Source organism: Chenopodium quinoa, unplaced genomic scaffold (genome assembly GCF_001683475.1).
Source record: "Chenopodium quinoa cultivar QQ74 unplaced genomic scaffold, ASM168347v1, whole genome shotgun sequence".
Classification (NCBI taxonomy): Eukaryota; Viridiplantae; Streptophyta; class Magnoliopsida; order Caryophyllales; family Amaranthaceae; genus Chenopodium; species Chenopodium quinoa.
The window spans coordinates 1,217,778-1,357,796 of record NW_018745323.1 but is presented as its reverse complement, the minus strand read 5'-3'; the positions used below and the strand labels follow the sequence as shown (position 1 = coordinate 1,357,796).

At 35.0% G+C, this 140,019-nt stretch overlaps 18 protein-coding genes across 29 annotated transcripts; 5 read left to right on the top strand and 13 right to left on the bottom strand.

The window, feature by feature from the left end:
• The first annotated feature begins 12,380 nt into the window (after positions 1–12,380).
• On the top strand, positions 12,381–14,015 carry LOC110712479. Its single transcript, XM_021890944.1, has 3 exons — positions 12,381–12,933; positions 13,017–13,640; positions 13,729–14,015. Exons 1-3 carry the CDS (start codon positions 12,381–12,383, stop codon positions 14,013–14,015), a joined length of 1,464 nt encoding a protein of 487 aa, XP_021746636.1.
• A 3,789-nt stretch (positions 14,016–17,804) lies between these two features.
• Positions 17,805–20,744, bottom strand: LOC110712478. Its single transcript, XM_021890943.1, has 8 exons — positions 20,672–20,744; positions 20,440–20,474; positions 20,034–20,318; positions 19,640–19,697; positions 18,807–18,931; positions 18,619–18,681; positions 18,391–18,515; positions 17,805–18,271 (listed from the first exon to the last, which is right to left on the bottom strand). Exons 1-8 carry the CDS (start codon positions 20,742–20,744, stop codon positions 18,124–18,126), a joined length of 912 nt encoding a protein of 303 aa, XP_021746635.1. The 3' UTR covers positions 17,805–18,123.
• A 775-nt stretch (positions 20,745–21,519) lies between these two features.
• Positions 21,520–30,407, bottom strand: LOC110712394 (interaptin-like). Its single transcript, XM_021890852.1, has 8 exons — positions 29,756–30,407; positions 28,752–29,108; positions 25,543–28,662; positions 24,326–25,133; positions 23,089–24,194; positions 22,524–22,668; positions 22,331–22,412; positions 21,520–21,794 (listed from the first exon to the last, which is right to left on the bottom strand). The coding sequence occupies exons 1-8, from the start codon at positions 29,864–29,866 to the stop codon at positions 21,692–21,694; spliced, it is 5,832 nt and encodes a 1,943-aa protein (XP_021746544.1). The 5' UTR covers positions 29,867–30,407; the 3' UTR covers positions 21,520–21,691.
• Positions 30,408–43,255: 12,848 nt separating this feature from the next.
• LOC110712348 lies at positions 43,256–52,417 on the top strand. Of its 5 annotated transcripts, XM_021890796.1 has the most exons (12): positions 43,256–43,550; positions 44,366–44,431; positions 45,071–45,223; positions 47,066–47,151; positions 47,225–47,345; positions 47,506–47,635; positions 48,942–49,131; positions 50,043–50,108; positions 50,963–51,115; positions 51,560–51,645; positions 51,719–51,827; positions 51,979–52,417. In XM_021890796.1, coding segments are annotated over exons 1-7 (723 nt in total). In that variant the 5' UTR covers positions 43,256–43,385; the 3' UTR covers positions 48,944–49,131; positions 50,043–50,108; positions 50,963–51,115; positions 51,560–51,645; positions 51,719–51,827; positions 51,979–52,417. The 5 variants fall into 5 exon arrangements, with proteins under 5 accessions (XP_021746488.1, XP_021746487.1, XP_021746485.1 ...); XM_021890795.1 differs by lacking the exon at positions 48,942–49,131; XM_021890793.1 differs by having other exon boundaries at positions 43,258–43,550; positions 47,506–49,131.
• A 580-nt stretch (positions 52,418–52,997) lies between these two features.
• On the bottom strand, positions 52,998–55,645 carry LOC110712347. The gene is made up of 5 exons (XM_021890791.1): positions 55,244–55,645; positions 54,853–55,015; positions 54,376–54,442; positions 53,892–54,129; positions 52,998–53,504 (listed from the first exon to the last, which is right to left on the bottom strand). The coding sequence occupies exons 1-5, from the start codon at positions 55,330–55,332 to the stop codon at positions 53,294–53,296; spliced, it is 768 nt and encodes a 255-aa protein (XP_021746483.1). The 5' UTR covers positions 55,333–55,645; the 3' UTR covers positions 52,998–53,293.
• Positions 55,646–59,116: 3,471 nt separating this feature from the next.
• On the bottom strand, positions 59,117–61,122 carry LOC110712549 (cytochrome P450 77A2-like). The gene has a single exon (XM_021891018.1). The coding sequence runs from the start codon at positions 60,888–60,890 to the stop codon at positions 59,310–59,312; it is 1,581 nt and encodes a 526-aa protein (XP_021746710.1). The 5' UTR covers positions 60,891–61,122; the 3' UTR covers positions 59,117–59,309.
• Positions 61,123–65,830: 4,708 nt separating this feature from the next.
• Positions 65,831–71,328, bottom strand: LOC110712548 (probable LRR receptor-like serine/threonine-protein kinase At1g67720). Of its 2 annotated transcripts, none has more exons than XM_021891016.1 (15): positions 70,861–71,328; positions 70,221–70,758; positions 69,507–70,018; positions 69,267–69,399; positions 68,920–68,991; positions 68,766–68,834; positions 68,608–68,679; positions 68,410–68,478; positions 68,108–68,271; positions 67,769–68,025; positions 67,336–67,462; positions 67,176–67,241; positions 66,920–67,106; positions 66,702–66,831; positions 65,831–66,373 (listed from the first exon to the last, which is right to left on the bottom strand). In XM_021891016.1, exons 1-15 carry the CDS (start codon positions 70,928–70,930, stop codon positions 66,050–66,052), a joined length of 2,790 nt encoding a protein of 929 aa, XP_021746708.1. In that variant the 5' UTR covers positions 70,931–71,328; the 3' UTR covers positions 65,831–66,049. The 2 variants fall into 2 exon arrangements, with proteins under 2 accessions (XP_021746708.1, XP_021746709.1); XM_021891017.1 differs by having other exon boundaries at positions 67,769–68,022.
• A 2,564-nt stretch (positions 71,329–73,892) lies between these two features.
• Positions 73,893–75,096, bottom strand: LOC110712477 (40S ribosomal protein S23-2). The gene is made up of 2 exons (XM_021890942.1): positions 74,986–75,096; positions 73,893–74,100 (listed from the first exon to the last, which is right to left on the bottom strand). The coding sequence occupies exons 1-2, from the start codon at positions 75,094–75,096 to the stop codon at positions 73,960–73,962; spliced, it is 252 nt and encodes an 83-aa protein (XP_021746634.1). The 3' UTR covers positions 73,893–73,959.
• A 3,112-nt stretch (positions 75,097–78,208) lies between these two features.
• Positions 78,209–80,977, top strand: LOC110712523 (peroxisome biogenesis factor 10-like). Of its 2 annotated transcripts, XM_021890988.1 has the most exons (6): positions 78,209–78,310; positions 78,473–78,606; positions 79,019–79,181; positions 79,353–79,419; positions 79,520–79,754; positions 80,319–80,977. In XM_021890988.1, the coding sequence occupies exons 2-6, from the start codon at positions 78,524–78,526 to the stop codon at positions 80,524–80,526; spliced, it is 756 nt and encodes a 251-aa protein (XP_021746680.1). In that variant the 5' UTR covers positions 78,209–78,310; positions 78,473–78,523; the 3' UTR covers positions 80,527–80,977. The 2 variants fall into 2 exon arrangements, with proteins under 2 accessions (XP_021746680.1, XP_021746679.1); XM_021890987.1 differs by lacking the exon at positions 78,209–78,310 and having other exon boundaries at positions 78,334–78,606.
• Positions 80,978–90,712: 9,735 nt separating this feature from the next.
• LOC110712402 (two-component response regulator ARR11-like) lies at positions 90,713–96,761 on the top strand. Its single transcript, XM_021890861.1, has 5 exons — positions 90,713–91,140; positions 92,474–92,626; positions 92,788–93,144; positions 93,383–93,459; positions 94,341–96,761. The coding sequence occupies exons 1-5, from the start codon at positions 91,008–91,010 to the stop codon at positions 95,469–95,471; spliced, it is 1,851 nt and encodes a 616-aa protein (XP_021746553.1). The 5' UTR covers positions 90,713–91,007; the 3' UTR covers positions 95,472–96,761.
• Positions 96,762–97,146: 385 nt separating this feature from the next.
• On the bottom strand, positions 97,147–102,504 carry LOC110712535 (protein WVD2-like 7). 3 transcript variants are annotated; one of them, XM_021891003.1, is made up of 9 exons: positions 102,109–102,504; positions 100,350–101,036; positions 99,888–100,253; positions 99,287–99,345; positions 99,124–99,198; positions 98,475–98,559; positions 98,341–98,397; positions 97,912–98,007; positions 97,147–97,655 (listed from the first exon to the last, which is right to left on the bottom strand). In XM_021891003.1, the coding sequence occupies exons 1-9, from the start codon at positions 102,175–102,177 to the stop codon at positions 97,470–97,472; spliced, it is 1,680 nt and encodes a 559-aa protein (XP_021746695.1). In that variant the 5' UTR covers positions 102,178–102,504; the 3' UTR covers positions 97,147–97,469. The 3 variants fall into 3 exon arrangements, with proteins under 3 accessions (XP_021746695.1, XP_021746694.1, XP_021746696.1); XM_021891002.1 differs by having other exon boundaries at positions 99,888–100,256; positions 102,109–102,502; XM_021891004.1 differs by lacking the exon at positions 102,109–102,504 and adding an exon at positions 101,209–102,087 and having other exon boundaries at positions 99,888–100,256.
• Positions 102,505–105,382: 2,878 nt separating this feature from the next.
• LOC110712573 (small heat shock protein, chloroplastic-like) lies at positions 105,383–107,634 on the bottom strand. The gene is made up of 2 exons (XM_021891040.1): positions 107,019–107,634; positions 105,383–106,277 (listed from the first exon to the last, which is right to left on the bottom strand). Exons 1-2 carry the CDS (start codon positions 107,233–107,235, stop codon positions 105,799–105,801), a joined length of 696 nt encoding a protein of 231 aa, XP_021746732.1. The 5' UTR covers positions 107,236–107,634; the 3' UTR covers positions 105,383–105,798.
• Positions 107,635–108,645: 1,011 nt separating this feature from the next.
• Positions 108,646–111,985, bottom strand: LOC110712392 (protein HHL1, chloroplastic-like). The gene is made up of 5 exons (XM_021890849.1): positions 111,558–111,985; positions 110,583–110,720; positions 109,434–109,520; positions 109,241–109,288; positions 108,646–109,082 (listed from the first exon to the last, which is right to left on the bottom strand). Exons 1-5 carry the CDS (start codon positions 111,834–111,836, stop codon positions 108,936–108,938), a joined length of 699 nt encoding a protein of 232 aa, XP_021746541.1. The 5' UTR covers positions 111,837–111,985; the 3' UTR covers positions 108,646–108,935.
• A 2,677-nt stretch (positions 111,986–114,662) lies between these two features.
• Positions 114,663–115,253, top strand: LOC110712476 (pentatricopeptide repeat-containing protein At4g38150-like). The gene has a single exon (XM_021890941.1). It carries the CDS (start codon positions 114,663–114,665, stop codon positions 115,251–115,253), a length of 591 nt encoding a protein of 196 aa, XP_021746633.1.
• Positions 115,254–115,603: 350 nt separating this feature from the next.
• Positions 115,604–117,227, bottom strand: LOC110712565 (vinorine synthase-like). The gene is made up of 2 exons (XM_021891032.1): positions 116,521–117,227; positions 115,604–116,429 (listed from the first exon to the last, which is right to left on the bottom strand). Exons 1-2 carry the CDS (start codon positions 117,047–117,049, stop codon positions 115,642–115,644), a joined length of 1,317 nt encoding a protein of 438 aa, XP_021746724.1. The 5' UTR covers positions 117,050–117,227; the 3' UTR covers positions 115,604–115,641.
• Positions 117,228–117,604: 377 nt separating this feature from the next.
• On the bottom strand, positions 117,605–119,533 carry LOC110712562 (BAHD acyltransferase At5g47980-like). Its single transcript, XM_021891030.1, has 2 exons — positions 118,735–119,533; positions 117,605–118,394 (listed from the first exon to the last, which is right to left on the bottom strand). Exons 1-2 carry the CDS (start codon positions 119,497–119,499, stop codon positions 117,759–117,761), a joined length of 1,401 nt encoding a protein of 466 aa, XP_021746722.1. The 5' UTR covers positions 119,500–119,533; the 3' UTR covers positions 117,605–117,758.
• Positions 119,534–120,460: 927 nt separating this feature from the next.
• On the bottom strand, positions 120,461–126,420 carry LOC110712585 (serine/threonine protein phosphatase 2A 57 kDa regulatory subunit B' theta isoform-like). Of its 4 annotated transcripts, none has more exons than XR_002509615.1 (5): positions 126,201–126,420; positions 125,946–126,014; positions 124,116–125,551; positions 122,162–122,843; positions 120,461–121,911 (listed from the first exon to the last, which is right to left on the bottom strand). XR_002509615.1 is itself a non-coding variant. In XM_021891056.1 (4 exons), the coding sequence occupies exons 3-4, from the start codon at positions 125,316–125,318 to the stop codon at positions 122,484–122,486; spliced, it is 1,563 nt and encodes a 520-aa protein (XP_021746748.1). In that variant the 5' UTR covers positions 125,319–125,551; positions 125,946–126,014; positions 126,201–126,420; the 3' UTR covers positions 121,931–122,483. The 4 variants fall into 4 exon arrangements, 1 of the variants encoding a protein (XP_021746748.1); XR_002509617.1 differs by having other exon boundaries at positions 122,198–122,843; XR_002509616.1 differs by lacking the exon at positions 120,461–121,911 and adding an exon at positions 121,931–122,161 and having other exon boundaries at positions 122,198–122,843.
• Positions 126,421–128,818: 2,398 nt separating this feature from the next.
• On the bottom strand, positions 128,819–136,302 carry LOC110712356 (serine/threonine protein phosphatase 2A 57 kDa regulatory subunit B' theta isoform-like). Its single transcript, XM_021890807.1, has 3 exons — positions 136,044–136,302; positions 134,458–135,842; positions 128,819–129,551 (listed from the first exon to the last, which is right to left on the bottom strand). Exons 2-3 carry the CDS (start codon positions 135,664–135,666, stop codon positions 129,189–129,191), a joined length of 1,572 nt encoding a protein of 523 aa, XP_021746499.1. The 5' UTR covers positions 135,667–135,842; positions 136,044–136,302; the 3' UTR covers positions 128,819–129,188.
• Between the last annotated feature and the right edge of the window lie 3,717 nt (positions 136,303–140,019).

Here is a 140,019-nt window from a genome sequence, read left to right as displayed (position 1 = left end):
TATATATCTTTTAAAGCAAAATTACATACTTTTATTCTATTTATAAAATAATTACATGAAATACAATATTAATTATAATACTTTGTACGACACTTATATTATAACACAAAAATGTGTATAGAATGTTTTATTTTATAATTCGTATTAATTATGTAAGATTGTGTATTTGAGATACGGATATTAGGTGGATCTTGGGTGGAGATTAGGCTGGTCTTTGGTGGGGATGGATATCTAAGGGGATTTGTTAAACATCGCCCGCAAATCTCCACATAAAGCCCACAAAATCCACTTGATTTGACAATATTGCCCTTGACCTAAACAAAAAAAAAACACTCACACTCTCATCACTCATCACTCATAATCTCATCGCTCATCTTCTTTCAACATCTCAAAATAAAAAAAATATTCAAACAACGGCAATGTCGAGGCGGCAAGGCAAGGAATTGGCGGCGGCGACGGAGGGAAGGTGGTCTCAAGGAGGCAAGGTACAATTTGTTAAAAAAAAAAAGGAAAACCGCCGTGACGGAGGAGGGGCGCCTCGGCCGGACGCCCAGCCAGCGGTGGTGGCGCAAGCTGCAGACGCCGCAACCAGTAGGCTGGCGCCTGGGCTGGACGCCATAGCCACGGTTGTGGCGTTTATTCAAAGCGCCGCAGCCGTGGCTATGGCGTCCAGCCCAGGCGCCAGCCCACTGGTTGCGGCGTCTGCAGCTGGCGCCACCACCGCCGGCTGGGGGTCCAGCCAAGGCGCCCCCCCCCCCTTTTTTTTATATATATTTGTATAAAAATTTTGGTTTTTTTTTTTTTTTTTTTTGTTCTGTAATATCTTTTTCAATTGTTTTTATATTTTGTTGTTTATTTTTATAAATTTTATCAATTTTGTTGTATTTTTTCTATGTTTATATTTTGTTTACAATTATTTGTTTGTTTTATTTGTACATTTTAAAAATATAACTATTTTTTCTATGTTTATATTTTTTCTATGTTTATATTTTGTTTACAATTATTTGTTTGTTTTATTTGTACATTTTTATTTTTATTCTCAATTTCAATTTGTTAGTACATTTTTTTGTTCATTTGATATTGTTTTTGGTTAGTTAATTTATTTTAATTTTTATTATTGATATTGTTTTTGGTTAGTTAATTTATTTTAATTGGGAATGAATTATTTATGTTTATATATAATCTTATGTGTTGGTTTTATTTCCTTTCTTAGTGTATTTTTTATTCTATTATTTTTATTTAAGTGTTTTGTTAATTTCTTTATTATGTTAATTTGTTAGTATGTTTTTAGTTTATTTGATTTGGGTAGTGGTAGCTATTTTTCGTATAATTTTTTGTATGTTTATATATTTTTAAATTTTTTGTAGAATTCACTGCGTCGTCATGGTGCGGGGAAGAATGTAGAGTTTCTTAGTAGAAGCTATTCAGTGGAGAGGTCGGGGCATAGACATGTTAGATCCCGTGGTATTTCGGCCTCGGCTCGTAGAGAACGGATCCACCGTCGGGATGAGGATGACGATGACGATGATGATGCTGAGGAGGGTGACCAAGAGGAGGAGCAGGAGGAGGGCGCGGATGAGGATGAGGATGTGGACGATGGCAGTGGACCGTATGATGATTACGGTCCATTCAGTCAGAGGGTTGATGACATGTACGAGACACATATGGTGGAGGTGCGTAAGGGTAGGGGTGGTAGGTTTGTTAGTAGATCTGGCACATCATCTGCGTCCACTGTATCTGGGGCAAGCAGGAAACGGTCGAGGGTCGTTAATGATTCTTGGGTTGTTAGGAGTGAGGTGCCCGGTGGGCCTGTTGACGGGAGTGTGATTCTTAGCTTTCTAGGACACATAGCTGCCCGTATTTGGGAGGACCGGGAGAGGCCTTCAGTTACGGGGTTGTTGAAATGTCATACCCGGGAAAAGACTTGTAGCTTTTTGCGTACATGGGCTTAGGCTTGGCCGGCGGAGAGCGAGATGTTCGAGCGACTGGAGGGCACTGGGGTGAATCACGTTCCTGCCACCATGCAGGATAAGATTGACAGTACGCTGATCACGGCTTTCATTGAGCGATGGCAGCCGGATACAAACTCTTTCCACCTTCCGTTCGGTGAGATGACGATCATGTTACATGACGTCGAGGCCATTCTGGGGATTCGTGTTGAAGGTAAACGACTTTGTGCTGTGGCTGATGCGGATCAGGCAGATTTGCTGGCGGAGTTGTTGGCGGTGGACAGGGCTGCACTGTACACCGAGGCGCTTGGTGTTTGGGAACACGGCGGTGTGAAGATCGCATCCGTGTTGCAGCGGTGTTTGTACCCCAGTGCACGTAGGACGCACGACGCACAGCTGAGTGCTTATGTTTTTCTACTCCTCGGATGTACCTTGGTTCCGGATAAGAGCGGCGGAAACAAGCTCAAGCCACGCGACATAGTAGAGGCGTGTGACCCCGACAGTGTAGGCCAGTTTTCCTGGGGATCGGCTACGTTGGCGTATTTGTATCGCCAACTAGGATTTGCGAGTCGGGCTGACGCGGCAGGTATCACTAGGTGTCTGACTCTATTGCAGACCTGGATATACGAGTACTTTCCTACATTGCGACCACATCGTGACCCGGTTCCTATTGATGAGGGGATGCCGCGTGCTTGTGCGTGGAGTCCGCGCTCGGAGAAGAAGTCCGTTGACCGCCTCCGATCGATACGGTTATTGCTGGACAGGCTGTCCCCCTTAGAGGTAACGTTTATAAATTGTTTCTACATTTTATTATTTGCACATATTATATTCATGTTATTAAATTTTAAAACTATGTGCAGGTGAACTGGATTCCTTTCGGCCCGAACCCTAGTGTTAGGGTACCCAGGACCCTGTACACGGGACTCATTCAGTATCGTGAGATCGTCGAGGCGTACATGCCCCAGCGTTGTCTTCGCCAGCTTGGATTTGTCCAAGTTGTCCCTCCTCCCCGGCATGCCCGATGAAGGCGGTCCGACCTGCATCGTCGAGGGACTACGTCGTGCAATGGCCGGATATCATGACCGGGACGTGGGACCAGTTTCCGATGGTGGCCCGCTTATGGACTGCGGAGTTGCAGCGGCCGCCCTCTGGGTTCCTCCCATGTGTGACCATTACTACATGGAATGGTTCAACCGATATTCGCACCCGAGGTTGATCGCAGATCTCGACCACAGCGATGATGATTATGTGCCACCGCCTACTGCCATGGAAGCGGTATGTCTCATATTATATTTATCGTTGTCTTTTAATTAAGTTTTATATGTTGTTATTGTATTTCATCTTTTGTTTTTTGTTGTATGCAGTGGATGGGAAAGATAATGCAGGACGTACAGAAACTCTCTCTTGAGAAGGACAGCATGAGTGCAACAGTGAGAGCTGTTGTTGATAGTCTGGAACAGACCCTTGCGCAGTGGGAGTCGTCATCGAGGAGGGATTACTGATGGTTTTGTCATTTTATTTATAGAGCACTTTAAATATTATCGTTTTAATTTATTAAATTGGACATTATGTTGTAAGTTTGTAACATTTTAGATTGTTCTTTTAGCTTCCAACTTAAACATATTATCATTGCTGTTTTTAAATTTTGATATAACCGTTCGTGGATCCGCGCAACTTACCCATGCAACATATAGAATGCAGTAAGCAATACAATATAAAAGATTAATGTTCTCATTAAAAGAGCAACGTACAAATAAGATTACATAGGAAGAATGTAAACATGAAAAACTTAAACGGAGCTAGGGTGTTCCATTCGTGGATCCGGTCATGATATAGCGCATCCCAACCCTCTACGCTCGCTGTGCGAATGTTGTACCACCGAGGTATAATCGGTGGCACTGGAAAATCGGATGACATGTCTAGTCGGATGAAATGTCTGTATGACGACCCAAGAAACGCAATAGCTAGCTCTCTGACCAGTGTGGTGACAGTCTCACGCGACCGCCAAGGGAGAACCGTAGTACAAGGATAATAAGCTTGACTATGCACTCCCAGGCCGAAATGCATGACTGCGCATTTGTAAATGTTTGCAACGGCAAACAGATCTAGGGGCGCGTCAAAATAATGATTTTGGCCGCAAGGTCCACCTCCCCACTGGATACGCCGCAGAGCGCCATCCAAGTCATCCTGGTACACATGACGATAAACATTTCGGTTAGAGGCAATTTCGTTGTACATCAACTGACGCACCAAACCGTAGTTCTCTTCGCCCATTTGAAAAACATCAGCCACGACCCGGAATCCGCAGTTACCATCTCCGACTACATCATTCCACCCTTCCAAGTACGGCATGATGATCGCAGGTATCCTTTCCTTGTACGGAAACTAATCAACATCGTTTCTTCCTATTCACCATATAATTATAGACAGTTAAGAAGGCAGGAGTAACACTTTAAAACTATGTGCAATGTAAACAACCAAAACGTACCAGTTCTCAGGGGCATATTCACAGACGATGAAGATTGACTACGACTAGATGATGATGTCCGACCACGACCAAGACCACGGATATACTCAAACGCACTCCTGTTCCGTCGTTGTCGACCTCGAGGACGGTCAACTCCTTCGGGTTCCTCATAATCTAAGGTAGACGTGTGGAACATGTCATGAAGTACATGAGTAGCGTCACGAATAATAGAAGGATGGCTGGAGGACACTCGGTCGTACATCGAACGAAACTGATCCAACTCCTCCTGTTCACGGTCGGCCGTTTGAGTGTCTGCATGCTCACCAATAACAAGCGTCCTCCAGAATGAATGGACCTGATCAACATGTAACGACGCCCTTTCTTCTGTAATAACGCGGTGAATGGTGCATGCGCAAGGTAATCTATGAGTTACTGAAATAGCACACCCACACCGAGCATACACTTTGTCAGCCAAGTCCCTCATCCTGTTCAGCTCAGTGAGAATCAACCCCAAGCAGTAGTGCGACACACGACCATGGAGAATCTTAAATAAAAAATGGCTATAAATCGTACCATGTCGTCGTCTGGAGTCCTCTAGAGAGTTCCTGATGCCGTTCTTCTGAGTTTCAATTGACTTGTTAAGTCTATCGAACAGTGTATCCAAAGCAGCGGTCGATGAATCAATCCAGTCCTTGGTAGCTCTATGAGCGCTCTCAACTCTACATGTTGTAGTATTCCCGAAATGAAGTACCTGGTTTGTCCAATATTTGACAAACTTTTCCCTGTGAGGGACCCATTGCTGCATCACATAGTCCACCAGTGCCGGACACCACTGGTACGAATCCCTGAAGTTAGCCAATGCTCGCTCATACGCTTCCTCTGTGGTAGCCTGTAGGATCTTCCGCCACTTACCATTCACCAATCTCTCTGCCATTTCCAAATTCTTGTTGAAAAGGTTGTAGGCTTTCACTTTCACGCAGTTGTTGATGTGCCATGTGCACAATAAGTGGTTCGATTCTGGAAACAGCTCTGTTATGGGGGCAAAGAGACCTCCCTCACAGTCGCTGACGATGGCTGCTGGATGAACATTAGGCCCGATGTAGTTTCTTAGTTTCTCCAACACCCAATAATAACTTGGAGCCGTCTCATCCTTGATGATTGCATGACCAATCGGAAAGTTCTGGTTCGTTGGAGTCATCCCCATGATCTCAACCAGTGGGAACTTGTACTTGTTTGTCTTGTACGTTGAGTCGATCAAAATCACAAATGGCCAAGACTTGATCATATCAGCACAATCAGGATGCACAAGGAAAAGATGAGTCACCTCCGTTGTATCTTCATCAGAATCAAACCAGAACAGGTAACCACGTGATTGTGCCTGGTGTAGCAGCTGCTGTATAGGGTTCCTTCCCTCTGACCGTTCAAACCTGAGTTGCTGTCTGACGTTGTAGATGTGTCTTCGGTTTGGATGGTCTTCTGGAAATTTCTCTAACACAGATGCTAATATTTTAGCAGGCTTGACTTGAGCATCACTCATTTCTTTCACAACTAGTTTCGCAGCACGACTTAAGCCGCTCAGCTGTCGATGACTATCATCTCATGGTTGTGATACCCCCATTTAGAGTAACCAATCACTTCCCAACCGTCACGACTCCGTAGTTGTCGAACCTTTACTCTGAACTCACACCCACAACCTTTCCGCTTTGTATCAAACCGAGTGGCTGTACGAAAATCTCTTTCTTCTCTTTTGCGATAACGGTCACATCTCAAAATGCGATCCATTCTACCATCCCGTTGAGATTTATGAGTTACTACTACCAAGCAAAATCCAGCTGCAATTGCAACCTGTTTTGCCCAATCAATCGCCTGTTGAGCTTCTTCAAATGGACCATCATGTCCAAATATCCCACTGTAATCATTTCCGTCTCCACCATAATCCTGCATCAATTATATATTACAATAAATACATTTAACGGATAATACATTTAAGTTCTATATTTACACAGAATTAACACAAAAAAAAGCATAATTATGTATAATCAAACTTAATTTTTATAAAAACCCAATTCGAATTTTCAAACTAAATTTAAAAATATACCATTTCGAATTTTCAAACTTCATTTTAAAAAAACCTATTTCGAATTTTCAAAATTAATTTAAAAAAAAAACCATTTCGAATTTTTTTAAACAATCATTTTTGATTTTTTTTTAAAAAAATAAATAAATAAAAAACAACAACAAAATCAAAAAAGAAAAAAAAAATAATATATAAGGGTGGCGTCTGCCAGGGCTGCCACAGCCACTGGACTGGCGCCTGGCAAGGCCGCCTCAGCCAGTAGAGTGGCGCCTGGCCAGGACCCCAGTCTGGTGGTCTGGGCGTCTGGGCTGGACGCCACTCTGGTGGTTCTGGCGTCTGGCTTGGACGTCCAGGCTACGGTGACTTACCTCGTTTTCCGTCGACGACGTACCTCCGGCGTCCCCCGCATCTCCGGCCTGCCCTCCGGTCTCCCTCGGCGAGCCAGTACGGCTCCACATTTTTTAAACCGAGATTATTTCAATTTTAGAAAATGGGCATAATGGTCACACCAAGTCATATTTGTGGGCTTTATATGGTAATTTGCGGGCGATGTTTAGCGATTCACTATCTAAGTGGGGGGTGGGGCGGGGATGGTTTTGGAGTTGTACCCGATGGGGCGGGGATGGGGATGAAAATTGGATCCGCCGCGGGGATGGGGATGGGGATGAAAATATTAGGTGGGGATGGGGATGGGAAGACCAACATCCGCCCCGCCCCGCCTCATTGACATCCCTACTTTTACCCCTATCTTCCCATATCACACCCAAACAACAGGTCAAAAACAACCACCACATACACCTTTGGCCACCATTAATAGCAACTACAACCACCTCAACACACCAATATCACTACTCAAGACATCATCACCAATGAAGACATCACCTGCCGCCACACAAACACCCACCAATCGGCAGCAGTCTCGCAATGACTAGCTCGTCATGACCGCCACTTCCACCATCCTCACCCACCAAAACATAAGAACATCACAAACTTCAGCTCGCCACCATCAAAACTCCCACCATCCACAACCCCCATCCACAACAAACAACAAACAACCACCCTGCACCCATCAAAATCTGTCAACACCACCCTTACTCACCACAGACCACCCTTAAATTTTTAAACCCCAAACTTACCTTTCAAATTTCAATTATGGTTTTATTTAGTTAAATTTAGCAATAAAAACTCTAGATCTAGAGTTTTGGTGGTTAAATTTAACCATCAAAACCTCACACTTGAGAGCTTTAATGGCGGTGAAGAATTGAAACACAAAAAAAAAAAAAAAAAAAAAAAAAATAAATAAATAAAATAAAATAAAATAAAAATAAAAATGGAGACAAAGCAACGATAAAGAGAAGGGGTGCGTGAGGTAAAAGGTGGTGGTTGTACTTTGGAAGGAGGAGGATGAGGGAGAATAGAGTGAGGGAGGGCAGTTTTGATAACGGTGGTGGTGGGGGAGGAGAGAGAAACACGCGGTGGGTAAGTGGCAGATTCATGGTGGTTGTTGTGGGTTTGTGGTAGGGGTGACGGAAATGGAAGTGGATGGGGATTTGGGGCTAGATTCATGGTGGTTGTTGTGTATTGTTGGTAGACCTGGCAATCCTGACCTAGACCCGATGACCTGACCCGACCCATGACCCGAAATCGACCCGAAACTAGTGACCCGAAATTGACCCAAAACCCGAATTAACCCGACCCATACCCGACCCGAAGTGGAACTAACCCGACCTTGACCCAAAACCCGAAATGACCCAGCCCGACCCGAGATGACCCGACCCAAAGTTGACCCGAGACCCGAAACGACCTGATCCAAAGTTGACCCGAGATCCGAAGTTGACCTGACCTTTAACTTCTTTTAGTAAATAATTATATAAGTTATAAAAAGTTTATATTAGGAAATTATACATTAAAATAGACCCAACAACATCATACATGACTACATTGACTTTCATATAATAGCTAAAAAAGATGGTCAAAGTGAGATGTGTGAATAGTGCAAAATGTCAAATCGTTAAGAGTAATTTGGGACGGAGGGGGTATAAGAATAATTCAAAGAAATTATTATAACAATGACAATGATAATAAGAGTACGTATTAAAACTAAGATCAATAAGAGAGTGAGGTATAACTCAATTAGTTAGAGCATCCCTCTTAGTTTCAGGAGATCCTGAAAGTGATTCTCAGTCTAAAATTCTAAGCACAAAAAAAAAAGGTTAATAAAAGTCAAACAATTACTGTAATCATGAAAAAATAGCCTTAATAAATATAGTGACTTTTTCGTCAATAAATAAATAAATAAATATATATACAGAGTTGAATTTAACCCAATGAATCACCTGAATATGACTCGACTAGAAGTTGACCCGACCCGAAGTTGACCCGAAAATTGGACCCGAAAATTGACCTGACCCGACCCGAAAATTGACCCGACCCAAACTTGACCTGACCCGAACTCGACCCGAAGTGTTGACCCGATACCCGACCCGATCATCGACTGAGCCAAAATCAACCCGAAATGACCCGACCCGACCCAAACTTGCCCGATAATCTTTTGACCCGAACTTGAACCGACCTGAAATGACCCGACCCATACCAGACCTGAATGACCCATTTAGTGGCAGGGGAGGTAAGGTGGTAGTGAAGGAGGAAGGAGGAAGGAGGTGGTCATGGAGATTGGAGAAACAGAGAGGAGAGAGAAAGAAGTGGGTTGATTTTTTTTTTTTTAAGAAAAATTGTAAATTAAAAATAAACCAATAAGAAAATGACACGTAGGCAAGGTAACCGGTTATACCGACTTGGTGACCTGTTGGGTTCGATATGGAAAGATGGGGGTAAAAGGTTGGATTAATTTGAAATAATCCAAAGGTTGGGTTATTTTGGGAGAATGGAGTAAAGGTTGGTTTATTAAAAGTAATTTTTCCTTTTTCTTTCTCCCTCTTCTTATTGACAATCAAAGAAGTTCAATGGTTAGAGACAATAAAAGCCCTGACCTGCCCCACTTATATAAATGGGCCAGATTTAGACTTAGTTATTGGACAAAGTAGCCCAATAATAAAAGGGTTCATAGCCTTCACATATTTGACTTTTTAGATTAGAATAATTCATGCGAGTCATGCTCATAAGATCATTCATTTGTTTTAGGCCATGTTCTCTTCACCTTACAAAAATAAAACTAAGTAAAAATAATTTCAATTCAGTAAAAATAAGTTTAGTTCTGTAAAAATAAATTTAGTTTGCCTAATAATAAAAAATTAGTTCAGTTAGAATAATGTCAGTTCAGTAAAATTCAGTTTTCTTAAAGAATAATTATAATAGAAAATCAGTAAAAATAATTTCAGTTCAGCAAAAATAATTTCAGTTCAGTAAAATTAATTTAAGTTCAGCAAATATAATTTTATTTCAGTAAAAATAATTTCAGTTCAGCAAAAATAAGGTGAAGAGAACGGGGCCTTACTTAGGGATGTCAATGGGTCAAGGACCTAACCTAGGTTCGATTAGACCCATCCCATATTTTAGGGTTTGGGTCCTAAATGGATCTGGATCTAAGTGCAATGAGTCTGGGTTGCAAAGTCCAGACCCATACCCGACCCAGATGCGACCCATGGATATTTTTTTATGAAAAAATTACATAAGTCATAAGTTTTCTAATCTAAAGAATCAAATGAAAGAAAAACCTAAAGAACCTAACTTTAAACTACACGTGCCACTCCTCTAAGGGCTCCAAGTCAAATGGCTCCTACTCTCGTCAAGTAGATTGTCGTATGTTTAGTAGAACGTTTTTATAGCATTTATTACAAAAATACTAAAAAAAGTACTTCGTATATTAGTAATAAGAAAAGCTACGTAGAGCTCAAATAAGCACAAATATGACCATGAAACGGGGAATAAATATATATATATATAATAGACTCATCAATTATCCCACCAAAATCTAGCCGTCATAACTCTAATCTCACAATGACTCCCCGAGGAATTTTATAAACTCCTATTATATAAGTTGGGATGGCTTGGATAGATGACAAATTTTTATAGAGTTTCCTTACCCGCTTTAGACAAAAGCTTGTCCTTCCAGCCCTGGAGCTTTTTCCAAATTCTCTCTTTCAAGGCTGCAAATACCGTTTTTTTTTTACCTTCCAATATGGTTAGGATGCCAAGATATTTACCATGAGAGTCAACCTGCTTCATCTTCAAAAAATCCACTAACTCCCTTTGCATACATGAACTCACGCCTTTGCTAAAAGAGACCTCTGATTTTTCATAATTAATTTTTTGACCGGAAGCTGCTTCATTATTGTTGAGTATATCAACTATCTTTGAGCATTCCCTTCGGTTGGCTCTAGCAAAAATCAATCTGTCATCAGCAAAAGGGAGATGAGAAATTTCGGAACCATTTGAGCTAGCTTTAGCCCAGTGAATTTCTCGATTAGTCACAACCTTTGTCAAAAGGCAAGAAAAAGCATCAACAATCGTGATAAACAAGTACGGAGAGAGAGGGTTTCCTTGTCTCAGACCTCGTCTTGGAGTAACATCCCCACATACAAAACCATTAATGATGAAAGAATATGAGACCGTTGAAACACAACTCATCACCACTTGAACCCAACAAACACTGGAGAAGTTTTTATGGGAAAAAGCCACTTTACTTTTATCGTACGATTTGCTCACCATCTAGCTTGAGAACAATGGTACCTTACGCCCCATACTCCTCTTTATCATAGAGTGGAAGAGTTTTATAGCAATAAGAGCATTATTGTTCCTGGGAGACTTATTAAATCCACTAATATTATCATTTTAAAAAAGGTTGTTAAAATACCACCCTCGATCTCTAGTTAACGCTTGCAAAATAAAATATGTTTTACAAATTTACCCCTCATATAAACAAAAAAGTATTTACTATCATAAACATCTTTTTAACCCACACTCACTTCCTCTTTTCTCTCTTAAAAACTTGTCTCTCTCTAAATTACCACAAACACCACCACCACCACCACCACCTCCATTTACCACCACAACAACTCCTTCTACTAGATCTACATAATTTTGCACGATAATGCCTAAGGACAAAGGTAAGGCAATGAACCCCTCTCTTTGAGTGTATCTGCCACTTTGCCAAGAAGTAGTAATGTTAGCAATCAAGGCATTTGTCATGTGGTAAAGCAACAGCAGCAGCATTAGATGCACTGGCAGTTGCAGAAAATTGTATTGGAACCTTTTTTTTTGGGTTATCATCTATCAATCAACAACCATCCTCCATTTTCTTGTGTGTTTCATTTATCTTTAGTCTTGTAGAATGCTGTTAATTAATGATGTGTTCTGCTCTATAGATTAATGTTGTCCGTTAGTTTCATGAATGGTTTAAAAAAATATATACTTCGTGTTTGTGCATATATAGATCAAATTAAAATGGTTTTAAACATTCATAACCTTGCATAAAATAACAATTATAAGATGACAAGCAACTTATTGATGAGAAGAGTTCAGAAATCGAGAAGTTAAAGCTTGAACTAGAGAAGAAAGTTTTGGCAATCAGTAACTATGAAAATGAGACTAGTAGGCTATGCTGGCTATCTGAACAGGTCAGGACATTACAAAGCTGGAGGAAGATCTTGTTGCTCTAAATGATCAACGAAATATACAAGAAAGGGATCTCTCAATGATGAGCAACAAGTTGTTAAATTCTCTGACAGAGTCAATTCATTAGGAGAATAAGGGAAGAATATATTTGATATATATTATGTGATAAGTTAGAATATTTCCTATCCTACTTGCGGTAGGGTTAGGACTCCTATGTATAAATATTGCTCTCTGCCTCTTTATGAACACAAGCTTCTACTGCCTATCAAGCTTTACATGGTATCGGAGCAGTTTTTTTAACCTAAATTAAACTATGGTTGGCGACGACATCCCGCCACCACCACCACCAGCAAAAATAGAACCTAACTCCCCCTTCTACCTCGATGCGCAGGACAAACTTGGTGAGTATATCACCCATGTGCGTCTAAAGCTTGAAAATTTTGATGCTTGGGCTCACACGATTTATGTGGCTCTTTCATCTCGCAGAAAATTTGGTTTCCTTGATGGTACAATCAATGATGTCGTACCTCCCGCAACAAAGGACGATTGGGTCACGATTCATTGTATGCTTGTTTCGTGGCTCATGTATACGATTGATCCCGAGGTTAAATCCTTGCTTTCGAACTATGACAATGCTAAACAACTATGGGATGATTTAAATGAGAGGTTTTGTGTGGTTAATGGGCCACGAATTCAACAATTGAAGGCTGAAATTAATCGATGTGAGCAAACAAAGAACATGTCGGTGGCAATTTACTTTGGAAAATTGAAAGTTTTGTGGGACGATCTTGCAAAATATGAACCCCTCATTAGCTATAAGTGTGGGAGATGCACTTGCAGTGTTGGTCGTCAACATGAGTTGCGCCGTGAGAATGATCGATTGCAACAATTTTTGTTAGGGCTTTACTCAAAGTATTATGGTTCTTTGCGCTCCAACATCTTATCACAGGATCCCGTTCGCAGGATGAAAGGGTATGGAGTATTTCTCAGGTGCGTGAAGAGAAGCCAGAGATTGCGGGCTTTGCTGTACGTATGGAGCAGCGCCCAAAACCACGTCTGAGTCGTGCGGAGAAGGCAGCACTGACTTGTACACATTGTCACAAGTCAGGACATGACACGACTTCTTGTTTTGAACTTCATGGAGTTCCATCTTGGTACACGGAGAAATATGGTTCCTCTAATCAAGATTCTAAGGGTGTCGCAAAGGGCAGAAGTGCACCTCCTCCTGCTGGCCGGGGAAGAGGTGTTGTCACGGCAAACGCGACGCCACCCCCTGTTGGCGCAAGCACACCACAGTTGTCGGGGTTCTCTGCCGAGCAATGGCAGTCTTTGGTGGCCGCTTTTGGTACTCCTCTGCCTCCTTCTAATCGATTGAACGGTGAGTGGATTATTGATACGGGTTGCTCGCATCATGTCACGGGGTGTATAACTTACTTGACCAATGTCAAGGATGTTACCCCTCTTCCTGTTGGTCACCCTGATGGACAACAAGTCATGGCAGTAAAGGAGGGTGATATTATACTTACAAACACAATCACCCTCACTAATGTTCTCTTTGTACCAAAATTGAATGGTAATCTAATTTCGGTGTCACAATTGAGTGACAATTAAAATGTTGTGTCTTAACTAACTCATCTACATGTGCTATACATGACCTACAGACGAGGGAGGTGATTTGGCACGGGTGAAAGACGGGATGGACTTTACTACTTGTGTGCGGAGACAACAGTGCAAGGGGGTTTCGGCTCACTCAGTGGACAGCTCGTCTTCTATGGAACTTTGGCATAGTAGGTTGGGACATCCTTCCGAGAAAGTAGTGAAGTGGCTTCCTTTTTTTAGTAATACTACTTGTAGTTTGAATAAAGATTGTGAAGTATGCCATCGTGCTAAGCATGCTAGGAGTAGTTTTCCTTTAAGTGAAAATAAATCAACTCGAATTTTTGAGTAAGTTAATTGTGATTTATGGGGTCCTTATGACCAAACTTCTTCTTGTGGAGCTCGATATTTTTTTACTCTAGTGGATGATTTTTCTAGAGCCGTTTGGATTTATTTATTAATTAATAAAAAGGAAGTTTTTCGGATGTTTATGTCTTTTATTGCTATGATTGACTGACAATTCTCACAGAAAATAAAAATTGTTCGTAGTGATAATGGCACTGAATTTAATTGTATGCAAGATTATTTTTTGGCAAATGGGATATTGTTTCAAAAGTCTTGTGTTGGCACTCCTTAACAAAATGGGAGGGTAGAACAAAAACATAAACACATCCTAAATGTTGCTCGGGCTCTTAGATTTCAAGGTGGTTTGCCTATTGATTTTTGGGGAGAGTGTGTTTTAGCTGCCGCACATGTTATTAATAGAACTCCATCTAGCATTTTGAATAAGCGTACCCTTCATGAGGTGTATTTGGTCATCCACCATATTTTAAGGAATTACGTGTGTTTGGTTCTTTGTGTTTTGCTCATAATCAACGTGCCAAGGGAGATAAATTTGCTAGTCGAAGTAGGAAATGCATTTTTGTTGGATATCCTTTTGGCAAGAAGGGTTGGAGTCTTTTTGACTTAGACACTAAGGAATTTTTTGTGTTGAGGGATGTTAAATTTTTTTTAGAATACATTCCCATACTTGGATACGATGGCTACCAAATTTGTGCCTGAGAATATTCAACATGAGATGGGTATAAATACCGATTTTTCAGAGCTTATATTTGATAGCAATGAGGACTTGCAGCCTTCAACAGGGCCCGTTCCTACTGCCCAGCCGCAAGCAATGGAGCAGCAGCAGCAGGCTGTGGTACTTACTGCCCAGCCGCACATAACAGAGCAGCATCATCAAGGCAATGTGTCTGCTGTGCAGCCGGAACCACAAGAGCAGCAGCAGGGTGCTGTGCCTGCTGTGGTGCCAAATGCAGGGGGGCAGACTCTCACTCTGCAGTTCATGACACAGGGGCCGTCGATGAGAATTTAGGCCGTGGTTTCAGGCAGAAATTTCCAAACGTCAAGCACAGAGATTTCGTCACTCATACTGTGTTCACACAAAGTCCTTCCCCCGTCTCACCTAAGTCTACATCTTCACCTCCCTCAGGTATGCCGTATCCTATAGCACATTATGTTAGTTGTGACAAATTTTCTGTGAAACACCGAAATTTTATTGCAGCCGTTACAGCAGGGAAATAGCATTCCTCTTTCAAAGAAGCGATGACAGATGAAGGATGGTGTAAGGCTATGCAAGAGGAAATTCGTGCCTTAGAAGATAATGGTACATGGGTGATGGAAGACCTCCCCCCAGATAAGAAAGCTTTGGGGTGTAGGTGGGTATGTAAAATCAAGCACAAGTCCGATGGTAGCATTAAAAGACTGAAGGCTCGATTGGTTATCTTCGGCAATCATCAAGTTGAAGGAATAGATTATGATGAGACCTTTGCCCCTGTAGCAAAAATGGTGACTGTTCGTTCTTTTCTGGCGATTGCATCATCTAAGAACTGGGAGTTACATCAAATGGACGTCCACAACGCATTTTTGCATGGTGACTTGAATGAAGAGGTTTATATGAATCTCCCTCCGGGATTCAAGTCTGATTCCCCTGGTAAGGTATGTCGTCTCAAGAAATCTTTATACGGCCTAAAACAAGCGCCTCGATGTTGGTTTGCCAAATTGGTCGCTGCCTTGACGAGGTACGGATTTTTGCAGTCATACTCCGACTATTCACTCTTTACATATACTAAGGTTGCCATACAATTGAACATCTTGATTTATGTTGACGATTTGATAATTTCTGGGAATGATTCCGCTACGATTAAGGCCTTTAAAGATTATCTTGGTTCTTGTTTTCATATGAAAGACCTTGGAGCTCTGAAATATTTTCTTGGTATTGAGGTTGCCCGTAGCTCTGAGGGGTTATTTCTTTCCCAACGAAAATATGCTCTCGACATTATTAATGATACGGGTTTATTGGGTAGTAAGCCTGCTCCAACTCCGATGATTCAAAATCATCATCTTGGGCGTGCAAATGGAGCAGTCTTAGATGACCCTGAGCAGTATCGTCGATTGGTGGGACGTCTCATATACTTGGCAGTTACTCGTCCCGATTTGGCTTATGCAGTGCATATTTTATCGCAATTTATGAATGAGCCACGACAAGAGCACTGGGAAACTGCATTGCGAGTAATCAGGTACTTGAAGGGTACCCCGGGACAGGGAATATTACTTCGTTCAGATAGTGAGTTGTCATTGATTGGTTGGTATGATTCTGATTGGGCAGCTTGTCCTATGACTCGGCGCTCTCTCACAGGTTGGTTGGTATTTTTGGGGAACTCTCCTATTTCCTGGAAGACTAAGAAGCGAGGCACAGTTTCCACATCATCTTCAGAGGCTGAGTATCGCTCTATGGCTGCGATAACTTATGAGTTGAAGTGGCTCAAAACTTTATTATTGAGTATGGGTGTGCATCACCCAAAGGCTATTCCCCTCTATTGTGATAGTCAATCTGCGTTACATATTGCCAGGAACCCGATTTTCCATGAACGTACAAAGCACATTGAGATCGATTGCCACTTTGTACGGGATGCGATTCAAGAGGGTTTGATTGATCCGTCATATGTTTCGACGAAGGAACAATTGGCTGATGTTTGTACAAAGCCTTTGGGCATCCCACAATTTGAGTATTTACTTAGCAAGTTGGGCATTTGTGACTTACATGCTCCAACTTGAGGGGGGTATTAGGAGAATAAGGGAAGAATATATTTGATATATATTATGTGATAAGTTAGAATATTTCCTATCCTACTTGCGGTAGGGTTAGGACTCCTATGTATAAATATTGCTCTCTGCCTCTTAATGAACACAAGCTTCTACTGCCTATCAAGCTTTACACAATTAGTAGCATTACACTGCCTGCAGGTCCAAGTTTTGAAGAGCCTGTTGAAAAATTAAGATGGCTTGCTGGGTACTTAAGCGACTGTGAAGTGATGAAAGAACAGGCGCAGCAACTGTTGGAGAATTTCTCAGTCAGCTATCAAGTCGCTTGAAGATGCACTGGCAGTTGCAGAAGAGAAAATTTCTCAACTTGCTCAAGAGAAGACAGCTTGAAGTTGGCCAGACTTCTGCTCAAGAACAACTGGAAAAAGCAATACTGGAGGCACAGTTGTTTGCTGAAGCTGGTGCAGCTAAAGTAGCGCTGTAAAATTCTCTTGCAGTCGCAGAAACCAATATCTCCAAGCTTGAAGCTGAATCTAGTTGAGTTCTTGCAGAGGAAGAATTAGATAAAGCAAGATCTGAAATTATTGATCTAACCAGCAAATTGTCAAATGCTACCACAACTGTGAAAACTCTCAAAGATACTGTATCTCATTTAGAGAGCAGAATCTCTGTGTTAACTGATGAAAACAATGCTGCACAGGTAACTAGAACTGACTTGGAGAAAGAATTGAAGGAGTTGAAAGAAGAAGCTGAGATATGGATAGCAAGCTGCAAGAGGCACACTTGAGTGTAAAATCACTTGAAGATGCACTTTCAAATGCGGAAAATGATTATGCTGAACTGGATTGTGAAAAGAAAGCCGCTGTACAGGAAATATCAACATTCAGTGCCAAACTTAATACCTGTTTAGAGGAGTTGGCTGGAACTCATGGTAGCTGGAAAGAAGATCCTTGGAGCTCTTTGATCACCTTAAAGGACTTGAACTGCTTGGGGAAGATGAGACTTTACTACGTAATAGTTATATACTACGTACTTCGTATTATTCATTTTCTGCCTTTATTAATAATGTGTTCTGTCCTGGTAGAACAATAATGTTACAAAGAGATTTCTATTTCTTCATCAAGCAATCTAAATATCTAATGAACTTGGATTTCGAAAATTTGTCAGATCATACTCGGTATCTTTCATATAGATGAAAACCCTTAGCATTGCAGATGTCAATTATCACACCTTATGCCAAATTGTGTACCTAAAAGGCAGTAACCACTAAACTATTAAAGGCTAACACAGCCACAAATCGCCAGGTTACATGCAGAAATCATTGTTTTCGTGTATATACATTAAAGTATTCTAGGCTTCTAGCTCGATATTTGTTTGGATGATCTTGATGTTTGCTGCCATAGAAGGGCACCAACAAGATTATTCAGCGCATGAGAAGCCATTGGCACAACTAAGCTTGAAGAAACAATTGTAGCATAGCCATATGCAACCCCTACAAACGTTGCCCTGAAAACAAAAGGTGCATCTCTTGCCATCATTTGACTAAAGCAAGCTACCAAATATGATGCATTATCCATAAACATGACTGATTGATGTCTGATGATGAAAAGGGAGGAATAGAATACCATATAGCAAAGGATGATTTCCGACCACTTCCCAAGTGTAGAACGCCGAACAGAGCTGCAACTGCCAAAGCACTTTTCCAGTTTAGCCCCAGAAGCGGTAGCAGTCCACCCCGGAAAAGTAACTCCTGGACATCCCATAAGTCAGTTAGAAAACTGTTGGGCCGTTGAATGAGGGCAATTTGGTGATCAGATGCAAAATTTCATTCAGGTTATAAACTCTATGCTAACCTCACTAATCCCGGGAAGGAAGGCAACAATCAGATAATCATATGCCTCTAGGGATGTCAGGACCTGCATTAACAGAGCACGGAAATAAATAAATAAATAAATGAATAAAGACAAATGATTTGTAAGAGTGACTAAGGAAAAAATAATTCGGAAATTAGACCTTTTCGCTCCATGGAAACTGTACTTACCTGTCTATTGGCTGCTTCACTTGATTCGGAAAAATCAGGCCATATCTTCAGTAATGTATACCTTGACAAGGATATCAACACAGCCAAACCAATAACCAACTCGAGATGCCATACCTGGAAATCAACTGTAAGAGAAAAGAATATATGTTACTCTCATGCTCTCAAACTGAACAATAGCAGAAACAGTATGAGAAGACAAAGATTAATTTGACAATCCTTTGACTTAATAAAAGCTTGGAATATTGACCCCTGGTAATGACAGATCCACTTTATACAGCACCTTATCATGGAGGTAGTTTGAAACAGGAGGTAGAGCAATAAAAGCAAAGTATATAGTAACTTACTAGTAAGCTTTTCGCAGAGGATATCAATTGATGAACATTTGAATCAGAAAAAAAAACGCGCGCACACACAAAATAGAACCATAATGAACAACACCATCAATTTTTTTTTTAATAACATAATTCAAGCACAATGATGAGGTACCAGGATTTTTAAGTACACTTCTTGAGTTACTGGTACTTCGGTATACCTCCAAGAATAAATCAGTGCATCTTATTATCTACAAGACTTGCTAAGAGGTAAGAATGGATCACTGTTTTCGAGTTTGCCACTTACAAAACCAAGAAAGATCACTTCAAAAGTTCAAATTAAACATTGGTTCAGTCCTCCAATTAAGCCTCAAGATAAATACAAATGGACTATTGTATGTGATTTAATCACTTGCTATACTAATATGCAGAAGCCCAATTGTAATGCTCAGTGTCAATTCTGTCAAACATGTTAATACAGAGATATGGAAATGAAACTTGGGAAAAAGCAGTAGCTCATACACGATACTTGGGAGCAGTCAAAGACAGGCAATCCTCTTGAAGATGCAATTTGAGATACCTGCAAGCTTGCCATAAACACTTGGATTAGGAAACTTGTTACACAAAATTTCCTTGGTGATCAAACCACTCTAACATTTACTACCTCTGGTTCTTATTTTCTTATTAGTTGCAACAAAGAAATACGGAGTATTATTTGTGAGACAAAAGATCCTTTTGCTGCAAATAAAAATTAGCGCAGATAGTAATGATACCACATATCAACGGTAACTTCTAATTAGAATTTGGATTTATGGAAAATATCAAAGTTAGTGCATCAAAAAATCATCAAACTGTCTTAGATAAAGAGAATTCTTGGATTAGCTAAAATATGGACCAGGATAGTAATCAAACTAACCTCCCGAATCGCCAAGCCTAGAGCTGCTATCAGCCCAGAAGTCACGGTACAGGCTCGAAGAACAGTGCCCCTTGAAGGAACATCATTAGTAACTAAATTAAGCTCACTTTTCTCATTCACCAAAGCAAAATCATCATTGATGGTATCAATCTTTGAAGGGACACTATCTTTCACCCCATTATTATCATTGAATGAATTCTTATTACTATCCAATTTCACCTCACTTTGCTGTTCCTTAATTCTTTCAGTTTTTTGGCTGATTTTCGGCCTGCGAAAGCCACTATCCTACCTCCAAATTCCTACTTCACAGGATCAAAATTGAAGCAAATAAGAACTACAAACCCCATCCAAAATCATCATCCCAAAATCAAGATTAACAATTTTAATTTCATGGTAATAATCTTACAGGGTTTAGCTGGGTGAGGCCAAAAGTGTTTCCATCTGAACAAATAAAGCTCAATATTCAACAATGTAAAATTAAAGGCAATAAAATTAACCAAATAACATCACAAATTACAAAAATGAAACTAAATCAATATTGGGTATTCACTAATTTACAAATTTCTTTAAGCAATTATGTGAGTAAGATAGGAAATTGAAGAGATTTGAAGAATATTAATTGAATAGAAGAGTATTACTGAAGTGGGTGTTGTTGGATAAGAAGTTTGATGCAATTTTCCACCTCCAATAATTTGCAGTGAGCAATCCCATTTTATCGTCAGTTCTTCAACAAACAGCAGCTTATACAGTACAGAATTGCTAAATTGAAGAAGCAAACGAAGAAGCAAAGTGAGAGGGTTTTTTTTTTATATTTTTTTTATTTAGGAAATTTGTTTAATCTCCTTGATAAAATGTCTAAAAGATGTCAAGTTTTTGTGATTGTTTTTTTACTTAATTTAATAACTTATCACGATAATTACAAGATAGTTTTAATCATTTATAAATTACTTCCTCCGTTTCATTTCATATTATGTCTCACTTCAAATAAAACAGAAAGGGATCTAGAACATGCAATAGATATTTCTATTTAAAAAGTTTATAGTAATTGGTAAATGAAGGGTGTTCTTCAAGGGGACTTAGGCTGACATAGTCATTTGTTGTGAAAAAAGGTGTTAGGAAATTGAAGGATCTTGCTCATATTTATGATTAATCAGACTTATTATACTGGCCATCTAATTATTATGCAGTACATCATAAAGTTGTTTTGTGTGTGTATGCACGGCTGCACGCGCGCGTGTGTGTTTAGAGAGACAAAGGGTGGAATTCGTTTCAGTTTTTGCACAAGGTAAAAAATTGGCTATTTTATTTTGACATTAGTGGTAAAGTTGATAAATAAGTCACCCGTAGGGCATTTTTGGCAAATAGGCAACATCCATGAAATTCTTGATCATAGCAGCAGTATGGGGACTATGGGGCTTGATGAAGTAATAGAAATCCGGCAAATCCCTTTGTAACATAAATTGTTCTACCAGGACAGAACACAATATTATTAAAGGCGGAATATGGATAAATGAATAATATATTACTATTAACATCAACAAAAATAATTTAGTAGATAGCACTATATGTCTATACCTATAATCTAATACAATTTCTAAAGTATCAATAGTATTGCTGTTGCGTGTGGCCTAGAAATCTATCCCTACAGCCAAACTACATTACAAGATGGTTCCCAGTAACCATATGTGCAAAAAGAGCCAATATGCAATAAACCCAAGACGAGCTCGTGGCTTACTCATTAACAATCGACCACCAGATACCCTGCATGAATTGGAAATGAAGAATTAGTACCAGGGTAACAAATGAGATATGACTCTACACGATTATCAAGTTACTTAAGATGGGTGGCTTTGGCTACTTATAATATTGGTTGTCAAAATGAAGGCATAAAATTAACTACCCTAGGCCGAATTGATTAAAAAAAAAAAAAAATGTATCCATCTAAAACATGGATGAGAAGCCTCGATAGTTGCTGGAATATATCCAGCTTTGGAAGGCAATCTTATGCTTCACAAAATTGTCCAGTACATTCTAATCATGAAGTAGAAACACAGTTTGTTTAAATAAAGAATCAGAGAATGTCAGTTTCTTCATTTGCTACTACTACGTTCTTTAAATCTATTCCCTAAGCTCCATGTTAAGCCCGCGTTGTGCACTTTTAAAAGTTTGGTACTTATTTTTCACTCACCAGTTCAATTCATTTCATACCCTTGTCCTATAACTTATAAAATTGAACAGTATGTACTGAACATTGACATATCACATAAAATAAGATTCAAGATGAGATAAAAGGTTACCATATTCCATCAATCCGATCAGCTAATATCTTTCCTTGTATTGGAACAAGACCTGATGTATTAAGAGACTTGAAGACATGACCTGAAAAAATAAAAAATAAATAAAATAAAATAAAAAGATGTGAAATTTAATCATCCCAAAATTGTAAGAAAACTGTAAACAAAAAAGTTCTCAGCCCATTATTACACTGACCTTTATCCTCAACTGGTTCATTATCCAACAGTCGACTTGATTCTGAATCAATATTTACAGCAATATGATCACTTGACCCCTTCCGTAATGTTCTTACATGAGTAGATGATGGAACAGGAGAAATTGTAGCTTTTGATACGGAACCCTGAAAAAAAAAAAAAAAGAAACTCCTACAGTCATACACCAGTCGGTGGCCCGGCACATACACAACAATAGTTTAAGTGTTAAACATGTCAAACTTCTATGCAGCAATATCACAGTTATACTACCACACTCTCCAGAAACAAACAATGACATATGCACCAAAACACATAAAATCTGATAGAGTAACAAAGACAGAAACTAGAATCAGACTACAAATAATATGAAAACTATTGGAGAATACCCAACTAAATTTCGAAATTAAGCATAACTAACAAGAAATATATGTAATGCCTTAATAGTCAAAAGCTATATCAGCAACCCCAGTGCACAAAGCTATCCAAAATCTTACAGCCTAATTCATGACACATTAATAATTTATGTAACCAAAAAGACATAAGATACAGAATGTCAAGGTAATTACCACATCTTCAATTTCAGAAATTTCAGATGCTGAGGGTTGTGAAGTTGCTTCAAAAAGGCTCCTTTCCTGGATTGTATCAGAGGGAATTACCCTAGATTGAAGTGAATCTTCAAGTTCTTTCACCTTCAGTAATAATTCATCCACAGCCTTTTGACTTCCATACAACTTTGAATCAAGTTCATGCACTTCAGATTTTGAATTTTCGGACTCCATAATTATAGCCATTACCATCTTTTCTAACAATTGTAAAAGATCCCTTGTAGGTATTTTCCCCTGGTCCCCAATTACATCGCCTCTGATTTTATGGATGATCCTCTGCAAACCTGATTCAAGATCAACTAATTGACCCTTGACCTCGGCCAACTCTAGCTCATCACTGTCTTTCCAGGTCTCTGAGCCAAGTTCATGGTCTTTAGCTTTCAATTTTTCGCATTCCAAAGTTAACGCCATTACCATCTTCTCCAGAACTTGTATAAGATCACTCGTAGCAAGAGGCTTCAAGTAATTAATTTCATCACCTCCCAAATTCTTGATAATTCTTTGCACGCCTGCCTCCAGATCAAGTAATTGGTCTTTAAGCTTAGCTAATTCTTGCTCAGAATTGATGCTCTTTTTAACCTCTAATTCAAGTTCATAGACCTTGGATTTCAAATTTTCAGAATTGGAGAGTGTCGTCACTACCTGCTCTTCTATTACCTGTATAATATCATCTGTAGAAACAGATGTTTGGTCCCCAATTATATCTCTTGTGGAAAACTTCTGAATAATTCTGTCAAGCCCAGATTCCATGTTTATAACTTTGCTCCTAACAGTCTCCAATTCTTGCTCATGGCCAATGCTTTCTTGAATTCTTTCCTTCAGATGTTCTATTTCATGAAGTTGATCTGTAAGGGCACTCTGCAGTTCCTCTTTTTCATGGGAAAGCAATTCAATTTGATGTTGCAACTCAGGAAAGGTATCAACTACATACATCAGCTTCTTTATTTGGGATGAATCCTGAGGCTCCAAGTTCCCACCCGGAGAATCTTCCATTAATACATCTATCTTATTTGTTCTACTCACAAGGTTCTCCACATGAGATGCCCAATAAAGTGCCTCTCCTACCTCTGAAATAGAAGACATAAACAATGAAGTGAGATACTAATTATGCAAAAGCTCACAATACTGCAAGTCCTACAAATATTAGGTGGACAAAATTTGAGGGAAGAAACGAGTATATAGACAAGAATATGCTCACCTTTCTCTTTCATTGTCAAACTGCTCTGCAGTGATGATATCTCAACCTCTTTCTCCCTCAAGCTAGCCTCAAGTTCTTGATTATTTTCCATCTTAAGCTTTAGCTCGCTACATGTATTTTGTAGTTCAGCTAAATAAGTCTCCAATTCATGGATCCTCGTATTGGATAGATCCCGTTCCTCCAGTCTCTTGTCTGCAACTATTTTCAATTCATTCAGGTTATCCTGCAATTCCTCGACTTTTGACGAAAATTCGTTCCTTGAATTCTTCAACTGCTCGCACACACCACAAGCTTTTCTGGTAGCAAATAACAACATCTCAGTAGCTTTCATGTGCTTGTTTTCACTTAACTTTGGCTCATATTCTACATGATCACTACATGTAGTTATTTCTGTCATTTGTTTGTCAACTTCAGATTGCAACAATTGTGTAGCTTCAGTACAAGCAGACAACAAAAGTGAAACATCATCTTCCAGAGGGGCCAATTTATTTTCTAGAGCTTGATACTCTGTTTCCATACTTTTCACCTTCTGGTCCAGAAATTGCAGCTCCTCAGCCATAGATGTTATCTGTTTGCTTGTAGACTGTAATTCTCGCACAATAGATGTATCACATTCATTCAGAAAGGAAGAAAAACCACCAACTTTCTCAGAGAAGGTCCTCTTTCTCATGTGAAAGCTTTCCACTATCTTCTGGACATATAAGGAAATATCACTACCCTCTACTGCATCTGCATGACCGCCAACACTATTCAAACCAACAATGTCATCAATGCTCACTGAAAAAAAATTTGATAGGCAAGATGTTTCCTGAAAAAACAGACAAGTGAAAAATTAACAATAAGCTTCCTTAAGAAATACCAATGGAAGATCAGCTAAAACCTGGAAACTTAATAAAGAAATTTAGAATATGATATGAAGCTTGAAAGAGTGAACGATTTTACTTCAATGTTTTTCGAATCAGCCTTTAGCTTTACAACAGGATTCAAAAGGTTGGGAGGGGCAGGAGGTTCCTTAAAACATGGTCAATTAACACACGTGTCAATGTATCCAAACTCCAAAAGATAATTGGTAACCAGCAAGGAGGATATAAAGGATGGTGAAAAACATCCAAAGTGAAGGGGAGAGAGAGAGTAAATGACGAGAATATCTGTATGACGCAGGTGAATGCAAATGCAAATTAAAGATTAACAATTATAAGCATATGATTGCATGCTACCTCAGAGACGGGATCACTTTCTGGACTCAACTTGGCACATCGACCCCTGATGAAATTGAACAAGTCTTCCATCTCTTTGAGGCTCTCAAATTTTGACTCGCAACATTTCCTCAGTGAAGAGAGTAAAGTCTCATCTTCCCCAAGCAGTTCAAGTCCTTTAAGGTGATCAAAGAGCTCCAAGGACCTGCTTTCCAAGCTACCATGAGTTCCAGCCAACTCCTCTAAACAGGTATTAAGTTTGGCGCTTAATGTTAATATTTCCTGTTCAGCGGCTTTCTTTTCACTATCCAGTTCAGCATAATCATTTTCCGCCTTTGAAAGTGCATCTTCAAGAGATTTTACACTCGAGTGTGCCTCTTGCAGCTTGCTATCCCAGATGTCAGCTTCTTCTATCAATTCCTTCACTTCTTTCTCCAAGTCAGTTCTAATTACCTGTGCAGCATTGTTTTCATCAGTTAACACAGAAATTCTGTTCTCTAAATGAGATACTGTATCTTCGAGAGTTTTCACAGTTGTGGTAGCATTTGACAATTTGCTGGTTAGATCAATAATTTCAGATCTTGCTTTGTCTAATTCTTCCTCTGCAAGAACTCTACTAGATTCAGCTTCTTCCTTCTCCTTGCCAAGCTTGGAGATATTGGTTTCTGCAACTGCAAGAGCATTTTCCAGCGCTACTTTAGCTGCAGCAGCTTCAGCAAACAGCTGTGCCTCCAGTATTGCTTTTTCCAGTTGTTCTTGAGCAGAAGTCTGGCCAACTTCGAGCTCTGTCTTCTCTTGAGCAAGTTGAGAAATTTTCTCTTCTGCAACTGCCAGTGCATCTTCAAGCGACTTGATAGCTGACTGAGCTTCTGAGACATTGGTTGTCAAAGTTTCAATTTCAAGCAGTGCATTCTCCAACTGTTGCTGCGCCTGTTCTTTCAGCACTTTGCAGTCGCTTAAGTACCCAGCAAGCCATCTTAATTTTTCAACAGGCTCTACAAAACTTGAATCTGCAGGTAGTGTAATGCTACTAATTGACTCTGTCAGAGAATTTAACAACTTGTTGCTCATTGATAGATCCCTTTCTAGTATATTTCGTTGATCATTTAGAGCTGCAAAATCTTCCTCCAGCTTTGCAATGCCCTGAACCTGTTCAGCTAGCCTACTAGTCTCATTTTCATAGTTACTGATTGCCAGAACTTTCTGCTCTAGTTCAACCTTAAACTTCTCGATTTCTGAACTCTTCTCATCAATAAGTTGCTTCAGGCCTTCTCGTTCTTGAACCAGTCCCTTTCCCTTTTTCACCGCCATTGATAATTTTTCCCGTATTAAAGACGATTTTTCCTCAGCCCGTTCAAGATCCTTCTGCAGCTTCTCATTATGTTCCTTAAGAGTGGCTATTTCTTCAGAAGCCTTTGTTGAATCAATAAACAACTTATCCATCTCTACTTTCATCTTTTGGGTCACATCTTCCAACAAAATCTCGTGGAGAGCCAAGTCTTGGTCCTTAACATACAAGAGCTTCTGCAAGATTTGATAAAAATCATCTTTGACCTCTGATGATTCATCAGTTGAACTGCTTCGTTCTTTTATTGTTGCAAGGCATTTCTCTACAAGCACACCTGCCTCTGAAAGTTGGCTGTCATCCGCTGTGATTCCAGAAGCCTCCAGAAAAATCCTCAACATGTCTTCCTTCTCCAATACAGCTTGATGCTCTCTTTGAAGAGCTGCTTCAAATCTATGACTCATATCGTCTAACTCCATTGTGACATAATCCTTCTCCACTAGGACTGTTGAAAGTGAAGCAACTAAATGGTCCATCTCATTGGAAGCCATACCCCTTAATCTAGAATTCTCCACTTGCAATGCACCTATTTCTGCATCAGCCTCAATAAGTGATTCTCTTGTTCTGTTAATCTCATCCTTTAGCTTTCCTATTTCAGTATTTGCCTGATCAAATGATTTGGCAAGCCAATTAAGTCGAGATTCAAGGTCTGAAAAAGAAATATTTTCTGGGAGATCAATTGACAACAAGGCATCAGCCAGTTGATGGAACTTCATGGAATCATCCTTCAACGCATTCCTCTCCTCCACAAGCCATCTGATTCTTTCAGTAACATCCTTTGAAGTTGATATCTCTGGAATACCACTCTGAAGTATAATATCTTCCAGCTTTTCAAGCATTAGATCTTTCTGCACTAGCATATCTTGCAATGATGCACCTGACATTTGGCTTTTCACCAACTCCTCCTTAATCAACTCAGCAGCTTCTAGTGCACTGGACTTCTCTTGCAATTCAACAAGACATTTCTCCAGTTCACTTGTTTTATCAGCTATACTTTGTTTCAATGAGTCCCTCTGCTGAACCAATGCCTTCCCCTTAGTCACAGCCATGGAAAGCTTTTCTTTAGTATTAGAATACCTGTGTTTTTCTTGTTCGAGTTCAGCTTTCAATTTCTCAAGTTCTGCATTTGCTGCGTCAGCAATTGCCCTGTGCGTGCCAAGTTGCTCCATCAGCTTACTGTTTTCACTTTCCATATGGCTCATCTTCTCAATAAATTCTGTTTCCTTATTTCTGAACCCTAGCAATTCTTCATTTGCTGCAGCATATATCACCCCAAAATCAGCCTGCTCAGCAAGTTCAGGCCTCAACTGCGCCAAACACTGCCTTAGCTGATCACCTTGATAAAGGAACCAGTTATAGTTTTCCATCAAAGAAAACACACTTTTCTCAACGTGAGCTATCCTCCCTACAAGAGAGTTATCCAGTAATTCTCCTACATACACAACAGATGCGAAAGAACTCAGCATCCTGTTTGTAGCATCCTCCATGTACTGATCCTTCTGAAGTTGTACCTCTGCTGACTCATTTTGAACCGAATTCATGTAAGAATTGACAACTTCACGTGACACTGAAGCTTCTGTGGATTTTGTATTCAAATCCTGAAACTCTTCTACAACATTCCTAACAAACATGGAGCATTCATGTATCAATTCATGCAGTGGTGTTTGTTCTACATCTGCATGAAACCGGTCAAGAGACCCAGATTGATTTTCATTAAGCAACAATTGCTTATTGATTAAATCCCTCATCTGATCTCGAAGATTGGCAATCCCTTTTGCAGCCATCTCCATCTCATCCTGCATCACCAAACAAAAAAAAAATATCACAATACCATCTATATTTACAAAAGTTTACAAGGGAAAAGTCTGTGAGAACATGTGAATACCTTGTGTTCCCTCACAATGCTTTCTTTGTCATTCACAGTCTTATCTAGCATGGCTCGCAGTCTCTCCATTTCATCCACCATGTAATCATTCTGCATCTCATTGTCCAACCCACTAAACCGAGCCCGAGGCTCATGACTTCTGTCTTCTTCCCACTCCGGGGTCTCTAGAGTCATCGACTCTCTACCATCAGCTCCCAAATCCTCAGGGGCATCAAGAAACATATCTTCCCTCCCAGCATCCTCAGACACCACCACACCATCAGAATCTCCACCACTTCCATTATTATCCGCATTCACAATCACCCCATCATCATTACTATTATTACTATCATAATTAGCTTCCCTTGAGCTCATTTCCTGCATTCATACAACACAAGACTAACTTAATCCATTGACATCAACAATTTCATTGAAATAGCAGTCACCTACACAACCAAATATAGCAATAAATAAAGCCATTAAAGTTCACCCTTTATTCAATATACATCAATGCCTCTAAAGAAGATCTTCCCCTTTGTGATAATAGAGACATTTCCAATCAATTCTTCTTAATACATTACACGATAGTTGTCTACTATGATACACTAAGTATAAACCAAGTCGTCGAGATGATACAGATCAACCCCTTATCGCGCCAAAGATTTTACCCTTCAAAAGTCACTTTCTTTCCATTTCCATTTCCATTCAAATTGCAATTAACTGATTTATTTATTTTATTTCTAATTCCATTCAATTATTCACCTACATTAAACCCTACTATCTAAAATTCATCATCAGCTTATTCAATTTTTCATTTTGGATTCGAACACGAATACCATGAACAACACAAGCTTCCAAATACTCTTCCAAACTAATTATCATTTCTATAATAGCTCACTAAAACAATCTAACAAATGAACAAATTAAAACCCCAGAAATAATTAGCAATCAAACAAATAAAATGACAATTCAATACAACTAAAATTAGTAATCAGATTAAAAGCATTAATGCTAATAATTAATACCTGATTATTAGTTGACTCGGAATTAACACCGACATCTTCTTCATCATCATTAATTCCTGCTACTGCTGAAGATGTTTCTGGGTTGTTCTCAGAATCATAATCTCCCGACATTCTTAATCACATTCAATCAAATTAAATACAACTCAGATTTCAATCCCCCAAAAATTGAGAATTTGAAAAAAAAAAAAAAAAAAAAAAAAAAAAAAAAAAAAAAAACCCTTCAATCTGGGAAAAAAACAACGTCGTATTGAAGAAGAAATAGTGATTGTAAGTTGACTGTATGTAGAATTGTAGATCCAATTGAATGAAATCGTAGGAGAGAAAAAGAGAGACAAAGGAAGAAGACGATTGATACGACGTCGTTCTTTTCAGTTGATGCAATACAAATTACGAGTACAAACCTTAATTACTTTTTATTTTATGAATAACGAGTATTTTTTTTTTTTTTAATGATTTTGTATTTTATGGGAATTAGGGAAAATTTAATGAAAAAATGATGAAAGGAAAGTGTATAATATAAAGTTAGGCAAAATGAAATGAAGGTGTTACGTTGTTGGGACGAATGTAAAAGGAACAAGCAAGAGAAAGGCGTAACACGATGTGTTTGGGAATGTGTGATGCGTCAACTGTTTATGGTGTTGGACTACGTACCAACTCAAATCTAAAATTTGTCAAACTAGTCTATAATAATAGTTCCAAGTTCTACAAAGACAAAAAACATCGTGCGATTATCTTTTGTGGTGCTTTTTGGTGCACTATGTGGTCTGTGTCAGTAATTTGCTTCCGAGTGGATCGGGCTGATGTGTAATATCACTTATCGAATTGATGAGTAATATCACTTATGTGATATGATATGACATAATATCGTTCTTTTACTAGATTAGATTGGACTGATGTGTAATATCACTGATGTGTATCACTGATACGATATGATATGCCATGACTCAATATCGTTCTTTTACTAGACTAGAACAGATTGATGTGTAATATCACTAATATGATATGACATGACATAATTTCGTTCTTGTTGGACCTGTGTTTTCATTATTTTATGATGAATTGCGGCATCATTGACAAGGTATGACTGAATTGATCTTCTTATTTTTGTCCAATGTTGAAAGAAAATATTTAAAACGGGAGTGACTTTTTTCTTATATTGTCAATTAATTTTATGATAGAATTTCACTTTGTGTAATTTTATCTTCTACTTCATACTATCTTATGCTGACAAGTGGTATCAAAGGCATTGGGGGGGAGTGCATGGAGTTATGGACACATACCTCGTTTTGTTATATTTTTTTATTTTACTTTTTGACAAACACATCCAAGCAGAAAGTCTAGCAGAACTTCCTCCAATCACACTCTCCTCTTCCCATAATCACGACTAGCCCGAGCTAAAATATGTCAACCTTATTCCCATCCCTACCTACAAGTGAGGAAAAAAAAACGAGTACATTGATTAGCTAAAATTAAAATATCACTAATGACACTTTCAAAGCCCAATTATCACATATATGTTTCTAAACGTGATGAAACTGTAGGAGTTTATAGGTACTACGCAGCGGAAAAACATGAATCATATTCAATCAAGTACCAATCCCAAGAATCACATGCATAACACACAAGACACATAATCATACCTTTGACGCGTGAATTCCACGAAGCTATTCGACAGGCAAATCAGGGAGAGAATAGAGCCCCAAGCGTTGCTCCTCTACTTAGTCCACGAGATTCGAACGAGCCGTCCACCAATACTAGATTGGTCGAGTGATTGAGGAAAACCGCGATCACTACCTTTATGGACAACCGACCACCGCACGAACCACCACCACCACCACCACCACGAGACACCACCGGCGCCTAGGAGGAGAGAGTCGTGTGAGAGAGAGGACTTTGAGAGGGTTGGGTTTCGTGTTTGCTAATTAGGGTTTGATCACACTGATCAGTTAATTCCCTCCTTACTGCAAACCTAGACACCTAGTCTATTTATAATCTCAGTATAATTAGACTAGGGCACGAAGCCCAAAACTTCCTTGTCCACTCCATATGGCCGGCCACCTAGAGTGATGAGGCCCATGATGGGCCTCGTCCTCTAATGCTCGATCTAGCCCCTTTGTGTGACCTTATAGGATCCGGCCAATTGGGCTTTGGCCTATTTTACTAGTCCAAAGATCGTTAGTACCTCTACCTATGGCAAAACGACGACCCAAATGTACGAACTTAATTATTATCTCCATAATTTGATCCATTTATATATCTAGTAATTGCACACGACGAAGACATATCTCCTTCAATCTCCCACTTGTCTGAGACAAGGGTGCAATATTCAAATTCCTTAAGTCAATATATGTGTCGATTTGATAATATGATTGCATCACATGTCGAGATCATATTAATCTACAAATCGTTTCTTGAAATCTGAGTTAGAATTACAAAACCAAATGATTACTGTGTAATGCATTTGAACGCGACCACGTATTTTCTGAATTCTCCCTCTTCAAGCGGCCATGACACATTTCCTAATTTAATAGGTAGACTCTATCCAATCTTGTGGTAACATGACTCCCACTCAACTTCTGAAATAACCGGGAAACACCCTTTATAATCTCCAGTTACGGCTAGACGTTTGAGTGTACCACAGTTACAACATCCATTGAATGAAATCAATGTTCCACTCATGTCAAAGGAATCCACTAATATATACGGAAGCTCTATACTTGAACTTCAAAGTAGGTCAATAGTTCGATTATGCATCATTCATGCATATCCAAGTGATTGACCGAGCATCACTATGCCCCTATATCCCATGAAACTGCGCTATCCAATCAATCTTACATGCTAGTCCATTTATTGAAATCATTTATGTCCACTTTAATGATCTCGAACTAGGAACTTTAAATAATGTATGAATTTTGTTCACCTATGGGGTTTCAATTCACCAGGTCATCAACCTGATGAGCCCATCAATTCATAATTATTTTGGACATTTTATTTAATTTCCAAAACCATAATTAAATAAGAGAAATAATAATTTCTATTTTAAACATAATTCTGAAAATTGATGCATTTCTCATGTAATATGTTTTCTAAAAACATATACAACTTAAATTACATAACTTGCTTCAATCCTAAGACTTTAATATGACTCTCATATCTTAGTCCATGGAAGGGGTTTAGTGATTTCTCACTCATAATAAAACTTTGCAGAACACGACCTTCCGCTGGTCAATGATCTCATAATTGAGGTGATATCTCATATCCTTTTGTTTGGATTTGTGATGTGACTCTGGCTCCTTTGTTTTTGGGCAAAGGTGACCTATTAGTCACATGACATTCTAATCCGAACTTTCTCTCTAACTATCTTACTGTAGTTTAATACACATATTCTGACATTGAGTATGCAACAGTGCTTTGCTTTGAACTCTTCAAGCTCACTGTCCTTCTCCATCCAGACACAGATATGCATTTAGATCACAATCCAGAATCATCTTGCCTGTTTGGAAAACTTGCATTTGTGTAACCTTTTGACAACTTTCTTAAATTACCATTTAACACAACATCTAGAAGAATTCATTTTAGTGCTTCTCAAGTACTCAAGGATATGCTCTTGGTAATTCTCCATATGCTTATTCTGAATTTGCTTGAAAACTACTACACATGCACAAGTCATATGCAACATCTTGTTTTGTACATTTCATGGCATAAGTAATGGACCCTTTTGCAAAAGCATGAGGTACATTATCCATACAACTCAACTCTATTAGCTTTTGAAGGCACTGAGTCTTACTGAGTGTATTACCATGAAACATGGGAAGATATCCTATCTTAGAGTCTTGCTTCATGAACTTGTCAAGATCCTTATCAACATAAGTCTCTCGATTCATTCTAATCATTCTTCAAGATTCACTTCATGGATCTTAGTTCCCAATATGTACTCAACATCTCCTAAGTCTATCATATTGAAACAATCTTTCTAACCACTGCTTGACTTATTCAAGCATTGATATATCATTTCATATGAATTGTATGTCAACTACATACTAGACTAAAAGGATCAATTGCTCCCACTAAACTTCTTGTCTCTACAAGAATTCTTTCGTTCTACTAAGCAAATCAAACTGTTTGATTGCCTAATCAAAACGAATGTTCCAACTCCTTAATGCTTACTTCAATCCATAAATGAATTTCTGAAGTTTGCAAAACTTTCTAGGAATTTCTGGATTTCAAAACTCTTAGGATGTATCATATACATGTTCACTATCAAGAACATTTCATGAAAGTGATTTTGATATCATAACTAGAATAATCCGAATAGGCTTACCCAACTAATAGGTTTGACCCTATTTAAAAGACTATTATGGACTAACACATTTTTACAAACATGGAGTCCATACTGGATTTCATGGCTTTAAGCCATTTCCTGAGTTGGTATTTATCCAAAGCTTGATTATAGGCCATGGATTCTAACCGTTCTAATAAGAAAATTTTAGAATCCACCTTTTCTCAGAATTTCAACAAACTGTTTGTTTTGATCCCAAGTGACCTACGATAGGTATGAGCGACAATAGAATTATTCTCTTCAACTCTTTGAAGCCTTTCATTCTAGTGGGACGATAGAAGCCTCGCTAGTGGAATTAGCTTGCTTCGACACATGTTTTATCAAATTAGCTGATTTCATATGCCTTCGTCTCTGATGTAGTGTTATCCACATCCATTTGTTGCTCGTCTTGAATCTCATCGAGATCTAACTTTACTCCCACTTGGCTTTGTAGAAAGGCATTGTTTCTATAAAGACACTATCGCGAGCAACAAACACTTTGTTTCTACGCGATTGTAGGAATAATACCTCTTAGTTTCCATGAGAAAACCCATGAAGAACTACATTTCTAATTTAGGGTGTATTATGTCATCTTAGTAAACATTTTACATTGATTTCATAACCTTTTATCCAATTTAGAAAAGATAACTTTTGGAACATTTCCAAATCATAACTCTTATGACATCTTTTCTACTTCTTTGGTTAAGTTTCCTGTTTAGTATATTCGCAATTGTTGTTGTTCTAATGCATATCCTCAAAACGATATTTGTAAATCATTAAATCTTGGATCGAACAATGGCAAGCAAAGTTTGATTCATTCTTCATAAACATACACTTTAATTGTAATGTTTTTGGATTGTGAATTTAATTCAACAATTCCCTTTAGATGATCAATCCTTTTGAGTTAAATATTTTTCACAACAATCATATTGTGGTGTTAAATTGTTTATCTCAAACTGATTTTACATTTCATTTTTGGAATTTTGAACTTTTCAATGTTTCCAAGCTTTACTTCATTAAGTAATTATCGATATATTTACTTAAATCGTCAGTTAAAGCGATGAAATAGTTAAATCTCTTTGCTAATTTTCAACTTATTGGTTCACATACATCATATGTATGAGTTCCAAATGGTCATTTCACTACGTGAAAAAATAAAATTGGCACCGGTTCAAACCCGGCCTAAGGCACCGGTTTGAACCGGTGCCAATGTGGGGGGTGCCAATTACCCCCCTTTTTGGCACCAGTTTACCGGTGCCAAAAATGTCCAATATATATATATATATATATATATATATATATATATATATATATTGGTTTTTTTCACTTACCAATTAAATCAATTAACTAAAAAAAATAACAATCACAACAAAAATCGAATTGGTTTCAATATATATAATCAAAAATTTACAATACATAATCAAATCCAAAATTACAATACAGATCAATTGCAACTAACATATAAATAAATAAATAAAAATTACATTATAAATCATAAAAAAAAAAATTATAATGTAAAAATAGAAAAATTACAATATAGATCAATTACAACTTGCATAATCTTCTGTACCTGCACTAATTAAAACAGAAAAAAAAAATCAATTGGTAAAAATAAGCTTAAGAATAAATAAAAAAAAAACCCAAAAATTCAAGTCGAAATAAAAATCGAAATTATCAAAAACGAAAAAAAAACAATTAAAAACCCAAAAATTCAAGTCGAAATTATCAATTCAAGTCGAAATAAAAATCCCGAAAATTCAAGTCGAAATAAAAATCGAAATTATCAAAATCAATATCGGAAAAAAAATCAAAATCAATATCGGAAAAAAAATCAAAATCGAAATTATCAAAAACGAAAAAAAAACTAAAATTCAAATCGAAAAAAAGAAACCAAAAATTCGAAAAAAAAAATCAAAATCGGAAAAAAAAAACAATTAATATTGGAACCCAAAAAATCAAAATCAAAAACAAAATCCTAGAAATCGAAAACAAAATCCAAAATCAAAAATCAAAATCAATATTGAAAACCCAAAAACCAAAATCAAAAACAAAATTCCAGAAATCAGAAAAAAAAAAAAAAAAACCAGAATCAAAATTGAAACCCAGAAAACCAAAATCGAAAAAAAAAACCAAAATCGAAAATAAAAGGCAAAATCGAAAAAAAAAAACCAATTACGAAAAACAAAACCAAAATCGAAATTGGTGAATCGAAAACAAAAACAATTAAAATCGAAAAAATAAAGCCAGAACTTGAACTTTGAGAGATTTTGTGGTGGTGGCGGCGGCTGTTGTTGTTGGTGCTCGAACTTTGTGGTGGTGGCGGCGGCTGTTGTTGTAGATCGATGGAGATGAAAGAATAAAAAAGAACGAAGAGAGAGAGAGAAGAACGAACAGAGAGAGAGAGGAGATTGAAAGAAGAAAGAAGAACAAACAGAGAGAGAGGAGAGAGAGATCGATATATGGAGGTTGAAAGAAGAATGAACAATGGAGATTGAAAGAAGAATGAACAGAGAGAGAAGGAGGAGAGAGAAGGAGAGGAGAGGAAATGGGGGCTGATTACACGGTTTTAGGGTATAAATGTTTAATGCTTCGTTTTTTTTTAAAGGATGAACCGGTTCAGTGGCACCGGTTCAAACCGGTGCCCTTTGTATTTTTGGCACCGGTTTGATCTGAACCAGTGCCATTTCTCTTGGTCTAAAATCCCGCCCATTTTTAGGGCGGTTTTTGGCACCGGTTTGGTTTGAACCGGTGCCATTTGGGGGTTGCCTTTTTGTATTTTTCTACTAGTGTTTTAGCTTCTTTTACCCTTTCTATTAAAAGGCAATTTGGTCATTTTAACTTTTATCAAGCATGAATTCTAATTCTCAAGTGATTCATAATCATATAAGAATATGAGTCCATCCATAACTTTGGATGTGCAAATGGTTAATGTGACCTAACTTTACTTGTTATAAGTAAGTGTACTTTGAATCATCTAAATTTACCTTTTTGTGATCTACTTATATCAATGTTATAAAACAAAACTAACTCATATCTAGCAAAAATGAAAAAAATTTATTACCTTGGTCATGGATCAACACTTGTCCAAGCCAAGTAAACCAAATTCAGTATTCAAAATAAGAAAACCGAAATATTGTCTCATCAAAACTGGAAATTGTTCTAAAATCATGATAAACTAATCAAAATTTAAAACTATGAAGCTATCTCTGGCCACTCAAACACTTCTAGTGAACCTTCAAGCTCCATTTCCATGCTAGCTTCACTTATTTGCAGTTCCTGCGCAACATCACTATGTTAAGCACTGCAACTTGGTATCACATACCTAAGTGAAAGTTAAAATGTTTATAACATTATACCTGAGGTTGATGCTCCATTCTTCTTGAGGAAGTCATGGTATTTCTGGCAATTTCCCTTTCAATGCCCCTTCTTCTTGCAGTAAAAGCATTCACTTTCACTTGCAGCCTTGGGCTTTGGAGTCGTCTTAGGCTTTTCAGGAGCCTTGGCAACTTGCTTTCCCTTGCTCTTGGCACTAGCCTTTTTCCCCTTCTTCTTGAACCCCTTTCCCTTTTGAATCATAAGAACTTCCTTCTTAGGTTCCTTAGGGATTTGTTTCTCAGCACTAACCAACATTGCATGCAATTGATTCATAGTCTTTGCAGTGGCAGTCATGTTAAAATTCATGATAAACTGGTTGAAACTTTCTGGTAGTGAATGGAGAATGATGTCTGTTGCCAAATCATCACTGTATGGGTGCCCCAGTTTTTCCATACTTTGAATTAGGCCGATCATTTTGAAAACATGATCATGAACTGTGGCTCCCTTCTCCATCCTACAATCCAGAATCTCACGATGGAGCTCATACCTTTCAACTCTAGCTTGTTTCTTAAACAAAGCTTTGAGTTCTTGCATGATTGAGTAGGCATCCTGGTCCTCAAAACGCTTTTGAAGACTAGGCTCCATGGTAGCAATCATTAAGCAAGTGATAGGTATAGCTCTGTCATGAGCTTCCTTGTGCTTCTTGTTCTCTGCCGCAGTTGGATTTTCTGGCAGAGGTCCTGGTAATGGGGTATCAATGATATCCTCTTTACCCTCAGATTTCAGAACAAGTCTTAGCATTCTTTACCAAGTGGAAAAGTTCTCCCCTGTCAACCTATCCTTCTCAAGGAATGGTCGAAGGTTGTAAACGTTGTTGTCATTGTGGTTACGGCTACCCATCTATGTCAAAATAAGGCAAAGTTTAATAATTATGTTTAATTTTAAATTAAAGTACCATAAACGCATTCATTTGGTAACTTTAAAACACTTTATTCAATAATTAATTGATCCCAATTGAATTTTAAGTGATTCCAAGATCCTTTATTTGTGCAATAATTGACCGGACTGAGGCCCTACCATCAACCATTACATTTTCAAGGTGAGTAAACTCTTTACTGATTACAACTCTTGTAACTCTTGGTTGAATAATTAATCATCACATGCTTAATTATTACCCTTAGCTTCAAGGTTCTAAACTCTTTAGGTAACCTTGTTGAGTATAACCAATTAAAAGTGTAAAACGTGATTTACCCCCACTCCCCTAAGATATAATATGACACCCAGCTGAGGCATGACCCATCATAAAATATCAAAGGTTTCATCGGGTTTTTAATTGGAAAAGCTGTCTCAATATTACTGGGACCTAGATTTATTATGTTGTGATTATTTAGTGAACTCTAGCGCATCATCAATCAACATAAATAAAATCTAACATGCATAATCTACTAATGCAATAAATCATGACATAGTATGACCCCTTAGTCCTAAGAAAACTAGAAATGAAAAAGCTCCCACTTGAATCATCATGGATCTCCATCCACCTTGCTCCTTTGGGCCTTTACTTCATGGGCTTCTTTGGACTAACACTATTTAAATAACTATTCTATTAACTTTAAATAAAAGTTACAAAAATACTTAACGGTACGCATACCGTATTTAGATTACAAAAAGACATCACGATGCGCAGATCGTATTTAAGAATCTATGGGCCATACTAGTCTATATATAGCAACATAATATCATATATTATAAAAGTGTCATATAATAAATCACTCAACATGCTTGTCTAAACTACAACATCGAATGTTCATAATAAAGTCAACGCATTTAGTCATATTTTAATCATAATTAGATAATATCATATATTATTCATGACCGTTAATAAAATATCATATATTTAATTTAGTCATGAGATAGAATCAAATCATATTTTAATCTAGAAAGATAAATCATATTTAATCTTTCATGATTATCCTAACAAATTTAGGAGATTCTATCTTAATTACTAGCCAATCAAATAATTTTAAAATCAATTATATCCTAATCTAATTATGGGATAATCACATTATTTAAATGAATTATTATCCTTTTGGAATATGCTCAGAATATCCTAGTCAATCTTATCCAAAATTAACCACTTTAATTAGGATAATTACCAATTTAACAACTTTAAATATGGATAATATCAAATATAACAACTTTTGAATATTTGATTTTATCCTAAAATAAAAGATTTTATCCAAATAAAACCAACTTTATCTTTTAAAAATAAAAAATCATATTTTCAAAATATTCTATCTTATCCAAAATAAAACTGATTTTATCTCAAAATAATTCACAATTATCTTGAAATAATTTTAAAATAAGATAATTTTTTTTTTTGAAAACAGCAAGCCACCACCGCCGGCCACCGTGGTTGGCTAGCCGAAGCTAGCCACGGTGGCTGGCTGCCTTAACAGCAGCCACTGCCGCAAGGCAGCAGCGGGCAGCTGATTTGGCAGTCGTGGCAGCAGCTGTGCAACGCTTGCACGCTGCTGCCCACAGCCACCCCAGACCGCCTGCCCTCCCTCCCTCTCAGACTGCCACCTGGTCGGCAGCCGCCGTGGCTACGCCACCCAGCCGCGGTTGCCGACCACTTAAAACCCTTTTTTTTGTGTTTTAATTTAATTAAAATAATGCTTATCACAATTAAATTAAATCAGTCCATAAGATTAAAATTAAATCATATTCAATTTTAAAATTAGGGTTCTTCATAAAATTAATCTCAATTTAATTCTAACTTTTAAAATTAAATTGATGATCATACACAAAACACTTTTATGCATAAATCAATCCGATTAAAATTATGAATCATAAAATAAATCAAATTAAATCAAAATCAAGCACAAAAATCATATTTTAGGGCTAGGATTTTCGAAAAATTCGGAATTTAGGGTTAGGGGGTTCGAAAATTTCGAACAATTAGGGCTAAAATTCGGTCTCTTCATGGCTATTTTGAGCATAAATAATCACATTTAATCGATTCCAAAAGTTTAATCACATTAAATATAATAATTGAACCGTAATTAAATTAATTTCTCCCTCTTAATTGATTATAAAATTAACGTGGACATCAAATAATTGTATTATTATGATCAAGCACGTTCATGCAAGAGGCTAACCGATACCACTGTAGGAGTTTATAGGTACTACGCAACGGAAAAACATGAATCATATTCAATCAAGTACCAATCCCAAGAATCACATGCATAACACACAAGACACATAATCATACCTTTGACGCGTGAATTCCACGAATCTATTCGACAGGCAAATCAGGGAGAGAATAGAGCCCCAAGCGTTGCTCCTCTACTTAGTCCACGAGATTCGAACGAGCCGTCCACCAATACTGGATTGGTCGAGTGATTGAGGAAAACCGCGATCACCACCTTTATGGACAACCGACCACCGCACGAACCACCACCACCACGAGACACCACCGGCGCCTAGGAGGAGAGAGCCGTGTGAGAGAGAGGACTTTGAGAGGGTTGGGTTTCGTGTTTGCTAATTAGGGTTTGATCACACTGATCAGTTAATTCCCTCCTTACTGCAAACCTAGGCACCTAGTCTATTTATAATCTCATTATAATTGGACTAGGGCATGAAGCCCAAAACTTCCTTGTCCACTCCATATGGCCGGCCACCTAGAGTGATGAGGCCCATGATGGGCCTCGTCCTCTAATGCTCGATCTAGTCCCTTTGTGTGACCTTATAGGATCCGTCCAATTGGGCTTTGGCCTATTTTACTAGTCCAAAGATCGTTAGTACCTCTAGCTATGGTAAAACGACGACCCAAATGTACGAACTTAATTATCTCCATAATTTGATCCATTTATATATCTAGTAATTGCACACGACGAAGACATAACTCCTTCAGAAACAACTTGCTATTATCCGTTTCCAATACAACATCATGGGGACCACATAAATAGCAATGGATAGAGCATGTCTTGCTCCAAGGGCCTTAGCCACCTCGTTTTGTAATATTAGTTGAGAGGATTGTAGGCCTAAAATAGTCCGGAGTAGAAAGAATGGAGAACCATTTAACAAGTTATACACCAATAAAATGAACATCCAAGATCTAACCACATAGAAGAAAATTCTCAAGGCATTACTTACTCATCTTCCATTTTTCGCTCATTAGTAGAAGTGGGCATGGGCCGTGTTGGCCCACGGGCGGCACGAGCACGGCACGACCCAGCACAAGCTCGCCAGTGGCACGACACGACACGAATTACACGATAACCGAGAAGTGGGCCGTGGGCCATGTCGTGAAGGCGTGAACACAATTTTGAAAAATCGGCACGAGCATGGCACTATGGGCAACACGATAATTTGGCCCATCAGCACGACACGGTGGGCGGTAAGATAATTTGGCCCGTTAGCACGGCACGCGGCACGCCATGACCCGTGCAAACGGCTATATTTCGATGCTTCCAACAACTATAAACAGCTATAATAAGAAGTAAAAGAAATATAATAATAAAAGTAAGGATAATAAAAACAACAATAATAACATAAAATACAAAAACGTAAATATAAATTAATAAAATTATGTAAATATACACATTTTAAAAGTTGTTCAAATATATATATATATATATGTATGTATTGATTTAATAAAAAAATTAAAAATTCTGGGCGGCCTGGCACGGCATGCCAGGCATGTGGGGTGTGTCGTGGGCTGGGGTGTGCCAAATGGTGACCCGGCACGGCCCATCAAGTTGCAGGCACGACATGGCCCGGCATGAGCCACCACTAGGCACGCCCCGCGGTGGCCCGGTATGACACATTGCCCACCTCTACTCATTGACCTTATTTTAAGTCTACTTATGCCTTGTTCTTTTGAGCTTCTGAGAGAGCAAAACATGTGTCAATAGAGCATACCACATTTAAGCAAGCAAAATAGTTATTATAACTTGTTATTTTCAATTATTAAAAAACTATTAAATTGAAAAGGAAAGGAAACAAAAATAAACAAAAAGAAGAGGAACTATTAATTACTAAACATCCTAACCGAGAATAGTCTTTATCTTTCAAAACTTTCAGAACCGATCTAGCCTAAGCTACACTAGTACAAAGGTCCTTTAGAACCACCTCCAAAAACACTTTGCTCCGCATCCACTCCATAGTTAGCTAGCCCGATTAGCTTCTCTCTAGCAGTGGTTGATCGTGAATCATGACAAATCAGATGCTATTTTGTCCATCTATTTTTTTTGATATAAATCGTATGATGCATCACACACTCTCTATTAATGATATGGCGTAATAAATAACCCTACCAAATCATTCATTCATTTGAATGTAACCTCACTTACATCAAACTATACATGTTTTTCATTTTTAAGAAAAAAAAGACTTTTTTTATGGTAATTTTTTGAAAAAAAACATTTTTGAGTTTTAACACCCAACAAGGTATTAAAGTAAAAAAAAAAATATATATTTGAATTTTAATAAATCTACACAAGTAGTGTAGATATTCGTTCGTCTCCCTATGGTGGAGTCGTTAGTTTTCATTAGTTTAGTTGTTTGTTTTTGTTTAGAGTTTGTTTGTGTTAGGGTTCATCAAAAAAGTAATCATCTTTTGCCCTATTATCAGTTCTTTGGTAAAAATTTGTTCGGGATCGCACCGGTTGTCAAATTTTCAAATGTGTTCAGGCGAATAAGATGAGAATCATTCTTACGGCTACAACAAATCGTTAGACCGCCTCTTCGAAAAGGCTGAATATTTCAGCGATGTGCAAGATCTTTTCAACGACCGTAACTCTGATGAAGGAAAATCTAATTTGATTCAATTTTATGTATTTGTTAATTTAGATTTCATTTATAGATGCCGAATGACTTTTTATTAATTAATTGAAAAAAAAAAAACATCTCCTTTAAATTGCAAGAACAGTAAGTTACTGAGCAAAAAGCACAGTGAAGTTACAACAGATTACAAAGATCAAGAAGACAACAATGGAACATGGGAAGAAGGAAACTAAGAGAGTGCTGATAACATTTGACATCGATGGAACCTTAATTCGAAGCACTGGCCCAACTTCCAACCACCTTCATCGTCAAGCTTTCTCCCATGCTTTGCTCCAAGTCTTTGGAATTGATGGTACTATCGATGTCATTCAGGTTTATCAATTCATAATCTAATTTAACCTTTTTTGGGTTTTAATCTTAGATACCCACTTTCAAATTTTGTTACTTTGTTCTAATTTGGGTGTGTTCTTCATATAATTTGTGCCCAATTTGATTAAGGGTATTATTCATGTTGATGGGTTTTTGATTTTACTATTGAATTGGTTGTTTTCAATATATTTCTTGAAATGGGGTATGTTAATTCGTGATTAAGGAATATTATGTGTAGTTTACAGTCTATATGATCCAGTTTATCTATCAAAAACTTCTGTACATGGAAATAACTCGGGTTTCAGAATCTAAAACGTTCCGAAATCGGGAAAGTCTCAAGTCCCAGTCATTTCTAGGCTTCATTAGCTTGGAAACTTGGGGTTTTGGAAACAGGAAAACCTCAAAGTCCTAAAATTGGGGTAGGAATTGAGAATATTTCATTGATCATGTTTATCAATTTTTGATTGTTTGTTTTTGGCCTTTTTGTGTCAAATTTAAACGGAGTAAAAGGGTTGGCATTTGTTTGCTAATCTTTTTCTAAATCTATATAATAGTAGCTTCTTCGTGATTGGAGGTCTAATTTAGATACACGTAATATATGGCAATGAAATTGATGGCGAAATTATGGAAGTTTCATTTGGTGCTTGTTCTTTTCCATTAAGAGATATGTAAATAGCAACTTCAAGTTCTAAATTATGAAATTTGGCTACTATTTGGTTGCTACTTTCTACTTCAAGTTGATTAAACTGCAATTATTACTATGAGTACACAAGCTTAAGTCTTTTGGCTAATAATAGAGCACTAATATTCTTGTGCAGCATCATGGTTCGACTGATCCTGCAATCCTTGTGAACACGCTTATCCATTATGGGATACCATCTAAGGTTAGTAATTGGTAGCCATTTGGAATTTTGCTGCATTTTTTACTCTCAATGTCATGCCTTTTTGGAACTTATTACTTGCTTTGTTTATGATAGAAAACTACCGTAATTGATATTCATAGTCACTAAGAAAGGACTTGTTTCTGGTCTCTATTGCACTCTTTTATGCGAGGGTAATAATAGAAAAGTACCATTGCAATAGCCAATAGGAGTTTGATACGTATCACATGATTTTTATCGCCAGGCAGGTAACTAATCATTGCACTCTTTTATGTGAAGGCAATTATCTCCTCGAAGTAGTTATATACAGTATAAGTTAAGATGAGGTGAGGCATTTAACATGGTCCCCTAGCTAATATATTATAAGTAAAGGCCCAACTGTCACAGCGCTTTTGTCTATGAGGGAGATGTTGCTGCTGCTATTACTGGCTCAACATCTAAGAAATTAAGCTACAAGTCGATGACCAAAGTGCTATATAGTACTGTAGTATATGATTGCATAGACTAATTCTTTTGTCCTGATACCCAAATGGTTTAGCTCTGCTTTAGCTATGTAATTTTAGCTGCTAACTGCTTGTTTATATTTGCGCACTAATCCACATGTACATCTGAGTTATGATTCTGTTTTCGTTGCTTATAAAGGTTGCTACTGAAAAGCTCTCGGATTTAAAGTCAAAGATGATTGAGTTTGCCAAGGGTCATGCTAAAGACATTGGAGAAGGTCTTGAAGTGCTTCCTGGTGTTGAATCTCTCCTTCAAACTTTGTCATCAAGAGATGCTATAGTCATTGGACTGGTAAGTGTGCATAGATGCATGTTTCTTGCTTCATACCCTACACAATTCAGCATAACTCTCATTTGGTTGTCAACCACCTGCTCTGAAAATATTAGTTGTGGTCTTTGAAACTTTTTGTACAATTCTTTTTTTGCAAAGTACCTTTTTATTTAGGAAAATTTGTAATTATTAAGTCAACCTTCTGGCCGTCCGCTTTTATTACGTTAAACTTTTGATTATTTTTAAACACGTCAACCTTGTACTACTGTTAACTTATATTACGTTTATTTACTGGTTACCTGTTAAACCCTTAATATTGTTTGAACTTATAGGATGGAAAATCTGACTTGGCAATTTAACCCTTAAAAAAAATTTATCATTTAATGATGCCAACTCATCAAGACTATACTCCAATTTTACTGAAAAAAAAGACCTAGTACTATTATACTACAAGTTTCCAAACTCACGATCCTCCTTTTCACCATCTTCCTTTCATCATCATACTACTACTCCATTAAACACAATACTATTCAATTCTTCCTTTAATTTGCCTTTATTCCTTTAATCACCTTATATTCATCTTTTATCTTTAAACTACATTACAACGCACTCCATACTGCAGGTTGTGCATGCCGTAGAAGACGTTTATTCGAGCATAATTGGGCAAAATTTAAGGTTAGTGAATAATCATTATGAGTTTGTGAATAATCATGACCCTTGCTTTGTGAGAAATCATAGTTTTAGATTATTTTTAATATATTATATACAATGAAGTTTAGCAAGAGATTGAATGAAAAAAAATTAAAGTCCAAGGTAGGATTGAAGAAGGCACATACGTGCCACATTAAGACTCATAATTATTCTTCGTTAGGTTCAGGTATACAAATGCGATCATTGTATAAATAATAATAATAATAATAATAATAATAATAATAATAATTCAAAAAAATTCAAATGTAAAAAAAAAATGATGTTACAAGGTTAACGTATAAAAAAAATAATTAAAAGGTTGACGTAATAAAAGCAAAGAATCAAAAGGTTGACTTATTATTTACATAATTTTCATTTTTGGAAAATTACATCAGCATTTTTACCTCCATCTAATACTCCACATAAGCAATTTACCCGTTTTTGCAGGTCATTTTTCTATTTTACGTAATAAAAATTATAGTAGTACAAGGTTGAAGTGTTTAAAAATAATCAAAAGGTTGACGTAATAAAAGCGAACGGCCAAAAGGTTGACTTAATAATTACAAATTTTCCTTTTATTTATTTTAATTATTATTCACCCTGAGGACTTCTCTTGTTATTTCTGCAAGAATACTCAAATAGGAGTTTTAGTTTTGAGTTTGACTTTAATATAATGCATCAGGCGTTCTATATTTCCATTTGCATGTGTACATAAAGTAGTGGGAACTAAAAGAGAAAACTTCCATAGAGCAGTGGGGTAGGGTGGGGGGTCTGGGTACTGATGCTTTGTGTGGTCGTAGGTGGTTCACTTGTCAAGCTACTTTAGAATTCATGGTGATCGACATCTTTTCTCTAAACTATATATCGACTTTGGTTCAAGCTGGTATTCTTTGGATAGGTGCAGTCTGCTAAAAAGGTTTAGCCGCTATGCCTCGGGTGTTAGTTTGTTGGGATAAATAGGAACAATTGGAAATTCTAAGTTCAGTCTATTTCCAGGCAACCTATAAGTTTCTAGATTTATTTTGGTCTGAAGGTACAATGTTATCTGGCTACAACACATGCTTAAATTGAAGAGATTAAAATTGCAATAAATGACCTCTGTTATCCGAATCTGATCACTGTTGCGGCAGAAATTTTTTGTGCTTTTGTCTTAATACCCTCTTTATGCTCTAGGTTACTGGCAACTTGGAAGAGAATGCATGGATGAAGATGGAAGGCTTGGGCATCGAGAAATATTTTAGTGTTCCACATATTGGAGGGTTGGTTGCCTAATCATTTGTATAACTTGATCTTTTTCTGCATTATCCCTGGCTGATTATTACTAGATCTCAGGTTTGGGAGTGATCACATTGACCGAGGTCACCTAGTCAAAATTGCAGCAGAAAGGGCTGAAAAGCTTTTTCCGGGGAAATTTGATTTGCGAGTGCATGTTGGAGATGCAGTATGTAAACTAGTAAAATCTATTACCTTCAAAAAAAGTTTTGATTGTCTAGATATTTGCTTAATTTTTGCTTCATTGCTTCAAACACTACCATGCTGTAATAATAAATGGGAGTAAGATAAAATAGACCATGGCTCTAATTTGCTGGTTGACATGTCTGCTTCTTATGCAGCCAAATGATATTCGAGCAGCTGAATTTGGGGGAGCTTTGGCAATTGGTGTTTGCACTGGCATCTTTGGGAAGGAGGAGCTGGATCAAGCTAGCACTGAAGGAGCCGTCGTTCTCAAAAATCTTTCTGATTGTGAGAGCTTCTTAAATTTGCTGGGTCTTTGAATTTGGCTCTCTTTGTATGCTGGTATTTCAGATGATTACAATAAGTATTGTTGTTCTTAAACTATTGATATGCTTGAGTGGAGTTAAAATTTATGTCATGCAATAATCTTACATTGACTGCCATTTCAAATATTTTGACAATCTTTAGCAGGACTGTTCACAAAGTTTGGGGTAATGAGACGAGGTGGTCAGACATTTAATTTCTTAGCTTTTCCAGTGACTAATATAGTACTTTCAAACGCTCCCTTATTTGCTCCTGCACCTCCCCTCCACCCTTCCCACAAAATAACAGAAAGATGTATATTAGCTGAATTAAGGTTATGTCTTACGAGGTAAAAAAATGGTGAAGCTTTTATAGTTTTATTAATACTAGGGTGGTTGATGTGCGGCCGCGCGCGCCATAGCTAGCCATGTTCGGGTAGGATTAATGAGGGAAAATATGTAGACAAATATTTTTAGGGTATAAATGTCCACTATCCTTAAAGAGTTAAAAGAAAGAGACGATTAACAATGAGGCCTGATGACTGAGAAGATCTGAACTTTTTATGGTCTTGAAATGAACACTTTAAAATCCAGTTATATTGATTATGACAGAGGCCCCCAAGCTATAACATTGGTGGAACTGTGGAAACCTTTTTGTGCACTGTCTGTACTACATGAACGTTATGAAGCCTTTTTGTGCACTATGTTTGTACTACATAAAGCCTTTCTACATCAGGCTGCTGATGAAATTAGTTCTACTCAGCAATCACGTCACTTGATCTTCCTTATTTTTTTGTCTTTTTTTCCTGGATGGTTCTCTCGTTTATTAATTGAAATCATTGAATATATTATTGCTTGCAATTGAATGACCCTTTACATTTTGAAACTATAATAATGGCTAATGACAAAGATATGGGGTATAATAATTGAGTAGTGGGAGCATTTTGCTGATGCCATATATGGAGTAGTTAAAAGTAGCAATCATTCACAGTTTTTGGTGTAATTTAAAGTTAGGAAAAAAGTTTTCCATTTGCCATTTTCAAAAGGAATATAAAATATTGAAGTTCATTGACTTCTGACTGGTCAACTACTATTTGATATTCTATGTACTGTTTTGCTATGCTTATTCATTCCTTTTGATAGAAGTCCGGAAGTCTATAAAGTATTCATAATTTATATAAATGGGTGTATGAAATATGCCGAATATTCCCTGTGACTTAGAACATTTAAACAAGGTAGAACCTTGTCTTTTGAACTCTGTCTGCATCTTTCTCTACAAACTACCTTGTCAGAACCAACAAACACTCAGACGAAATAGAGATGGAACAAGGGAAAAAGGAAATTAAGAAAATACTGGTTACATTTGACATTGATGGAACCTTAATTCAAAGTGATGGGACCAACTCTAACCATTTCTATCAAGCTTTCTCCTATGCTATCCTGCAAGTCTTTGGAATTCATGGTACTATCGACGTTATTCAGGTGCTTCATTCATTATCTCATTCTTCAAGCATTTTGTTCATATTGCATATTATAAATGATTAAATGTCCACTTTATGGTCGTTTTTACTTCTGTATGATTAAGGTTATTATCATTGGTAATTGGCCTCACCTTATTTTTGTCTTAATTAGTTTGGGTTTTGCTGATTAATAATAATGAGTTATATAGATTAAGATGAAAGTTGAGCAGAATTTCCTAGTATTGGGTGGTTTTCCTTAACATGGAATGTGTTAGGTTTGCTGTGATATTCATTAACTGATACATGATGCTGTTAGCATCTCAAAGTTTGGTCAGAAATTATCAATAGCTGAACGACTAATCAACCATGTATGTCCGTGATTATTTTCCCATTTGATCATTCCTGTAATATGTCACATCCATTTTAATGTAAGCCTGTAAAAGAGCTGAAACACAAATGTCATAGCTGTGGATATGATGGACTGCAAATGGTGATGTAACTTCTGTTGGTAACTCTCTGCTGTGAAAAACAGAGTAGTTGATAACCTGTTAGATAAAAAAAAATTTATTACAGGTTTAGTGTATATTTGACTCCTTGGCCCTTGCCCATTTGCCCTGCCCTAGGCTTCTAGGCAAGTGCCAATTAGAGGCATTGGGCAGGGCAGCAGTATGATGCAACATGATGTTTCACTTACAAATTTCTGGGTTTTGATTGTACTAAATCATGTTAGTGTTCATCTTCATGCCTGTTTACTTTGATTAAAAAAATGGTTGAATGCAAGAACTTGAACAATGAATGTTGTAGCTGGTGGATATTGCTACTGTATGCTTACTGCTTCAAGTTTTGTTAATTACTTTCCTTCCCCCCATTTTTTAGAATTAATGGAAGCTAAATCATTGTTTTATTGATATAATCCTAATGTTTTTTTTCCAGCCTCATGGTTCGACTGATCCTGCAATCCTTGTGAACACGCTTGTCCACTACGGTATATCATCTGAGGTTGGTAGCTTTCTGGTATTACTGCATTTTTGTTGTTTTACTATCATTTTATTATTGCAATGCAATTTTTTTTGTAACGTCTGCTGTATTAAATTTTCCGCACTTTGGTCTGGAAGACATCTCTGAATTTTCCGTTGCATTCTACCTATATGGTTTCCTCGCTTTGGCTTTAGTTACTAGTATTCCTACTTTGGAACTAGGCCAGATAAGTGTGCTTCAAATTTATGTTTCATTCTCAATTGATGCAAAGAAGAGGTATAGCCTTGTAGGTCTTCAACGCCAGTTTGTTTTATTAAACATAGAGTTCCTGTTCACTTAAATTTAAACAAGTCATCAACTCATCAAAGGTTTAGGTTGATAAGTCCTTAATTGATATCATGTTGTGCTATATGGAGTAAGTTATAAGCAAGACAAAGAGATGGACTATAAACAAAGAAAATGCTTATTACTTGATTACTTCATTCCATAAATAAACAAATTAAATTGTAGGATATATGTCAAGAACCAAACAACTAACTAAAGCTAATAACTATGAACACTATCCATGATCTGATAAACTAGTACCATGGCTAACCGACTACCAACTAAATCTCAGCAACCTAAAATGAGCCTACGTATTGATTGATAACATAAAATACTCATGCTCCTATATATATACCACTGTATAACTGGCCCATCTAGTAACTTCCACTAGAATGAGGAAATATATTAACTCCTCTCGAACTATACTACTTTGAAGATCTGACGCCACACCTTTCTTTCAATTCGGTGACATTCATTACACCATTTACTGATATTTTTCTGATCATCCGTTTTGACAATATCTTAATTAATTTTCTTCTTGTTGTATCAAGGTTGCTACTGAAAAGCTCCCGATTTTGATGTCAAAGATGACTGAATATGAAAAGGCTCACGCTGAAGACCTAGGATAGGGCCTTGAATTGCTTCCTGGTGTTGAATCTCTTCTTCAAACCTTGTCATCAACGAATAATGTAATCATTGGTTTGGTGAGTTCATATAGACATTTTCTCCTTGGTATATTTAACAATTTCTTTTATCTGCTGTTTTACTTTGTTGTGAGTCTTGTGCTCCACAAAATTTTAACCTATTCACTCATTATTGTGACCTCTCGTTATTAGGAATAGGATATCTCTCCTATCTCCTGCGTTGATACAAATATCATTATAAATGAAAATAATTATTCAAATTTAAGCATGGTCTTTTTGATAGATATCATAATTTATGGGTATCAAGAAAATTAACCTGCTAATTGGCAAGGCTGTGGCCTGTGGGTGCTGATATATTTACTCCTGATGCTTTAATTTGGTAGTTGTCTGACTGTGTTCAGCTTAAACTATGAGTAGCTTTGATTGCATTCGACTTGTCTGATTCTGTCCTACAAGGTTCTGAAGTTTGCTTTAACCTTTATGTCTCGTTACTCCTGCTATCAGGTTACAGGTAACTTGGAAGAGACTGCATGGATGAAATTGGATGCCTTGGGTATCAAGAAGTATTTTAGTGTTCCGCATTTTGGAGGGTTAGTCAAAAAGACATGTCAACCATAACTATTTTGTTAGGTTTTCCATAATTGATGATAGTTCATTTTTCAGATTTGGGAGCGATCACATGGATCGAGGTCATCTCATCAAAATTGCAGCAGAAAGGGCTGAAAATCTATATCCTGGGAAATTTGATTCCCGACTGCATGTTGGAGACACAGTATGTGGAGAATCTACTCCCTATAACTTTGCTTATTAGATAAGTTGCTTCCTATGCTCCTGTGATTACCTGCAGGCTGCAGAACCTTTTTTTTTTTTTTTTTTCAAAAAGATGATCTAGTGTTCTGAATTATTTGGATATTCTTTCGCAGCCAAACGATATCATAGCAGCTGAATGTGAGGGAGCTTTGGCAATAGGAGTTTGCACTGGCATTTTCAGAAAGGAGGAGCTGGAGCAAGTCAGCAATAGAGGTGCTGTGATTCTTCAAGATCTCTGTGATCATAAGAGCTTCATAAATTTGCTAGTAATATGAGTTGAATTATATTAATGCATGCTGCATTATGTAAGCAATGGGTTGCAATATGTCCTGTTAATCTGTTATGCCGTAAATAACATCTAAGTTTATCATTTCTAATCTTAATCTGAATGCTCTTTAAAGCTTGAAATCAGCCAAATTCAGTTATTCACCTAGTTTGGCCATGCTATGATGAGTAATTTCATGTATATGCTCTTTCACCTCCCTGTTTTGGAGGAGCTTCCTTGTTGTAATTGTTGGTATTTGAAGCAAAGTATCTCTTTTCAAAGATGTACATCCAAAACTTAAGTTGACTTGTACCAATTGTCACTCCCAAATTTTGTATATCCTTTTTTTTCCCCCTCCACACTATAATTGTTCCACTATTCATATGTTTCATTTTGATTAGGGGTGATGCTTTATAACTAAGAAAAAAAATAAAGTCATGTGAGATATTGTTAGATTTGCCTCATTTTTTCTTTTTTCTGTAATATAATGTAAGATATTAGTTATTTAAATATTAAATTGGCAAGTTTGAAATAAGCAGTGTTTTCTTCGAAATTAGGTTAGGGCCTACCAACCCATTTTTCAACTCCTTGTATCTTTGCCATTCTCCTGTATCAATTTTAATTTTGGACAGATTAACAATATTGTGATATACTGATATGCATTGCAGTAACTTCTATAGCTAAAGACACGAACACATGATCCGTGTTCGGGGGTAATTGTTGCAGCTCTCTAGTTATCCAACACAAAAGAATATTCAGGGAACCTGAACCACACTAAGCAACAGATATCCTGAATATTTTCTTGCCAGCAAAACATAATTTACAAAGAACAAGGGCAGGGGATAAAAGATTAAAGAGAGCTTTACATTATACTAATACTCTGTATGTATACCTTGGCAATTGCTAGGCTGAGATTTTAATTACATGTTGGAAGATTAATTTTTCATTCTTTTTGCCTTTTAAGTGAGACAGAAAGAAGAAAATTTGGATATGTTTTTTTTACTGTACATAATTTACATCTGGCTTTTTCTGGTGATTTCAGATGAATAATTTTACCTTATTCTGTACAATTTTCTGACTGATTTATCAACCCTTTTGGCAGAAGTACAGAAAGCTTGAAACTAATCTCAGTTATATGACTAAATTCTTCTTAAATACATGGATTATGTTAAGTAATTATAGTAAACCCAGAAAGGAGCTTCTGTTTTATCCTTTGGCAAACTTTGAATATAGAGGTAAAATCTTGACAGTTCCTCTATTGATACTGCCTCTGCATCTATTACTTCAGATTCACTTGTCAGAACCCATAAATCCTCTGACTTTACTCTTTTTAATCCTCCTCTGCAGAAGGGGCATGATGCAGACTTTGTATTCCTACAGTTTTTGAACAAAGAAAAAGTCAGCTATCCATTTGTCTTTAAAAAGAAATATATACTGTACAAACAAAAAAAAAGCGCGGTTATTTGACTCATACCCTACTCAAGAGTCAAGACATTCTTATAGCCTTTAAAAATAAGTTTCAGGATAAATTAGTTCAATTTTAAGGAGTTCTTGTGCAAAGAACGAAACTTGAGTGTCAATAAACATCAAATGTGAAACCTTAAAAACGTTATGATGGATGTAAGTTGCAGGGTCACAGTGTCACACTCAAGAACGAAAGCTATTTTATTTAGTTTTTCGACTTGTTAATCTTGGGTGCAACCTCGTAAAACTTTTGACAGTGTTGGGCGGTAAAAAAAAAAAAAAAAAAAAATGTTTTACCAGTTGCGGTAACAGTTAATGCACATTGCATGACAGCAGCCGGGCAAGACCATTTTAGTAGTCGGCACCAAACATATCCCACATTCATCCTCTCTTTCTTGATCAATCACTTTTTGAAGCCTACCATTACCATGCCCTAATAAATTCTCCTTGCCACCACTTTTCTTGGTCAAATTCATTCTACTTTCGCGCTCCACCAAATCATTGTGAAGCCTTGTTAGGGAAGGAAGTATGATAGCTGCCAATTTTCACATTGATTAAAGCAAGTTAGCATTATACAATAATAATATTAATGAGCGATGATATATCCATCTCAAATGTGAGCAAAAACGACCAAATCTTTGGAACACTTTTAAAATCAAGTTTTTTTCCATGTATTGGGGCTTTGCTTTAGTTAAATACATCCATTCTTGCGATAGGATGACTATAGTATTATGTACTCCGTAATTATTTAATGATCTTGTTATTTAATTAATGTACATACCATAGAATTCTGTAACTGTTGCCTTGCTTCCTTGGGTGGATATATTGGTTCTTCCATCTGGATAAACCTATATTGAAAAATTCAACGAATTTGATTAATTAAACTAGCTTAATTAAAAATTTGTTTGCTTGGGAAACAATCTTTCATGTTGACATCCCCAAATTAATACATGTATGTAGTTATGAATTCGATTCTCTATTTTTACAACCAAGAGTCCAAGATAGCATATTTGGGGACGTTTACTTATGTATGAGTATGGCTTAAACAAGGCAAAGAACACCAAAAATCCATTTTCTAGGAAATTTTACTTCCTATACTCGCGTTTCACAGACCTAACAAACCCAATAGTCTTACATGTATCGTAGAATAGCGAGTTTAAAATTAACGAATGTAATAACAAAACATCAAAAGATAAAATAATCGCGAACAAACATAAAACATAATTTTTTTAACAAAAGGTTAAGAAGAAAGACCAACCTCATATATTAGAATGTTAAATAGATTGAAGTAAAGAGGAAAAAAGCAGGAACAAGAACTATCAAGCCATTGGAGCAAAAGATAAAGCAAAGGTGACAATTGATTGTACTCCAATTTCATATGAAGACAAACACCTTTTTTTGGTTTTGGAATTGCAGCTACCCTGTAAACAATAATTTATAAAAACAAATTAATTTTAACATAACATTTCATAAATCAATATTTTTGTTACCTTTTCTAAGATTATATAAATTTTTTTTTTTTTTTTTTTGGGACATAATCTATACATAAGTATTAAGTAACGGATAATACAGAATTAGGTAAGCCTTCGCCCCGTTGACAACTAGGCACCAACGGGGCGAAGGCTTAAAGCATAAGATCATGTACTTACAGGGCATTAGCATGTTGTATATCAGCTTCTAGCTCCTTGAGTAAATCTTGGTATGAAGACCTTCCTACTTGGTAATACACCATTTCCATTTTTTCTAAGTAAGAAACTAAGAATAAAAATTTAAACAAAGTTTAATAGCTATATGTTTTTCTAGGAAGTGTTTAGGGATGTTATTTTAGAAAAAATTATGGTTTTCAGGGAATAGAGGAGAGAAAGAAAGCTCAAACTTTGAGTTTATATATAAATATTAAATGGGAGATTGTGTCTAATAGTGAGTAATAATTAATTAAGGTGGAAAAGTATGATTTGTGCTCCTCATTATCTTCTTGTGTTTTGGAATATATTTCCTTCTTTTAAAGACAAAAGCAGATTCTATGTGGAATTAAGGGGTAGTATAATTAATTGTTGTTGGTAGATGATTTTTTATTTTATTTTTATAAATAGATTATGTTATGGACCAATTCAATTGATGGAAATTTAAATTAGTTAGAATCTTTTTTTTTTTTTTCAAAATTAAATATTATTGGTAATTGTATGAGTTTAGACAATATTATAATTTTCAAACTTTAGCCATATCTCCCGTGTCCTAAAAGAAAAGGGCTTAGCCTAAGGGTTTTTTTTACTTCAGCTTAATTTCAGTTCAATTCAGTTCAGTTCAACTTCTAATTTTCTTTTCTCGTAAAAAATTCATTTCAGCTCTATTCAGCTCAGCTCAGCTCAGTTTAATTCAGTTCAGTTCAATTCTAATCATTTCAGTTCAGTAAACATTAACAAACCCTAAGCCAATTATTTATTTATTTATTTTATTTAGTTTTTTTTTTTGGAAGGTTGACTTAAATAAATGGCGTTAAAGGTAGAGAAGTTGGGAAGTTGGGAGAAACATAGCCAGCCACTAGACATCACCCCTTGATAATCTGGCCTATACTTGCAAAAGTTGCAATTAATGTCAACCATTTTGCTCTTTTTGGAAAAAATAATACGGATTAGATTACTAGTAATAGATTATTCTTACAATCTTTGGTAATATATTGTTTGTTTCTTGTTAACTAAGAATATTCCCAGTTTTTTATTTATTTATTTTTTATTATTATTTTTTTAATAAATACTAGGCATTTTAATATTCTCTACCATTTGTAATTGTGTACTCATTGGATTTCTTTTTCTTTTTCTTTTTCCCTTATTTTTTAATATTTGCCTATGACAGTTTATTATACTCCTATCAAAAAATAATTAAAGATTGCTCAGTTTCTTGTGTTATACCATAAGAACTTCGTATTCACTTTTCACGGACAATGAGTGTCAATGATCAATATTGAGTTTTTATTTTTATTTTTATTTTTATTTTTTTCTATAATAACACATAGATTTAGATTAGGGTAATATATATTATAGGAACCAATATGGGTTCAAAAAGCTTAATTATGCTGGCTTGATAAATATTGGTAAAATTGTACAGTAACACTTGCATTTGAACTCCATTTAATTCTCAAGTTATATATAATAGTTTATTATTTCAATTAAAGTTCATTATTAATGGGTTGAATAGGAATGGCTAAGATGAAGATAAGGCAACACTTGTTTATTCCTTCAATATCTCACTTGTTTACCAAAGAGTCTACTATTGTTGATTTTGTCTTTTTTTTTTTTTAATTTCTATTTTACTTTTAATTAGGAGTATTATTTTGTTAAATCCCTCTTAAATTATGTATTTTTTAAAAATAATTATTTAAATCTTTGGGGATATCTGATATGTGGTGCTGTGATGTACTCTGTAATTTATAAGCCTTACAAGTCAAAGTCAAAGTCAAAGTCAAACTCAATGTAACTTCAATACTTCATAATTCTACCACTTATTATTGTGTCATCATTTATTACATTATTAAGTTTCACATATTTCACTTTTTATTTACAAATTGATTTTACCAAGAGTACTCGTACTATAGAGTACATATTTGTATTGAATTTTAAATCCAATTCTTTATAAAACAAATGAGAGGTCAAACAAATCATTGTTGTTGTTCAAAAAAAAAAAACAAATCATTGTTGGACAAGGCTTAACCATATCAGGCAACGGAGGTTTTTCAGTGCGGCAAGCCACATGGTGCGACATCGGTTATTTGTAGGGTGTTACTTGTATTCTAGGGTTACTTATATGAGTTATTTGTATTTTGAGGTTACTTGTATGAGTAACTTATAGGGTTTTACTTGTATTATGAGGTTACTTGTATCGTGGGGTTACTTGTAAGTGTTACTTGTATTCTGAGTAACTTCTACAAGTAACTCCAGACCAAAACCCATACCAAACCAGTAACACCCTACAAGTAACCCCTGACCAAAACCAGTAACATCCATACAAGTAACCCAGAATACAAGTAACACCTGACAAAACCAGTAACACCTGACAAAACCAGTAACACCCTACAAGTAACCCTTGACCAAAACCAGTAACACCCATACAAGTAACCCCAAATACAAGTAACCCCCGACAAAACCAGTTCACCCTACAAGTAATTCCTGCCGCATCATGTGGCCAGCCGCATACAAAAATTTGTGATCAGGCAAACGATAAATAGTTTTATTTTTTTATAAATAACTTCATTATTGGTAAATGGTAATTACTACTACTACGGAATACATATTGTTTTACATTTACGAGCAAAATTAAATATCAAATTCCATCTAAAATAGTACTCCGTATGTAGATTTAAACATCATATTTAAGGTCTGTCCACTTCACCTTAATTTCAATTCAGTTTAGTTCAGCTTCAATCAGTCTTAGTTCAGCTCCTAATTTCCTTCTCTCATAAAATATTCATTTCAGCTCTATTCAGTTCAGTTCAACTTCATTCAGTTCAGCTCCTAATTTCTTTCTCTCATAAAATATTCATTTCAGCTCTATTCAATTCAGTTCAGCTAATTTCAGTTCAGCTCAGTTCTGTAAATGTGAACATGCCCTTAGGTGAAGAGGTAATATTGTAATAATAAGTCGATTTTATAAAATGAAATAACTCAATAGTTATAGCATTTCATACTACTCCGTATTAAAATGAAGTAATCTATAATTGTAAATAAAATTTCCCTATATGGAAGAGAATTCATTGAAAGAACAAATGTAGTTAGATAAAGTTGATATCCTCAAGGGGAAAAGACTATTAAATAAGGACACTCAAATAGTCAAATACTCAATGACATAATTTGAGGAAACCTTAACTCAAACCCATTTTTAAACGAGACCATAATAATGCAATTATGATTGCAACCAAGAACTCAGAAATACAACTGTAATATAGAAACACAAAACAAGTAATCCAGACTATTTAGCCAATTTAATCTAGTAATCATTATATTCATAATTTCCTTTGAAGCAAGAATAATAAACTAGGGAGTGCCATTCAAACTAGCTAGACAAGGTACTAATGACCTGAAAGTTACGTATCCTATCGATATTGACTGATCTCTTTTATAAGACTCCTAAATCGAACCCAAACAAATGTCCTAAGGTAGTTGTCGCCTTTAATCATGAAAAATATCATATACGAGTATGAAAATGTACTTAATTTTTCCGATTTTATATAAACTTTCAATCACATTAATCATGATGATCCTCTAGCAACTGCTTCATGCCCACCTTAATTTTACGCTTTTAAATGCTAATCACATCAATCAATTCCAAATTCGGCTAATCAATTCGATCATAAATAGAAATCGACCTCCAACCGGCCATTATACCATTTAGATTAGCATCGAGAGGACTAGATCGAATAAAACACATCTTCATCACAAGCACTACATCACACCAGTTTCCAAACTTAAATTGAAAGATCAATTAAAAAAAAAAAAAAAAAAAAAAAAAAAAAACCAATGAACAAAATCTGCACTATAAACAAAAAAATTCTCTTGTAAACTGCTGGTTTGAAATTACAATAACACCTTTAATATATGCCAAAGGAAAATATAATGAACCGTAATAAGTAAATCAAAGTAAAAAAAATAAAAATAAAAAAACAATAACTAAACAATATATGTTTAAAACCTAAATAAAAATAGTAAATTGATTATTAATGAATCAAACCCGAGGAATAACCTTGGCTCTCAATGGATTCTTCATGATCACAGTAAACTCAAGCTTCTCAGTAAAGTCAACCTTACTATTTTCCGGAAATGCCCTCCATTCAAATTCTTGGACCAACCTTGCAATCAATAAATTCACATGTATTGTTGCCATACTTAGACCCGGGCACACACGTCTACCCGCCCCAAATGGTATCATTTTCACTTCTCGTACCCCCGTGATATCCGCATCCTCCCCACCCGTTAAAAACCGCTCCGGGTCAAAATTTTCCGGGTTTTTCCAAAGTTTCGGATCCTCCGATATCCCGGGTAAAAATAATTCCACATTGCACCCTGTGGGGATATGATATTCCCCCAGGGTAGCGGGCTCAGTGACCGCGTGAGTTAGTGAAAAGTAAGTCGGAGGGTGTTTTCGTAAAAGCTCCTTCACAAAGGCATGCAAGTAAGGCATCTTATCGAGGTCCCCCTCTTCAACGGGCCGGGTACCCACTACGGATCGGATCTCATTATACATCCTCTCTTGCAATGTCGGGTTCTCAATCATCCGGGCCACGGCCCATTCGATTGCGGTCGCGGTAGTATCAGTCCCCCCGTTGATAAACTCCGAACATAGGGTCACTATCTCGGGCTCAGTCGGGCCCGAGTTCCGACCCTCAACCTTGACCTCAAACAGCGTGTCGAGATACGAGAACGGCATCGCAGTAGGATCTGAATCAACCCCGGCCCGAAGAATGGCCCGTCGCTGTTCGATAAACGGGCGAAGCGTCTCGATTTGCTTCTTCCGAACCTCCAAAGCTTCCTTACGTTGCTTGGAGAAAAAGAAGCTAAGAATAGGGAGAAAGTCGTCAATTCGCGGGTTCACCGTAATCAACACCTCCTTTAGTGTGTGATCAATTATATCGATAGTTTCCTCACTCATATGAACTCCGAAACACATCGACAACAATATCGTAAACACCGCGAAACGAGCGTTCTTCAGTACGTAAACGACGCCGTTTGGGTCCTTCTCGGCCTCGGCTTTGATCCTTTCTATGAACTTATCCATTGCAACATTACGCACACCTTTGAACTCCTTTAGCCTAGACGAGCTAAGACCGTTTTGAACCATGTTTTTCCTAAGGGACCGCCAAACCGGACCGTAAGTTGCGGCATTGACAGTGAACTTGTTGCAACTAAAGATCCCTCGAGTAGGGGTCTCAGCGGGTCGGGTGGCGAACACCTGACCCTTTTCGATGAGCGCCTCGTGTGCTAACTCGGCGCTGCTGACTATAATCAAAGTACGTGACCCCATCTTGAGTGTAAAGATGGGGCCGTAAATTGGTTTTAGGTCTCTTACGTATTCAAAGAAGTATTTCCCCGAGTTGGCAACCTGGAATAGGTTGCCAACTATAGGCCACCCGGGAGGGCCTGGGGGAAGTGTACGCCTTCCCCCAGACCTCGACGATGATTTGACCTTTCCCTTAGAGGAGGAGGAGGAGGATTTGTTTTGAGTGAAGATGAACCCAAAGGAAAGAGTTGTAATCAAAAGGATTGCTAAGGAGATAAAAATGAGGTGGTAGTAAGAAGAGAAATCCATGATTGTATGTATTTACACTCTGTATAGCACAGTGTGTGGTAGTGGTAACTGGTAAGGGGTGTAAACGAGCCGAGCCGAGTATTTAGAGAAGTGAGTGAGTAAAGAGAGATAATATTTGTTGCATCATAAGAGAAGTGGAATGGTGGGTAGGAGTTAGAAGAAGAAGAGGGGGGTATAAGAAATGGAAAATGCTGGAAAATTTAGGTGAATGTTTTAAATGAAGGGTACCTGTGAAATTTTAATTTCCAACGCATTGGTGAGGCTAGTTAAATGTTGCAGCTGCCAACTACAGCCCTAATAATAGTTAATGTTGTATAGTGTAGTGGGACATTTTTATGACCATGTATGTGGACTATAAAATTATGCCTTTAATTTCATGTTATGGAAAAAATCATGGACATTTTTGGTATCTTCAATATATAAATGTTTAGTCAAAGAGATAAAAATTTTATTTAACTATTTTAATAAAGGCTAATTAGTAGGCGGCTATAGATAGGTGAGATTTTGGTTAGAAATTTTCTTCTCAATTTATTTGTATATGTCAAGTACTCCGTCTGTGTGTATCATACACAAGTATGTAGCTTTTAGGGTTACCAATAATAATGTATGGCAAACGACTAATGTATTGATCGGTGAAATCAAATAACTTTAGTAAGGGTCAATCGGAGTTGTTTTGTACGTAATATGTTTTCATTTTTAACTCCTCAAAGGATAAATATAGATAATATTGTACTTATGTATTAAATGTGATAAACAATTTTGTCAATTTACCATCAAAGAAGTAGTACTTAAATAGTTAAATGTGTGTATGGGCGGTGGGTAGAAAGATTAGTCTACTACAATTAAGTCAATAGTTAAGGACAGTAAGTTTCATTTAACTTTTTGTATGAGATAGTTTGTTAAAAGTTAAAAAAATTTATTAACTTTGTTTCAATATTTGTTAAGAAAATATGAACATTAATACATTATTAAGAATTATGAATCAATGGTATGCCATATAGGTAGCCTTAAAAAAGAAAGCTTTAAAAATGGTATAAATTTGAGAATTCAGAATAAAAGTACGCCCCGATCAATATAGTCAATGTTAATGTAGTCATATAATAGTAAGTTTTGTAAGAAAAAACATATATGTCCTACATAATAGTATAAAATATGTCTGATCTTCGTTAAATTGGGGTTAAGTTTGATCCTCCAACATTTGGCTGTTGGATGGTTCACTTGACTTGTTTGACCAGCTGGAATATTTGGTTGTTTATTATGACTTTTGAAATTGGCTGTTTAAGCTGACTGTTTATAAAAGTGTTTGGTAAATTAATTGTTGGTTGTTGGCTGTTTATTAGAAAATTTGTGGGTCATCAAGCCAACAACCAACAAAAAAAGCTACTCTAAGTAGCTTTTTCATTTTGGCTTAAAAACCAGCTTTTTCACTAACTATAAATTAAAGCCAATTACCAAACGCAATTTGACTGTTTGACCACATAAAAAAATCAAAAGCTAACAAAAAAGCCATTAAAAAGCCATTTACCAAACATGGCCTAAATTGTATAATATAACTTTTCATATGTATTTTTCAAACATCATAATTGGTATTAATTATAACCAATAACTATAATAAAACTTAGGAGGGATTGGACCCCTCTCCACTACAATAAAGATCCGCCACTAGTTTTGGTTAACACACTATTTATACATAATTACTTTGTAGGTGTAAGCTTGTTTAAAATGAATATGGACATATGATAAAATATTAAAAAGAAGTCACTCCTTCCATGCCTCCATCAGTCCATCACTCCATGTATGACTAATTGTAATTAATACAAAGTTTAAGGGAAATTGTAAGGCCAGATGTTGACCAAAGTGATTGTTTCATTATACAAAAATAAAATTAGTGGAATATTAAATGGTCTGTAATTCTCCCGATCTTTAAATATACGTTCATGCTTTTAGTTTTGACACATTTACACATTACTCTTTAACCACATAAACTTCATTTGTTTCTAAAAACTTGTTTTTTTTTTTTTTTTTTTTTTTTTTTTTTTTTTTTTTTGGCATCACTTATATATATAATAAATTTATATTACTCGCTCCGACTACATCCGAATACGACCCAAATTGTACACCTGACTTGTGGTGGTCGAGTCTCCTAATAAGAGTTTTGGGCATTCGGTGAGACTGAAACTCGAAATTTCTTTTAAACGACTTCAAACCGCTTACCACTTAAACCAACTCTTGTTGCTACTGAGCTCATGACCGATGACTCACAAAGTCACAACTCACAAGTATTTTGTCATGTTCATGTTTTTAGACCTTTAGGTGAAAAAAAAAAAACAAGGCGTGAGTGCGTGATCCAGTGACAGTGTGAGTGTGGTGCGTGACAAAAGTTTATTTCCTTTTTTATTTTTTTTTTTCTTTTTTCTTTTCCTGTATACTTCAGCTTTAATCGACTACAGTGAACCAGTGGTTGCTTTCATGGTTTTATTTGGTATTGTTGCCGCCAAAAACATCGACATTGTGGATTATCTCTTCAAAAACTTTTTATAATTTCTGCAAATTAAAGGTAATGTACTCAACAATTTAACCTTTTTTCTATGTCAATTACAATTATTATTTGCGTTGAATCAATCAAACTCTCAAATTCTACAAAATTATAGTTTATGATCATGAATTTTAAAGTGATGCAATTATATTGATATGTTTATGTTAATTATCTTTGAAATGTTGAATCTTTTCTTTTGCTTAATTCTGATTGGAAGATATTTATATTACTTGATTATGGCAAGAATTAAGAAAATTTTGTCAACAACTACCAATTATAGCCTCTGTTTTGAAAACAACTACCTTTTAAAAAAAAAAATTTAAACAACTATCACAAAAAATTTAAAAGTTAGAGTAGCACTATCACATTAGTATTTCCGGCTAGAAAAGTGGGCCCCTATCACCGGAGATTCTAGCCGGAAATACTAATGTGGTAATGCTATTCTAACTTTTAAAATTTTTGTGGTAGTTGTTTTAAATTTTTTTTTTAAAAGGTAGTTGTTTTAAAAAACAGAGGCTACAATTGGTGGTTATTGACAAAATTTCCAAGAATTAATTGTAATGTGTAGTAATTGCAAATTTTACCTAAATTAGATCTAGCTCTTCCGAATTTGCTACTCCGCATTAGTTTTTGCCTCAATTTGGGGTTTTTCGTACTGATACCTTTTTATTACCCTAATTAATGAAAATGAATATCTAACATCATAATACAGAGTATGTCTTTTTCTGCAAAAAAAAAATAAAAATAAAATCATAATATGTCTTTAAGAAGTTAATTTTCTGTTTAATGCTTTTCAGTTGTGTATTGTGAGTTTTGTGACTTGCGATGTGAGTGTGTGCGTCTTTTTTCAAGGATCTTGCTAGCAAGCGCCCTTAGGCGTTAGATAACTAAGCAATATATTACTTAAAATTAGTGTTTAGTCCGGACGTTGCACCGGTTGCTACTTTAATTATATACATTTATTTTCATGTTTATAACATAGTTTATGATTGGTTTAGATGGTTAAGTAACTATCTTTCTTAGAAAAGGTTGAGTGTTCAAATCCCCTTATCTACATGGCACAGAGACGTTCTTAGTGACAAAATCACATGTTGATCGGTAAATTAATGTTAATTTTACTTTAATAAATCTAAATTTAGTTCTCTTTTCTAACGTATTGGGGTTCTTGTCAGCTTTTGCCTTTTTTCAAAGATGTGAATTTATCGCGTTTTGTAGGGATAAAATTGCGTTAATCTAGACCATTCTGTCGAAGTGGGTTTGGATGGGGCTTTTATTGTGTTATGTAAGCTAGTAACTTTACCTGTCACATGAATCATGTGTAAACATACCACAAGTCCATAACATTATTATTTATAGTTCGATGGCTTCGACTGAGGCGATTTATAAGGGGGTCTGATACATGTATGCAATATTGCAACGTCAATGCAGCATTGTATGGAGGTTATTGCTGTTGGAACCTCGATTTTTATTACTTAAGACTTCTTAAAGGGGTTGGCACCTTGTTGGGTCTATATGTTACTCCCCGAATTGAGCAATTTCGCTATTTTACGTGGGTGGACATGGTACAACAAGGAGAAAGTTGTTGAATCTATGCCCGTTACCTGACCTTACACAGTTACACTTGTACACTACATTAACCACCACTAAAGACGAGTATGTCTAACATGGCTTAAATGGGTTTGATGAGTATTTATATATATATGTATCCAAAAGGCTATAAAGATATAAGTTGATGTTAAATATTCAAGCCAAGTGAATAAGTAATAATGTTAGTCCACATTTTTCCTATGAATTATTTTCATATTTTGTAGTTTAGATTATCATTGGTGAAATCTGTGCTCAAGAATTTAAGATGCCATGTTCTCTTGCACATGTTTAAATTATTGACAACGTTTTAAAATTTGAGCCTTGACAAGTCAGTCATTTAAATTTCTGCCCATACCCAAGTCAGAAGTATCGTAGTTTGGCAAGTTGAATTGATTACTATGAATGATGAGCTGCAAACTTGTATCTTTTCAAATCTTGATCTAAGTTAGAACTTTATTTTGTATACCAGTTGCACAGACACTGTTGTAAGTAGTCTTCAATGGTGACGGGTGGGTAAGTTTGTCCTATATAGGAAGAAGAGGATACGATGACTTTATAAGTCAATAACTCATTATGTGTTATATGTGTGTAAATATTTTGGGCCTATAATAAAGGGCTTGGTATGCTAGTGTATGGGCGAGTTGTATACATATGCTTATACGAAGCATATTTCTAATCATACACTTAGGCATGAGCACGAGTTAATATAGTTTATTATTTCATATTACATTTGTTTTAATCATGGTTATCTGGATAGGGTTGAATGTCAGTTGAATTCCAACAGCATGTATATGGGGCTAATATTATCCCAAGGACAAAGATTAGTCTCGTTGTATTCTATTTTATTTGTATTAATCATTTGTAATTTCTAACGGACAAAAGTCTGTGGTGCAAAGAGTGTAATAGGAATTTGAATGGACATGCCCAAAATTCAAACTTTATCACCTTAACTAATTAGATGAAGTAATTTTGTACAACACATGATTATGCAATGTTATGCTACATTTGTATGGGTAACATGAATTATCTTACATGCTTATCTTGCAGATGGGGTTAAACGAGCATTTGACAAATCTGGACTCTCTATCTCAAGGAAGCTTGTCAGCAATGTTTTTCTTGAAGATTGTGCTCTTCCACTACCTGAAGAAATATTCTGGTTGTTTTCTGCTCCTTTCTCTAACATCACTGCATCTTGTATAGCCATGATAATTTCCTGCATTTTAGGCCTTGAGGTTCCGTGTTGTTCGATACATTGTATGGCTACTTCAGCCACTCGCCAAGCAGACTCTAGCTTTACGCTGTCTGCTAGCAAAGGATCAATCATGCTTCCAACATCCCCCTTACGGATTAATGATCTTGCCTACAGAAGGGCAAAATTTATCACTGATGTTAGTAAAACATAATTTGCTAGTGTTGTAGATATTAACCAAGCAACTGCATATCAATTGTGGTGTTTTTAATTCATAATGTATGGCATGTTATTCTTGGTTAGCGGCATGAGTACTTGATAATGAAGTTTAGTATCTGCTGTCACTTTTTGAGGCTAGACCGCCAGAAACCACATTAATTTCATGTTTCATATGTTGGAAGTTCGTAATGCTACCTAAGATTTTTTTTTTCTGTAAGAATAATCTATCCAGTGGTTTAAACATATAATAACCCTGAATTATGAAGCAAACAAAACATACCCAGTGTACTATATTCCAGTCAGTCCCGTAATCTTCTGTGATGGGCTTTCTTCCAGCTATCAGTTCCAAGAGAACAATACCAAAACTATATACATCGCTTTTCTCAGTGAGCTGCTGACATGCATAGTACCTACAGGAGCAAGGTACATGAACAGTTAGGTAGAGAGCATGTTAGGAAACAAAAAATGATTACTTGGATGTTTCATGAAGAATCTTACTCTGGGTCTAGATATCCTACTGTTCCTTTAGCTACGCTTGATATGTGAGTGAGATCTTCTTCAGCTTGTCTTGAAAGGCCAAAGTCTGCTACTTTAGCCCTCATATTTATATCTAAGAGGATGTTGCTAGTTTTTACATCTCGGTGAATGATACTAGGACTGCATCCAGTGTGCAAGTATTCAAGGCCTGTGAAGCCAGAATTTAGCATGTCTTTGATACCATATAGTTCAGGGAGAAAAATTATTAATGTAATACCTTTAGCTGCATCTTCTGCAATGCGCAAACGAGTTAGCCAATCTAGCTGTCTCTGTTTGATAGGATCTGTCAGACGGTGACTTATATTAGGTGTCAGATTGTATAAGTTAAGACATGATTACAGACAGTATAAGTAAGAAATTGGGTTTGAACAGCAGACCGTGTATGTGGTCTCGCAGGGTCCCATTATGCATGTATTCGTAGACCAAAATTCTATGGTTTGCTTCTTCACAATATCCAATAAGAGGAACCAAATTTCTGTGATGAATTCTTGATAACAGGGAAACCTGCAATTATCATATGGTTCATTAGGCAACATTAAATATCTAGGGTTGATATTGCTGGACTTCTCTCATGTAAAATTGAGTATACTAAGATTTACTAACTTAGCTTGATAATGCTTCTAAATTGGATTTAAGATGGTTCTGTACTATTCATGTTTAGCTGAACTTGCAAAGTTAAGCTTTGTATGAATTGTGTCACATTCGAGCTGAATTTAATTGCATGATTTACAGAACTGCTTTCCTGGCCACTTTCTTAAATGTGTATGATTGTAAACTCTTTTATACATATAAAGGTGGAGATAAGATTACCTCGGTTAAAAATTGTTTGGTTCCCTGGCTTGTTGGGTCACCTATGATTTTAACTGCAACCTCCTTGCCATCCTTCATCCTACCATAATAGACAACTCCAAAGCTTCCTCTTCCAATGTTCTTGGTAAATTTCATAGTGGCAGCTTCTATTTCAGACAGCTTAATGCAACAAGCTACACCGTCATCCATTAGATGCGCCCCTCGTGTGAGGTTATGGCGGTTCTGAGGCTTGGTAATTGCATGCAAGGAGCCCCCTACTTCATACAGAAATATAATAGATTTTTGTAAGCTGTTCGCCCTTGATGTATTTGACAATTCTGGTAATAAGCAGAAAGTTACCTTTATAACTATTTTGCTGAGATGCCTTTCTTTTGAATTTCCGCAGTAATAAGCAAATTACTAGGATTATTAAAGCTACCAATGTTGCCACTGAAATTCCTACAGCCAGCTTCACTTTTGTCCCTAGTTGCATTCCTTTTGTTAACCCAGAATTTCCGTTGTAGCTGCAACAAACATATGTTTTAGAACCACAATAACCTTCCTACATTGCCAGATGCTATATACACTAAGAGCCTCTTGGAGAGCATTGGGACTGATAATTAGTTTATTGAGTTTTCTGCATTTGTTTGAGGTGTACTCACTTGAAATTAATTTTCTTGCTTAGTAATGCCGGAGGTATTTTACCACTGAAGTAGTTGTTCTGAATGTACCTGCACAGGAAGTTCTAGATTGCTGAGTACCAGACCAATTGGTTGTATTAAATTACATGCAATTCCATCATGAGATAGGAGTTTTAAGGCAAGTTGGGAGAGGGTCTGCCTCTTTTTTATGAGACTTACAGCTCCTGTAAACTCGGTAAGCTACTTAGATAAGAGGGTAGAGATCCATTGAGTCTGTTGTTCTCTAAATGCCTGCCCATGGAAGAAAAGTGTGAGAACATCATCAATATGTTGCCAGAAATCTTATCAATACTATGCATGTTTGAGCTGTAGCTTACACAATTTTTAAGTTGAGGAGGCTACTGATATCAGGGATGGGTCCAGTGAGGGAGTTACCATCCAACCACCTGATATTATGTTAGAAATACAATGAATAGCTGCTGAAAATATATTCAAGTTCAATTAGTCCATGAATCAGAAAAACAAGCTTACAATTCTGTCAGTGCATCCATATTCTGAATCTCAGGTGGTATAACCCCTGTCAGATTTCTCTGTGATAAATGTCTGCATGGAAAACAAGGAGAAACCTTTAGTACTAATTTTCGATATGTAAGATATCTGTATTTTTTTCTTGACGAACAGTTTGATCATGCTGCTTGCTTTCTTATGGTGCTTTTCACCCACATTCAAATCTTGAATTGGTCCTTGCATATGTATAGAGCAGTTTGGTTTTTAGTTGACATTGCAGACTGCTCACCTTGGGAAGTTATAAGTATGCAGTATACAGTTTCTCTACTAGACTGAATGCAACTAGCTCTAACTCTAACAGTCTTACTTACATTGCAGTAATTTGTCGTAGTGAAGTTGAGCTGCAGATTACCCATTCCCATTGTGTTGGAGTGCAAGGATCCCCTTTATCTTGTTTACCCGGTTCAGCAGGCAGCATGGCTTGAATGGCATTAAGTGCAATCACTTCCAGTAGAAAAAACATTATCAACATCAGTTGGGGTTTGTTTAGGTGAGTCAATATCTACTAAAAACTAAATTTCATTTATTTCTGTATCACATCACAAACCTACCATCTTGAGCATCAGCTTTTGAACCAATCTGAACATATTTGCTGATCTCAATTGCACTCAAGAGCGGACCTTCTGTTGAGTCTGGTGTCTTTACAAACGAAAACGACAGAACAAAATCCAGAGTCACATTCATGTAGCTAGGTTCATAAAGCTTGTAGGTTCCATTAGCATTCTCTGCTATATTCACAACTGCATTGCTGTAATCAGGTACATAAGGATGCTCCATTCTGAATTTCCGAGTCTCATTCGATCTCAGATTTTCTATCTCTGCAAAATATGCAAAAGCTCTAGCATTGCCTGGAAAATCCTCCAGGGTCAGCCGGTAGGTTAGGTACCCTTGTGTACCAACAACCGCAGTCTGCATCACTTTAACTGGTGGATACTCTCTGTTATTAACTTCTATGTTCTTCGTTGTATCGATTCTTTCTGTTCCTGGAGCTACTCCTACTAGAAAATTTGGCCTTTTAACTTGGTCTGATTCCCATACTCTATCAAATGGATCATCCGGGTACCTTAATTGAAAAGAAATCTGTATTTGATACTCATGGTTTTGCAACAAAACATAGTGGACTGTCAAGAGATTTTTGCATAAATGTTACACATATAATAAGCAATTTGTGGTCGTTTCAATAAAAGAAATCACAACCATTCAATGCAGAGTATATTTGTCATACATTACAGTTACTCAGTATTTTCCAAGAAATTGATTCATACCTTATGGGATCTTTCGTAGGAGCTCCAAAGTTCACCCTAGCAGCAACCTTCATGTAGAAGTTGTCCTCATAATCCGTGGCGTACATTGAGAGATTCAGTGGTCGAAGCTCCAGAGTAGAGATAAAGGGAGACCCTGTAGTTGCACAGCAAAGACAGACATCAATGGAGCTTGAAGGTGCTCTGATGATCATCTCTTTAACATACGTTCTCGATCCGTCGAACACCGTTACAGTTGCCCACTTAGTTGCATCCAAGTATAACAGAAAGCTGGGGTATGTGTCAGCAGTTTCTGTGCTTCCATATAGGAATGTTGCCCTTACAAGGTACCTTCTCCTTTCTTTTGTGTCTAATGTATAACAGTATTTCCTGTCATCTGTTGGGAAATCCCTTCTCTTTTTGTAGGGTTCCCATTCATCATTTGAGCTCTGAATATCTACTGTTTTTCCATGATTCATAATTCCATTGTCTGAAATCCATGCTAACCCAGTTTTTTTGTCACTGTAATTACCATCTCCTCCACAATCTATACTGGTAAACTCTGCATATAATCATATGAATAAATTAGCTTTGAAGGTTGAATACATGTTAAAATTTAAATTCATTATGAATCTGAGTTAATAGTAGTACTACCATAACATACCTGTTACTTGGGAGTATATACATGGTAAAGAGAGAAGAAGTAAAGCCAGAATCTGGAAATATGAACCCATTTAAGATCTTGAAAAGAGAGAGGAACTATATACTCTTACACTAAACTTCTTTCAGTGTTTCAATAACAAACATTTTTGTGCTTTGGTTTTTGGTGCAAATTCTTTTACTTGGGCACCTTTTGCTTTTGTTTATCTTCAGCTTTTACTTTTCGTTTTCGTGGAATAGTTTTGAATCGAGAAATGCTTAACCAATTATGCTACGAAAACTCTCTATTCAAAATTAATTGTCATATTGTCTCAATTCTAGGTTATAAAATTAAAATTTGCATGATTTAATCTTTCAAAAAGATCCTTTCATAATGTTGGCCTACTTTTATTTATTCAAAAGAAAAAAAAAAAAATTATATTGGCCTACTTTTATCCTTTTCTCACCACTTTACTCAAATTGTGCAGTCATATTGAAAATTCTAATTATACACTGCTAATATAATATTTTTAATTAAGACATGTTAAATTAGCATTAGTAAATTGCGACTATTAATTTCGGACAGAGGGAGTAATTTACATATTCCTTGGCTGTGTTTAATGTTCAATCACGGCTCTGAACTGTTACTTTCCTCAATTTCAGTTTTCTATATGAATGTTAGATGATGGAATCTGCTTTTTCTGAGTAAAGTCATTTTGCTTGATTTTAAGCTTTACTTTTTTACTTACCTTTGGAAAAGAATACACCATGCAACTTTAAAGCCAAAGAAAGCACTCGAGTAAATTGGAATCAGCCTATTTGCTGTCTTTGCCAAGAATCGTAGTAGAATAATAATTTTGGTCGCTTTTTAATCACATATCTGAACTCTCTATACACAAACCGTGTGGACCTATTTATGCTGACATTTGAGAGATTGTCATATCATTGAATCTTAACCATTAGATTTGATTTGATCTTAGAATATTTCCTGTGGTTCTTAAACTGTGATCTTGGTTGTATACCTTCTCTATTTCACTATTAGTATCTGTCTTTCAATTTTTTTTATTATCTTAAATTGACAGTTTTAAATGTTTAACCCTCCTTAGTATGTGTTACATCTTAAAATCTTACTTTTGAGTGCTCTATTCTATCATTGGACACTTAACAAGTACTCTCTTGGTTAGGAATCTCGATTGATAGTCATATTGTCTCAAACTCTTATTAAGGATCTATCACTATTTCACTGAAATATCCTTATGAAATATGATAATTGTCTTCTTTCAACCCCCTCCCCCTATTTTTTTTACGTGAAAGAGAATATGTTTAGGAAAAGTGATAACTTTTTCTAACATTCGAAAATTTTAAAAATTACTATTGAAAAATAAAATAAGAAGTCAAAGACGAGACGAGTTCCATGATTAGTCGTGCTATCACTCATTAGTATGCAAATGTTTTCAATTAATGGCCCTTAGAAGAAATAGAGGTTCCACTAAAATATTGCACGCTCCACATTTTATTTTCAGCCCATGGAGCTGTCATGGACAATAACCAAAATATAAAAAATATAATGACAAAATGATTGTTTTGTAATACGATCAAAGGGATCTTTAGTTCTTTACCATGCAAGGGTACTGGATTTTGCATGCCATTATTTTGTGTTTTAGTATTCTATTTCATTTGTCCCCCTTCTCTTTAATTTATGTGCACTTATAGTATAGTTGTTTTTCTAAATCTCTCTTTTCTTTTTTGTCCCTTTAGACCAAGTCAACATCACCTTTTAAAAGCTCAAAAAAGCCATGAAGAGTGGTGTTTTTCTTTCATATGAACACAAATCAAGGTTAGTCCAAATTTCATCAGTAGGTACTGTGACCCTCACTAAATTCCAGTAAAAAGGTTCATTTAATTTGTTTTTTTTCATATTTCAAAAGTACCATTACATTTGTTTGGTTCATACCAGTAGGGGTGTACACCGGTCCAAAACCGGACCGGACCTGTTTGGACCGGGGACCTGAATTGGGTAATTATGAGGACCGGGGACCGGACCTGAATTAACAGGTCCGGTTCCGGGCTAGACCTGAAAAATCAGGTCCGGTCCAGGTTTGGACCTGAATGGACCTGTTTTGTGATTTTTTCGTTTTTTTTTTATTTTTTTTAATAAAAAACTTGTTGGACCTGCATATGGACCTGCGTATGGACCTGTTTTGTGATTTTTAGACCTGTTGCATAATTAAATAATTACATACAAACCAAAATTATTAATCACAAAAGTACAAAACTACATAAAGTCTATAAAAGTATAAAGTCCCAATTCTCAAACACCAAAAATACCAAAAAAAAACATAAATTCGATATGAAGTACTTTTGGCTATCTGAAACACAGGAAACACTCTCTTATTATCCTTCATGCTGCGCCTATAACACTCTGCCATCTTGGAAGCCCTTTTCTTTTCTCCAGGTTTAAGATCCCGCCTATTCGATATGAAGTACTTTTGTTTCCACTCCATTGTCACGAACAAACTGTTTCCATCCATCTGTAAACACCAATGGCCTTTCATCATATGTACTCGAGAGTCTGATTTTCCATTTGTGTTTACTTGGCGCTATAAGTGTACACCACGGGGAGAGTTTCTCCTTGAAACACTCCATGAACTTCTGAGGAATATTCTGCAAGAAATGTTCACCAAAAAATTCAATCAAGTGAGCTAATATATATTAATAATATAAGTGCAGTTGCTTTCATAACACTCCATGAAGCATACCTGAATACAAATGCCTAGTTAAGCATCATCTTTGAGAATGAATGAATGGTTAATTGTTGTGTTTTAAAGCAGTTTTTAGGAGATCCAAAGACCTTTTTTTTTTTTTAAATGCAAGATCATTAAAAAGCTGATCTTGTTAACATAAATTCCGGAAATTTTCATGACATCGTTAAGAGAAGTAAATAAACCAATTGGAAATATAAGCAAATAACTAAGAGTATAGAAAATCATCTTGAATAGACACGGATAGAGCACAAAACAAAGTAGGGAGGGTGTCTCTTTTTAAGGATGCTCAGTATTCATTTCAAGACGGTACAAGTTTCATTTGAGTAGGCAAAATTTAAGACAAAACCAACAACCTTAACCTAGGACCTGGGTTTTTCCTTCTTTTCCTTGAACAGAGCTAGAAGAGAGACACCAGCAACCTTGACAACCTTAAATCGGACTCCAGGAATATCTCCCACAGCATGTCCTTTACGACCAAATCCAGCAATCAACACCTCATCCTGCACAAACCACATTTTCTTAGTATGGAAGGAAAAACAGAGCTAGATAATATCAATTTCAAAGTCAAATACAATATAATCAGGTAACAAATATTAGACAAAATTCCACAAACTTCTGCATGATCCACATTTTCAGCATGAATCTACACCCAAACACAACATTAAACTACATACATATAACAGAAGACCTTGACTTCTTTTACCAATCAGGTAACTTCTTTAGTAAAAGGGAACAGTTTATCGTTCTTTGATAAGAAGTATGAATTAGCATTATCTTAGAACAGCTTTTTCCAGATGATTTGCTCATGAAAGGATAAAAAACCAACAGTGTATGACTGATCTTAATTGCTCAAGCTATATACTCTCCACCGCAATACTGTTATGATAGTCTTAAACCACAAAAATAAAGCTGCACATGTACTGAACAGGAGTGGGTGCAGGAGTACTGACAGAAGAATCAGATAAACCAGCACAGAAAGAGTGCGCACTATCATGTTTTATATGTTTCTGGATAAACTGTTATCAAGAGTTTATGATATGAGTATAAGAAAAGCATTGTTACTAATGTTAAACCTTCAGTAATCAGATGCCAGTATTTCTCCAAAAAATCCACAACAGAATTGACATTATTTCTACAATGGTTAACAAATAACTGGAGTTGTTTAGACTTTAAGAGTTTCTACAAAGGTTAACAAATAATCGGAGTTGTTTAAACTTTAACAAACAACATTATTTCTAACACGGTTAACAAATGACAGTTAACAAACTGCTAGTGTATCACTAAGTTTGTGTCGAAAGGCACAAAATACCAGCAAATTCACAACCAAGCAATTTATGAAACAGTAAGTGCATATATGCTTGCAGACATTAATAGAACGGACTTACATTTTCCTCAATGAAGTTCAAACAACCATCATTGGGCACGAAAGCAGCAATCTTTTTTCCATTCTTAATCAACTGCACACGAGCACACTTTCTGATAGCAGAGTTGGGCATTTTTCTGCAATGATAAGTTTATGCAACAACGCTTATATAATGACTAATAACATAGAATTTATGCATCCGAATGCATAAAATCAACTATTCAATTTGAAGCCATGCCAAAGGTCAATGCAAAGTACTAGATAAACACTAGACTACTAGATGTTTACAATCTAATCACTACTTTCTCTGCTCTTCTGATTTTATTAAACCCTAAAACCCTAAACTTTAAACTAAAAAAAACCAAAAAAAAAACATAAATTCGAAGATAAACCATACTTGTTATCAATTCTAAACATTAAACCCTAAAACCCTAAACTTTAAACTAAAAAAAACCAAAAAAAAAAAACATAAATTCGAAAGAAATTCGAAAATAAACCAAAAAAGAAAAAATATAAATTCGAAAACATTGAAGTAAAAAAAAGAAATTCAACATGCAAACATCAAATAATCATTATAAGCAATTGAAACATGAATAAACATATAAATTCTAACACTTAATTCATTATTTCGAATACAAAATACCCAAACATAATTAGATAATTTAGATTTACATTTAAAAAAAAAAAATAACTTACCGGAGAAATGGAAAATCGCGCAGTAGCTGTCTCATGCGGTGGTCGGTGGGCGCCTGGGCTTCGCCTGAGAGAGTGAGGAAGGCAGGAGGTGCCGGCGGTGGGCGTTGCCGCGTTGGGCTGAGACTGGAGACAGTGAGCGTGAGTGCGTGACTCCGTGAGGGAGAGGGGGAGACAGCCTGTTTGTTAGGGTTAGAATGAAATGAAAGAGAATTCAAGCGTCACTCAAGCAGCAGCGTTATTTTGATTTTTGATTTTTTTTTTTTTTTTTAAAAAAAAAAATACAATTTTTCCGGGTTTCAGGTCCGGACCTGAAAACCCCGGGTTTAGACCGGGTCCGGACCGGAACCGGGAACCTTGATTTTTAAGGACCGGGACCGGACCTGAATCAACAGGTCCGGGTTAGGTCCGGTCCGGATCAGGTCGGTTCAGGTCCGGTTTCAGGTCCGGTCCAGTTTTTGTACACCCCTACATACCAGTAGTTTTTTTCATCAGTATTATTGTTATCCTCTTTAAGAGGTTGTATGTTTGTTTGCTAGTACTATAAGTTTCTTTCTTTGGATTTTATTCAAGTACCCTATCTTGGTTTTTTCGTGGGAGTTATTGCATTGACACTATTAGAACAATACCAATTTTACCAACCTAAATTCTTAGAGGGATGGTATTAGCTGCATGAAAATAAATGTTACATTGTCACCCCCACGGCCCTATGAGTTACGCGTGTATATATGTATATATTTTTCTCCATTCATTTCTATCCAATGGAATGCAATATAATTATTATAATCCTAGAAATTCAATTACAGAGTGTATTTATTAAACCTTTCCATTCCAGGCATTCCGAGGATAGTTGGTCTACCGTAACATCTTAAAAAAATCTCCATTATTCATTAGGCTGGTGTCCTGTAACTGTGCAATGTGCACCCATTAGGCCATTATTAGTAACACAATTATACCCCTATCATCAGGGTTCTTTTTTCGTCTTTAAAATGCCCTTCCGTTTTCCATTCCAATTTCTACCAGTGTCCATCCACTCTCAGTTGACCCACTTCTGCTTTAAGGATCTTGCTGTGGTAGGGTTTCTTGGGCTACTTTACAAGATATTGTCATAGTTAGGATCTAAAACCTAAACTATTTATCAGCAAGTGATCTTGGCCCTCTAAAAGCTGATTTGGGCACTCCCATTGCAAGAACACAATTTTTTCTGTTCTACTAACAATGAGGAGCTAGTGTCGAAATCGATCTTAGGAGTGCCAAAATCAATGTCCCTAGTTAAATTATAGGTTTAATTAAAAATGAACTAAGTCAATACAAGTACATTTTTCTTGAATATGCTCTTTGTACTAGTGAACAAAGTTCTCAATAGGAATGATGACCTAACAAGCACTGTGAAGTTCTAGGAAACTACACACATTGTTTTTCTCTTACTCACACTGATCAATTTACTATTGTAACATGAAACAAAGGAGACAATATGAGAGCCTTGCAATTCTTATAATACTAATTAATTAATTAACAATAGGACTTCTATCTTCTATCAATTCCAAGGAAACCACACAAAACATAGCAATTTACTCTCATTTTATTGACAAAGATGAGAAAACACTCTATTATGTGCTGACTGCTGAGCTCTAACTTTCATGATTCTATGCTCTAACCCAATTATCTCATAGCTTAGGCTCACAATTTTAGATATTCCCGTTTTCTTCTTATACTCTCCTTCACATCACAATGGATATGTTAACTGTTCAAGAACACCTTGGTCTGATATCTATGTGACATGGCACATGGGTATAATCGTTTAAGTACGTATAATTTCAGTCATATCCTCCGTCAAGGTTGAGTTCTTCGTGAAAACATACCTTAAAAATAATAATTCTCACGAGAGTTGAACTTTAATTTGACTGTATACCGATGCCATGATCCTTAGTTCCAAATGTTGATGAAAGGGTATATTTTAAATGTTTCTAATCTTGGTTATCATCCTTAAAGTAAGAAGGTGTTTTCTCCTGTGTGCTTTAAGATTGTTTTTCCTTGCTAAAGAAATTTTAGCATAAAACAATCCCATAATAGGTTGCTAAAGTGAGATGACTTGCTTTAAAAATACCAAAAATCATCTGTGATAAACTTGTAACAAATATAACAGGTCATCTTATTTGGGTACTTCTTAAGTTATCATATTTTGATCCATTGATCAGCTTCTGGCATCACTTTTCTTGGTAATTTGGCTGTTACATGAGCTTTTTTTTTTTTTTTTTTTTTTTTTTTTTTTTTTTTGGGTATACATCACATAATAATTTATTGATTTCCTAAACGAATATATGTCATAATTAATTTTGTAATGAATTCTTAATAATCTTGATCTTTATATCATTGTATCATCTACTAAAATGGTTTTGTTGAAGAAATTAAGAAATGATGTTTTACAATACGATTTCAGTAAGTTTAGCTTGACAATTTTAAATGTGACGCATTATTTTAACATAGAATTGACGACACTATTGACTATATTTTCCAAACATACATTAAAAAATGAAAATAATTGGAATTGAATACAAGTCTGAGCACAAAATTATTTGGAGAAGAAGTTAAGACAGAGGTTGGAAGAGAGATTAATTGAAGACATCCTTTTCTTTCCTTGGAGAAGGAAAAAGGTTTCAATGTTAAGCAAGTGTGCTTTATCTTATACTTATCTTTTAATGGCAACTAATTTTTAAAGTTGTCACTACATACCCCTTTCCTTTCCTTATTGCTCTTCTTTATAACATTCTCTCTAGAAAACTTTCTCTCTCTAAAATCCTTCCCTGTTTTCATAGGTGTATTTTTCTAGTCACAAAATTCTGGTGAAAAGGTTCAAAACAGGACTTATGTGGCAGAAGCAGCCCAGCAAATCTTCTTACAGAGAATCAATCAAAGCTCTTGAAGCTGATATTCAGCATGCCAATAATCTGTAAGCTTTTCAATCTTCTGTTTTTATAAGTTGAGTTTCTAATACATGAACATAATGGGATATTTCATATTTGTAAGCATATCTCTAATTTGTAAATTATTTATATATTTTTTGAAGTTCTTCTCACTTTCTGTTTTTTTCATTCATATTTTTGGGTGTTGTATACCATGCAAATGGTTAAAACTTCAAAATTGGTGTAAGCAAGTAAATATCATGGAAATGGTAAAGTTAATTTGTTGAGGGGCTTGTTTATTGTATAATTTTATAATATTTTTTAGGTGACAATTTATATTCCTTTTGCATTTGTGTAGCATCCCCCTTTTTCTGGGGTTTATCAAATTCTGTTTTTGATTTGATTCTTAGAGTGTTTCATACTGATTTATGAATTAAATTTGTATTTTTAAATTTCCAGGGCAGCTTCTCTTCCAAGGGACTACTGTGGAGATAGTGTTCAGATGAGACTATCTTACAGTCCTTTGGCACCCTTTTTCATATATTTGATAGAATTGATGGATTATAGTTGTACAGATGCCCTCCCTAATTTTTTGGGACTGCATCAAATTTTAGTATACAAGGTGCGCCTGCCTAATACCCTATGTTGTTGTACATGTTCTTCGTTACTATATCTATCTCATTTTATTTGGGTCAAATGGGGCAAATAGAATGAGACGGAGAGAGTAATTTCCTTTTTCTTATTACTTCCTTGACAACAAACTTACATTTTGGAAATAAATGCTTTTGATTAGGTTTATGTTGATGGAATGCCAACAATGTCTTCCCAAGAAAAGAAGGCGTCTTTAAGGGAATTCTATGGTATAATAAAATGAGTCTTTTGATGGTTTTTTTTTTTCTTACTGTATATGTTCACATTTGAAGCATAATTTGAAGAATTTTAGGAAATGTTTGCTTGCAGCTGTGATATACCCGTCACTTAGGCTGCTAGAAGGTAATCTGATTGAATTGGAAGAAGGTAGCAAAAAATCTAGGAGCTCGGATAATATGAGCCGAAAGAGATTGGATGACAAGTGGAAACTTCCTGATATTGATTCGGAGAGGGATGATGAATGCGGGATTTGTATGGAACCTGGCACTAAGATGGTGCTGCCCACTTGCGGTCATTCCTTGTGCATCAGTTGCTTTCATGATTGGTATGCTTGTATTCCTCTCTTACTGCTTTAAGTCTCTGTATTCTTTGGCATTGTTTTCAATGGAAGGTTATTCAGTTGGGGGAAGTGAAGAGGGTATAGCAAATGAGGGTTTTCAATTCTTTGTTTTGGTTGATTAACAGGTAGGACAGGAATAGGTTCATGTCATGGTTGATCATATTAATATCTTACATTTGAGAGGATGTGCTTTCCGGATAAGGGGGTAAGTAACATGGATCACATGACATTGATATTGGCAATTGAAACCTTAATTTAGGATCCGAAATATATTACTCCGTAACAATTTGGTGATCATCCCTTTCCGAGCCAGTTAGAAAAGAATTAAGGGAAGGAGAATAGGCAAGGCAATGTATGCTTCTGAAAATTCTCCTTCAGAGTGAATTTCCTTGGATGGTAGGATGTGAATAGTCCTAGGCATCCTCACCCTCTTCTGTTTCATCATTTGTTTCCCTTATTTGCATCTTATTTTCTCACTGAATTGAAGCCAAAATGGGATTCTGTTATTTACAAGGGTATATTTCTTTTTAATTTACTGTGTATTGACAGGAGTTCAAGATCAAGGTCCTGCCCATTTTGCCGGGGAAGCCTAAAGAGGGTAACCTCTAAAGATTTGTGGGTTCTCACAAACAACCATGAGGTTGTTGACTCGATCACCATTGCAAGAGAAAACCTGACCCGTTTCTACTTGTACATTGATAGCCTTCCACTTGCAACACCTGATACTCATTTCTTTGTGTATGATTACATGATATGAGCTAGAGAAAGAGGAACATAACCTAAGAAAGTACTTTGTTTTAAAGAAGCCAACCACTGATTGTATATAGTGTCTGGTATTATGTTCACCTTGCGAATCTGCGATGGTGGATTAACAACTGTAAACGTTGTCATCGGATGTTCTTGACCTGCTAGATATTCTACTGCTGTTTGTGTTCAGACATCAGAGGAAGCTTTAGATGTTCAGGTTGTGGAAGATTGCCTGCTGCAAAAAATAAGAACGCTTCCTGGTCGAGGCATCTGTAACCTAGTGTAGAAGTAAGTAAAAGTATGCTTGACATCCAACTCTGGCCTTTTAGAATCTGAGAAGGAATTGTCAAGTTACTCTATTATGTATCTTCTGGGTTTCCCCCCTCAATAATTTGATGAATTTGTGCAGGGGTTACCCTCATATCTTCTTATGATTAATACAACAGTAATATTCCGTTCCATCCAGTATTGACCTTCAGATCGCCCCAACTTCTCATAAATTCTAATAATATGACGCGATTTTACTAATATTGGTCATGGTAGTAGGTTATTGTCACCAAGGACACCAACCATAATTTTTTTTGACAAACACACTAACCATAATGTGTGATTATGTGTGTGAAACATAGAGCTAATTAATGATAAAGATCAGTGACAAATTTATGTGGTCCTTAATTAAAAAGTGTGAAGGACATACACAAGTAGAGGAGAACAATCTCGTAAGAATTTGAAGAAATCAGTACAAAATTCAAGGTTCTCCTATTGTGAGGATACTCAAGTGTTGAATCCAAAGCATTTTAATTCACAAAAAGATTCATAAATTGTACGTACAATAATAGCTACTTTTGTTATAATTGATCATGAGCATGAATTTGGACCGATTTCTATTATAGACCGATTGGGTAATTAACATAAGACTACTTAATTGTTACTCTGTAGTTTTAGTTAGTTAATGACTAATTGACTACACTTTAACTATTTTCTCTCAGAAAAAGATGCCAAACGTAATCAACAAATAACAATGAAGGGGGGATTATTGTTCTTAAGGATATTTAGTATGTTCAATCAAGTCGGTTACAACAATCGATTTGCATAGCGAGTTAATGACCAACTTTTGTGCTTATCAATCGCTTAATATGTGAAAATGTAGCAACTATTAAAAACATGTTTGTTTAATCATCGTGTTAATACTGGTTGATGAAAAGCTGGTTTTAAATAATTTAAAATATATTTTTTATGATTTGACCATATAATAAGGTCAAAGTCAAAAGACAATAAAGTGAAAAGTCATTTATCAAATAAGACCTTAGGGTTAAAATTTGTAAAGTTTGACTTTTTAAAGCTAAAATGAGATGTGATTCAAGAGATGAACCATTAACCCTTATTATAGTGAAAGGATAAGGAAGAAGTAAACCAACTTGTCATAACTCATAACTTAATCTTACCTTCTTCTAATGACAGAAGATTTTGAGCAAGATATTTTTCACGTCTCTTTAGTATTAATTAATATTATAATTATCTTCCTTTGTAATATTATAATTTATAAAGCTTTGTGAATTTATTCTGGCCAAAAATTATAAATGAAGCTTTACTCTATTTTATTGTAAGTTTTTATTCTAAGCTAAGGTTGAATACGTAACTTTATACCCTTTTAAACCAAAATCATGAACAGTAATATCTCAGCAACCAAATCAACCTATTATCTTTGTTGATTTTGACTGTTAACTGCCCCTAGATTCCAAATTTCACTTGTGATTTTTAAGTTGTAGTTGGTGTACTTATTTTGGACCATCAAAGTGTTTTCACTTTCTACTTAACAGTTCCTTTCAAGATTCTTGTTAATTACCAATAATAATCATATTGCTTAAGCAAAAACAAATTTCGTTAATGACATATTAGTTCTATGGGAAGACGACATGACATTGAAAGATATCTTCGTGAAAACTAAAATGAAATCTCTTTCCAAAAAAAAAAAAAAAAACAATTAACTGTTTTAATTTTACAATAAATTATTATAAGACCGTCTTATAAGTTTTCTATAACTCCAATTTTATCCCTTAAAAATATACGGAGTACCAAACATATATTGGGGACAATTGGTTGATTGGTTCTGTTGTTCTGCTTTGGTTATATGGGCCTTTTGCTTTGATGAATGGGCTAGCCCATCTAGATCCAGAGTTTAAGTTTGGACCTACAAATTATATTTGTTACATGAAATCTTGATTGGGCCTGGGTTTTCCAAATGAATGTCATTGACCATTTGGATAATGGATAACTTATCTGAAGAGTGAGGACTGATGCCAAGAAAAGTCAAAATTAAATGGGATTTTCTTCTCAAACCTCACATAATCATACCAATTAAATAGCAAATTTGAATGAGACCGTCTTATACTAATTTATAATATAACATAAAAAGTTACATATTATTTGTTTGCAACCTTACATTACATTTAACTTGTTTGACATTTAATTGTTAGTTAATAACTCACTTGACTTATTAACTGAAAATCCATTATATATATTAATAGGGTTAATTGTTTAAGTTTTACCAAGTACTTATGTAGAAGTCGTATCTAATTTAAGTTAGATGTTCTTTGCTCAATAGAATACTCTACTTCTCATACTTCATAATTAAGTTCACACTATTACCTTTTTAATATGTCCTAAAATACATATTCCTTTCCATTTTAAGTAAAAGTTAACTACTATTAAAATATTATATCTTCATTTTCTCCTTCTAATCACATCAACCATTGATTTCTTTCCCTCATCCAATCACTTCAACTCTTCTCTATTTTAACTCCACTTGCAATTTGTAATAACATTATTCAACAACTAATTTTAAAGGTCTTTGCAAAGTCAACTAAGTCCATAACTTTAGATTGGAGGGAGTATATAAATTACTTGGACATCCTTAAAAGATGCACAATATAAGTATCATGTTGCAATAATTGTATTGTTGGTATCATGCATGTCTAAGTAATACATATTTCCAGCATCTTCTATTAAGCTAATTAACAAATTGTAAATACTAGCTAGTTGTCTAAGTAATATAGGTTGTTAAAGAATTAAAATTGCACAAATATATATAGGTATGTAGGGAATACAACACCTGAGGCATCAAATTTGTGAGCATAAACCATCAAGGTAAATGGGTGAAAATTCTTTTGCTTTTCATTAAATTAAGCAAAAGAATTTTCCACCTTCTAGGAAGTTGGATGGAGCTCATCCTCATTTTGTTTGACACCAATTAGTCCCTTTTTTTTTTTTTCCTTCCTTTTATTATTAAAAAAAAATTAAGTTTTTTCTTTTAAAGTGTACAATAAATAGATATTATAATATATAGTTTTTGGATTAATAAAGAAACATTTTTAGTGGGCATTTGTCCTTTTAGAGCCAATTGAGTTACTTTTGAAAACTCTCTTTCTCTCTAAAACACTCCCTACCCCACTCTCTAAAGAGTACTAAAAAAAACAACAACCAAAAAAAAAACAACTTTTTTATATTATATATTCTCAAAAGTTGAAGCTAAGCTTGATTAAAAAAAAAAAGTAAATTTTTTAAGTATATATTATATTTCATGCATTTAAGTTAAAGAGGAGTTATTAATTGACACTTGTCCAATCAAAAAGTTGATTAACAAAGTTTTGGATCCACTAATGATGCTTTTTTATGTGTACTTGACCTCAATTACAATCACATCAAACAAAAATGTAATGTTTGTGAACATGAGTGCAATATTATGTGGAGTAATTAAGAATTACTAGTTAATTCTTGTTGGTCAATAAGGAAAAGATAAGTCCCATAATTAAGTGCAAAGAGATCTTTTCTAAAGGAAAATTGTCATTTTTAATACTATTTAATGTTATAGTTGTCACTAATCTAAGGCAATACTACATTCATGTCAATTAATTAAAAAATTAATTTAACTAATTAGTAGAACATATGCGGCCCTTCTAAGTGACAAAGATTTTAAATACGCATATATTCTTTGAAGTAATAACATCCAATAATCACTCTCAACTAAAACAAAATTCTTGTAATTAGGGAATCAACACTTATAAAATTATCACTTAATTAGAGAGTTACTAATTTTATCATTACTCGTAGATCATTCTTGATGTCATCATCAGCCGTCTTTCCCATTTAGGTGTGTTAGCATTAAATCCTAAGGATTTAACTAATAATTACTTAACAAGAACTTAATTAGTGGTGCTTATATTAATAATAGTAGAAAACACTCAATCATAGAGTGATGATGGTGATGATAATTAAATTATGTACCATTGAAACCCTTATATAAATCAAACCTAAAAAAAATTAACAAGAATTTTTTTTCCCCTACAATTTATTGATTATTAGGGTTTAGGAATTAGGAATCACCTTTTTATCTCCACTTACATTTTTTTCATATAAATTAATGATTGGAAAGGCTTGAAATTCACACTCTATTACATTATATAATTATCAAAATCAAATTAAATAAATATTGACAGCATTGCGTTGTCAGGTCACTACTCCTACCTGAAAGGGATGCTTTAATTTGTCCTAATTCTATGTTGATAGGATGTGTCACTTGCACTTGCTTTTATTTTTTCTAAGGGTTCATTTTTATCTCATCATATTATTCATGTACTAAGTGAACGTACACTTGTTGCCTCATGAATTCATGATCATTTACCAAAAACTAGAAAAAAAGAGGATATTTTGCATGGAGTGGAATGAAACCCTAGTTAGGCCCCCTGTAGGGAATATTTCAAGTGTTAATCTCATAGCTTGAACCCCACTGTGATCATACACTAAAGTACGGTGGCGTCCAAAAGGGAAGAAGATAGAGCAAAAGAGTCGCCAACAAGTTTTTTTAAGAACTTGTAAACCGTTCACGAGGTGAAGGTTACACCCCTTAACGATCCAAGAGATCGTCAAATCCATAAGGTCTTGAACCAAATAAGGGTTCGGGGATGAAGGTACAAATCCAACCTAAAAGAGATTGAACATGCCCTAATAATAGGTCTCTACTTTATTTTGATCGTATTCATGTGCGCTTTCTGACTATCATGCAATCAATAGGATTAACGTACCCTAAACCTATTTATCTATGTTGGTTGAATTTTAATGCACAAATAAAACTATTATTGGCGATCACTTGAATTATAATCAAATTAACCCTAACAAGATTATTAATTATCTTATTAAGCGTGATTACAAGTACAAATTCCCTTTAAACATGCATAAAAGGCGTGATCAAGAAATAAAAATAAATATCAAGCAACATAATAATCAAAATAACAATAATTATAAAAATAATCATCATAACAATAATCATCATAATAACAATAATTATAATAATCATAATAATATAATCATCATAAATTATAACAATTATAGTCATGCTTAAAATAATCATATCAACGTTAAAACATATTAATAGCAAGATCCTAGGCATGATACTAACAAGATTAATAACAAACCCTAGCATGTCACTAAACAATAAAAATCAAAGCTTTAACCCTAACATGATACTAACAATCATAAATATTAGGAAGAACATAAGAGGCATCATAACAGTCATATTTGATATTAAAATTACCCTAGAAATGATACTAGAAAAATCAAAACACCCTAAGCATGATTTCTAGAACATAACATCAATTAAAACCATTAAAGTACTTACTTTGATGCCTCGTACCTCTTTCTAATAACAAAATACACGCGTTAGTAAGTTCAAGGAAAATAATAAATCAAACAACTAAATTAAATAATGAAAAAAGAGATTTGGGACCAAACCCTCAGAAGTTAAACCTTTCACGTCTAGGGCGAAGGCAACTTCGAATATGGCTAGGTGTATCTAGATCTAATGAATGCGGAATTTTGTATTTGAGAGAAGCTAGTTTAGAAAAGAGAGAGAGAGAGAGTAATCAAGAGAATCTTGATGAGAGTTGGTGAATGAAAACGGAGTTTTTACGACGTTATTTATGAAGAAAATCAGCTTAAAAAAAATATCAAAACAGAGTTCTGGCGCACCTAAAATTGAATTAGCGCCAAGAATTAGCGCCAACGCTGGCGTTTGGCGCTGATTCAGAAAATCACGCGTTTTCTTAAATCAGATAGAAATTGCCGTACAAGAGGATAAAATCGTATTTCCCTCAAAAATGCTCTTTGATTTTAATTAAAACTCTGAAAAGTCAACAAAAGTCAATTTATCAATGCTAATTGAATTAGAAATGAAAAGAACCTTCTAAAAGAATCTAGAAGACTAAAACCATTCCTAATTGCATTAGGAATGATAAATCTATATTAAGCCCTCCTCTAGATCATTGGACCACATATAAGGCTGAAACCAGGCCCAGTTCAGTAATTTGGCCATAACTTCCTCAATATTCATCGGAATTGGGCTTATAATATATCGTTAGAAAGCTCTTGTCAAGCCCCATCCAACTACACCACTATTGGACCCATATCATGGACCCACCAAACTGGATTGGTTGTTTTCTTAAAATAAGTTTTCAAAAACAGAGAGAAGAGAAAATAAATTAAAACTTTCCGCAACACTAAACTTTCCACACTTTCACTTCATTCGATTATGATTCGACGCGAAAGGTACTCATCACTGGGTTTGGTTTTGGGGAGACACAAATGGGTGTCTACACCCCCCAATGTAATATGAAGTATTATTGGTCAATTGATCAGATTGGTAAATAAAAAAGAGTTAATCATATACGACAATTTGGTAAAAAAAACTTAATCCGATGATATTTTGGAAAAAAAAAGTTAACCATATATGACAATTTGGTAAAAATAATAAACATAGACGACATTAGACTTGAAAAAGGGGTTTGTTAGTTTAAAACGGGTTTTGGTCAAAACATATCGGGTCCTAATCGGGTTCGGGTTGTAACTGGTTCAGGTCATAACCGGTTCGAGTTGACTCAGTCAGTTTGACAACTGGTTTTGCGAATTTCAAACGGGTTCCGTTAACATATACCTTCTAGTATATTCTCAACATTCTTTAATTAGTTCTTTAAATTTTTTTCCCCGACGACCTCTTCAAAAACCTTAATAATTTTGTTTTTAGTGTTTTAAAATTTATTTTTTCCATTTATAATTTTGAATTAATATGTCATCCCCTTTTTATTTTGCTAAATTACGATACCAAATTTATTTCCAACCTTTTCTGAAAAAAAATCATTAATAAGGGGTAGGAAATTAAGTGAAAATTTAACATCTAAACTTTTTTTTTTCTTCAAATTGTTATTTCCTTAAAAAGGGTTGTAATCTAGGTGGGAATTTTTTTAAAAAAAACAACCACAAAAAAACGAATTAAATTAAGCATTCACGAGTAGTTTGTCAGATTTTTTTTTGCATTTTTAGGTTAAATGTCGCCTAAGATTATTATTATTTTTTATATTTTTACCAATTTCTCACTTGAGATTGGCCTAACTAGGTTAGCTCATGTGCCATGCACGATAATTTTTAAAAACCATATATTATCAAACTATCATTATAATTAGTTTTTTATAAACAAATATAATCTAAAAATACATGTAGTTGACAAATTATGATCAAAATAAAGGATTACGAAAGATATGTTAGACCTAAAATGATGTAGAAATTTAATAAAATTATGTTTAGAATGTTTTTTAAAGCTATACAAATATTTGTGCTAAATATATATATGCCAAATCTTTTATATTTTAAGTAACCATATTGTATATAAGAATAATGAATTATTTTTGTATAAGATGTGCTTTATTATAATATAATTTTATTTGGAAAAAATACAAAAACTAAGGACACGCCAGGAGATGACACATTTCATTGTTGGTGTGTGTTTTAGTATATAGTTATTGATTGATTGTTTGATTGTCGCTAGAGTTATACTTCATATGTTTTACCAAATTATATATCGCTGAGGGTCTTTTTTATTTACTATTCTGGTCAATTGACCAGTATTATTCATGTTTTGATTGTCATAATTAATATTTGTGTTTAAATTAGAAAAACTAGTCCTTATATCAAATGAAAAGAACATATAGACCTGTAATTAATTGGTAAAACAATTACTTCATTCATTTTTTAATACTTACAACAATCCCCTAAAATGAAAATGTTACAATACCTACAAGGCTACAACACACTATAATTTGGAATGTTTCTTTTAGTGAATGTTGTACTATTATCCTTATTTAAAGTTAATGGCCCACTTTATTATACTATTAACAATCTTTCAACTCTATCTTAAGTGTTTTAAATTATATAAAACCCTCTTTTTTAAAATAATACCGGGAAAAAGCTTATTAAGCGTGTGTTGTAAGTATTATAAACGGAGGAAGTAAATTTTATTCTAGTGCTCAATCATTTGAGTTGTTTAGAGCTTATCAAATGCAAATCAACATGCGGAAAAAATTGCATAGGCTCTTTCTAATAAGCTAATTATTTACTTAAGAATGGCATTAAAAAAAAATTATCCCAGAAAATAAATAAAAAGTAAAGCATAAAAATTAAAGGATAAATTTATACAGTACATGCATGTGTTGGAGGAATGGAGGCCAGGGTATGTTACAATGTTTACCAATAAATAAGAATTACTACTTGGAGAGTAGGTAAAATAATATTATTTTTTCTAATCCATTGAGTTTATAAAGCAGAAAGCTCATGCATGGCACTAATCACAGATCTAGTAATACATATAACTTTAAATGGAGGTAATTTATTATATACATTATTTCACTTATATTAGCTTAAATTAGTACTATATTATTACCTTTACAAAAAAATAATAATAATACAAATCTAATTTTGTTAAAATAGGACAAACTCTCAAAACTAATGCTCAAAAGTATTGGACCTAAACCAGTGATTTTGCTGTTAAAAAGATGCTTTTTGATTATACAAAGTAATTTATATGAATAATTGGGCATCTTAAACATAATTAACTTTCATAAAAAATTTCTTAATTAACTATATTAATTACTATTTGGAATAATAATGGATTAACTTTATAGATGTGTAGGGGTTTCTCCCAAAAAAGTGTTGCTATAAAAAGCACAAGTCAAAACATAGGTACGGATGATAATTAGCCAAATCATAGATCTATTTGTAATTAGAGTACTATTAATTATATTAATTCCTAGTCTAAGGCATGCACATAACATTATTATTGTAGAGAATTGTATTGTGGCGCACCAACATTATCTTTAGCTACCTTAATTATTGATATATTATATTTGCTTTGAAAAAAAAAAAAAAATTGATTCATTAAGTACATACTTTATTATTATGTTGTACTAACTAGCTTACCTAAGGGGAGTTACTATACTGTATATAGCATGTAACAGTTGATCAGTCACCAGTCATGAATGAAACTTTAGCACTGCAGGTGCCTAGTTAACTAGTGAGCATATAATTAAAGAAGAGGGGTGATAAATGATCGAAGTTTGATACACACATCTTTAGAAAGTGGACAAAGATTTTTTTAGTAGTCATTAAATACATTTTCTAAAATGATACAAATGCATGAAAAGTTTACGCATAGATTAGTGTTATTAATGTTTGATTATTTAAACAAAAAAAAGTCCCTTTTAATTTTTTTTTTTAAAAACCAAAATCCCTTTTAAATTAATTAATATGAACTAAAATGTCATTAGAAATGATTATTTCATTTGTCGATTAATGTCCAGAATAATTCTTATATATAGGAAGAGAAACAAAACTGATGACTTATTTAACCATATTTCAGTCTTAAATGGACCCAAACCGTACTGAACTCAAATTGAATGGAAATTTCGAGCCCAAACATAGTTATAGTGGTCTAGTTGAAATTAACCAACTAGCTCGACCCTAATATAAACCCCTATTTGTTTTTAACTAAGAGATCAGTATGAATTGTGATCAACAAACCCCAAACTGTATTGAAAACATATCGAATGGAACAAATATCATTCCCAAACATATAGTTATAGTGGTCTAGTTGAAATTAACTAGCCCGACCCTAATCTAAACCCCTATTCGATTTTAACTAAGAGATCAATATGAATTACGAATAACAAAACCCGAAAAAAAATGCGTGAAGAATAATGACGTGGTAATCCCGAACCATCTAATTGGAGCATTTTTGCGGGGCGGGACCGTTATGTAGCAACCTAGGACAGGACTAGAGGGAACAGCTTATATTAGAATTTATAGTAATAGCCGGCGCCAAATATTCGTTATATTCTGCGTTTCATCTCAAAAAAGCTTCCTTCATTTCTCCCCCCAAAAGATTAAAACTTCCAGATTGAAAGAGATTGATAGCTCTTTCTGTTAAAGCTTTTTCTTTGGAATTTGATATTAAATATACCTTCCAACATAAATTCCCATCTTATATATATCCCACTTTCTGTTGCTTCTTCTCTGAATTTTTTTGAATTTGCTGAATTTCCCCAACTAACTTATTGAGAGACTCTACAACTGTTTTTTTACACCATTTTTTAGTTACAGTTCTATTAGAAAATGGGTATGGAACACGGGTTTTCGACACCGAGAACTGAAACATTTCCTGCTGGATTGAGGGTGCTGGTTGTTGATGATGATCCTACTTGGTTGAAAATTCTGGAAAAGATGCTCAAGAAATGTTGCTATGAAGGTATAATATGATATTTGATTTTGATTGATCAATTCCCAGATTTTGCAGTCTAATTGTTTGATGAAAAGCTTGAATGAGTGTTTTTTGAGCATGTGCCCAGATGATTAATCTGTTTCTTTGTGGGTTATTTTGATGATTTTGGTGTTTTGATGCTTTGAATTGAAAAGGGTTCTTTCAGATTTTATTATGCTTATGTAATTTGTTATGATCATGGGTTTACTTTATGATTCAATTAAGTGAGTTAGTTTTAGCAAAAAGGGTGTTCTGAGATATGATCATGTTGGGCTTTTGTTGATTTTAAGGAGTTTTGATGATTTATGCTACAAAGGCTTTCTAAACTTTGATACTATATGCCATTTTCGGATCATGATTCTTACATATTACGATTCGAAAACGATGGAATTAGTGCCAGGAGGGTCCAATATGCATAAGAACTTTGGATGATCCTATTTGTTGTTAGTTCATTAAGTGTGGTGCTGTGGTACCTCAGTTGACTCTTATCTTATCTGTGTGAGGAACTAATTTCAAGGAAATTTGAGAAGGAGAAATTGGAATTATGTTTATCTGAAAGTTAAGTTCTGGAGTTATGTTGACAGAACTAATGATATATGGTGGTTGCATAATCAAGAATATTGTGACTTAGAAACACTAGATTTGCTAGCCGATTACCTTGATGTGAGGCTGTCAAATACTCAAATTGATCACCAAATTGAATCATACTATATTCTTATCATGTTGGTTATGTTGTTTCATGTGATGTGTGGAATTGAACCTAAACTCCTGAATGAGTTTCAGCCAAGATAACGTTTCCTATTCTAGAATTAGATTCTCAATCAATTTGTTAGAATTTTGTGAAAGGTATCTGCTTTACTACTAAAGAATAGTGGAGCTTTCCAGGTTGAAAGAGATGGTGGTTCATATCTAGTGACTAGTTCTATCTGCTCCTAGTTTTAGAAGACAATTTCTCTAGGAAGAGTTGCTTTTTGGTCCACGAAGAATCGCCTTTTTTCTCAGCAACAATGACTAACTAGATTGAGTTATCTTTTTTTTTAAAAAAAAAAAAATAAAAAAATCCAATGTATTCACTGCTAATTTTTGTACTTCGTTTTATTTTTCCAAAATAGTTCTTTAGGCTGAGTTGTATATATGGATTATTTGATTCATCTTCTTTACTTAGCATATTGATATTCAAAATGTATAGTGATATAAAGACTTCATGTTATTCATTCAATTAAAGAAATCTCTTTGTTAAAGAAATCTATATGTTATATATGACTCCATATTTCGTGCAACTGAACTCTTTTAACATTCCTTTTATATCATGGATGTTCAGTAACTACTTGTGGGCTAGCTCGTGAGGCTTTGAAATTGCTCCGTGATAGAAAGGATGGATTTGACATCGTCATCAGTGATGTCAACATGCCTGACATGGATGGCTTCAGACTTCTCGAGCATGTTGGACTTGAGATGGACCTGCCAGTTATAAGTCAGTTAACCTTCATTGATTTCAAATTTTGTCTTAAATTTTATCATGTTTTTTTATTTTTGAAAATCAAGAATCGCATTACTCTCTTTCCATTTTAAAATTTGTTGACCTTGGAATTTTTTTTACATCCTAACAAGTTACATAATATTTACCTCATGCAGTGATGTCTGTGGATGGGGAAACCAGCAGAGTCATGAAAGGGGTTCAGCATGGTGCATGTGATTATCTCCTCAAACCAATTAGAATGAAGGAGCTTAAGAACATATGGCAGCATGTTGTGAGGAAGAGAATGCATGACGTGAGAGACATTGAGTGCTTTGAAGATAGAAGCGGAACAGACCATTCTTATGATGGACTCTATGGAGGTGAACAAAATTTTTTAAAGAAAAGAAAGGATGTAGACATCGAAAAAGATTCAAGTGATCCTTCTACCACAAAGAAAGCTAGAGTTGTTTGGACTGTGGATCTCCACCAAAAATTTGTGAAAGCTGTAAATCAGTTAGGCATTGACAGTGATAGTGAGTAAAACTTTTTCCCTCAAAATCTTAAACTGATTGTCTATGATGGCACCATATGTACAGTTCTTGCAGTATCTTTTTTGTGCTTCTAGTCATTGATGCTTTGCTATTGTTGCTCATTGTTTACATTAATTAGCATCAATGTTATTTGAGAGTAAAATACTTGCCAGTATTCTGTTAATTATGGATTCTTGAAACTGCTGTCTGTTGTCTAACCCTGAAATTGTTTATTTTGCAGAAATAGGTCCGAAAAAGATATTGGACCTCATGAGTGTTCCTTGGTTAACAAGGGAGAATGTTGCTAGCCATTTGCAGGTCAGTAAATTTCTGAATTATTGTTTGCTTATATCTGCTAAAGTCCATTTATCATTTTCATATAGAGCTAACATCAAATTTACCCCATTGCCTCTGAACTCGAAGAGGTTCCTGCCCTTGTTGTAAAGTGTTGTTGATGTGCTACAGAATTAAGCCGTTGGTAGTAAAGAGCCTATATCTCTTATTGATCCATAATCCAATACACAGTAATATCTGCTATTACACCATAAATGAATAAAAAAGATTGTTTGAAGAACGATTTTAACTGTAAAAAAGATGGATAATAGGTCAGTGAGATATGTGATATCAGATTCAGCTTTTAGAATCTACAACATAAACTCTTCCAAAATAATGTTGTTCTATCCCATATTTTCCGCTTGTAATTCCTTTTTAAAATTTCTCAGTACATTTGCTTACTTTCAAGCTTGATACCATCAGATCAATCATAGAAAAAACAGGGGGAAGAAAAGAGTTTCAAATTTTATTTTGAAGAGCCATTAAGGTCAAGAGTAAAAACGTACTCTTTTATTTCGACTAGTTTTCTTAATAGGCATATTTTGTCATGAACACTTTGGGAAAGAGTTAGTATGAAAAAAGACTCAGCATCATGAAAGTATTTTTTTAACACAAATACTTCGCACAAGAATAATATATATGTGCTTTTTAACATTATTTTAACAGAAGTATTTAAAAGTTTTACAAGAAAGTGAACATAACGCGTATCTGCAAACAGGAAGAGCATTTCCTAAAATTTTGCATCTTAGTTTTGGTTAGCTGCCAAACTTATCTGAACGATTGTTTCTGATAACTATTCTCTTCTCTAGTATGGTATCTAAATGCTGTAGAATAACTTTCTTTTGGAAACTGTCTTAATTATGCAGAAATATCGGCTTTATCTAAGCAGGCTGCGTAAAGAAGATAAAGAAAACTCTTTTGGTGGAATGAAGAATCCAGATCATTCCGCCAAAGAATCCAGTGGAAGTTTTATTAGTATCCAGAACTCCAATTTTGGGAAACATGACATTACTAGCAAGCATGTATATCAGGGAAATCAGTTGCCTGTTCAGACTGCTGATTCTAAACCTCCTGACAATGATCCAGAAAGCAGCAAATTGTTGCCACTAACAGAACATATAATACCTTTCAGTTCTGAAGATTGTGATTCTCACACTAGGAACTCACAGTTAGGCCTCAATCATACTTATGAGTCTTTGGATATGAGTGTAAAGCAAGCATCATTTGATTCTCCTGTTTCTGGTCAGTACCCTTGGAGCGGAGAAGTACCAGATCACCTGCAGTTTGAACCTGAGTTAAAGGCACATCCAAATCTGGAGAGTTGTACTTTCAACCAGCCGACTGTGCCTATTTTGCACCAGCATATCAGTCCTGAAATTCTTGAGCCTGCTCCACACATTAGTCCTGGTACTTCAATTAGCAAAAGCAACAACATAGGCCTCGCTGATATCAAACCCTTGAATGCTAACGAGTGTGGCAATGATACAGGGAAACTATCCCCTATGGAAAGCCCACTTGGGTCATATTCTGTGCCAAATTCTGATGCTCTTGGATGTGTTTTTGACATGAAAGGTCAGAACTTTAGTCAGGGAGTCAGTTTCAAGGAACAGCCTGTATTTGAAAGACCGCTTCAGTCATTTCCTATACAACCCGCGAGTCATCTAGTAGATGCACAAGGTTTAGATCCCTGCTTTGATGTGACATTGGAAATGAAGAAGCAGATTTCTTGTCAGAATCGTAGCATAATTGATCCAAGTAGTGTAATCAGTTCTGAATCTGAGCTGAGAAACCAAGTGTTCGGGAGTGAATTGGCTTCTGGACTCCTAAGTGAGGACATGATGTTTCGGTGGCTTCAATATGGTGATGTAACCTCAAAAGATTTTGGGTTGGATTACATAGGATTCACAGGGTGCAATTTTCCAGATTTTGACTCTGAAACTCCTTTACCACCTTACATGCCGAAGTTGGATCATGAGTATCTTCTTGATTGGGCATAATATCGTCTTGATCACATCTGTTCTCGATCAGATCTAGATGAATGAGCTTGTAAAGGAGACCTTCCATGAAATACTTGTTCGGTACCACCAGAAACTGGATTATAACTATAATCATCCTAGTATAGACTCTTGAGCCATGTATAACACTGAGTGTCAACAATTTAGAATAATATCAACTTTTTTTTTTGAAACTTTTGTGTGCATTTCATACCGAGAACAAAAGGTTTCTTCCCTATTCCTATGGCGCAATTGATTACTTCATAACCCAACTTGTAGCATGGTTTATAGCAATTGAATTCTGCGTTTCTCCGAATCTCCGATCGTACACTGGTGAGGGCAGGAGATAGTTGCTCATTCAACTGACTAGCTGAGTACATCTGGTGAGGGCTGTATCATGTTTCATAGGGGTTAATGATTTAGGTAACCTTGAGCTGAATTTACACTAACTGAAATTCAAGGAATGACGGAATGTACATCAACATTACATATAGAGAGATTATTCCTGCCATGGCCGTGGAAAGAGAGGGACAAAATTTCCATTGAATCAAAAGAATTAACATGAAAAAGGTCGTACAACAGGTAAACTTCTTTTATTTTATAGGAGCTTAGTTAGTTAGTCGGTTATGCTGAGTCAATGGGTTTGTTATAAAGTTGTTACAGTTTTTTTATAAAGGGCGAACGAACAGGGGACCGGTGGAGGCCCGGCCCCCCGGTCCGGGTGAGTATCGATCCCTAGATATTTTTAAATCGGCAGAGATTATTGTATTAGAGATAATGATAGTGTCGGGAAAAGGCCTAAAACCCCGAACCGAGGTTGGAGCCGGGTGATGAGCCTTGGTGGTGTGACGCGAACCTATGCAGCAGTGTGGATTAATAACCCGGCTGTGGAAAAATCCGGCACGCCGGCTTGATCAACTTCTATACCAATGTGAGGATCCCCTACACGGAACACCAGTTGGAGAGGGTAAAACTAGTGACTAAGAATTGCACCGAATGCGCGATTTGCTTGGAGAAATTCAACATTATATCCAAACATACTACGTTTAGGTTGTGGGTCAATGTGGTCACAGATTTCATGAGGTTTGCATGGATTCTTGGTATAACAAGCAGGGCAACCGCACTTGTCCTACTTATCCTAAGTATATAATTAAATAATCATGAAATTAGTCTACATTCTCTAAATTATTCAACAGTTTTTGCCCAAATACAAGAGATGATAACTACCTCAAATGATCATGGGGTTTAATCTTTAATATCATATGTTCAATAAGAAATGAAATTAGTCTACCAGTACTATGTAGCAGGTTCTTGGACTCTTGGTACCTTTTCTTTACTTTGATTAAATCTTTGTACTTTTTCTAATTGTAAATTTTTTGCACCTATTTGTAACTGTAAAATCTTTGCACTTTGAATTATGTTTGAATATGTCAGAATGCGATATGTTATGGTGCTTGGAACATGTTCGGATGTTCCTACCTAGTGTTGTTAAATTAGTCCAAAATTACACTATACACTACGCATCAGCTCACACACCTGAGTACATCTAGATCGTGTTTCACAGGGATTTGTGATTTAGGTAAACCTGTGTTAATTTTACTATATCTGAGTGAAATTCAATGAATAACAAAATGTAATGTCAACATTACATTTAAAGTCATATCTACCATTGGCGTGGTAAGAGTGGGACAAAATTTCCATTAAATCAAAAGAACAACATGAAATAACTCGTACGAGAGATAAACTCTCATAAACAGCTGAATAGGCTGTAAATTACTTGCTTTTATTTTCAGCACAAAGTGGTACAACTTTAGAGACTGACAGACAATGATTCATTGATTCTATAACTTCAGTCTTCCTTCTATACACAAGCACCGTGATCTTAAAAAAATGGACTGCAAAACTTGTACACTCACAAGAGAATGAATACAATACACAGCATAAGGTGGATTGGTGGAATGTGGAAAGCTAACAGTAGTTTCCATTTGGGAGATCTTACTGTCAAAGGATGTTAGGAGAGGCATTTTCATGTCTCTTCTTCTTGGTCGGCATGACTGGAATTGGCTTGTTTCCTGAAGCAGGTTTAGAACCAGCGTTACTTCGAGGAGGCTGAGAGCTTCTTCCTCCCACCAGGTTGGTTGAAGTTTTACTTTCACACTTTGGTGGCAGTGGTCGTGCAACAGAAATCTGCAAGTGAAAGCAAAAATAAGCACGAGACTAGAGAGAAATGGGACAAGCAGGATTGGATCCCATCAAAGTTATAAAAGAATTGAATAACATGCAAGGATGGCTATGTTTCCCTGCAAGATTATCTGGTGAAAGTTGAAAGGAGATAGGAGAACAATGGTAATAAACAACCCTTTATCATGTAAATTACTAGTAATAAACAAAAATCGAACATAAAAGGTGCAAGATGTAAGTAACAGTATACAAGATGGAAGACCTTTGTTTTATCACTTAAAATTTCTCTTCTGTCTGCTGCAGCACTGGATAAATTCACACTCTGTGATGTTTTCCTGAAATCAGCTTTTGATTTTACCTGCATGCAGGTTTACAAATGTCAATTATGAGTATATGTACTGGAAAGAAGGCAAGTTTATCAAGCTGACTACATGAGAAGATATGAAGAAACTAAGTAAAACCAGTGATATTCATTCAGCAATTGCGCAATCAATGGATTATTTGAGTGATTTAGTTATCAGTTTTTGTCATAAGACAGATTGTGAGCCACAGAGGTGTTGGTGATAGCACATGTGTCCAGAATTTTACAAATACTCCTTTTCCTAGATTAGGTCCTTGGCTCCTTCCCACAGTTATTAGAAAGTTCTTTCTTTTATGTTTGAGTTTCAGAAAATTATGATATCATAAGCACCTTAGCTTTATCAAGCATCTTCTGATTTTCTGCTTCCTTCTCCAACCTTTCAAAAAACTGGCAGATATAAAACAAAAGATTAGGAGAAGTTAATTCACAGTAAAATCAAGGAATCATAAAAATCTGGGGCTTACCTCTCTACGTTTTACTGCTCTTTCTTCAGTCCTAAAACTGAAAGGAGAGAATGTGATTGGAGATTGTGCTGCAGACTTCTTAGTACTGTCAAGTGACATGTGCTCGTCAGTCAAAGTTTCAATGAGAAATAATGTTAGCTGTACTATTTTTTTTCCTCGTCAAGGAAGATGACAGAAATGAAGTCACACTTAGCTTTGCACAACATATGCTGGAGAAACTTATCAGATCTGGAATAGGGAATCAAAACAGGGCAAACAAATCCCAAGAAATACATCGAAAGTAAACACAAGAATAGCTCCCGCAGACTGAGAGATCAGTATCTTGTATAATTCAATTATCTAATTGTTACAAACCACATCACTTAAGACTTTATATTTTATATCGTGGTTTTACTAATTACATTTCCACAGACATACATATACTGCATGATATGAGATCCAACTACATTAACTTGCTCCTTATTCCTAACTGCATATATAATACATGAGTTTAACGTATGGTATAGATAATTAAGCTGAGGAAACTATTGCAAAGTTGAGTCACATGATAACATTCAGTTAGAAGTTAACTGTTGGCTTTATGAACAAAAGTCTCATGGACAAGACCTTCAACTTTTTATAAGGCTGGATGAGTTATTGTTATTCTTACCTGACAGAGGGCGAGTGCAATTTCTGGTCCAGTGATCTATTCCTCGCAAATGACTTCTCAAGAGCTATTCTGCTTCTGTAGACAGACATGAAAGCTTAAGTTTCATAAAGTTGAGCACATCACAATAAGAAACACTTCAATGGAATAATTGAATAAAGCATACCTCCTATTTTCTGTTTGCGGAGTTCCGGATGGATGCCGTGAAACACTGTTGACAGATGCCTACAATACGAAACATATCTCATTACTTCTTAGAATAATGTTCAGAACAACACTAAAACCGTTTAGCTTTTAAACAGTTAGCACATCAATAAACTATTTGTTCAAAGTCTGCAACAAGTGTTTAGTGGTTTCTTTCTAATACTAAGAAAATATTGGTCCAAGTGTGAAATTAGAAGATTATATCTATAAACATACTTGGTCTTTGTTTAAATCATGAAATGAAATTTCACCTTATCATTAGAGAGAGAAACGACAACAATAATCTCTAATTACCACTCACTTCATTCGATTCTATCAAGTGCAATATGCACCACTAAATCCATTTCTTCAAATCAATTTCAATTCCCTCCATCTAGGTTCTTCTATTGCAATAATAGAATTTTTTTATTTTTTTTATTTAGTTATGCAATTACATTGCAGATAATAAATTCCATTGAGAGGATCAAACGGGTTGCAAATATTGTGAAGAAATCCACTATTGATGGAGACAGCATTCATCAATTAATATCAACAAGCTCACAACAGAGATGAAAAATACATACCCTACTAGTACTTGGAGCTGGTGTGTGGACAAAGCTTTGTCTTATCATCTTGCCCAGAGGAGTGAAGGCCTTTTCTATTCCAGTTTTGTGGGAAACTGAAGAAGATTTATTCATTAGTTTAACATCAGAATTAACATTGATTGACATTTGAACCAATTTTGAAGTTGATTTTTTCATCTCAATAGACTCCTTTGCCAACTTAGGAGTGCTAAGCGTGCCACTACAATCCTTTTTAGGCCGAACTGGAGTTGCAAGTCTAGCAAGAGAGGATGATAACTTGGACACATTGCTTTTTTTTGAACTTTTCAATGATGAATCTGTTGGTTTCTGCTTGCTTCTTAAGTCCAACTTGTCCGTCTTTGCTTCCTTCTGGAGCATCAATAGTAACTAGTATTAAACACAGAAAATAAAATATATACATAAACCACTGATAAGAAAAGAGAGGTATAAGTGATGCTATACCTCTATAGTCACAGTCACCTCCCTTTCTGGGGTGATCAGAATTGTATCACTTTCCAATGCATCTGTAGACAAGTCAACCTTGATCTCAACAGAGTTCTCGGTGATGCTAGCATTTACTTCTGCATCCTCACATTGGTCTACTTGAACCTCAGGACACTCCTTGTAATCAATGTTTGAACTTGGTTCCACAATTATGTCTTCCTCATTTTGTAGTTCTTTGGTTTTGGACGAGTCACAGGAACTGACAATGACACTCAGAGGCTCCACATTGGGGGTATCATTCCTTGGAAATTCATCAGCGGTTGAATAACTATTAAGAAGGGCTGTTTCTGGATTCAGTGCAGGGGAGCTCAAGCTCCTTCGAAGTTCATTAACAGTTGAATGACTGCTGGGAACTGTCATATCTAGATTCAATGCAGGTGAGCTCGAGCTCGAGAAAATTTCTGATTCAACAAAACTAGAATCATCACTTGCTTGCTCTAGGGCTGCCTGTTTCTTTGCACCAATCCTCCCATAATGGGCCTCAAAATAAGCTTTCATCTTGGCAACAGATCCAGGTTTGGAAGACTTTTCTGCTTCTTCTAGATAACGATTGTGAGAAAAAGTTGACCATTTCTCCCAAGCCAAGGACTCTGACATATATCTCCCAAAAGATATAGAGTCTCCAAGTGCACGAACCTGATCTCCCTATTAGATAAAATGTTCTGATCAATATTCCAGCTGAACTCCTCACATTCAATACTAATATTTAACATTTGACAGTAAGATGCTCAGAGATGTATAGAAATCATATTACTCAACAAATTTCATTAATCAAGTCCTACAGAATTAAATTGAACTGTCCAGATATAATACTTACCATACTGCTTGTCGAAACCATCACAGTTAAAGCTTATAATGAGAAACCTCAACTTCAATCTTGTCCAAACAAAGCAACATTGGTGCAATATGAATATGAACCAGCAAATAGACAAACTCAAAGACAGTCAGATGAGCTACAAGTTGCATACCCAAGTAACTATAGAAACTGTCCGCAACAAGCGCGAATTTTGAAAAACCTCTCCTTTGATTTACACAGAATAATTGATCAAACAATACTAACTATCAACAACAGCAATAACAATACCAAAGCCTTAATCCCAAAAGTATGGGGTCGGCTACATGAACCAAGAATTTATCTCCCGGGATCATCCACAAAGATTGTTATCCTCCATTCACTTCGATCTAGTGCTATATGCTCTTGCAAACCCATCTTCGTACACTTAAATCACCTTAAATTCTCTTATTGCATACCCAACTAATTTTGTACCATACTATAAATTTGGATCATTTAGTGTATGTACATACTTCATACTAAAGCATACGCAACACGGATCTCCTTCAGAATTCAAGCATTATATTATACTTCTAAGCTAATTAAATACTATTACAACAAATTACTACCCACTTTCAACCAATTGAAAACATAATAATTTTAGCTTCTAAGTACAAATTCAAGCAATTACATTGAAAATACAATAATAAATTGAAACACCCATATAAATATATAATGCAGCAAGTGAATATTGACAGCCAAAATTAGAAATTATGCAACAACAACAAATTTGAGCATAAATACAAAACCCCAGTTCATAAATGGGCAAAATTAAGCAGAAAAACAAAACCCAGTTAAGAATTCAAGAAAAAATTATAAGAATCAGCTGAAATATAATTAAAATTAAAAATGTAGATTATCTGGGATAGAAATGAACAAACAAACCTCTGAAAAATCATGGGAAGTTTCAGAAGGATTAGAAAATGAACGTCTTAAACAAGCTGATTCCGCCATTGATTTTGCTCTGTGTTTTAGAGAGAGAAAATTGGAGAGTGGGTGAAGAAAACGGTTTAAAATGTTAAATTTTCTGGGAAATAAAATAAAATTCAGGGGATGTAAAATTGTGTATAGTTTTAAATTTGAATTTGCTGAAGGAGCAGGGTAGAGCCCAGATGAGCAACTTTTTTTTGGGAAAATGTGCCCTTTTTAGTATTTTTGGTTGCTTATTGATTTTTCAATTTATAGTAGGAGCTCTTTTTCTTTTGATTTTTTTAATTGATCTATTTCTTTAAATAAATCAACAACTTTTATCAATTACGGGTACATAAATGTTAGATTTATTTACGAAAATATTTTGTTGAATAATTTACATAAATACCATTAGATAAACGATTATTATTTAACATGAAGATAAACCGAGTCTCCCTCAAAACGAGTGTTGTTAGGGTTTGATTCCATTTATTCATCTCATTTTTATGATATAATCTTATTTAATTTATAGCAGGAAAAAAAAATGAGTTTTAACTTTTACTAGTGAGTAACCTGGGCATTGCCCCGAGTTGCTATTTTTATAATCGTGCAATTGGGGCTTTTTTTTTTAATGATTTTGAAATATGAAATCGATATTATTCAATGTGTTTTTATTTTTTAATAATTAAATCACGTGGTTTACATTTATGTACATTGTTTTCATATTTAAAATACGCTTGATAATGGGCTAAGATGGTTAATTGGCCAACTTTGTTATAAGTGGTTGTGATGTGGCGTAATGTCAAAGGATCTACGTGGCACATAGACGTTTTTATAGTGTCTTTTAATATATTAGTATAGATTTTGTTAGGAAAAATAGAAGATTTATCTTGTTTGATATTTTATTTACAAGATTATAGAATTATACATTCGTGATTTTAGAAAAAAAATATATATATATATCTAATTGCAATTCTATTCGATTATAATACTTTGTATTTCGTAATGAAATTATGATGGATTCTCTCACATATTAATGAGAAAATAAAGAAATAAAATGGTGGGATATTGGTTTATTTAAATTGAAAATTCAAGAATATTCTCAATGGTATCCTATACTTGTTGTTTTCTAAGAAAATTTTGGATAAAAGTTTATGAACTTTGGCCATTGGACCATTGGTAATTGGTCATAATAAAAAAATTTGATATACATGGGCCCTGTTCACATTTACTTAATTTCAGTTCAGTTCAGTTCAGTTCAACTCTAATCAGTTCAATTCAGTTCAGTTCAGCTCCAATCAGTTCAGTTGAATTCAGTTCAGTTCAGTTCAGCTCTTAATTTTCCTCTCATAAAATATTCATTTCAGCTCAATTCAGCTCCAATCAATTCAGTTCAGTAAATATGAACAGGTCCATAATTTGGTATGATACCATTACTATTTTGTCAAATAAATAAATAAATAAATAATGATACTATTACTAAAAAGTGTAATACATCTTCTGTAATTAAAGGTCAATTGTTGAGCACTAAATACATAGCTCAAAATGTGTGCATGTTAACTTGACGAATTATGAGTTAAGAGCAAGTTTAGCCCCAAGTCTTAAAACTTGAATGTGACATCATTTTTGGTGGTCCCCATTGAAAATGATGTCATCAAAATCTTGTTAAGACTCACTAAGACTTACACAAATTTATCACTTTAGCCCTAAGACTTAAATAATTGACATATTATATGTAAAAAAGTGTAAGAAAAAAAAAAGGATAATAAAAATAAAAGTGAGGTGGAAGTAGTGGGTCCCAATCTCAAGTCTTAAGTTGAGTCTTGAAATTTCAAGACTCAATTTGAGACTTGCTTGAGATTTTTGAAGAAAAATGGGAAAAGTCTTAAGCAAAAGTCTTAAGACTTAAAATAATGATGTCACTAAACTTGCTCTAAGTTAGTTGTTTGATTTTTTGTAACTTGTAAAAATAATTTAATTCATATTATCAAAGATGCACCTCAACTTGTTAGCTGTGATTTTTGGATGAATATAGCGCTAATTAACTGATGTGTTTATTGTTGTTGATCAGTACTAATTTTGCTATCAATTTCCTCGATACAGGTGTCATTAGAGATAATATCGTATATCTTTAAATTTGAAAAGTATTTTGCATTATTGAGAAAATCTACAATTAAAATAATAACTGGATGGAGTAAATCATAAAAAGATAAATGTGATTGATACCGAGTGTATAGATAAGCAAATTATAAGTTCCACTTAGAGTAACTATTATACACCCGAGTATATCTATCTTATGGTATTTTGTCACATTTAACTACTCATATACTCTTACCAATTGGTTGTTGGTGTAGTGGTGATTGAGACTACACTTGGTAGGGAAGACTCGTGTTCGATCCCCAGCAACAACAATCGGGAGGGGACTGAAACCTAACCACCCAGAACTGATCCCCGAATCCGGATTAGCCCAAAGGGTGAACCCTTTGGAACACCAAAAAAAAAAAACTACTCATATACTCGATCTACACATTAATATATGACTTTTTTTAATGCAATTATAAGCAAACAAGAAAAAAAATAATTATAACTTTTTGGTCATTTAGACAACCTTTTTCCTAATGCATAATTCTATTTTGTTTAAGGTGAATTATCCAGGCGCCAAATTCAGTCTATAACAGTTCTTTCCAACGGCTAATACATTTTTTAATTGATAGTCAAGTTTTTGGACCATTCTGATGTTGAGGTCACCTCAATCCAAAAAAGACCGTTGTTGCTATTTAATTTCATATTAAAAAAAAATGTAATCATAGTGTATATTTTACATGACTTGGCCAAGCGATTTTGAGTTAGATTTGGTGATTTCTTTACGTTTAATTAATGTTTAAATCTTTAATAATAGAGAAATTATGTACGGCTAATATCCAACAAATTCATGCTTACATCTTAAATGATCCTTATAAATTATTGACGTTTTATGATTCATAGCCAATTCAACATGTCCCTTTGAACTTATTAGAGGAAGATTATATCCAAATTATTCTAATTACAAATAAATTTCAGTCAGAATTTCCTTATTACTTTACCTTTTTTTTTTTTTTTTTCTTTTTAATAAATGCAACTCCTTCATTTTCCTCAATTTTGATTTTTTTTTTAAAAAAAAAAAAATCCAAAATTGTTCTGAACTCAAGTATTGTAATTTTTTTTTTAGTTTTCAAACCTCATATGATACAACTACTAAAAAGTAAAAAGTACATCATCTAATTCATTAGAGGACACAACAATTGGCCGATTGCATATTTGCATCCATCTACTTCAATTCTTAACTACTGATTTTGCAAGTTACAAACACGTAATCCATCATTGACTCTAATAGCCATAAATGGTTCCAAACAATTTTTTTGTAGTCTTAAAAATGTATCCTCTATTATTTCTCCGCTTTTAACATTGAACCCCAAAGTTTACAAATATACAATCCTATACGGCTATATTATACTTAACATTCAATTTAGAGAATTAACCCTCCCTTCTAAAAGTAGTAGTGAATACATTACTAGTGCTAATTTGATACAAAAACAGCTACTAGTACATAGAATTACTTGCACCACTTGCTTAACAGTTAACACTAGCATAGACAAGCAGGGAGGATCATATCATGTTAACCCAACATTATTCCACATTGATGCTTAGCACCTTGCTACTAATACTAGCTTTCGGAATGGTTATATACAACACACCATCTCTAACTTCAGCTTTGATCTTCTCAAAATCGATATTCTCAGGCAACACAATCCGGCTGCTATACTTACCAAAGCTCTTAGCAGGCCAATCTCCTTCATTTTCCACTGCACCATTCTCTTGACCATCCTTACTTTTCGACACCTTTTCGGCCTTGATAACTAGCATTTTCTCCTCCACCCAAAGCTTGACATCTTCTTTAGTCATTCCTGGCATGTCAAACCTCAGCTTATATGCACCCTCAGTTTCTTTAATCTCCCATGGTGTTCGCCCACGCACGTACTCGCCTCCGTTGTTGGGCAGTGGCGATTGCCAACTGCTGTTGTATGCAACCGGCTCTTCCATCACCCTGTCCATTGTGTCCAACATTTGTTGCACTGTTCTTGCAGATGGAAACCTGTCCCATAACCCTGAAATTGGTAACTCATTCACTGTAAGATTGCATCATACATAAAGTTCTAGCTCAAAATTATTTCATTAGTTTGGGCACATAGAATAAAAAATCATTAGTCTAGCACATTTTATGGGGATGAAATTGAAATCTAGAAACTTTGGCATGACACCATCCAACATACAAGCATATGGCTAACCACCCACATATATGCATACTCAATCCGTCTCAAATTAATTGTCACATTAAACCGAACTTTCAAGACCTTAATTTAAAATAGTGCACTACCCCTAAACCCCTTCACCTATAAGTGATGGACTAATGGTCGTGTTAAGAAATTCAACCGTGCTATGCAACAATATTTTCCGGACATCTAGATTAGTATGAAATAGTGAAATACTTTGTAAGTGAACATAAATTTTAAACAAAGAAATTGCTAAAAGGAAATTAATCCTAAAATTTTCATCAATTTCAATTACAACACAAAAGCATAAACAATGTACCTACAAATTAATTTTTATAGTGAGCTACTCTGTTTTATAGTGTTCTCATCAAACAAATATAATTTATAATCAACTAAAGTTTACTTCAATTTAATTCAATAGTTTGATATGATCTCTCTACCACTAAATTCTAAACTTTATATGACAAACCCAAGAAAAGTATGATCAAATAAATTAAAAAAAAAAAAATGACCAATCTATAAATTTAATAAAAAAACAAGAATAGAAAAAAATAACCAAGGATTAAATGAAATTACCAATAGGAGCAGCAGAAGGTTCTCTCCTCCTCAATCCAGATTTCTGCAAATACTCAGGATTTTCCCTTCGATCAGCTTTCATGGCTTTAATTCCTCCATTAAAGCTGGGTTTTTTTTGCTGAAATTTTTTTGGGTAAAAATAAGAATGCCCACAAAAAGTGTTTGATGATTTTGTAAAGGGGATTGTGTTGCTAAATTGGGAAAGTGATTGAGCCATGTTTGATTGATGAATTAAAAGTTGATTTGGAAAATTGGATAATGTTAGATTTTGCTGATATAATAATGTTACAGTACTTTTGAATTTATGAGATGCTATATATAGAAGTTGTTTTAGTGGGGTTTCTAGTGGACATTTCTGGAAGCAAAGATTTTTCTGGGTTTTGGATTTTTGGAATTGTTGTAAAAATCATGTGCATATCAAGCTTCTAGACTTCTCATGAATGTTTACAGTATTTTCTTCTCACTGGACCAAGAGTTATAGTAATTCGTGTAAGTATTTTCCCCGCAATAACAATTGAAAGGGGCCTAGAATCTAACCATCCAAAATTGATCATCGAAATCGAATTCGGATTAGCTCAAAGAATAAATCGGGTGGAACACACACACAAAAAAAAAAAAAAAAAAATTGTCTTGCTTGTGAAGTTTATAGGATACTGTCTTGTTCATATGGCTCAATTTTTAAAAAGTGAGTTATTTGATTGAGCACAGTACTTTGTGTAAAATCATTGTTCCCAGTTATTTTGACGATTAAGCGAAAATCTTTTAATTATTGACCAAACGACTATACAATGTCTTGACTTTTATGTAATTTGAAGATGCTGCACATATATGTTAAATGTATAGTGCAATGCAAGTATGCAACCGTTATACAAGTATACAAGATGCATTAATATATTGATGCATATAATTTTTTTTTTTACTAGTTTTTAATGATGGTGGTAATTTTATCAAACTCCTCTCAAAGCTGAGGAATCAGAGTTTATCATTGAAGTGGCCAAAACTTTCTGGGTTCATATTTTTATTTTTTAAAAGGAACATAAAAGTATGACAGTCATTCTCTAAAGATTAAGCAATTATTGTAAAACCTATCTAATCCATATTCATAATCACAATTCTTTGTCCAACTAGTAGAAAAATGAAATATAAACAGAGCAATCTCAGCATGCTTACAAATTCTTAAATGAACCTGGTTCACACTAATTTATTATGGACCACTAATATTAGAGAAATTATGATTGTTTTATTAATATAAAAAAAAGTCACTATAATTAAAATAAGGTCACTATGTTGAAATAAAAGTTATTATGGTAATATATAGGCTATAAGGGATTAATTTTTTTAATGAAATATATTATATACTGGTCAATATGAAAAATAAAGGTCATATGTTAAAATTAGGGTTATAACGTTATATTCAAGTTCACAATAATATTAAATGTTATACAAGTTTTAATAAAGGTTACTGTGTTAAAAATAAGGTTACTATGTTAAAAATAAGGGATCATGTGTTCAATATAACGTCAGTTGCGTGTGTATAAATATCGGGTCCACAATAATATTATTGTGGACCAGGTCCACGCAAGTCTTTTTGTCATCAATAATAGAAAGAATTAACCAAGTCTGCATGTACATAAAAGGAAATTTTTGTAGTATGAAAAATTCTGTAATTTTCTACAAGATTAGTACAATGAGATCATTTGCCTGTTGATGCAATTACAAGGACAAAGCGTCGAAAACCAAAAACCGTATAATGCTGCTCTCCTTTATCATACATGGAGGACATTGTGCCTCCTCATATCATGGTGTTACACCTTTACATGGGACTCATAACATCGATTTCAACCTTTCGACCAAACAACATGGAAAAATGCACATGAAGATAATACGATGTCCCTCAACTTCCCAAACAAATTACACTCACTTGGATTTTTCTGCTGAAGCTTCCTCTGCCCCTTCTTCAGAGGTTGTGTTTAATGTTGTCAGCTTACCAAAGGATTCCTTCGCATCTCCAAAGAAGTCTTTAACCTTATCAACCACCGTCTTGAGCTGATCTTGAGTCGGCAGCTGAACAGAAAAGTGAAATTCCATCAGCAGCAGTAACAGATCAAAAATGAATGAGCTACTGGACATCAGCATCAATGTTCTCAGACCTATTTATCTTCTATTATTTGTTGTTCAAAATATGGAAGTACAGAGTAAATAATAACAAAGAAATAAGTTACCTCAATAACATTTTTAGGAGTAAGAGCCGTTTTTATATCACAATTTTCCTGCATTTATAAACAATGATCAGAAAATTAACTCTAATGCACTGAGGTAAAAAGGTTTAGAAAGTTGCATCAACCAATATAAGGAAAAATGATGATTTGAGTAGGAAATATCAAGCTAGCTAAGTGATGGCTGCAGAAACATTACAACAAGCTTGTAGCCATATCTGAATTCAGTTGCGTTCCTCAAAATACGGAATTGCTTCTGTGCAATCTTTATTAACTCCTTCTCATCCTGAACAAGCACATATAACATGTATTAGGGAGGCATATCTGAATAAATGCGCCTCAGATGTATAAAAGAGTGAGTGTTGCAATCCTGCTGACTATAAGGAAAATCTAATTTGAAAGAATGTAGATACTAAAAGATACAGAACAAGTTTCAGCTTCCAATTTTATAGGCAAAACCGCAATACTAGGATAACACGATAACAACTAGAAAAGCAAGAAGGAAAAGAGAAGCAGGTTCTTCACCGATCAATAAAAACCTAAATAGATACAGAGTAAGGAGTAACAAACAAAAAAATACGAGAGCATAATCTCTGAATAAACACAAGATGCAACAAAGAGTATGAAGAGCAAATATAGATGGAACCGCACAATATGAGTTCGTTTAGCACTTTCAAGTGGAACATTTCAGTTTGGCAGTATGTTTAATATCTTCTAATCTTTATATGACAGATAACTTACTTCCTGACTAACTTTTAAGAATCTGATTATATCTTTGCCAGCTTAGAGTAACTGAACATCATTAGCTTTACTTCAGGTCTGTAGTAATAAAGATTCAATGTGGCAATAAAAAAGGAATATAGAGTAAATTAATACGAAGATTAAGCCACACCCCAGTCGTCCACTGCTCTTTTCAATAATCTTGAAGTGCCTCAGTGACCAGCAACTTGAGACTTGCAATTTTTAACACCTAAACTTACTACATCATGCTTTTAGGTACTATTTGCTAAAAAGAACCAATTATGCTTTATAAATGTATATTTAGACCAGCGGACTGCTTACAACCTCTATAGAATTTTTCACTTAGGGTTCATTTATAGGTAGTGTAAATTTGGACCTGCTCAGACTTTGCCTCGACATAAATCACATGAGAAGGTTGTTATTATTGTTTGTTCTTGCAAAGTTCACACATCCAAGGCAAATTTGGACCTGCTCAGACTTTGCCTCGACATGAATCACATGAGAAGGTTGTTATTATTGTTTGTTCTTGCAAAGTTCACTCATCCAAGGCAAATTGTACAGGAATAGTGCTAATTTCAAGATCAAAGACAATGATCAGAGAACTTACTCGATAAACCACTGCTGCAAGATTTCTAGCAATTGTATCCTTGTAAATGTATTTCCCGAGGATATTATCTTTTGCAGCAACCATAATCTTTGCAGTTGTACCACCAGTAACTAGATTAAGAGGGTACCATAGGTATACCTGCCCAATATATGATGCCAATTATTTGATAAAAAGGTAACCAAAATGAACAAGTACAATATACTAGGTAAAAGACACTAATGGGCAAACAATGATAACGATTACCACAACTCTAAACAACCTAAATAAAACATTTGAAATAAACAACCTAAATTTCCCTCCGCGACAACACTTGATTGTTACTTCAACTCTTCATTTTACCTCTAGTACCAATGTCAAATGCAAGTAACTTCAATTTAGGCCAAAATCAGGCAAAATAGTCATAAAATAGCCGTGTCCTACATTTGAATTATGAGTAACATAGACCCTTGATCACTAGGTAAGAAGTCAATACATAGTCACTACTTGAAACTCTACACATTAATTTTAACAAAACTGAAAACTCGCAACGATTCCATCAAGCCTGTCCAATAAGTCTAATAACATCATCATCTCTACTTCAACCACAAAGTATCATGGCTACAAAAATTTCAAAATATCCAATCAACAACTTGGGATTTTGTGAACTTTGATGGTTAAAGAAAATTTCAAGTACCCACTTACAAAAGAATATAAGTCTATATCTTTAGCACAAAATAATCAAATATGCAACAATTAGATCCTACACTCAATAGCATGATATGACATCATGCTCAATCAACAACATACTGCTCAAAATAAAAGAAAATTTCAAGTACCCACCTAACAAAAACAGTGAAAGTCGACATTTAACACACAAAACTCAAATTCGCAACGCCAAAGATCATAAACTCGAGAGCATGATATGACATACATACAGTTGGAAACAAAAGAACATATAAAGTAAAATTAAAAACAGAGATGAGAGAAAGAGCAGACATTGGCCATACGAATGAAGATGACAAAACGAGGATTGCCATCATCTTCAATCTTGGGCAAAGGAGGAGGAGGTTGGCGTTGAAGAAGGCGAGAACTCATTCCCTTTTTACCCTTGGCTTCAACCACAAATTGCAGATTTCGCCCTTTCTGTAAATCTGGGTTTTTTGTTCTTGTAGAAATGAAAGAGTGCCTGATAATTGATGAAGATTCATCAAATGTTCTTGAGCTTGACTTCATTGGTAGTCTAATTAGAGGGTTTATAGACATACCCACCTCCATTTTTAAGCAAAATTCTCTCTTTTTCTTTAGAAATTGGTCTTCTTCTGTGCTAAAACTCTACTGTGTTGGTTTTGCTGTTGTAATTTTGGAGGTTGAAAGTTTGACAAATCAGCCAACTTTTGCTTATCCATAGACCATAGCCTTTACATTTTGTTAAAGGGGAATTTTCATTTCTCTCCAAATTTTTGTAACATATCCATTAAACACGTGGCACGATAATTGTAGCCCACAAACAATTATTAATATTTTTTCAAAAAAAAAAATATTAATTAGTCTATAAACTTTGAACCACTATCAACTCAATTTCATAGGTTCTGTCCAATAACTCTACTTAGGTAGGAGTTGTGATTTAGGATCACAATAAAAAGTATTCTCTTCGTCCCTTAATACAAAACCTTATTTTTTTTGTGAGTAAATCAAAATATAATGCATCTTTCTATTTAAAGGTTGTAATTTTTGACATTATTACCCTCATTTGATGAATTGATATTTTTTTTTCTTTAGTTTTTTGTACTTTTAACATCAATTTCCAACACTTTTTCTCCCTACCACTTTAATTATTTTTAATTACTTTTTCTTTCCTTCTATCTTTCTCTAACCCCACATGCACTTATATACTTTTAATCATTAGTTTTCAAGAATTTATAACTTTCTTAATTCCCACACAAAAACCAAAAGAGGCGCTGTATTAATGGACGGAGGGAGTAGTTCAAAACATTACACTTGCAAAAAAAAAAACGGAGAGAGTATATAAATAATCTAGTCAATCAATCAATATCATCAATATCAATTCAATGTATATATTAAAACTCAATGGCAAGGAATGTAATCTTGTCATGTGTCACCAATCTCGCCACGTGTTGCCATGTCACCTATTATTAACAATTATACATCAATGTTTTTTCATAAAAACTAGCCTTCTGGCTCGTACAATGCATGGCTTGTTCATAGAAATTGTATTGAGAGATGAGCGAGGAAATACCAATAAATAATTATAAGTGTAATATGTAACTAAAACCATAATTAAAGAAATAAAAATTGTATAATTAAAAATAAAAAATGTAAAACGACATGTGGCACATTGAGTTGAAGAAGAAGATAGGGAAGTGTAATAGAATGATGACATATGTCTTTTTTGGTTAGCGTTTTAAAATACTAAGTATAGATTTATAATTTAGTAGCATTAATATTTGAACCCATAACCTCATATTCATTAAAATTAAACTTTAACTAACCACCGCTCCAATGACATCTTATGATGATAAAATAGTATTAAAAAGAGTTATTCATGTTCATAAATTCTAAAATTTTAATTGTGAACTTATATGTGTATATTTTTTGCAAAATTAATTTCATTTCTTTGATTAGTTACTCAACCATAATTCATATAGGCTATAGTTCATTAAAATATATAACCCAAAAATGCAAAATAATTTTAAATAATTTTTCGTTTTAACCACAAAATATGTTTATTAGAAGGAATTCATTATGATAGTTGAATAATTAAAAAAATCCCTTTAACAAATAAAACAAACTAATACAATATAGCATTTAGGTTGCTGCATATTAAATTATGAATTTTGATGTTCAATTTTATTTAAAATATTTAACAAATGATATTATTTTTATAAAGCCACCAATTTATAGTTCACTTGCTTTATTTTGTTATAATAATTTTTATATAAACAATGATTTGGGGCATCGTCCGGACTAAAAACTAGTTAAGTTACTAATGGACAACGTCAGATAATTAGTCATACAATTCCAATCATATCTACAAATAAGCTGAGAGTGAGGAATAACTCAAGTGGTTAGAGCTTCCTTCCCGATTCCTAGGAGGTCCTGGGATCGATTCTCACCCCCGCCCTTGTAGCTCTCTAAACACCAAAAAAAATATCTACAAATAAGCTATTAGGTCTACAATAACCTCGCTCACTCTGGTCATCAACAAATAGCCCCGTTTATAGAAGGAAAATTTTGCTTTTTCCTTTTGTTTATCAATTCAAACACTTTAGGTCTCAAGCTTGAGTGAAGATGGGCTTAATAAAATTCGTGGTACAATATCTTAATTATTTTTAGAACTTGTTTGGTTGCCTAATAAATTTATGGGAAGTTTATTTTCCTAGAAAATAGATTTCTATATACTTCTTTGGTTGACAATTATGTAGAAAGTGGGACTTCCTAGGAACTTTTACTTCCCACAAAATGGAGGAATTAACTTACCTAATCCCCCTTAAGTAAGTTAAACTTCCCATGGGAAGTAGAAATTCCCACATTCAACCAAACAAATTTTGACAATTCCTAGAAATTACAATTTCATGGGCATTGAGTTTTCATGGGAATTTCTACTTCCTCCATTCAACCAAACAAGCTCTTACTCTATACTGTATGTGATACGATTATTCTAATGTGCAAAACAGTATTGTCATACACCACGGAGTACTTTGTATATATGGAGTACTGCGTATTTCCTCCGTTTTTAAATACTTGTTCCATTTTTCTTTTCCGGCCGTTTTTAAATACTTGCTCCATTTCCTTTTTTGGAAAGTTTTTACAATATTTAATTCATTTCTCACACTTAATGGACCCAACATAATATTCTATTTCCTCCTATTCTTCCACTACTTTTGTTTTTACAATTATTTATTTTCTCAACTATCCCACTACCTCATATTTTATTACTTTTTCCAATTTCTCCTAAAACTCTCCAGGGTGTATTTTATAACAAAATACATATATAAAAAAAAAAAGTCGCCATTGACTCCCAAATCAATTGACCAATTGTCTTCTCAAAACTTATTTTTCAGAGCTCCACCTTGTTAAACTATGGCAGTTGCACCACCACATCTCCGCCACCTTCTCCGCCGTCTCTCCTCTTCTCACCCATCAATCTCCCTCTCTTCTTTCTCTCTCCTCATTAAACCTGTCTCTTCCACCTCCAAATCCCCACTATTTTCCCCTTTTAACCTCATCACCCTCCAATTCACTTCCTCCGAACCCGAACCCGAACCCTCCCAAAACAAACCGTTTAGCAACAAACCCACCATTCCCGAATCTAAAGATGTCAAGAACTTACAGCAAGTTTTCCAGAAAATGAGAACAGAGGGGTTAATCAGTAATGCAGTCAAGATGTTCGACGAAATGTCTAACAATGGTTTAACCCATGAAACGTTGGAAATGTTTAAGGAGATTAAAGAGAAAGGGAAATTGCCTGATGTGGTGGCCCACACTGCTGTTATTGAGGCTTATGCTAATGCTGGACAATGCAAGGAAGCTGAAAAGGTGTTTTTGAGGATGTTGTCATCTGGGGTTCTTCCTAATGTTTATACTTATAGAGGCGTTTGTGAGGGAGGGGAAGGAGTTGGAGGGAAAAGAGTTTTTCAAAGAGATGAAAGGGTTGGGTTTTGTAGGGGATGAGAAGGGTGTTAGGGAGTTTCTTAAGGGCAAGAAAGGGTATCTTGTTAAGAATGTGATCAATATTCTTTGTGCTAAATGATTTTTAAGTTTTTTTAATCAAGTTTTTGTCACATATTATAGGGTAAATCTTTGTTTCCTATATTATGTATGGAATTTGTAATTGCTTATCATGCATTTGCCAATCAAGATGAGTGGCAATTACTTCGTCTGTTCTTTTAATATATAGCTCAAATAAGAATTCTGAAAGCTTATTGAAGCTTGAGCTAGGTCGAAAATACTCATAATTCTTATCAAGCTTAGTTCAAACCAACTAAAACTTGCTCTGACTCAAATCACTTACTACCCTATTTAACATCAATAAATTCACAATTTTTACAAACCCAAATCCTCAATTTTGCATATTGTCGTAAATGCTTGGATTTAAGGAAGCAAACTTGAGAAGCTCTTCATCACTTTGAAACACATACATAACTTCTTCATCCAAGGTCACCCATGCTTCAATCCCCTCTCCGTCTTTGCTATCCATCATAATAACACTATTCTGGTAAGGATACTCGGCAGTGCTAACCCATATAGGGCTTCCCCACCCGAAATCCACTTCGTATATAGGGTACCTGCACCAGCTGCTAAATTTGTAAGCATTGTTCAGGCTATGCTCAGCGTCGTTTACTAACTTGCCCTCTATCAAAAGCCACCCTTTCCCTTCAACATTTTTAGCAACGTCGCATAATTTCAAAAACGATTCCCTCATTTGGGTTGCCAATGTTTCTAGACTTATGTCATCATTGTCTATGATTATAACCGGAAAGTACCAAACTATGTTACCAATAGTATTTCTTGGCAATGATGGAACCATTCTAGGTCGCATGTTTACCGTTTGAGCTAGCATAAATGTCTTTACCAAGCCAAGAGATCGAATTTTATTTGCTTGAATTATGGATTTATACATGAGTGATGTTACAACCTCAACACGAGTTGGGTTTTCTAGGATTTTTGAGTTGGACACTATGTTAGCTTTGAGCTCTGATATCTTTGTTGAATGGAAAACATATCTCCTTGTGACGACATTGGCTATCGTAAATTCAATCTCTGGTACGACAATTTGATCACTAGGAGGGAATAATATCGATAATGATGTGTTGAACAAAGGACAAATTGATGGAAGGCCACTATTTCCTGTTACAGTAACAACACGTGATAATGTTATCCTCTCACATCGATCCTCTATAACATTATGGTATTGTTACTAATTAAAATATCGACTCACCAGTTTTTCGAGCATACGTAGCCCAATCGTTGAGGAAGGTAACTATGGTACAAGCATCTGCAATTTTGCTTGAAATGCAGATGCCAATGGACAAACCTCCACAGTCAAAGTAGCAAACTTGGACAGCCAAAACCCTCGAATTTTTCGAGCTCTTCCACTGCAAATCATCAGGGAAGAGCATGCTTAAGGCCTCGAGTTTTGGCAATGTAAGGATATCAACAAGGTTGTTCTTAGCCCGGGTCTCTAAGAAAAGAGCTCCCATATCATCACAGTCGATATGTACACCGTCTTTGATCATCTTTCCTGCAAATGGGTAGTAATGAGTTAATGTCTCCGAAAGTGAGCTCTTTAGTTGTGAAGATAAGCTAACACGATCGTGAGGTGTCAAAGGGGCACGGTAGAAGAAGAGGACGGGAACATAGATGCTAGGTGAGAGTTGGTCTAGGCTTGAGAGTTTGTGTAATTTACGGTGTGATGGGGTTGGTTTAGAAGGTTTAATAGCTTCTATGGAATTGATCTCTACTTCCATTTTCGCGAACTTTGATCCTTCTACTCTTATAATTTTGAGGAATTTAACGTTAGATTTTGTGATTTCAAGATCATTGAGCGTTTGGATATGACTAGTGGCTATATGCTCACATGAGCTTTTTGCTAACTAGCAAAAATGATGCAAAAAAGTTGTCAGAATTTTGGGAAAATGGGGTTTGAATTGATCACAAGCTTTTGTTTTTCTACGGTTATGCAGCTGAAATTTCTGGTTGCATATATGTAGCGTGAATCATCTAAGCAAAAGATTGAGAAAAAAGAAGTAACGAAGCTATGAATAATCTTGTATGAGTAATGTGTAATTTGATTGTGTATGGGTAATGAGTTACTTGGTTTGTCTTGTTAGTTTGGGGTTTTTTTGGTTGGGTGCAACTTGATTTTACTTCAACTTATGTCATGCAACTTGAGTTACATTTTAAGTTTGAGTTATATAATTCTGATCGATATAGGTAATCGGATATGAGTCAGTTTTGTCATGTCTAGGTGTAATTTAAGTAAAATATAATCATAACATGAATTAGGACCACCATATCACCAATTTGGCATAATGACTATAGCTCGTGAAACTTGTTACAATAAGAAAGATAAATCTTTCTTTTGCATGCTAGAATAAGCAATATAAAGAATAAGCAAGCAATAGCTTAGAAAACTTGAATTACAACACTACAATGCATTAAATTTAGTAGTATACTTCACCAAGTTAGCAATGTTTGGTTGTGGCTTGGATCATCAAATATCAATCTTCTTTCTACTTGTTTCAACAACTGAGATTCTTCATCCATTACTAAGACACTTGGATTCGGCAAGGCAAACGCAAGGAGTTCTAAATTGCGCTCAAATAAGGCCATATCATCTTCTTTTAAGGTCACCCAAGCTTCAATTCCACCACCTTCTTTGGTCTCACTTAAGGCAAAAGTGTTCTTGTAACCTAAACTAACCAAGCTTAGCCATGTTGGCTTCCCCCACCCAAAATCGGCATCATATAACCCATCTCCACATGTACTAAGACACTTGAAGAAATCAACATCTTCCCTTCTTAGTAGGCTTCCTGCCTCTTTGAATAGCTCACGGATCACTACATATGCATCTTTCCCCTGCAGCTTCTTCGCGTAGTTGTTAATTGCCTCTGTTTTCCCCTGCCTTTGCTTTGCCACCAAATCTCTCAAGTGTGTTATGTGGTCACCATTATTTTCTTCCATCTTTGCTACGTAGTAGCCAACAAGATTGCCTATACTAGTGTCTGGCAAGGGTGGTGAGGTCCTTCGACGTATGTTCATGGATTGGGACATCACTGATAATGTCTGAGACCCCGAGTTTGCTCTTGAGGCCTTTCATAAGATGAGAAAAACTTGGTTACATTCATGCTAGAAGAGTATGTACAACAGATTTTGGCATGCATGTGTATACATATAATTTCCATGTCTATATTATTAGTTTCTAAACATACCATTTTGGGTCGAGGAATTCGATTTTTTGTTATAACTTGATCTAAGTGGCTTCGTTATACATCTTTTACATTTGTAGTAAGACAAACACTACATAACGATAAGGTCTGGGCACAATGATTAAGAACTATAACTATATCTTTTACATTAGGCTCTATATTCGGATACTCCAACATTTTTCTATGTATCTTTACAAATGAAATGAACGAAAAACATATCTTACCTTTGTTGCACATTTCCAAAGAAGGGACGAGACAGCCTCAACTCGAGTAGGCTTAGGGACACCCTCACTCGCAGCCCTAGCCTTGAGCTTCGCAATCTTTGATCCATCAAACACAAACCTCTTTGTGGAAGTTCTATCCGTGTCTAGCTTAAGTGCATATTGCGTGATTGAGGAGTCTAATGGAGGGAACAAAGAAGAAGCACCATACTCCGGAATCACCTCATTGCCTGACCTAGAGGCCATAGAAGACCATCCACGCATGAACGCGGAAACTGTCCCACCATCTGTGATCTTATGTGACCAACATATGCCTAGCGCCATTCCTCCACACTCAAACGTATTAGTTTGTACATGAACCAAATTATTAGTCCCCATTTTCTTAGACTCAATATCAACGGGGAGGAAGTGTTTCAAAGCATCGGCATCAGGTTGTTTTAAGAAGTCTCCTAACCGGGTGTTTACCTTAGCCTCCAAAAACTCAACACCGGCATCATTACAATCAATTGAGACATGATCTTTAATCCTTCCAGCAAAGGGGTAGAAACGGTTGAGGAAAGGGGAGAGTGTTTGTTTTAGGTGTTTCACTGGCTCATTTTTAAGGTTTCGAGTATTTTGCATAGGGTAGAAGAACACCATAGGGGCGTACAATGAAGGAGCAAGCTGATCCAAGAGGGAAAGTTTGAAGTTTCTAAGATGAGGAGGGGTAGTAGAGGATGGTTTAACGTATTGTTTAGCTGTTCTTGCAACCCTCATCATTGTGGCCATTGTTATACTCTTTGTCGTAAGCTCGTTGCTAGTATTAATGGTTGTTATTTGCAACATACAATTCATGCTTAAGCCTCTTTATATAGAGCATGATTTATGTTTACTGCTAAGAAATTTGACATCCAAGAGAAAAAGAAATTTATTTGTAATAAAGAATGAAAAAACCAAATGAATTTTCTATATTTGGTCCAGACAAAGATTTGGTGTATATTGGATTCACCAGATTTGGTTCACACAATAAATTCCTTAGATTTACTGAGACATAAATTGGTGTATACTTCCTCCGTTCTATTAATATTGCAACAAGGAGGAAATTACGCATTCCTATGCACATTTTATATGCTAAATATCTATAATTGTGTAAGGGTAAAAATTATAAAAAGTTGATATTGTGAAAGTATTTTATGAGACGAATCCAACAAGATCCCACATGACTATATTTTGCTTAACGTATAAATCATATTATATGGTCAAACAAGAGTAATGAATAGTGTAAAAAGTCCATTGTTGCAATATTAACAGAACGGAGGAAGTATTCTTTAGATGCATAAATTGGCAAAGCATACTTTAACCATCCGGGATTAACTGTCGCGTTGTTATGATGTGAGATAGTAATGTGAAAACTAAATTTAAAAGGAGACAGTAGACTAATAATAATAAAGCAAGCATAAAAGATGATATTCTGAAAGCCGAGTGCATGATTTTGCATGATGAAAATCAATAAGGCTTTGTGTGAAGTAAATCAATAATAAGTATTGTTAAAGAGATTCATGATTACAATTAAATGAATGATAGTAGATTTGCATTGCTGTATAAAATATCGTGAAAATGATAACCCTTGGTAAATATTTTTAGAAGCTATGAAAATCTGATATAAGTGAATAAAGAGTCAACATTTGAATCAGATATCAATTGAATTAAAATAATTTATCTTCAACAAAGTCAAAACAGTACAATTTAATGGTTATTTTTTTTTAGTTTTATATATCAGCTTTACAGATTTGCATGTTTGAACGAATCATAACATTATTACCACCCTTCTGTTTTCCAAAGGGTAGTTCGTAACTTAACCCAAAAGACGGCAGACCTCAAATGGCTCAGCGATGGTCTCGAAGATCTGAGCTTTTGCAGGCTCGATCATGTCATTAGTGTATAGTGGTTCAAGCATGCACTTAGTCAGTTTCAAAGGTGCTCAACAAAGGCCAGATTTGAATCCTGCTCGGTTTACAGAAAAATAAGCCAAGGCCACAAGCAACCAAATATCTAAGAGCGCACCAGGAGACTAGTCATCTTACGCATTTGCTCGTGTCTTCCCGATGTCCAACAAGATTACCTAATCTTTCATTTAGACTTCTTGGCAACCATAAGTTGATCTTCTTTCGGTAATTCTAAGGCCAAGAAATAAGTATAACTAACTATGATAACAAGACCTCAAGACTCTTAAGCCTTAACCTTGAACATTAAGCTTAGCTCTTAGCCAATTGTTGTTCATTAAAGTGGCCAAAACCAAAACTAGGTTCTTGGAACATACACTGCTTTAATCATTTGACTTGCTGATAATAGGAATAATAGGTCCATCTCAAAGATAAGCAATAATTATCAAATTGGGTGTGTTTTGGACAAAAAAAGAAAAAAAAAAAAATCTTGGCACTGGATGATGGTATTACCATTTCTGAGATCAGGACCATGACATCCACAGTTCCATTGACACCGCTTCATCTAATTTTCCTTCTGCAACCATTACATCAGCTCCTATCGACAACTGAGTCCTTTTCTACATAAGACTGCTTACAGTGATCTTAAATTCCCCAAATGAGAACCTTTCTTTGAGAAGGATAAAAAAAAAAAAAAACAGTCCCCTAAATGATAAGGTAGTGAATGATCCTTAATTTAAAGAAAGGTTTTGGGAAACATGAAAAAAATACTATACTTATTCAGCTAATGAGCATTACCCACCTTAAAACATTGAAAACGACCTCCACTGCTCTAATAAGTAATTGTCTGGTTGGTAAATGATAATTAACCAAATGACTGGTTTCAATCCACCAACAACCCTAAATCATATCATAATAAAAAAAGTCCTGACCACAAAACAGTACTTATCCATAATAAGTCATGCATCTCAAAAGATTCCAAAATTTACATACCAACAAACTCACAATCCCTGTCTAAGTGGTCACTAACACATTAAGACTAGAAATCCAGTGAAAGGATAAATTTCGAAAAGGATGCATAAATCCAAATAACAACAATCTCTTCAAAGCCAAGACTTGCTAACTTAGCTGATAAGGTTTTTGAGAATGTAGTATCGACCTAACACAAGGCGATACAGCTTACAGCAGGTCATTTGGTAGCACAAGGCATAAGTAACAATTCAATACATCATTACCCTGAAGGAGAGGATATCAATGCCTGAAAAATGAGTCAAAGGTTAAAGTGAACAAAATATTCTACGAAAGTCAATTTAAAGTTCTACAACCAACAAAAATAATTTGCAAGTTCTAAGACTCACATATATAGATAAAAATCAAACCAAATGACATTCTAAAAATAGTCAAGAAGATACACATATGTATACTGCATACTAGCTAGGTAGGTGGAGAAACCCTCAACTAGCACAAAATAATAAAAGATATTACAACCCCCCAACAAAGAAAAGTACCTGGAATCTATAGCTCCTCTGTGTATAACATAGTACCTGGAATCTATAGCTCCTCTGTGTATAACATGGTAACAACCAGAAAATCACCATCAGAAAAATCCGTAGCTTGATTTGTCTCCTCAACACTTCTGGTCCAGACAGCTGCTAACTCATATTGCATCTTTCAGCCCAGCATATGGGGTGATCTGTCCCCAAGATCCTCACACCAGAAATTAAAAGGAGGGGACTGGCATTAATCAGCGTTTTTCAACAGGGACTTACCATATAAACCAAAACCTCCAAATCATCAATGATTGAACTACAAGCCAGCATGTCCTAAATGCTAGCTTGCGACTGTTTGAGCAGCTGTACTTTGAGGAGCTAAGGGCATTTCACTAGTTTTAGATTGGGTTAAAATTATCTCTTCTAAGCGCCTCCATATGGCTTCTTGTTTTTCTTTTCGCTCTTTCTCTTTAGCTTCATCTTCCTCAAACTTTCGCATACACTCCTCGAAAAGCTCTGGATCTACGTCAGAGAAAATCTTCCGCACATTCTGGGTCAAGCTCTGAACAGCCTGGTTCCAGTGGGTTCGACAATTTTTCTCCAGAGCAGGAAAGATAATGGGAAGAATAGTTTTACGATTTTGCTTAATCAGGTTTTCTACATGATCATTACTCCATAGGTACAAAGCCCGCTCTGCCACCTACCATAACAACAAACACATAATTATTCAAAGGATAGATCTAAAGAAGCAAATCTAAAACATGCAGCTAAGTCTTGAAGATTCAATCAAAGGCAGTGTGAACTATCAGATAAACTTTAACTATGATCTCATTTCAGTAAATAACCAAATAGTAACTAACAGAAGTCACATCTGACAAGATAAGTGGTAGAGTTGTCAATATTGGCAAAATCACCAAGCGGCAAGCGCAACCTTATACAGATATAACTTTGTTCTTAACCAGTTGGGGCTAGTACCAGTCGCCAAACTACTACAAATTATGATCATGACAATGACATATGGAATCTATTATTTTGTCTCCGGCTTCAGCCATAACCCTATGCATTTTTATGACATTTCATGAGATATTTGAAACTATATCTACTCTCTAGCCAAAGTTTGTGGCTATGCCAATATGATGCTTTAAGTTGTCAACCCTTCACATTAAACAATTTACCATGAGACTCACATAGAAGATTTGACTAAAGCTCCTCAAAATATATATTTTCTCCACCAATAACAAACAGCAAGCACTTCTTGATCATACTATTCAATGGCAGGTGACTGCAGCTTTAAAATACCATACCCCACAGATATCAGGATGATCACATATAGCTACTCTGATCAAATAGCTTTGCATTCCTAGGCATCGTACAATCACAAAAGTCATCTTTAGGAAATTCGTCTAGAAGGCAAAAAAAAAAAAAAAAAGAGAGATGCTAGTGAGTGGAAATTAGCCAGCTGGGCCCTAAAGGATTTTTTTATGGAAAAGGGCAAAAGAAATTAAGATTTTGGAAACATGACATAAATACCAAAAATGCTACTGTTGGATACTTAGATCAATGTGCCACAAAAGCCTCGTTGAAACTGAAGCACAACACCCATAGGACAATAAAGGCCAAAGGTACGCAAAAAAATTGATGGCATACTTGCCTTTAAACAAAGAAAAAACCAAGCTCCAAATCTCTAATCCCAAAATCGTGTTATCATCACCTATCATTGTTATCAGTATATTCCCCTTTCAATATATATACTTTTAAAATCATCCCAAACTTCCTTCCGCTTTCCATTCAAATTAGAGGGAGTGGGAGATCAAATGCAAAACAATTCAACCTTCAGAATTTACAGGCTAAAAAATACTTAAGAGTTGACAGGGAAGAAATGTGCACACCACTTGTTGAATAATAAACACCCGGAGGTCTAAAGGCAAATGAATGGATTGACAAGAAGATAAATACTGGAAATAGCAATAACCTGAAAGTGGGAGCTGCTCAAGCAACGAGCAATGCGCCGAAATAATGGCACCATGCAACGCTGGAATTCAGGCAATTGGGTTGCCTCCAAAACCTCCTCCAGCTCACTGAGGAACATAACTTCCTTTGTACTGTTGGTAATTGGCCAGTACTTCAATAAACCCCTAATTACAGCATCTGCAAGCTTACTGTCCTTCTCCACAAACTGAGTGATGCAATAAGATAACTGTTGGTGGTATGTTGACAAGCATTTTGGTTTGTGGAGGGGAATCAGGACGCGGACAAGGAACAACTTGTGCTCCTCCTTTAAAGGTAAAGCAAACCCATTAATGATGCTGCCCAAAACTTCCAAAAGCTCCGCAATCCCATTAAACTTCTCAGTTTCAAAGATAAAACGATAAAAAATGTTGTTTATTGATTTCCTAATGAATGGGCGATGCACCATAAACTTGCCATAGATGCGATGAAGAATTGTTTTCAAATACTCCCTCTCTCTCGGGTCTTCAGAATCGAAATTATCTAACAACTTAAGAATAAAACCGTGATCAATATACCTCTTGGCCAGCTTTGTATCAGTCTCAGGTGATGCTATAAACCTTAAAAAGAGCTCGTAAACAATCTGCAAATGAGGCCATGCAGGATCCATTGAAGGCTCCTCCTCTTCCAAATCATAAGCCTCTAAAGCCTTATTCTCACGAGGCTGAGTAGCGGGTGACCTAAATAAATTTGCAGACACCATCTTAATGAGCTCTTGCATCGCATTTTCTGTAAACTTACCATTGGCGGAGCTTACATATTCCACAAGCTCCAGCAATGTATGTCTCTTAATCTCCTTTTCTTTCAGGTTCTTTGTGGGGTCAGTGAAATCAAAAATATGACAACACAAGTGAACCTTCCTTATGAACAAATTCTGCTTCTCAGAGCTCGGAACATCTCTAAAACTAGGCAATGCCTCAAACGGGTTGGCAGTGTAGCTTTCATTAGCAATTAAATCATCTACCTGCGCGGTTTTATTCCCATTACCCACACCCGAATTTGAAGATGGATGGAAACCTTGGTGAGACACATCCTTTCCATTTCCTGGTCTATGGCCAGCTGCATCACCAGTCCTAGCACCAGCTAAAGCACCCGAAGAGAGAGGATCGCGGGCATCAGCAGACTTAGATGGCTTCTTAGGAAGCCTACCCAATATTTGCTTTATCATATCTTAGCAGATAATGTAAAGATAAGAATATTATTCCACTTCAACCTAAAGGATACCCAAACAGAACCTTCTCCAAGGCACAGAATCAAAGATCATCAGCCAAAATCGAATCAAAAACCTTAAACAGTTCAATCAAATAAGAAAACCCCAATTCCAAAAACTCTCATCTGTACTAAATTCAAATAGCTGCCCCTTGCACTGATGAGCTAGAACACAAGCCCTCCTACAGAGAACTTTTTGATCAAAAGTTCATCAATTTTTCAATATTAGATTCCTCAAAAAATAAAAACAACCCAACAAAATTTAGCATTATAATAACTTGGATCAGAAAATTAGATTCTAAATTGGAAGATATAAACACTGCACAAAAAGCCCAGATCAATAATTATCAAATTTTAATTATTAATGTTCACATGATAACAATATAAATTGACAACCTTTTGACTTCTAAATTAAAACCCAGAAATTTAATTAAATTCCCTTTCCAATAAAGATGGAAAATAATCAAATTCATCACCAAACAAAACCCAAAATTAAAAATAAAAAATAAAAAGGAGGCCCAAAAGTTGACATTTCACCCATAAAATAAAAATATGTAAATGCGCAATAAAAATTTGAAAAAATTACCTCTTTGTGAGTCGAATGAAGGCGTCAGTTCAACTGGTGGAGAAGTAACTGACAAGATCTGGGTATGATCTGAAACATCAAAGAAAACATTTTTCTGTCAGAATTTTTATGAAAAAGTAAATGGGAAAAGAATTTCTAAAAAAAAGAGTTGAATTTTAGACAGAAGAATAAATAAATTTTCTTTAAAAAAACAGGAGAAAATTTATAGGTGACAAAGAAAAAAAAAACAAAAAGGGGAAATTTGAAGAAGCTTACTGAAGCAAGACAAGAAGTAAGGTGATCTAGAAGAATTGAGGAGTTGAAATTCAAATTGGGGTTTTTATTTCTGATTCTGAAAGAAAAGAGGAGAGAGAAAGACAGAAAATGATGAGCAGAACAGCCCCCAGATATGGACTCACTTGTGGATTATACATTACTCTAAAATACAATCCAAACTTCCAAACCCCTTTTTTACTTTTTTTTTTCCTTTTTTTTTTTTTTTGAAAGAATTTTTTTTCCTTGTTTGAGAGAATGTAATTACAAATATGAAATATATATAAAATAATTAATTAGGTAAGTAATAAGTATGTGTAAAAAGTTTGTTTCCAAAAAAAAAATGTGTAAAAAGTTACTCCATATTCCATTTTTTTAGCGCATACAACTATACAAGTAATTTGTATTCCCTCCGTTTTTTTATTATTATGCAAATATATTTTCTCCGTTTTTTTATATAATTTGTAACTGTTTGACTTTTACACCATTTGTGTGTTTTACTTTGACGAGTTTTGATGATTTATACTCCATAGTTAAGTAAAAATATAGTCACGTGGAATCTTATTAGATTCATCTCGATTTTATACAATTTTAATATAAAATGTTTATAACTTTTACATATTGGTAATTAAATATATTTACGATTGAAAACACGCATCAATATGCATGATAAAAGAAGTGTTGTAACTAAAAAAACAGTTGGTAAATTAACACTTTATCAGACATGCACATTCAAAAGATGTTGAATTACTTTTAAAACTAGTATGTACTTTCATGGTATCAACTATTTATACATTTTTTTTGTTTAATAATATATAAGTATAATTAATTATATATATTGGTTTTTAAAAAAAAATCAATTACACATGGAGTATATTAATAGTCAAATTGGTGCAATGGCAAATTTGAGAGGATGAGAAGTATTATTTGTATTGCCGTAAATAAGTACTCCGTACTCCATAAATTTTGATGTTATTTTTAATACTCATAGTAATATAGTAAAACTTATAAAGGATATATTTGAAATTTCACAAAAACAAGTTACATATTGTAAAGTTTTTTGAAATTATTTTTATTTTTTTTTGGTGAAGAGTTTTCATTGAAATTATATGAAGGATATTTTCATGTTTAATAAAAATTAAGTTATATTTTCAAGTTTTCATTGAAATTATATGAAGGATATTTTCATGTTTTTTTTTTTTTTTTTTTTGACAACGATATTTTCATGTTTATAGGAGTGGGTGATTATATATATTTTTTTTAAAAAAAAATTACACAAAAAAAATTACATCCTTATATATGTTTCTTTTTGCCATTCTCATAAAGAAAAAGTAACTATTTAGAAACTTGTTTGATTTATCGCCAAACGCAATTTCACATTATTAATTTTTTAAATCAAGAAAGTATAAATCTATCAATTTAACTTTAAGACATGTTTTTTTTTATGCAAAGAATTACTCCAAATAAGTAGGGGCAGTATTTTTTAAAACAAAAAAGCAAGGGCCAAGGGAAAAAATATTCTGCTCATATAGAAATATATGAGGGGCTAAAATTAGTGTGTACCTTTCAAAACATTTCCCAAAATTCTTTTTTGACATATTAGACTTTAGATAGTGTTGATTCTATGGTGATTAGTTCACCCTAAATTTGGTACTCGCATTATTTTTATTTTTCCACCTTATCCAATTGAACCTTTGATAACACACTTACCTTCTCAGAAAATGATACATGATATGGAATACATCCAAAAAAGTTTGTCAATTTTGCATAAATAGAGAATGTTGGCCTTTATCTATAGAATATATGTATGGTATTCTCTTGTTGGTGTATGTATCATAAAAATACGCAATAAAACTTAGTTCATAAAATGATTCTTTTAAAATCTCAAAATTATGGATAAGTGTCAAATCGCAATTATAGTTAAACATAAAATTATATATAAGTCAAAAGGATCTAGTCTATCAATTTGCTTGATAAACCAAACATTTAAAATAAAATGAATTAATAATGTTGAATTTAAAAGTTTAATTAGTTTTATAAACAACAATCCAACTTTAAATGAATGAATCTAGCTCGTTAATAAATACTCAGTATAAACAAACCCACATTCATGAACAAAAGTAAAACAAGTAATTCATGAACAAAAGTAAACATGAACAAATATGAATGATTAGATCCTTGATTCATATTCTGACTCATTAATTAAACGAGCGTAAATACTTGTTCAAACTCAACTCATTTATCATATTCAAATAAACAACATTAACAAATGAGTTTTAAGCGAAATTTCAAAAAGCTATGTTTACAGATAGTCTCAACTGATTTACACCCCTAAAACTGTCAATCCGTCGTATTCAAGACATGTAAAATACATCCAATCATCTAAAACTCTAAAAGGTGTTTGCAAAGCCAGCCTTTTTCATGAGAATTATGGGTCCATGACAATTATAGGGCTACCCTTTGAGCCTACTATAATGGTCATTAGTATGTCTGAGAAAAAGTGGTGCACCAAGTCCCCTCAACAACTATGCAGCACTCCCACCTTAATTAGTAAAGCAATTTGACAGTAATAAACAACTTAAGGAATGTTTGGTTAATTTGAATTTATCAGACAAACCAACTTTAAAAGCAGCCATTAATTATATAATAAAGCCAAACCAGGAATATCACAACTGTACAAAGTTTCCAACTGCTGCAAAAATTGCAGAAAATCCTAATCTTATGCCAATTCTCCTTACTCTCTTCAATTAATATATCTACTCATACTTTTAAGCCCTAAGTAAATCTAAACTAAAGAGTTTTAGAAATTTAAACATAAACTACAAATATTGGCTAACGCGTTTTCTTTGCTTTTTTTTTTTTTTTTGGACATTCGGCCAAAAATACATGGAGGATAGTAACGAATTGAATCAATGACCATACACGAAACTCCATCACCAGAACCCTGTCAGTTAATGATATTGGCATAAAAAAAAAAGATCGATCTTTGGATCAAAGACCGGAAGTGGTACGGGCTGGTAAAATGAGGGGGACGAGGACAGGTTCACTACTTTTTGCTTTTTCAGCAGCTATTTCTTCTAACCTTTTCCACGTTGCTTCACGTTTTGCTCTCATTTCCTCTTCCTGTGATTCATCTTCCTGAAACTTGAGTGAACATTCCTCAAAAAGCTCAGGATCAAGGTCGGAGAAAATCTTACGCACATTGAGAGTTAAGCTGTGAACAGCCTGGTTCCAATGATTTCTTGCATTCTTTTCCAGTGCAGGGAAGACAATAGGTAGAATAACCTTGCAGTTTTGTTTGATCAAGTTTTCAATGTGGTCATTGTTCCAGAGGAACAATGCCCTCTCTGCAACCTGAAAAAAATTTCAGAAGAGTTATTTTGACTACTACATGTTTTAAAAAAAAACCAACTGCTCAATGTGTTTCCTTTTAATCCATCCATATTAATGAGGTATAAATAATGTTTATAATTGCAATGAATCTACTTCATATTGCCCAGATACCCCCAATTTTATTATGAAAACTAGTACAAAGTCTCCATAACTTTTCCAACTTTATTTTTGATCCTGATATGAATCAGTGATTATCCACTTTTAAGATCAGTGGATCCTAATTTCAGAATATACACACAAGTGACACAACCATACCTCAAGCGAGTTAAAGCCTTAGAACTAGTAGAAAGGCTGTTTTCCAAAAACTGCAGAGAAAAAATTTACATACTTCGCATAAAACTTGTACAAACCAATCCTCAAGAACTTAAAAACACTTTCCGCTGTAGGCAAATCACAACATGAACCATGGTGCAGCACTGGTAGCTTCAACTTTTCAATAGATAGTGGCCTTGAGAGTTGTGCTACTAATTATGCATCAGAAGTTCAGAACAAGAATGTACCCTGGAATGGGGTATTATTACTCATTTAATATGTAAGACACGTCAAAAGATCAAAGTACCCAAGATATCAGAGTAAGACATGTCCAATCGCCCTCCTACAAAAGAAAAGTACTAAGCAAAAGGATCGATCCTCTTCAATTAGCACAGTGAACCCATATTATTGTTTGATACCACCCCCAACAAGTAAAAAAATATAGAAAGAGATATGCCAATAACTAACTTATTCTTCACTGCTTCACAAGAAGTACCCTTCTCCCTCCTGGAAATAAACCCTTCTCCCTTTTGGAGAAAAACAAGAAAAACAAAAACAAACAAAACAAAACAAAAAACAAAACAAAAAACAATGACACTTAACTGACTTCTACTCTACAGATTATCACTTCATCCTCAGCAACCATATTTGCATCAGTATTTTTATAATTCCATGCTCACCATTAACCAAAGTCGATAACCATATAAAGATCTCATTAATAACAAGTATCTGATACTCCATCCGATCCCAAATGTTCTTACCATTTTAAATGTGTACGTTTCACAATGCATTACTTTGACCATAAAAGGCATAAATATCTATACTTTCATACACGTATTAGTTAAAAAATGCAACGGTTGAATATTAAAAAACTACTCATTGAGATGAATTAAGATAAGATCTAACATGACATTCATGTTATTAAGAGAAATTTAGAAGTTTTTCTCAACTTACGAATAGTACTAAGTTCCCAGTGGGAAGAATAAAAATAATCAGAGGGATTAGTATACTAGCAGCAAAAGTGCATCAACGTCTTCTAAAAGCAAAGTAATCAATCTCAAAACTCCACAAAGAAAATAAATCTAATGACAATACATAAGGATGTTTCTAACCAACTCTTCTTGACACTTACAGAAATTGGACTTCTAGATAGCATTAGTTGGGAAGTCGAACTATCTGCTGCTGAAATCATGGGGGTGTTGGGCAATTGGCTTTTTGCCTAGCTTTTGGCTTTTTAATTTGGTCAAATAGCCAAAAAAAATATGCTTGGTAGTTGGCTTCTTTGTTGGCTTTTAAGCTGGATTTTCCGCCAAAATCCAAAAGCTAATAGGAGTAGCTTTTTCTATTGGTTTTTGACTTATTGGCCCACTTTATCACTAATTAACAGCCAACAACCATTAATAATTTTACCAAACACTTTTGTAAACAGCCAGCTTAAACAACAAACTTAAAAAGCCAATTCATACCGCTAATACTTCCAGCTATTGCCAAACAACCCCATACCTAAGATTACATCATATAACAAGATTCCATTGACACAGGATTAGTATAAAATGATTATGATGCTTTTACGTCATACCTACCTGAATCAGGTCACAAGAAAGAAATAAAGCCTAGGACAGCAGGCTAGAGAAGACAGTTTCAAACAAAAAGAGAATACACTTCAAATAAAGGCATTGCAAAGATGCAAGTCCAACATGTTTCAAATGTACGAACCCTTTCTTCGCCTCAGTCTGATACTCTGATGACAATCAAAATGACAGTTACAAATCATGGATTTCTAAAGCTCATCAGATAGTTTTGTCTTACTGTTGGCCAGAAGTTTAGCTTGTTCCAATTTCATTTCATTTTCTCTTCTCCTACCCTCATATCATCAAACTCACATAAGCTTTTAAAAAGTAAAGAAAAATAAAAAAAACTACAAACATTTGCAATAATTATATATATCACCAATAGCAAATAAATATTCATACAAATACCATTGCTTCAATTAGCAGCAATTATTTTGTAAGCAGCTTTAGCAAATAAAAAAATAACTCCAAAGAGGTAGCAAGGGACAATTCTCAAGCTGATAATCAACAGCCAAAGAACACTCCTTAGAAAATCCGTCCTAACTCATGCCAAGTCCTTGTAACTCTAAGGCAGAATTTTGGAGCTTGACCAGCATCCAATGACTGATTCAAGCAATATTCAACCAGTCATTGCCTAACGCTATTGCTTTTTGATGTTAGCCCAAGAGTTAGAGCGTGAACTAAATGCTACAGAATTCTATCAAGAATGAAGTCTGCTTCAATAATTTGACTTATTACAAGCTGCTTGAGGAACATATTACACCCACATCTAATGCTCACATGCTTTCTCAAGGTAGAACACTCAATCCATAACATGTCAACCTCACAAACCAGCAAGCCTTTTATAGGAGCTAATTAATGTTTTCCTTGAGAAAATCCAGTTACATTTATTACCATATACCCAGCTAAAAGTTAGAAAGCCATAAGTACTAGTATTAGCATATGCATCCCTAAGGCAAACCAATATAGAAGTCTGAGACAATTAACAGAACAAAGAAAGAGACCAATTCAAACAACGCCTTCCAAGTCTCGCATATGAATTTTGATTACAACAAAAGCAACCCAATTGGGTCCAGCACATGCCAGAATAAAGAGGTCAACTTTATGCAAACAAGCAATCCAAACCTCCCTTTTTCCATAATTAGTATTTTCCTTGAATCAAATGTCTTATAGTGATCCTCCATAATAAAATAATGAGTACTACTCCCTCCGTTTTTAAATACTTGCTCCACTTTCCTTTTTCGGCCGTTTTTAAATACTTGCTCCATTTCCTTATTTGGAAAACTTTTACAATATTTAACTAATTTCACTCACCTAGTAGACCCACCATGATCATATTTTATTAATTTCGTATTTTCTCTCCTCCAATCCTCTCCACTACTTTTGCTTTTTACAATTTTTTATTCTTCCACCGACCCCACTACTTCCATATATTATTACTTTCTCCAATTTCTCCTAAAACTCCGCGCATGGAGAAATGGAGCAAGTATTTAAAAACGGAGGGAGTATATAGAATTCATACATATTTCTATTACAAAAATATGATTAAATTCTTAAAATACTTCCAATTTCCATGTCAGATACTAAATAAAATGAGAGGGAAGGTCATACATGGAATTTAAAAAAGCAATAGGCCACCAACTATATGGTATTGGCTATATGAAATATCCACAGACCTCAGGCAACATAATAAAAATAAAAGCAAATTGATAATCCAAACCAAGTTGCATCAACTAATACCCCAATCTAATATATATATATATATACATATATATATATATATATATATATATATATATATATATATATATATAGTTTTTTCCCCAGTTTTTAGAGAGTCACGTAGGATTTAAATTTCTTAGAGCGCCACTTAGGATTATAAATTTAAGTTGTAGCCAATTAAATAAGAGATCATTAATTTCTTTTACAATTATTTAATAATTCAAATGCCACATAAGCGAAATTGACGAGTTAGATTTTAAAGTTTAAATTAATTAAATACTCCCTCCGCCCACAATTATCTGCAACATTTGCCATAAATGGGTGCTTTCTATTATGTGCAACAATTTTTTATCTTTTCTCTTTTAGAAAATTTTAAAGTGTAAAAAGACTATCTTACCAAACTTAAACATATGGGACCACTTTCTCTCTCCTATTTCCCACTCACTTTAACCCACTAACCAACTAAAACATATGGGACCACTTTCTCTCTCTTATTTCCCTCCTTTTTACAACTTAATTAAACCCACCTAAACTTAATTAAACTACACTAAAAGTTTTGCGTAGGAGTCCGCAAAAAAAGGACGTTTGGTGCAGATAATCGTGGGCGGAGGGAGTACAAAATATTATCTTTTGAGATTAGGAAAATATCTAAATATATAACACATTTTAGCATATATATATATATATATATATATATTTTTAAAAATTCAAACAAACCGTGCATCGCACGGGCTTCATCTAGTGCTTCTATAAGAGGCTCCACTGACGAAGCTTTTGGGGGGATGGAGGTAGATTTTGCAGCATTACTCCAATGGAAGTAGAAGTACTGCATTCATTAAAACTTTGGTCGACAATGGCAGATACATATTTTGAGATCAAAACTCATCAGCTTTCTGAGATCAGCACTAAGTGTTTGTTTGGTTCACATGGTACTACATAATTGATGGCACTTCCCAATTACAAATCCTAGAATATGGCAATGATATGTTTGGTTGACACCAAAGGTAATTCCAATTCCCAGAAACTTCAATTGACCAAGGGAAATTAGATTAATTCAATTCCCGTGTTTAGTGTCCTACGAAGTTTTAGTTCCTCCATTTCTTTTTTTGGTGCTAACCAAATGATTACCCAATATTGTAACTCCCATTTCCACATTATTTTGGCAAGTCAAACAAGCACTAAATTTTTGACACTTGATACACACAACTTGAACATATTTTATGAATTACCAAAGCAATAAGAAAAAGAAGGCATAGGATCACAATATACAAATATGATGGAGAAACTAAAAGAAGAGAGGATGGAGAAACCAGACTCAATACCTGAAAATGCGAACTGTTCAAGCAACGGGCAATTTGACGGAATAAGGGCACTACACTTCGTTGGAATTCTGGCAGTTGTGTTGCTTCTAAAACTTCTTCCAACTCACTTAAATACATCACTTCCTTAGAACTATTGGTGATTGGCCAATACTTCAATAGCCCTCTAATTACAGAATCAGCAAGCTTGCAGTCTTTCTCCACAAATTGTGTAATGCAGTAAGATAATTGTTGGTGATACATAGGCAAGCACCTCGGTTTATGCAGAGGTATTAGTGCCCTAACAAGAAAGAGCTTATGCTCTTCTTTCAGTGGCAGAGCAAATCCATTTATAATGCTTCCAAGTATCTCTAGAAGTTCAGCAATCCCATTGTGTTTCTCAGTCTCAAAGATAAATTGGTAAAATATGTGGTTAATTGCCTTCCTGATGTACGGACGATGCACCATAAACTTCCCGTATATGCGATGTAGAATTGTCTTCAGATATTCTCTTTCACGGGGATCTTCAGAATCAAAAAGATCTAACAGCTTCAACACAAAGGAATGATCAACATACCTCTTAGCTAATTTAGCATCAGTCTCAGGAGATGCCACAAATCTCAACAAGAACTCATACACTATCTGCAAATGAGGCCACGATGCATCCATCAAAGGCTCCTCGTCTTCAACATCAAACGCCTCTATAACTTTGTTCTCTCTAGGCTGAGCAGCAAGAGACCGAAACAAGTTTACTGACACCATCTTAATGATTTCCAGCATTACATTCTCTGAAAACTTCCCATTCGCCGATGAAAGATAATCTACCAGTTCCAACAATGTCTGTCTCTTTACCTCCTTTTCTCTCAGATTCTTTGTTGGATCATGGAAATCAAATAGAACACAGCACATATTAAGCTTTCTAATAAACAAGCTCTGCTTCTCCGAACTAGGCACATCCCTAAAGCTCGGCAACGCTTCATAAGAAGACAGCATAACACCATTCATCATTGTATCAACAGTTCTAGACACTTTCTTGCCTTGATTCTGCCCGGCACTCGAAGCACCATTTGCACCCATATTGTGCTGATTATTACTAGTCCTGTTAGACCCCACATCACTCTTCCTCACACTGCTGGATGCATTCAAACCAGCACTAGAAGCATTCTTATGCTCTCGATTCTCCGATGATTTTGACGATTTCCTTGGAATCTTACTAAGAATTTGCTTAAACATTGCTCTCAAACCCAGAAAGTAAAATAGCACCCCAGATGCCAACCTCTCAAAATCTCCAAAACTAACAAATTTCACTAAAAACTACCAACAACAATTACACAAGAAACATACATATAATCCTCCTTCCTTCTCAGAAGCAAATTTGTTCATCAAATTCAGAATCAATCAAACAAACCCTGATAAAAACTTCCCCCATTAAAACACAAATACATTGAAATTAACACTTAACTCAAAATTACACTAACCCAAATGTTAAATCAAATTCAAAAATCACCCAGAAGCATGCAAAATCTCTTCTTTCCGCAGTAAAATTACACCCAGAAAATAAAAAAGGGGTAAAATCATGTACCACCTAATTACATGAAAGATGAACTTACCTTCACAAATTATAATCAAAACCCTAGTGCTTCAACTCTTGGTACTTCTTGCAAATTAATTTTCTGATTTTTCCCAGAAAAAATTATAATGCCCACTTCAAAATGAAATATTTTTGGGGGGTTTAGCAGAACAAAGATTCAATCTTTTGGGGGGCCTAATTCAAAAAACAAAAGAGAAAAAGAAACCCAGGACGTGTAAATCCACTATGAACAAGAGATGAGAAAATGACACTCCAATTTTATTAATTTTTTATATTTATAAAATTATTAAGAAAACACTTTTTTCAATTTTAAAAAGAAAAAGAATGAATTTTTCTTACACATAAATTTGTTATTTTATGGCCTGGGTATGGTGGTACAAAAGTACTTGAAAAATACTAACATAAAAAAGAAAAGGTAATATTTTTCAGAAAAACAAAATAACCCAATTGCACATGCTTGTGTATTTTGTAGGGCGAGTTCCAATAAAGGGAATAAATAATTGACAGAAGAAGTATATAAATAAATAAAGGGGTACCCACAAATAAAAGGAAAAAATATCAAAATAAAATAAAATAAAATTCAATGGGGCTTATTTGTTCTTTGTAGAATTCTTTTTTCTACACCTAATATTTTTATTTAATACTCGTACTAGTTGTGATTCAGTAGAACTTCTACAAACTACTGAATCACAACTAGTACGAGTATTTTTTTTGAGGTAATACTCGTACTAGAATACTCGTACTAGTTGTGATTTAGTAGTTTGTAGAAGTTCTACTAGTATGAAGTATAAATTGATGCTGCTGAGTTTGGCAATTTGACTAAATCCAACATTTGGATTGACATATTTCAATCAAGGTGGGCTGATTTATCTATTCGGGTTAGGTCTCGGGTGTGGTCAATGGCATTAGTTATTCATACCTACACCCTGGAGCAGCTACAATTCCCTATATCCCCTGAAACGACACGCTTAGATAAAAATTTCACACCCCCACTATCCCATAGTAATTACCAAAAACTATAATCAAAAACTAAAAAAAAAATAGACATCTCATTTTCTCACACCTAAAACTAATAATCTTTATCCATTTTCTCTCTCATCAAATTTGCTAAAACAAATACTCGAATTTGCTACAATAATAAACAATGACGTTAATATAAGAGAAAATTAGCATTGGCATTTGGCAGAGAGTTGTTAAAATGTTAAGGTCTTCCGCAGCCATTGCTTTGTTTTCTTTTGAATAATTTTAGTACTCATTCCCTTGTTACTCATTTTTACTTTTAGTTTTTTTTTTTAAAAAAAAATATTTATTTTAATTAGATTTTGGTGTTTGTTTTTTACAATTTATCTCTATATCCATACTTATATTTCAAGCTGCAATAATTAGAGAAGAGAAAAAATGAAGGGTTGTTGTCAAATTTTTTTAGAGGAGGAAAATCTAAAATGTTTTGGTTATATTATGATTTATTCAATAAATGGGTGGCATTAGTTTTTTATTTTTATTTTTATGTGATGTGCTCAACAGTTCAAGCATAACATACGGTTTTCTAAAAATATTTTTCTTTCTTTTATAGATATTTTTACATAATACTTCAACCTGAATTTTAAATCATATGAAATATGTATGTAGTATAATGTCATATTGAGATTAGCGTTTTTTTGAGGTAATTCGATGTACAAATAAATTAACTTAAGTTAATCTGCTTATTTAAATACAATGACAATTATTTTCATAAACTTGATGTTCAAATCAAAGTTTTGCTTATCCACTTATAGATGCATGTTCAAGAGACTAGAGATGCTTATATAGATTGAATGTTTTGTATGTTAATAAATGTTCATTTTGAAATAAGTACATCTTCATTCCTATTTAAAAGCGTGGTGATGATTGATAGATGTTTATTTGAATTTGATGTTTACCAACGTTATTCAATTGTTGTTTTTCAATCCCGTTATTCAGATAAATTAGATTCCCTGTCATGATTTGAATTTGAATTCAAAAAATGTTCATTCTCATACTAAGAAATGTTCATTCTCATATTAAGATATGTTCATTCTAATATTAAATCATGTTCATTCTCGTATTAATAAAAAAGTAGTGTTAATAGAGTTGGTGGGAGAGAAAAAAATAATAAATTTCTCCGCAACACTATCCAACTTAAACTATTCATATGTAATATTATGTCTTAATTTTAAAATGTGATGATCATTTTCAAATAATTAAATGTTCATTTATAATTGCACATTCGCACATGAACTATACTTTGAGCATTAACCTGCATCCTAAATTATTTTAATTTAATTTTTTTTGAAGATAGTGTTTTAAATGTCAATTTTTTCACATTTATCTTCCATACAACCGAGCAAAAAGATATCTTTAAAGAAAAAAAGAGTAAAGTAGCTTAGAGTCATGTTAACTTGTTTCTTTTAGAATTCAATCTCACTTTTACAAAATGTTCATCTTCATATTAATAAATGTCCATTTTCAATCGAATACACACATACATACATACGTAATCCTTTCATTTTTATTTTGAGTAAACATAATCCTTTCATTTTAATAGTTATCCACTGCGATTTTGATAAATAGTTATCACATATTAACATATGTTCGCTTTTTATTGATAGATATTCATTTTTGATACATAGCTTTTAATCAATAAAACTTTATCTTTAGTTCATTACCTTCAAATTTCGAGAATAATATACAAAAAAATATTATTCATTTTTCATCAATGATTACAGGAAAACGTCAATTGTAAAATCGCATGTTTCCACCAAATAAAATATTTCAACAACTTGTCCTTGAGTTCAAAGAAAAAATCCTTCAACAAGTCGTACATATTATATTTTCTTCATTTACAAAAAAAGAACGTTCATAAGTAAAAAATTAAATGTTCATATATAATATAAATAAACTACATGTTTATAAGAAACACATTGCACTAAATAAGGGTGGGATTTCAGTCTGGCAATTCGGTGTGATCTCAATTTGAAACGGTTTCGGTTTGAAACGGTTCGGGTTAAAACGGTTTCATTTAGACGGCGGGTCGGTTCAGTTCGGTTTTGATTAGTCACAGGTCGGTTCGGTTTCGGTTTATTTTTGTACGATTTAAATTCGGTTCGGGTCATAAACGGTTCGGTTTATAAACAGTTCGGGTCATAATCAGATCGGTTAGAAACGGGTCGCTTCAGGGCAAATTTACTCGGGTCAATGCCGGTTCGGTTTTTAAACGGTTCGGTTAATAATCGGGTCGGTTTGAAACAGGTCGGTTCAGGGGCTGGTTTACCCGGGTCAATGCCCGTTCGGTTTATAAACGGTTCGGGTCATGATCTGACCGGTTTGAAACGGATCGGTTCAGGGGCGGTTTTACCGGGTCAACGTCGGTCCGGGTTCATATCGGTTCGGATCATGAACGGATTATTTTGAAATGGGTCGGTTCAGGGGCGGGTTTACCCGGGTTAATGCTAGTTCGATTCATATCGGTTCAGTTTATACTCGGTTTGGTGCTAAAATCGTTCGGGTTAGTTTGGTAATCGGTTAAATTGGATCGGGTTGAAATCGAGTTCTAAAAAGTGGTTTTGACCAGTTAGCGCGTTTTGTTTTATATCAAGTTGGGACTAGTATTTCCATTTCATTAGCGGGTCGGCATAGGTTGGTGAAAAAAATAATGGATCGAGTAGAAATTGGGTTTTAAGAGATTTTTGACCGGTTAGCTATTTTCGTTTTATATAAAGTTGGGACTTCGTCACTTTATTTTCAGACATCGGATTATATACAATTACACAAATCTTCATTTATTCAATTATTCTATATCATGTTAATATGTTATGTTTCAAGTTTGGTTATACTCTTGTTGTTGTTTATTCGATATTATCATATTAGTCTATTACAAATTTATAATGTATTAATGTATTATTGTTTCATTATTAAATATATATTATTAGGTTATCAGCTTCTTGTTGGATTGTTTTAGATATCGTGTCATGACCATA

Coding starts and splice junctions, on each gene's coding strand:
- LOC110712479 (XM_021890944.1), top strand. CDS start 12,381: ATGGTTGGCGACGACATCCCGCCACCACCACCACCAGCAAAAATAGAA. Junction 12,934..13,016: donor TCGTCAACATGAGTTGCGCC/GTGAGAATGATC, acceptor ATCTTATCACAG/GATCCCGTTCGCAGGATGAA. Junction 13,641..13,728: donor CTTTGTACCAAAATTGAATG/GTAATCTAATTT, acceptor CATGACCTACAG/ACGAGGGAGGTGATTTGGCA.
- LOC110712478 (XM_021890943.1), bottom strand. CDS start 20,744: ATGGGATTGCTCACTGCAAATTATTGGAGGTGGAAAATTGCATCAAAC. Junction 20,319..20,439: donor GCCTCACCCAGCTAAACCCT/GTAAGATTATTA, acceptor ATTTGGAGGTAG/GATAGTGGCTTTCGCAGGCC. Junction 19,698..20,033: donor TAGGCTTGGCGATTCGGGAG/GTTAGTTTGATT, acceptor GCAAGCTTGCAG/GTATCTCAAATTGCATCTTC.
- LOC110712394 (XM_021890852.1), bottom strand. CDS start 29,866: ATGTCGGGAGATTATGATTCTGAGAACAACCCAGAAACATCTTCAGCA. Junction 29,109..29,755: donor CCGAGTCAACTAATAATCAG/GTATTAATTATT, acceptor GTATGAATGCAG/GAAATGAGCTCAAGGGAAGC. Junction 24,195..24,325: donor TTTGACAATGAAAGAGAAAG/GTGAGCATATTC, acceptor CTTCTATTTCAG/AGGTAGGAGAGGCACTTTAT.
- LOC110712348 (XM_021890793.1), top strand. CDS start 43,386: ATGGAACATGGGAAGAAGGAAACTAAGAGAGTGCTGATAACATTTGAC. Junction 43,551..44,365: donor GTACTATCGATGTCATTCAG/GTTTATCAATTC, acceptor ATTCTTGTGCAG/CATCATGGTTCGACTGATCC. Junction 45,224..47,065: donor ATGCTATAGTCATTGGACTG/GTAAGTGTGCAT, acceptor TTTATGCTCTAG/GTTACTGGCAACTTGGAAGA.
- LOC110712347 (XM_021890791.1), bottom strand. CDS start 55,332: ATGGAAATGGTGTATTACCAAGTAGGAAGGTCTTCATACCAAGATTTA. Junction 54,443..54,852: donor TTAACATTCTAATATATGAG/GTTGGTCTTTCT, acceptor TTTTCAATATAG/GTTTATCCAGATGGAAGAAC. Junction 54,130..54,375: donor AACAGTTACAGAATTCTATG/GTATGTACATTA, acceptor GAAAATTGGCAG/CTATCATACTTCCTTCCCTA.
- LOC110712549 (XM_021891018.1), bottom strand. CDS start 60,890: ATGGATTTCTCTTCTTACTACCACCTCATTTTTATCTCCTTAGCAATC.
- LOC110712548 (XM_021891016.1), bottom strand. CDS start 70,930: ATGGGTTCATATTTCCAGATTCTGGCTTTACTTCTTCTCTCTTTACCA. Junction 68,479..68,607: donor TTACCGAGTTTACAGGAGCT/GTAAGTCTCATA, acceptor CTTCCTGTGCAG/GTACATTCAGAACAACTACT. Junction 68,026..68,107: donor TCAGCAAAATAGTTATAAAG/GTAACTTTCTGC, acceptor TTCTGTATGAAG/TAGGGGGCTCCTTGCATGCA.
- LOC110712477 (XM_021890942.1), bottom strand. CDS start 75,096: ATGCCCAACTCTGCTATCAGAAAGTGTGCTCGTGTGCAGTTGATTAAG. Junction 74,101..74,985: donor TGAACTTCATTGAGGAAAAT/GTAAGTCCGTTC, acceptor TGGTTTGTGCAG/GATGAGGTGTTGATTGCTGG.
- LOC110712523 (XM_021890988.1), top strand. CDS start 78,524: ATGTGGCAGAAGCAGCCCAGCAAATCTTCTTACAGAGAATCAATCAAA. Junction 79,182..79,352: donor ATCAAATTTTAGTATACAAG/GTGCGCCTGCCT, acceptor GCTTTTGATTAG/GTTTATGTTGATGGAATGCC. Junction 79,420..79,519: donor GTCTTTAAGGGAATTCTATG/GTATAATAAAAT, acceptor GTTTGCTTGCAG/CTGTGATATACCCGTCACTT.
- LOC110712402 (XM_021890861.1), top strand. CDS start 91,008: ATGGGTATGGAACACGGGTTTTCGACACCGAGAACTGAAACATTTCCT. Junction 91,141..92,473: donor CAAGAAATGTTGCTATGAAG/GTATAATATGAT, acceptor ATGGATGTTCAG/TAACTACTTGTGGGCTAGCT. Junction 92,627..92,787: donor GATGGACCTGCCAGTTATAA/GTCAGTTAACCT, acceptor TACCTCATGCAG/TGATGTCTGTGGATGGGGAA.
- LOC110712535 (XM_021891002.1), bottom strand. CDS start 102,177: ATGGCGGAATCAGCTTGTTTAAGACGTTCATTTTCTAATCCTTCTGAA. Junction 99,199..99,286: donor CCGCAAACAGAAAATAGGAG/GTATGCTTTATT, acceptor GTCTGTCTACAG/AAGCAGAATAGCTCTTGAGA. Junction 98,398..98,474: donor GAGCAGTAAAACGTAGAGAG/GTAAGCCCCAGA, acceptor TATATCTGCCAG/TTTTTTGAAAGGTTGGAGAA.
- LOC110712573 (XM_021891040.1), bottom strand. CDS start 107,235: ATGGCTCAATCACTTTCCCAATTTAGCAACACAATCCCCTTTACAAAA. Junction 106,278..107,018: donor ACCTTCTGCTGCTCCTATTG/GTAATTTCATTT, acceptor TACCAATTTCAG/GGTTATGGGACAGGTTTCCA.
- LOC110712392 (XM_021890849.1), bottom strand. CDS start 111,836: ATGGAGGTGGGTATGTCTATAAACCCTCTAATTAGACTACCAATGAAG. Junction 109,521..110,582: donor TTGCAGCAGTGGTTTATCGA/GTAAGTTCTCTG, acceptor GTGCTTGTTCAG/GATGAGAAGGAGTTAATAAA. Junction 109,289..109,433: donor GATATGGCTACAAGCTTGTT/GTAATGTTTCTG, acceptor TTATAAATGCAG/GAAAATTGTGATATAAAAAC.
- LOC110712476 (XM_021890941.1), top strand. CDS start 114,663: ATGGCAGTTGCACCACCACATCTCCGCCACCTTCTCCGCCGTCTCTCC.
- LOC110712565 (XM_021891032.1), bottom strand. CDS start 117,049: ATGGAAGTAGAGATCAATTCCATAGAAGCTATTAAACCTTCTAAACCA. Junction 116,430..116,520: donor TACGTATGCTCGAAAAACTG/GTGAGTCGATAT, acceptor TTACTGTAACAG/GAAATAGTGGCCTTCCATCA.
- LOC110712562 (XM_021891030.1), bottom strand. CDS start 119,499: ATGGCCACAATGATGAGGGTTGCAAGAACAGCTAAACAATACGTTAAA. Junction 118,395..118,734: donor TTTGGAAATGTGCAACAAAG/GTAAGATATGTT, acceptor ATCTTATGAAAG/GCCTCAAGAGCAAACTCGGG.
- LOC110712585 (XM_021891056.1), bottom strand. CDS start 125,318: ATGATAAAGCAAATATTGGGTAGGCTTCCTAAGAAGCCATCTAAGTCT. Junction 122,844..124,115: donor TGAGCAGCTCCCACTTTCAG/GTTATTGCTATT, acceptor TTGTTATGGTAG/GTGGCAGAGCGGGCTTTGTA.
- LOC110712356 (XM_021890807.1), bottom strand. CDS start 135,666: ATGTTTAAGCAAATTCTTAGTAAGATTCCAAGGAAATCGTCAAAATCA. Junction 129,552..134,457: donor TGAACAGTTCGCATTTTCAG/GTATTGAGTCTG, acceptor AATTTTTTTCAG/GTTGCAGAGAGGGCATTGTT.